A 144,179-nucleotide genomic window follows, 5' to 3' on the forward strand; every position below is an offset into this window, starting at 1 on the left:
AACAAAATACTAGTAAACAGAATTGAACAGCACATTAAAAGGATCATACACCATGATCAAGTGGGGTTTATCCCAGGAATGCAAAGATTCCATAATATCTGCAAATCAATCAATGTGATACACCCTATCAACAAACTGAAGGAAAAAAACCATATGATCATCTCAATAGATGCAGAAAAAGCTTTCAACAAAATTTAACATCCATTTATGATAAAAACTCTCTAGAAAGTGAGCATAGAGGGAACCTACCTCAACATAATTAAAGTGGAATATGGCAAACACACAGCCAATGTCATTCTCAATGGTAGAACACTGAAAGTATTTCCTTTAAGATCAGGAACAAGACAAGGGTGCCCACTCTCACTACTATTATTCAACATAGTTGTGGAAGTTTAGCCATGGCAATCAAAGAAAAAGAAATAAAAAGAATCCAAATAGGAAAAGAACTAAAACTGTCACTGTCTGAAGATGACATGATATTATACATAGAAAATCCTCAAGACGCCACTAGAAAACTACTAGAGCTAATCAATGAATTTCATAAAGTAGCAGGATACAAAATTAATGCACAGAAATCTCTTGCATTCCTATACATTAATGATGAAAAATCAGAAAGAGAAATTAAGGAAACACTCCCATTTACCATTGCCACAAAAAGAATAAAATACCTAGGAATAAACCTACCTAAGAGGAAAAAAGACTTGTATGCAGAAAACTGTAAGACACTAATGAAAAAAATTAATGGTAATACAAACAGATGGAAAGATATATCTTGTTCTTGGATTGGAAGAATCAACATTGTGAAAACGACTGCACTACCTAAAGTAATCTACAGATTCAATGCAATCCATATCAAATTACCAATGGCATTTTTCACAGAACTAGAACAAAAAATTTTACAATTTGTATGGAAACACAAAAGATCCAGAATAGCTAAAGCAATCTTGAGAAAGAAAAACAGAGCTGGAGGAATCAGGCTCCCCAACTTCAGACTATGCTACAAAGCTACAGTAATCAAGACAGTATGGTACTGGCACAAAAAAATAAATATAGATCAATGGAACAGGATACAAAGCCCAGAGATAAAGCCACGCACATATGGTCACTTTATCTTTGACAAAGGAGGCAAGAATATACAATGGAGAAAAGAGAAGCTCTTCAATAAGTGGTGCTCAGAAAGCTGGACAACTACATGTAAAAGAATGAAATTAGAACACTTCCTAACACCATACACAAAAATAAACTCAAAATGGATTAAAAACCTAAATGTAAGGTGAGACATTATAAAACTCTTAGAGGAAAACATAGGCAGAACACTCTATGACGAAAATCACAACAATGGGTTTCCCTGGTGACACAGCAGTTAAGAATCTGCCTGCCAATGTTAAGGACACGGGTTCAAGCCCTGGTCTGGGAATATCCCACATGCTGCAGAGCAACTAAGCCCATGAGTCACAACTACTGAGCCTGCGCTCTAGATCCTGTGAGCCACAACTACTGAGCCCAAGTGCCACAACTACTGAAGCACATGCACCTAGAGCCCGTGCTCTGAAACAAGAGAAGCCACCCAGTGAGAAGCCTGAGCACTGCAATGAAGAGTAGCTTCTGCTCATCACAACTAGAGAAAATCCCACATGAAGCAACAAAGACCCAACGAAGCCAAAAATAAAAATAAATAAAATAAATAAATTAAATAAATTAAAAAAAATCACAGCAAGATCCTTTTTGACCCACCTCGTAGAGTAATGGAAATGAAAGATAAAAACAAATGTGACCTAATGAAAGTTAAAATTTCTGCACAGCAAGATCCTTTTTGACCCACCTCGTAGAGTAATGGAAATGAAAGATAAAAACAAATGTGACCTAATGAAAGTTAAAATTTCTGCACAGCAAAGGAAACCATAAACAAGATGAAAAGATAACCCCCAGAATGAGGGAAATATTTGCAAACGAAGCAACAGAAAAAGGATTAATCTCCAAAATAAACAAGTAGCTTATGCAGCTCAATATCAAAAAAAAAAAACAACCAAATCCAAAAATGGGTGGAAGACCTAAGTACACATTTCTCCAAAGTAGACATACAGATTGCCATTATACACATGAAAAGATGCTGAACATTACCAATCATTAGATAAATACAAATCAAAACTACAATGAGGTAACACCTAACACTGGTCAGAATGACCATCATCAAAAAAATCTAAAAAACAATAAATGCTGGAGAAGGTGTGGAGAAAATGCACTGTTCGTGGGAATGTATATTGATACAGCCACTATGGAGAACAGCATGGAGGTTCCTTCAAACACTAAAAATAGAACTACCATATGACCCAGCAATCCCACCACTGGGCATATACCCTGAGAAAACCATAATTCAATAGAGACAGGTACCAACATGTTCATTGCAGCACTATTTACAATAGCCAGGACATGAATGTAACCTAAGTATCCATTGACAGATGAATGGATAAAGAGGATGTGGTACATATATACAATGGAATATTGCTCAGCCATAAAAAGAAAAAAAACTGAGTTATTTGTAGTGAGGTGGATGGACCTAGAGTCTGTCATACAGAGTGAAGTATGTCACAAAGAGAAAAACAAATACCATATGCTAATACATATACATGGAATCTAAAAAAAAAAAAAAAGGTTCTGATGAATCTAGGGGCAGGACAGGAATAAAGATGCAGAGGTAGAAAATGGACCTGAGAACACGGGGTGGGAGAAGGGTAAGCTGGGACGAAGTGAAAGAGTAGCATTGACATATATACACTACCAAATGTAAAGTAGACAACTAGTGAGAAGGAGCTCCATAGCACAGGGAGATCAGCTCCATGTTTTGTGACCACCTAGAGGGGTGGGATAGTGAGGGTCGGAGGGAGACACAAGAGGGAGCGCATATGGGTATATATGTATACATATAACTGATTCACTTGTTATACAGCAGAAACTAACACAGCATTGTAAAGTAATTATACTCCGATAAAAATGTTTAAAAATAAATAAATACATAGAAGATATTGCAACAACAGCAACCAAAAAAAACTAAAAATAGAACTACCATATGACCCAGTTGTCCCACTACTTAGCATATACCCTGAGAAAATCATAATTCAAAAAGATACGTGTAGCACGATGTTCATTGCAACACTATTTACAGTAACCAGGACATGAAAGCAACCTAAACGTCCATCGACAGAGGAATGGATAAAGAAGATATGGCACATATATACAATGGAATATTACTTAGCCATAAAAAGGAACAGAATTGAGTTATTTGTAATGATTTAACTGACCTAGAGTCTGTCATACAGAGTGAAGTAAGTCAGAAAGAGAAAAACAAATACCATATGCTAACACACATACATGGAATCTAGAAAAACAGTACTGATGAACCTAGTGACAGGGCAGGATTAAAGACGCAGATGTAGAGAAAGGACTTGAACACACAGTGGGGGAAGGGGAAGCTGGGACGAAGTGAGAGAGTAGCATTGACATATATACACTACGAAATGTAAAATGGATGGCTAGTGGGAAGCTGCTGCATAGCACAGGGAGATCAGCTTGATGCTTTGTGACGACCTAGATGTGTGGGATGGGAGTTGGGAGGGAGGCTTAAGAGGGAGATGATATGAAGATATATGTATACGTATAGCTGATTCACTTTCTGTTAGTTTCTGTACAGAAGAAACTAACACAGCATCGTAAAACAGTTATACTCCAATTAAAAAAAAAACTGGAAATTATGGTCATGAAAAAGGGGAGAACACATTAGAAACTCAAACTGACAAAGTTATTGAAATAACTTTACAAGTTATTTAAGATACTATAAGAGAATGTAGAATTCTAGGCCATAAATTTTTAAACCTACATAACATGTATATGCTTTTGGTAAAATGAATTTTTAAGTGTGTTCAAGAGAAAGTAGAACAATTGATTTAAACCTTTAACCCCAGAGTAAACTGAAGCAGTATCAATACCAGAAGATTTTTCCCTAGATAGCGAGTTCTGGTAAGACTTTACTAAATAAACAATTTTCCAACTTCTGCAAAAGATTCCCATAGCAAAGAAAATAAGGTGAAGCTACCTACCTCACTTTATTAACCTAATATATTCAACAGTTACCAAAACTGGGAAGTGATAGCAAACACACCCACACACACATACATGCCCCACAAAATGCCAATTACACTTCCTAAATAGGTACAAAAAAACATATAAAGTATTAAGCAGCCAAATTAGGCAGCATGGTAAAAAGAAAAAAAAAAGGCATGGCTCAGTAGTGTTTCTCCATGAGAAAATATATTCTCACATTAGAATATCTACTGATGTAATAACTGTAAAATGCTGTTGTTTATTTCAATGGGTAATGATAAACATTAAATAGAAGCAAATATTCATTCCTAATAAAAATATTTAACAAAACAAATCTAGACTAGAACATACTTAATAAAGTACCAGAGATTTAAGTGAACGCCATGTCACAATGCTGAAACATTAGAAATATTTCAAATTAGAGTTGATACCCAAGATGAAGATTCTCTTTATTGTTGCTATTCTTCAACATCATTTTGGAAGTCCTAGCTAAGGGAATAATAAAAATAGAGTGGTATATACATTGGAAAGGAGAAAAAGCTCTTATCAGTCATACATGATTCCAAATTCCAAGACAGTTTATCATTATTTGTACATGATTCTAAAATTTCAAGAGAATCAACAGACAAACTTTTGTATCAGCTAAGAAATTAAACCAAGTTGAATGGCTATATACATGATCAGTTTGCAAAAATCAGTAGTTTCCCACAAATCAGTAGTAAGCAATTAGAAAATATCGTGCATGTAATAAATGCAATTCATAAAACCACAAAAAATACAATATTCCAAAAAAATCTAAAAATAAATATGCATGACCTGAATGGAAAAAAGTATGCAACTTCGGTTAATGAGATCTAAAAAAAGACATACTATGTATGTTCAAGAATAAGAACACCCAATATTATAAAGGCATCTAAAAATCAATATAGGCATACCTCATTTTATTGCACTTCACTTTATTGCACTTTGCAGATACTGTGTTTTTTATAAATTTAAGGTATGTGGCAACCCTGCATTGAGCAAGGCTACTGGCACCATTTTTCCAACAGCATTTGCTCATCTCATGCCCCTGAGTCACATTGGTAATTCTTGCAATATTTCAAACTTTAAGATTATTATTATATTTGTTATGATGATCTGTGATCAGTGATCTTTGATGTTACTAATGTAACTGCAGATGTGGTGGAAATAGCAAGAGAAGTAGAATTAGAAGTGGAGCCTGAAGATGTGACTGAAATGCTGCAATCTCATGATAAAACTTTAATGAACAAGGAGTTGCTTCTTATGGATGAGCAAAGAAAGTGGTTTCTTGGGCTGAAATCTACTCTTGGTGAAGATGTGAACACTGTTGAAATGACAACAAAGGATTTAGAACATTACATAAACTTAATTGATAAGCAGGGGCAGGATTCAAGAGGTTAAGACTCCAGTTTTGAAAGAGGTTCTTCTGTGGGTAAAATGTTATCAAAAAGCATTGCGTCTTACAGGGAAATCATCCATGAAAGGAAGAGTCAATCAGTGCAGCAAACTTTATTACTGTCTTGTTTAAAAAAAATTTCTAGAGCCACACCAGCCTTCAGCAACCACCATCCTGATCAGTCAGCAGCCATCAACATCAAGGCAGACCCTCCATCAACAAAAATAATATGATTCACTGAAGGCTCACATGATGGTTAGCATTTTTTAAAAATAAAGTATTTTTAAATTAAGGTATGCATATTGTTTTTTAGACATAATGCTATTGCACACTTAAGAAACTGTAGTATAAATGTAACTTTTTTATCCACTAAGAAACCAAAAATTTGTGTGACTCACTTTACTGTGATAGTCACTATATTGTGGCATTCTGGAACCAAACCCACAGTATATCCAAAATATGCCTGTAATAAGTATCAGTGAAATACCCACCAAAACACCAATATTTTTGTGGAACTTGAAAAAATGATGCTCAAGTATATATGAAACTTGAGAGTTCCATATCTAGTGATATTTTATTGAACCTAAATGTCCAGATTGACCTCTAGAATTCTTCATGCTGAAAACAAATAAAAATGCTGAAGACTAGATATAGATATAGATATAGATATGACATATCTCCAAAGACCTAATGAAACAAAAACATTTTTCAATCACAGATATAATAGAAGTTATGATAAGTTGTATTTTCCAAAGATGGGCACAATTTTTTCCGTCTCACAGATCTGCAAGGTGACCTTAAACTGCTGTGAGAATTCCAAGCCACTGAAATGCTATGTACAGGTCCTCTTGTCAATAGTCCCAGCTAAGTGCAATACAGTTTTCAAGACAACCTAACCCAGGTAGCAGACATTTGTGTAGAGGAGCTTAAATATGATTGATTCCAATTGCCAGCCCTTTGAGTCATTCTCCAGGAGTTTAGGTTTCCCTGCTGAGACCCCAGACATTGTGGAACAGACAAGTGCTTCCTGTTGAGCCCTGTCCAAATTCCTGACCCATAGGATTTTTGATCATAATAAAATTACTTTTGTTTTATATCACTAGATTTTTGGTGGTGTGTTTTATAATAACAGTTAATTGAAACAGCTGTATTTCAGCAAGTAACAGGAATACAGAAACTGCTTTTGCCCTGAATGTGTATGCAGAAGCTGGAAACTTCAGTGGTTTTCACAGCCTTCATGAGTCAGGGAGCACCCAAGGTAGGGAATCTAATTTAAAAAACCACTCAAACACTGAGTTGGGAACGTCGATGCAAGGAAGAAGCAAAAGTAAACATACGCATGCCTCTATTCTCAAAGGACTATGGTTGTCCCGACTCTGAGCAGAGAAAGGAAAAAAAAAAATCCCTGGGAAGTTGTACCCACAAGGTGGACTTTGAATATATTTGCAGTCAAAAGTTGAGACTCTTATGCTTCAATTAAGTTTTAAATTATTCTACATCCTTACTACCCTAAAGTGCTTACAGTGGTAATACAAATCTTCTCTGGAATAATACTCCTTCCTCCTATGCTCAAAAATTCTGATAATTAATTTTCAAATAAAATAGAGTAGCACAAAACTTCTGTTCCCAGCTATGATTAAGTAATAAAGATCAGATCTAACCTTCAGCTAAAACAACTACAAACTTGGTGGAGTAGAAACTCTTGAGCTTACCCCCCTCACAAAAACACCAAAATCACGGCAAACTGCTGAACAACCATCAACAAAAAAATGCTGGAACCTACCAGAAAAGATATTCTACATCCCAAGACAAAGAAGAAGCCACAACGAAATGGTAGGAGGAGTGCAATCATGATAAAATCAAATTCTATACCTGCCAGTTGGGTGACCAACAAACTGGAAAATAACTATATCACAGAGGTTCTCCTACAAGAGTGAAAGTTCTGAGCCCCACGTCAGACTCCCCAGCCTGGGGGTCTGGCATTGGGAGAAGGAGTCCCCAGACGATCTGGCTTTGAAGGCCAGTGGGGTTTGATAGCAGGAATTCCACAGGACTGGGGGAAACAGAGACCCCACTCTTGGAGGGTGCATACAAAGTCTCAGGCACACCAGGACCCAGGGGAAAAAGCGGTGACCTCATAAGATCCTGGGTCAGACCTACCTGCTAGTATTGGAGGGTCTCCAGTGGGCGGGGGGGGGGAGCAGTGTCTCATTGTGAGGACAAAGACACTGGTGGTGGTAGTTTTGGGGAGTACTCATAGGTGTGAGCTCTCCTGGAGGTGGCCATTTTCTCACCAAAAACTGGACATCTCAAATAATGGTTTAATTTTATTTTTTAACATCTTTATTGGAGTATAATTGTTTTACAATTGTGTGTTTGTTTCTGCTTTATAACAAAGTGAATCAGTTATATGTATACATATGTTCCCATATCTCTTCCTTCTTGCATCTCCCTACCTCCCACCCTCCCTAACCCACCCCTCTAGGTGGTCAAAAACCACCGAGCTGATCTCCCTGTGCTATGCAGCTGCTTCCCACTAGCTATCTATTTTACGTTTAGTAGTGTATATATGTCCATGCCATTCTCTCACTTTGTCACAGTTTACCCTTCCCCCTCCCCATATCCTCAAGTCCATTCCCTAGTAGGTCTGTGTCTTTAATCCCGTCTTGCCCCTAGGTTCTTCATGACCACTTATTCTTAGATTCTATATATATGTGTTAGCAAATGGTATTTGTTTTTCTCTTTCTGACTTACTTCACTCTGTATGACAGACTGTAGGCTCATCCACCTCACTACAAATAACTCAATTTCATTTCTTTTTATGGCTGAGTAATATTCCATTGTATATATGTGCAACATCTTCTTTATCCATTTATCCTATAATGTACACTTGGGTTGCTTCCATGTCCTGGCTATTGTAAATAGAGCTGCAATGAAGATTTTGGTACATGACTCATTTTGAATTATGGTTTTCTCAGGGTATATGCCCAGTAGTGGGATTGCTGGGTCATATGGTAGTTCTATTTTTAGTTTTTAAAGGAAACTCCATACTGTTCTTCATAGTGGCTGTATCAATTTACATTCCCACCAACAGTGCAAGAGTGTTCCCTTTTCTCCATACCCTCTCTATCATGTATTGCTTCTAGATTTTTGATGGTGGCCATTCTGACGGATGTAGGATGATATCTCATCGTAGTTTTAACTTGCATTTCTGTAATGATTAATGATGTTGAGCATTCTTTCATGTGTTTGTTGGCAATCTGTATATCTTCTTTGGAGAAATGTCTATTTAGCTCTTTTGCCCATTTTTGGATTGGGTTGTTTGGTTTTTTTTTTTTTTTTATTGAGCTGTATGAGCTGCTTGTAAATTTGGAGGTTAATCCTTTGTCAGTTGCTTCATTTGCAAATATGTTCTCCCATTCTGAGGGTTGTCTTTTGGTCTTCTTTATGGTTTCCTTTGCTGTGCAAAAGCTTTTAAGTTTTATTAGGTCCCATTTGTTTATTTTTGTTTCTATTTCCATTTCTCTAGGAGGTAGGTCAAAAAGGATCTTGCTGTGATTTATGTCATACAGTGTTCTGCCTATGTTTTCCTCTAAGAGTTTGATGGTGTCTGGCCTTACATTTAGGTCTTTAATCCATTTTGAGTTTATTTTTGTGTATGGTATTAGGGAGTGTTCTAATTTCATAATTTTACATGTACCTGTCCAGTTTTCTCAGCACCACTTATTGAAGAGGTTGTCTTTTCTCCACTGCATATTCTTGCCTCCTTTATCAAAGATAAGGTGACCATATGGGCATGGGCTTATCTCTAAGATTTCTATCCTGTTCCATTGATCTATATTTCTGTTTTTGTGCCAGTACCATGCTGTCTTGATTACTGTAGCTTTGTAGTATAATCTGAAGTCAGGGAGCCTGATTCCTCCAGCTCCATTTTTCATTCTCAAGGTTGTTTTGGCTATTCGGAGTCTTTTGTGTTTCCATACAAATTGTGAAATTTTTTGTTCTAGTTCTGTGAAAAATGACAGTGGTAGTTCGTTAGGGCTTGCATTGAACCTGTAGATTGTTTTGGGTAGTAGAGTCATTTTCACAATGTTGATTCTTCCAATCTAAGAACATGGTATATCTCTCCATCTATTTGTATCATATTTAATTTCTTTCATCAGTGTCTTATAATTTTCTGCATACAGGTCTTTTGTCTCCCTAGGTAGGTTTATTCCTGGATATTTTATTCTTTTTGTTGCAATTGTAAATGGGTGTGTTTTTCTAATTTCACTTTCAGATTTTTCATCATTAGTATATAGGAATGCCAGAGATTTCCGTGCATTAATTTTGTATCCTGCTACTTTACCAAATTCATTGATTAACTATAGTAGCTTTCTGGTAACATCTTTAGGATTCTCTATGTATAGTATCATGTCATCTGCAAACAGTGACAGCTTTACTTCTTCTTTACCTATTTGTATTCCTTTTATTTCTTTTTCTTCTCTGATTACTGTAGCTAAAACGTCCAAAACTATGTTGAATAATAGTGTTGAGAGTGGGCAACCTTGTCTTGTGTCTGATCTTAGTGGAAATGGTTTCAGTTTTTCACCATTGAGGATGATGTTGGCTGTGGGTTTGTTATATACGACCTTTATTATGTTGAGTAAAGTTCCCTCTATGCCTACTTTCTGCATGGTTTTTATCATAAATGGATGTTGAATTTTGTCAAAAGCTTTCTCTGCATCTATTGAGATGATCATATGGTTTTTCTCCTTCAATTTGTTAATATGGTGTGTCACCTTGATTGATTTGCATATATTGAAGAATCCTTGCATTCCTGGAATAAACCCCACTTGATCATGGTGTATGATCTTTTTAATGTGCTGTTGGATTCTGTTTTCTAGTATTTTGTTGAGGATTTTTGCATCTATGTTCATCAGTGATATTGGCCTGTAATTTTCTTGCCTTGTGACATCCTTGTCTGGTTTTGGTATCAAGGTGATGGTGGCTTCATAGAATGAGTTTCGGAGTGCTCTTCCCTCTGCTATATTTTGGAAGAGTTTGAGAAGGATAGGTGTTAGCTTTTCTCTAAATGTTTGATAGCTTTCGCCTGTGAAACCATCTGGTCCTGGGCTTTGGTTTGTTGGAAGATTTTTAATTACAGTTTCAATTTCAGTGATTGTGATTGGTCTGTTCATGTTTCTATTTCTTCCTGGTCTCAAATAATGGTTTTAAAACTAGGCATTATGCAGCAGGACAGTAATCTCTGAGGGAGAAAAAAAAATTAACTGAGGGCTATGACTGCTCTACTTACACCCTGGATAGGGTTTCCAGCCCATATTTCAGGGAGAAGACAACTAGTTGGAGCCTGGTGGTGTTGCTCAGTTGAGATAATGAAGTTGAGAAATGGTGAGGCCAAGGCGGCTGCAGTTCACAGGGTCGAATACCAGACAGCATAGTCCTATAGAGTGAGAGCTCTGCATAGATACAGCAATTACTTCTTGAATTTCAACTGAATACTGATCAGTGGATCAGTGTCAGGAAACAACCTGAATTTTTAAAGAGTACTATTTGGAAGAAATAGAGAGAAAAATCTGTGGGGTTAACACAGGATCAGGAAATGTTCGTGTCCTTACCAGTCAAAGTAGTAATTCAATAGTAGTAACATCATAATTCAAAGGGTTAGAATAAACACAAGAGTATTAGGTGAGTGGTGGAGAAATATTACTAGACCAAATTCTCCTCTACTTCGTCCTACCAAACTTAAAACAACCCTGAAAAGGATTCAGTCGTTTCTAGTAACACCTGCATTCCACAAAGAAACCCTCAGGTATATTTTAGGAACATAAAAATATCTAGCATCCAACAAGGTAAAGTTCAAAATATCTGGCATTCAATAAAAAAATTGCCAGACGTACAAAGAAATCACCCATATAATGAAAAAAATACTCAATCAACAGTAACAGACTCAGAAGTGACAGATGATAGAATTAGTAGAAAAGGATAATAAAACAGTTAATATAATTATCTTCCAAATGTGCAATAAGGTAGAGGGAAGGATGAATATATTAATAAAAGTGATGAATGATATCAAAAAAGTATCAAATTGAATTTCTAGTTACATAAATAAGTCTGATATTAAAAATATACACTGGGTGGAATTAACAGCAGAAGATATAAATGAACTTGAAGTATAAAGCAATAAACAATAAAACTATCCTAAAACAATAAAAACTATCCAAAATTATATATATAGAGAAAAAAATATTAAAACATACTAACAGATCAAGTAGTCCAATGTATGTGTCTGGAGTACTTGAAGGAGACAGAAGAATGAGGAATAGAAAAAATATTTGGAGCAATAGTGACTGATAATTTTACAAATCTGATGAAAATTATAAAACCAAGAACCCAAGAAACTCAACACACTTCAAACAGAAGAAACATGAAGAAGTCTATACCATGACATACAATCAAATTTCTTAAAGTAACTGCTAAAGGGAAATTTTAAAAAAACAGCCAAAGAAAAAAGAATCATTACTTAAAGAAGAACAAATATAAGATGATTGCAGATAGAAAACTTCTTTTTGCAATCAGTGCAAGGCAGAAGAATGTGGTGTAACATTTAAAATACTGAGGGCTTCCCTGGTGGTGCAGTGCTTGGGAGTCCGCCTGCTGATGCAGGGGACACGGGGTCGTGCCCCAGTCCAGGAGGATCCTACATGCCGCAGAGTGGCTAGGCCCATGAGCCATGGCCGCTAAACCTGTGCATCCAGAGCCTGTGCTCCGCAATGGGAGAGGCCACAGCAGTGAGAGGCCCGCGTACCGCAAAACAAAACAAAACAAAAAATAAATAAATAAAATAAAATAAAATACTGAAATGAAAAATGCCAACCTGGAATTCTAAACCCAGCAACAATATCTTTCAAAAATTAAGGCAAAATAAGACTTATTCAGGCATACAAAAGGTAAAATAATTCATCATTAGCACCATAAGTTATGTTCAGGGAAGTCCTTCAGGCAGCAAGAAAATAATACCAGAAGGAAACATGCATCTACACAAAGAAATAAAGAACACTGCAAATGATAAATATGTGGGCGAATATAAAAAAACTCTGCTTATTTTTAAAACCTTTCTGAAGGAAAATTAAATTGTTAAAGGAAAAATAATAACATATATTATCAAGGCCATAACAAATGAAGAAATAAAATGCATGATAACAGTATCACAAAGGCTGAATAAATGGAAGTACAGAGTTTTAAGGCTCTCTTACTGTATGTGAAATGATATGCTATCGTTCATTTCTTACCAGCAGAAACTGAGGTGGCCAAAGGTGCAGGCCACCTGGGTGACACATCTTATACACCAGGTATCCTTCTTTGTGGGAGTTCCTTTCATGCTCACTGGTGCTGACTGGGGAAGGGGGACATACAATGGAGGGTGGATGTCTGTAAGAGTCAGGCTTGCTAGTAATAGCCCAGTAGAGGTAGATTCAAAGGAGGATAGAACCCCAAAACCAAAGACTTTTTTGTTTCCCTCTCAGCTTCTGTAGGAAGAAGCAGTGCCTTCTGTCTGTCTTACTTGTATTTTTAGTGTTGCTGAACTACCACACATCTGGAATCCACCAGAATTCTGTGCCCCTGGGGCATCCAGAACTGTATGCACATGAGATGCCCGGGAAAGGTGCCTCTGCTCATGCACATGTTCCTGTATCCAATTCAACTTCCTTAACGAAGGACAAGTTCAAAGATAAAATTATTATTAAGAATTTCTTGAAGGCAATAGGACAGCATTAACCAAACAGAAGGCCCTTCTGCAGGTTCTGTGTGCCTGCACAGTTCTCATGCCATAAATCTGGCCCTGTGCGATACATCCTGGAACCCAGTAAAGATCGAGTGAAAGTCTTGGTTTATGTTAAGGGCTGAGCACTGGTTGGCCTTCCACTTGGTTGGATTGGCCTTATTGCCTCTTTTTCTGTTCACTTCTCTGATACCTTGCCCAGGTACAGAGGTAGTGTTTTCACCCTCCTGGTTTTGTTATCCCATGTAACATGATGCCAAAAGATGTAGAAAGTTTCTGGTTTCCAATGACCCACTGAAACCCTGGGTAGTGGCAGCTGTTCACCTGGGCCACCAGTCAGGGTTTCACCTATACCTGGTAGGATGGTGGGAGGGCCACTGGGGTTAAAGTCAACATTGAAAAGTATTAATTTAAGTCATAACACCAATAGGAAAATTTGAAAATCTTTATGATCATTTCAAAATGCACAGAAAAAGATTTGATAAAACTAACATCCACTTGTGATTTTTTTTAAAAAGTCTTTGAAATCTATATATAAAAGGGAACTTCCTTAACCTAATAAAGAATATTAAAAAAAATTACAGCCAACAAACATTCAGTGATAAAATATTTAAAACTTTCCCTTTGAGAATACAGAATATGTAAGAATGCCTGCCATCATCACTTCTATTCAACATTTTAGCATGAAAAATACATTAAAATTATTTAAAAAAGAAAAATAAAATAGTTATTATTTACTGGTGGCATAATTATGTAGAAAAAAATAAAACAGATAATTTAAAAATAAATTTAGCAGAATTGCAAGATACAGAATTAAAATACAAATGTCAATGTAGACTTATGCTTTAAACCATGGCAGAGTAGTTAGTACCAGACTAGCCTTTCTACTTAAATAACTGGACAAGATATGTGAGGCAAGATTTCAGGCCTTGGACATAGTCAGCATATAGCTGTCATCCCTGAGAGAAGTAAAAAACATGATATAAAATCCCATGTTCACTGCAGCTCTCTGTCTGAGGTCAATTTCCTGATCACAGCTTATGAAGCTGGAAAACAAGCAAAGCACATCAGTTCCACTTGCCTGTGGAGAGAGATTTCAGAATTTGGTGCTGTCAAATTAGCTGGAATCTGCAGGGCAGGTGGGAAAGAAGAAAGATGCACATAAAACAGGAACCAAAAGTCTCTTTGGGGGTTCCCTATAAGTACTTACTCAAGGATTAGGCTGTGCATATACAATGAAAAACTGTACAAGGCTTACTAAAGACTAGTTGTTGTGAGATTGAGAGAGTAATAAAGATATTAGAGGTTGGCCAGAAATGGGAAATGAAGTTCCCATCCAAGTAGAGTGAGGAAAACTCAGAAACACTCAGGGATAAAACTGAGACACCAGAAAGGCCATAGCTTAGGTGCAATGACCACTAAGGCTTACTGAAAACCTATACTAACAAAGCTCAAAATCAAGCCTGGACAAGAACAGGAGGGAATTTGAAGATAGCCAATGTAGAGGGTCTTGGAAAACATTTTGGAATGTTCACTGATCCACTGTAACAGAGTATAGAGCCAAGCCTACATAAATACAAGTTGATTGGATATATTGAACTGACTGCAAGAAAAAATACAACAACACTTTTCAGAGGAATATAACAGAAGTCAGTGTCCTTACAGCATATCACCCACAGCATCCAGTACACAATGAAAAGTTACCATATCTGCAAAGAAACAGGCAAATACGACCAACAACAAAGAAAAATAGCAGTCAATAGAAATAGTTGTTGAGGAGGCGGAAATGTTTAATTTCAAGGTGAAGTGTTTAAAACAGCTATTATAAATATGTTCAAGGACTTAATGGGAAAAATGGCCATAATGAGTGAAGAGTTAAGGAATCTCAGTAGTGAAATAGAAATATAACACTTAAATGGAAATTTAGTGATTCTACAGTAAATGACTTTTAAAAATTACTGAATAAGCTTCAGGGTAGAATAAAGACAGTTGAAGTGGGAATCCGATCTGAAGAACAGAGGATAAAAGCTTGGAAACTAACAGAGCCTCAGGGATTTAGGGTGACACAATTATCACCATAGAACTGGAATCCCAGAATGAAAGAACACTTATGATGGGCCAGAAAAATTATTTTAAAAAATATATCCAAAGCTTTCCAAGTGATATAAAGTATTGGCTTATAAATCCAAGAAGTTCAACAAAATCAAAGTAGGGTAAATACAAAGAGAAGCACACCTACACACCTAGATACGTGATAGTCACACTGCTGAAAACCAAAGGTAACACGTGGAAAGCAGTGTGAGTTGGAAAAAAAAAGATAGATTGCAACAGAGGACTAACTAGTTAGGTAAATAATGGCAAACCTCACATCAGAAACATGGAGGCAAGAAGATCCAGAATTCTAAATAACCGTCAAAAAAGAGAGGGAAGAAAGACCTTTTCAGATAAATAAAGCTGAGAGAAAGTATCACCAACACACTTGGTGTTGCTAATTCTGCAATATGAAGGGAATCGGTTCCATTGGAGATGTAGGAAAGAACGAAACACCAGAAATGGTAAATATTAGAGTAAAAATTTTAAGTTGAGGTTTTACAATGCATTTAAAAGAAACATACATGACAACAATAATACAAAAGATAGGGTGGGAGTGTGAAAAATAGAATTACACTCTTACAAGGTTTATACATTTGTGAAGTATCATTTATGAAAAGGAGGTGTGAAGTACTGTGTGTGAAATGTGAAACTGTGAACTCCAGCTCTGGAATGCTGGAGTTGGGGAGAAAACTGAGGGTAGTATGAAAGAAGAGCATAGGGGGATCCCTCCTAAATATGTAATATTAATGGATATAATATTGATGAATCTTAGCAATTATTTAAGTATGCATACTATTAATCCTAGAATGTAGAACACTACATCTAACGGTTGCAGAATTCACATTCTTTTCTAGTACACTGAGAGCAATCATTGAGATAAACCATATGCTGGGCTATAAAATGAGTCTCAATAATTTTCAAAAGTTTGAAATCTTATGGAGTATGTTGTCTAACAAATTGTAATGAAATGAAAAGTCAGTAACAATAAGATATTTATAAGACACCCAAATACTTGAAAACTAAACAACAGAATTCTAAACAAATAACAGTGATAAAAGAAAAACTCACAGAAAGAGAGATTTAAAAATAATTCCAAATGACTTCTAGTTAAAACCCAACATACCAAAATTTATGAGATATTAATAAAGCAGTTCTTAGAGGTAATTTTCTAGTTTTAAATGCTTATATTATTAAAGAATAAAAGTTTAAATCAATTTTTTTTAGTTTCCACCTTAAAGACATAGACAAATAAGAAAATTAAATAGAAAAAAAGAAATAACAAAGAGCATAAATCAATGAAATATTAAACAGACATTAGAGAAAATTAACAAAGACAAAATTTGACTTTCTGAAAAGAAATACATTTGAATCTCAGAAGTACTTCTGTTAGGAGGGCAAAATAGTACAGCACCTTGAAAAAACACTTTGGTGTTATATTTTCATCTAGAATGTGCACATGCTCTAGAAATCTGTTATTTTACTCCAGGTTATAAACCAAAGAGAAACTCTTGCGAATCTACACCAGGAAAATCATATAAAAATATTTATAAGCACCCTGTTATAGAGCAAACCTAGAAACAGCCCTAAAGCACTATCACAGGACAATAGATACAGGAATTGTGGCATATTCATGAGTTAGAATAGTATAAGGAATTAAAACAAATCGATTACAGCAATTAATTTAATTAAAACTTTTCTTGTGTACCTATTAGGTGTTAGGCACCTGGGATACGTCAATTAATAAAACTGACAGAATAGAACTCTACTCTCAAGCAACTTACATTCTGAGGTGAAGAAAGATAATAAACAATTTACATAATATATAAGTAAATTATGTATAAATTATACTAAAAAGTGATGAATGACTATTAACAAAGGAACCAGTAAAGCATGGTAAGGGGACACTTGAATTTGAGTTGGAGAAACTGAGGAGGTAATACACAAGGGGAGCATATTATCAATATTATGTGTACCACTAAGAAGGGGAAAATGCTATCAGGGAATTATTTATGAGCTGTATCATGATGTAAGAAATGTTTGTGAAATATGTCATTGACATTTTGGGTTAAATGCTCAATAAGCAGAAAAAAAGAAGTAAATGTGAACATTTTCAGCCCCCTACAAGTTATGCTTTTTATGTATGTCATTTGATGATTAAAGAAATAGCTGGCAAGTCTACATTTGAAATTATATCCTCAAAATCTTTGTAATATATGGTCCATATTTCTTCTGTGTACATAAAATAATTCTCTCTATATGTTCTCACTATTAATCATCTGAAGAATTTTTTGAGATAATTTTCTTCTAGATTTCAGAGACAATATTGCAGTCAATTATTCAAAAAGCAAACAAACACTGAAATATATGTTTAATAATATGTCAGTTATCTTCATGGAGTTCATTCTATATATGTGCTATATAACTGTAATTTCAAATATATAAATCAATAAAATGTTTTTTAAAGTTTATTAATTTTCTGAGTTTTGAAAAGGAAGGCTTTTTTTTTTTTTTTTTTGCGGTACGCGGGCCTCTCACTGTTGCGGCCTCTCCCGTTGCGGAGCACAGGCTCAGCGGTCATGGCTCACAGACCCAGCCGCTCCGCGGCATTTGGGATCTTCCCGGACCGGGGCATGAACCCGTGTCCCCTGCATCGGCAGGCGGACTCTCAACCACTGCGCCACCAGGGAAGCCCTAGGAAGGCTTTCTTTAAGAAAACATACCCATTTTCCAGGTTTTGTTAAGTGATTTAAATATAGTACAATAGATTAAAACCACGACTTTCAAGTACAGACTTAGAGGATCACAGAGTTTTTACATGAACTTACATGAAAAATCATTCGTTTAAATTTTTAAACAAAATTCACCCTAAACACCTCCCTGATGTTGTTCTAGGACAATCCCACAGAAATAATAATATGTGTGTTTGACCTAGTAAGTAACCGATTCCAGCTACTGAGAAAGCAAATTTGGATAATTTAACTTTTAAAATCTAAGGCAAAAGACTGCTTAACAAGACTAAGTAATTTGATATGATATTTCTTATTTTAATATATTCAATGAATTTCATACATTTTGACAGGATTATAATTTCTGAAAATTGATTCAAAATGATTCTCCCAAATTTCAATCTATATGCACTTTTATCTAGACGAAAGATGATGGCACATATAATTATTAGATTCTAGTTTACAATTCAACTTACCACAAATTTAGCTAAATGACATATCTGCCACTATATAATAAAGAAATAGGCATATTCATAACATATATCTGGACATTTAATTTTATGTAAAGCCATTTATTTCTTGTTCAATGTCCTTAGATATATTTTATTTGATATTTGGTTAGTGTATTCCTCATAAATTCTTCTAATATATATTTGTGCCTAGGAGGGAATTTTAAATTATACATGTGCCCAGTATTGGCGAACAAGCATAAGTTGAAAAATAAATAATTGAGACCTGGATAACATGAGACTCTCCCACACCAAAAGTGTAAAGTATTAAAAGTTAATTTGAAACATTATTTTTTGGAGTTTAATTATTTTAAAAGATGCTTGCAAGACTACTTTGCAATAGCCAAGTAAGGTAAGTAGGTTACCAAGTAACTTACCAAGGAAGGTAAGTTGACTAGTTCCCATCTTATAGATCAGTAAACTACTTGCAGACAATTTGCAAGGAAAAGCTATCTCATAAGGATATGTTCAAGATAAGAAATTCATTGACAGAGACTCACTACTCACTCTTCTAACCTTATTTCCTCACTGTGGATACAGTTTGAAAATTTATTCCTGTGTATGTGCAACACACTATTTTCTATGAGATGTTTAAATAGATACCAAGGTGTAGAGTTCCAGAAATTTGAATATATGCTTCAAACATCTGGAGTTATACATATGGGGAGTATACAGCTGTGTTTATTTCAATGATTACACATTTACATGCATACAATACATTTATTTAAATGTATAATTTCTTATATATGTGAGAACTTTCAAACACATTTGCTGTACTTATTTGAATATGCAATTGAAAAAGGATTCAAATAAATAATTCACCATTTTAATTTAAATCATACAGTATTTATTTGTATAATGTACTTATTAATATATAATCAGAGCACTTTTTAGTGTAAAACCAAATATTTTTAAAAGATTAAAGTAACAATCGGGATCATGAGTCATACAAATGAAGAAATTTTTTGTACAGAGGTATTCATAGCTAGCAAACTTTCAGAAGAATTTGGAAATTCAGCAGGACAAGAGAATAAAAGCATTTGCAATTGGAATGTGTTTCTTTTATTCTAACAATTTTATCATAGTATAGTGGCCATTTTACTTGAATCTCAAAGCACTTATCCAGATGCATTGTTTTTGTTTCTTTGTTTTTATTTTCTTTCTTACTACCTTATCTGACAAGACAAACACTTCTGGGTACTGGTATAATATAGAACGAAAAAGAATTTTATTATTTTAAAGCTGCACACATGCAAATCTGGTCAAGAGTATTAGATAATCTCATTTAACTCTACCTTTATTTCTGGAAGAAGAACTGGAGACAAAGGATTTAGAAGGACAGAAAATAAAAGTACATTTTTAGACTCAATTTCTGGCCCTTATATCTTGGGAGATTTCAGAGAATCTTCCAGGTAGTCTGTTTATACTTGTCCAGTTCTTTTGTATGCTATTTCCTTTCTCAAGGTTTTCTTTTGTTTGTTCGTTTGTTTTTAAAGATTTGATGGGCTGTCCTAGAGAAAAGTGACTTATATTTCAGCAAGAGAAAAATTAAATTGGAAGTCACATTTTTTTTTTTTTTAAAGAAATTTGAGTTCAATTTACCACAGTATAAAAATGACTGCGGGCACTTTTTCATGTGTTGAACGACTGAATAAACGTCACTCACAGCCTCAGTTTCTTCCTTCTTAAGCTGTGGATAATAACATCTTGCAATGGGTGTTTTGAGGATTATATAAGATATAAATCATTCAATTGTCAGATGCTTTGCAAATAATAACTAATAACAATATTTCATTTCAATTTTGTAGGTGTGAAGACTGGGTACCTGGACACATCTCCAAATCTTAGTTGTTGGTCAGATTTCAGGAATCACCTTTCCTAAACTGATTAATCTGTTAAAAGCTTGAATCTGCCAACAACATTGTTTTCAGACAATTCATTCTTCCATCCAGGGACGCCCCCCCAGAGAGTGTGGATGGGGATGTGTGTGTGTGTGTGTATGTGTGTTACGTGAGAAAAGTTCAATAATCAAAAGAACGTATTTCTGTGCTTTATATTGAAAAACAAGTCGCAGTCCTTATTTTCAGTTTCCACGGCTACTTTGTGAGACAAGTATCAGAGCTTGGGAATTGCGTCAAAAGGAAATGCCACAGGTTCCGCGCATTTCCTTCCAGGATCCGCGCAGAGGCGGGAGAGAGAATGACCAATCGGAGCGCAAGTTTAGGCTACTCCCGCCGCTTTCCGTCGAGCCCCGCCTCTTTTCCGTACCGCCCTCTGGGAGTAGGGGTGTGCAGCAGCCTCGTCCCGCCCCCTCCTCTGAGTGACAGGACCGTGGACAGCAACATTTCCAGTCGGACACATAGTTTGTTGGCCCTTGCGTTGGCTGAGCTGAGGTGTGTGTGTCCGCGAGGGCGAGGGGATTGGGGAGGCCCTGCCCGGGAAGCTCGGGGTCGGGGACTGAAAGCAGGCGCACTTCCTTAGTGGGCCCCCAATGCGTTTAGGAGACGTTCGATCCGCCCCTGGGAGCGGCACTTGGGCGGGCTGGGCGGAGGGGGGCTCTGGAAGAGGAAGAACCCAGAGCCCGGGAAACCCAGTAGGTACGGTAATGACTTAAGGACCCTTCCCGGCGAGCAGGGAGATCGCGGTGGGGGTGGGGATGGCAGGCGCGGGATTCATGCGGTGGGTGGGCGTGGCCGCCGTGGTTGCTAAGGAACGCGCGGTTCCCGCCCTGCCAGCGTGTCTGGCGCTGGCTGCTGGGACCTAGAAACCGTAGCCCCACCCACCTCCTAAGGCCTTCCACTAGGGTAGGGGCTGGCTCCCCTGTGCTGTCAGTTAATTCGCGTCCGTTAATTTCACTGTCCTGGTCTCTGCGTCTATAGTTCCCGCTCGGGCCTCCCTGTCTCATGTTACTCTTCTCAACATTTTTTCTCGCCTCCCCTTCTAAAATGAACAAGTATCTGCAGACCAAAACATGTGCACAGAAGGGCTTCAGGCAGCCTGAGGTGGCTTTATTGCCAGGATGGTGGGGCGGGATTGGGTCTTTTCCTGGTGTTTGGTGAATCCCTGAACCCACATGGTGTCCATGTGGATGACTAGGAAAAGGGAGATAGAAGATCTGATTTCTTCCACCTGGAATTCTTTTTAATCGGTGCTGCTGTTTGAGCTCAATGAGCTTCTCAGGAAGTTGAGGCAATTCATTATTGGACGTGCCCTAATATATGATCTCCCTTTCAGACCCTTTTATGGAGAAGGGTGGTACTAAGCCTATAAAGCCCTCTTTTGCTTCACTGTCCCATATTTAATGATTAACTATGAGGTGGTAACGATAGATAACCATTTCAAATCTCTTCTTTGCCCCAATCAGCTGGCACCAAATGATTCAGCAGAACAGACATTTCCAGAGAGAAAACACAAGGAGCTAAAAGTCTGCTTTTACTTCCTTCTGCTAGGTTTACTGTATAAATCCCCAAGAAGGAAGCTTGTACTACTTGTTACCACTGGGAAGAAGACTGGCCTAAAAGTCAGGAATGTAGCAGAGTTTGGAAATATTTGCCCTTGGTCAGTAACCCTCATAACTGTTTTCTCATCTGGAAAGTGGAGATACTTATGTGCCCTTTATTTCTAAAAAGGAGGAATAATTGGTTGTGAAAGTGTTATTAAAGTAACGATCTACACGGATGTAAACTGTTATTGATTACATTTTTAATCTATCTTTTTGTCTCTATGATCTCTGTTGTTGATTCTGTATTAGTTCTTGTTAGTACCTGAAGTGTCTTGCATGACATTTTTTTTTTTCCATTGACACCACTAGATTTTTTTCAAGTATATTCATAGCCTGAAAGAATTGGTAAAGAGTACATTCTAATTCAACACCTTTCTGGTGTCATATACCATTGTAAGAAGCCAAGGGAAGATATTGACTCTCCCCTTAGAAAAAAACACAATTACAAGCATAAGTCGACCTTGGATAAAGAACATCTGTTTTTGATCAACTTCTTGAGGGTTAAGGAAATTACTCTCCCACCTTACCTCACTCCAAAGAGTGAGTAATTTATATCCAAAACTACTTGGCTGGGAGCAGAATTGGGTCTCTTTCCTTTCTTACGCAATGCATCTCACTGTAGCTTACCTTAGTTCATGGTCTTCAATGAATCCTTTTTCTTTTCTTTTCTTTTCTTTTCTTTTCTTTTCTTTTCTTTTCTGTTTTTAGTGTTTAACAAACATGGGCTACCAATGATCAATAAACTGTTGCTGTCTTTCAAAAACATGTAAATTATATTTTATTCCAAATGCCCTTTGATCATCCTCTTAAAGAATATTCTTATATTTAAGCAAGTAAAAGAGAAATTATTGTCAAATATTTTGGGAAAATGTTAAATTGTATTTTTGTAATTCTCTCTTCTATCAAAGTCCATTTTGGACAAAGAAAAGCTGATTACTTTTAGTGTATGCTACTAGAATTATTTAATATAAATGAATGATCTTTTATAACATTATAATTTCCCGTGTCTAAAAAATATTGTGTTTGACTTCACTTTGGCTCTTTTCCTGATTTCTGTATTAAATGGAAGGCTAGAAAGAGAGATATTTTGTTTGTTAACATACCTTTATCTAGCTTTATCAGTAAAAGTGGGCATCAGTAGTAGATACTATCATTAGATAGAGAAAACAATGAAAAGGAAAAATATATAGATTTTGTAATAAACATAAGTGTATTTAGGAGCACTGATTGTTTCTTTAGCACTTATAATTTTATTCGAACTGTTTAATATTTATTCCTTTGTTTACTCAACTCACTTCATTTCTAGTGGAGAAACTAGAATAAAGACAAACTGATTACAGCAAGAATTCTAATGGAATTAAAGTTTTAGGGCCTCAATAAATAATAGCTCTTCTCTTGAATTTGTAAACAGACAGGTGGAGTTGGCAAGGTCTGCTTCCTTACTACAGAGCTGATTGGACATAGTGCTTTCAGTGGGAGACGAAAAATGAGTACTAGAACTTCCTTCCCCTTTTTAGCTCCACTCCCTTTCTCGGAACCTAGGCTTTAGTCCAATGAGAGAAAATTTCAGTTTAAAGAACAGATGCACTTACTCAGAATTGCTGGTCTGTATGATCCAGGGCAGAGAGGGAAGAAAAAGAAGATAAACCCCTAGTGTTTACAGGTTTATAACAGGTTATCTGTACCCATTGGGATAATATGGACCAAAGAATTTCAGCTACGGATCATTTAACTCCCCTGTTGGGAAGCTGTGAATACAGAGTGGGATCTGAGGCCAGAACTGTTAATCTAGTGCTCTGGTTTTTCATCCTGGATGGTACCTCTGGGCCATTTGAAATATGTGGAGGTGTTACTAAATTATTATGATATCTTTAAAAGCTACTGGCTTTTAGGACCCTGACATTTAAGGATGCTGAATATTGTATAATGTAGAGGTCCACCAGCTCAATGAAAGCTTTCCTTCCCCTACTCCAATGCCAAAATCATCTCCAGACTATTCCAGTGGAAGTTCCTCCATATAGAAACATGAAACTAGGCCAAATTTCCCCCTAGTCTTTGTTCATATGTACCATGTTTTTTATTTCCTTCTTTTTATTTTTTTTAATTGAAGTGTAGTTGATTTACAATATTGTATTAGTTTTAGGTTTACAACAGAGTGATTCAAAATTTTTATACATTATACTCCATTTAATGTTATTATAAAATATTAGCTATATTTCCTGTGCTGTACAATATATCTTTGTGGCATATTTATTTTATACATAGTAGTTTATGCCACTTAGTCCTCTATCCCTATCATGCCCCTACCTCATCCAACCTCCCCACTGGTAACCACTAGTTTGTTCTCTGTGAATCTGTTTCTGTTTCATTATATTCATTTGTTTGTTTTATTTTTGACTCCACATGTAAGTGATAATATACAGTATTTGTCTTTTTCTGTCTGACTTATTTCACTAAGCATAATACCCTCTAGGCCCATTCATGTTGTCACAAATGGAAAGATTTCATTCTTTTTATGGCTGAGTAATATTCCATGGTATATATACACACCACATCTTCTTTATCCATTCATCTATTGAGTATCTACCATGCTTTTGATATCAATAGATTTGACTCTAAATGTGAAGATCTTAATAAAAACACTGCTTAGAATGTAGTTATTTTTTGGTATTCTCTCAGAATAACTAAAATTACATTAATGGAAAAAAGCGATACATAGTTCATCATATTTAATATCCTTAACACTGAATATATCCTTACTGAACATATAAGAATCATAGACTCCTAGAGCTAAATTTTTTTCACCCCTATTATGTACATTTAATTCTTTCTTATATGGTACAAATGTTAAGTATCTTTGTAACAATAGAGTGAGTAGGTATATATTTTCATCAAAAAGAAAAGATGACTTCTTAGCTTACTTTTTAGTTTTGAAATGTTAACAACAATAGAAAGATAAATACTCTGTACTCAGTGGTTTAACAAACTGTTGTGTTGAATCAGAAGGTGGAGACAGTTCTGTAAATGAGAGGATCTTTTCAATTTCATGGTTTTCAAGCCATTGAACATGGAGAATGAAGCAGGAATAAAGTAGCTTAGTTCTTCTATAGTAGTATTATGTAGGACAAAGTGAAAAAACAGCAGACCAATTAGATTGAACAACTTAAAATTTTGGGGAAGACAAAGGGAAGATAGTTTAATACAAAAAAGCATTTTTTACATACTTTGAATTTTAAAATATTCAAATATTGCAAGATATAGAATAAGAAATTATATGGATACCTGTGACAATATCCTAATTGTAGATTACAGTTTATAACCTACACCAGCTAGAAAGTGCACTGGACTGAAAGTTTTAGACCTGGCTCCAGCAGTAGATACATCATTTGTTGGGTTTTATAATGTCTCCAGGCATCAAGTTCCTTATTTGTGAATAGAAAGAGTTGAAAATTTATTGTTTTCTACCAGTTTTTTTTTCTGAAGAATATGCTTGAGTATTATGAAAATTCTCATTATTCACAGTGATTCACTTATAGCAGTTTATAGCACTGAATCTTTCTGGGCAGGAGTGTATTAGATATTTTTTAGGTATAATTTTAAGAAGAATATCCCAGTTCCTGATTTCATTTTGTCTGTTCATAGAGGTCTACTCTCTGTCTCTTCTCCTTCCCTCAACGTCCCCCTCACCCTCCACACATGCACACACTTGGAAAACACTGGGCTATGTAGAAATGATCTATACAGGCTCTTTCAATGCCAGGACTTTCTTGATAAATTCAGCAGTTGAAATGAATAAAGTGGAACAAAAAAATCCCACAAAACCAAGGAAAAGGAAATTGGCAGAATACTCATAGACATACCTGTGAAAGCCTGAGAAGAATTTTAAGCTAAGGAAGAATATTTGAGGGAATTTTTTGATATCTAACACATGCAAGAATGCATAACCTCTATGGATAGGAGAACTTCATATAAAAAGAGCAACGATTAAGTGACACTAGGAAGAGAATAAGATAAAACAAAAAGAGGACAAAGAAACTGAAAAATGTGAGGACTGTATTAGTTTTATATTCATGCTGTATAATTTCTGTATTTCAAAGTCTGATATAGGTTTTACTGGGCTGAAATCAAGGTATTGGCAGGGATGCATTCCTTTCTGGGGGCTCTGGGAGAGACTGTTTCCTTGCCTTTTCTGGCTTCTGGAGGCTGCCCACATTCTTTGGTTTATGGCTCCCTTCCTCCGTCTTCGAAGCCAGCAACTTTGCATCTCTCTGACTATTCTTCTGTAGTCAAATACATTATGACCACAACTAGGAAAACTTAACAACATTTAAAGACTCAGCTGGATAATCCAGGAGATTCTTCATTTAATCACATCTGCAAAGTTCCTTTTGCAATGTAAGGTAACATATTCACAAGTTCTAAGAATTAGGACTTGGACATCTTTGAGGAGGGACATTTCTGCCTATCACAATAACGTATTAAAAGTTCATATTTGAGGCAGTAAAGAGCAGAACTGATGTTATGGTAGAAAATCTAATGTGTGGAGAATAGACTTGAAAAAATGTCCTAGCTGAAATACTGAATGCATGAAAAGAGAGAAAGATGAAGTCCATTATATGAACATTTGGAATTTCTGAAGGAGAGACTAGAAAATAGATACTTGTTCCTAAACAAGAGAACAGAACATTTGAAAAAAAATAATAAACAAAGGGATAACAGGAAATAAAAGTTTTATGAATTAAAAAATGACCAATGTATGCAGAAAGGATATTTCTTATATGAGATGTAGCAACTCAGAGACACAATATCAAGATTTTTTTCAAATTATAATGATAAAGGAAAAAAATTTTGCATATGTATAGAAAGAGAGAGAAAAAACACCATATTATTATCAGGAAACAAAAATTAAGCTGGTCTCAGACTTCTTTTCTGTAGTATTAAATACCAAATGACAACAGAGCAACATTTTTAGAGTTTAAAACAAAATTCCATGCAATCTGTCTTGTTCACACACAGCAACAGAAAACCACTCTTAAGTATATAAAGAACTCTAAACTACATACTTTTTGCTTTGGAGGGAAAAAGGACAATAATTTATAAGAAGCTGACACAATATAAATACAAAAGCGATGGTATATTAATAAACAAAACATGATATATCTCAGAACCCTAGAATATAGAGGTGGATTTAATAATTACATTAAGTCTAGTTAAAAATTCAAATTAACAAAAAAACTGCATGAGAAGATATATAATGTAAAAATTAATTCAGCAACGGCAATGTAAATTTAAATAAAACATTGTGATTTTCTGATTTTTTTATGCCAGAGATGAAACCTGGTAATTCAGGAGTATGAATAGATTAAAAAATAAACCATAGGGCTTCCCTGGTGGTGCAGTGGTTGAAAGTCCGCCTGCTGATGCAGGGGACACGGGTTCGTGCCCCGGTCCGGGAGGATCCCACATGCCGCGGAGTGGCTGGGCCCGTGAGCCATGGCCGCTGAGCCTGCGCGTCCGGAGCCTGTGCTCCACAACGGGAGAGGCCACAGCAGTGAGAGGCCCGCGTACCGGAAAAAAATAAAAAAATAAAAAATAAACCATAGCTCAGCAAACTATGACCTGGAGCCCACCCACATCTGGCTTGTTTTTGTAGGACCCATGAACCAAGAATAGTTTTTATGTTTATAAATGGTTGAAAAAGATCAAAACAATGATATTTTGCAATGTGAAAATTATATGAAATTCCAACTTTATTGTTTATAATTAAAGTTTTATTGGAACACAGCTACACTCATTTGTTTACATATTGTCTATAGCTGCTTTTGTTTTAAAACAGCAGTGTTGAGTAATTGCAACAGAGATGTAAATGTGGTGCTCTCATAGCTTTGCATTGCTTCTCAGAGCACTACAAATCAGTGACAAAATTGAGTTATAACTTAATTTTGTCTCTTGACCTGCAGAACCTAAAATATTTATGATCTGGCCCTTTACAGAAAAACTTTGCAACTCCTAACCTAAACTACGTATATGGACTTTAGTGTGTAAGACTGAAACTTTCTTTTCAATTCATGGTACCCAGATTTACTCAGTTATTGCCCTTCAATGTTCTACTTACCCTAGCAACTCTTTGGTCTTATATGGACTTGGGTTAAAACCAAGAATCTATTATTCTTTATATTTAATAATCCAAATTTTCTCTTTTTCATCTCTGTGCTTTAGAAACAAAATTCATGTAAAGATTTTAGAATATCACTTCCAAAGACAAAAATCAGTTAATACTGCAATACTGTAAGAAGAAAAAATGAATACTTTACTATTGTATGCCAAAATGTCCATGTGCTTATAGAGATAGATAAGCATGTACTACATTTAATAAGTAGGTTGTATGTCAATCATTTAATAATCAAATATTTGTTCAGCAAGTATAGGTGAATTATTTCAGAAGAAGTGACATTGAAACAAGGTTTTGAAGGATATTTGTAAATTCAAGGTGGTTAAGGCTGGGGCTAAGGTAACATGGAGAACAAGATTTGTAAAGCCAGTAAGCTGTCAGTAGGGTCATGTGATTGGGAAATGTAAGAAATTCAGTAGCTGGAACAGAATTTGGAAAAAAAAAAAAAAAGTGGCTGCAGTTGAGGCAATAAGACCTGCTAGCCCAGGCCAAGAAGGCTATTATATGTCATGCAAAGCAATTCTCATCTTGTGGGCAATGAGGATCCATTTCAGATTTTTGAACTGTAGAGCAACATGATCAGATTAGTATTTAGAATAATGGTTCTTAAAATTTTCAAGTACAGCACTCCCTAAAATTCTTTAATGTTATGACTTATACCTTCATGAAGCAAAAGTTGCCTTGGGATATACCCATTTATGTTATATTTATAACAGTTTTTCCTCTGAGGGGGATATATAAACAATCCCCCAATTTCTTTTCTCTATTTTACAGATGTAAAGTCTATATCTCAGATAAATGATCTGAACACACTCTTCCTTGTAGAGGAAAGTGAGTGTGCTCTGTGATTAGACAGATTTGATTTCAAATCTCTACCCTTACCTTGTTAACTGCATGCTTGGAAAAGTCACCTAATCACTAGAAAACCAAGTTTTCCCAGTTGGGGTTAATTGTACTTATCCCACAAGAATATTATGAGAATTTCTGATAATGCACGTGACATGCTTAACAAAGTAAATGGAAACTGCTGATATTATTACTAATATTAATCATCATCATTATAAGGCTTCAATACCCATTATTCACATTTTCAAAACACAAAAGTTTTGAAAAATTATTTTTTTCCAAGTTTTCACAAACTCATTTCAGGCAAACCATCTTTGAAATGACAAGGTACTACTTATATAGTATTTATTTTTCTAGTCAGTGTCAACATTGATAAGATTTTGCTGTGAAGTATTGATGTGCTGCCCCTATACTCCTCTAAGAGTGTCATGTAATTATGGTAGATATGGGACATATTACCTTTCTATAGTTTCCAAAACACATCTCTCCCATTTTATTTTATTTTTATTTTATTATTTATTTATTTTTTAGAATTAAAAAAAAATTTTAATTAAGAAAACATTTTAAAGTCTTTTAAAAAGACTTTAAAAATTCTTTAAAAAATCTGGACAATTCTTAAAGTCTTTATTGAATTTGTTACAATATTGCTTCTGTTTTACGTTTTGGTTTTTTGGCTGCGAGGCATGTGGGATCTTAGCTCCCTGACCAGGGATCGAACCCGCACCCCCTGCATTGGAAGGCGAAGTCTTAACCACTGGATCACCAGGGAAGTCCCTCAAACATTTTAGATAAGGACTACAGATCTATATTATTGTGATTCTTTTATTTTAATAACAGCTTCATTGAGATATGATTCACAATCATAAAATTTATCATTTTAAAGTGTACAATTCAGTGGGTTTTAGCATATTCACAGAGGTGTGCAATCACTACTATCTAATTTTAGAATATTTTCGTCACCTCAGAAAGTACCCACTATCAGTCACTCCCCATCTGTTCAGCTCTCACCTTCACTGTTAATCAAACTTTTTCTGTCTCTATAGATTTTCTCATTCTGAACATTTAATATAAAGAGAACAATAGGAATGATGCATTAATTGGACTTTTGTGAATGGCTTCTTTCACTTAACATAATGTTTTCAAAGTTCATCCATGTTGTACCATGTATCAATATTTCATTACTTTTTATGTTGAAATAATATTCAATTGTGTGCTTATACCACATTTTGTTTATCTATTTATCATGGATTGTTTTCACTTTCTGGCTATAAGGATAATGCTGCTATTTACATTTGTGTACACATTTTAATGTGAACATACACTTTCATTTCTCTCACATATATACCTGGGAGTGGAATTACTGGGTCACATGGCCATTCTGTTTAGTTTTTTGAGGAACAACCAAACTGTTTTCCAAAATGGCTGCACCATTTTGCTTTCCCACAAACAATGTATGAAGGTTCTAGTTTCTCCACATCCACAGCAACACTTCTTATTATCTGTCTTTTGGTATAGCCATCCTAGTGGGTATGATTTGAATTGTGATTTTGATTTGAATTTCCCTAATAACTGATGATACTGGGTATCTTTTCATGTGCTTATTGGCAATTTGTATTTATTCTTTGAAGAAATATCTATTCAAATCCCTTGCACATTTTAAAATTGTTATTTGTGTTTTTACTGTTGTAAGCGTTCTTCATATATTCTCTGTATATGACCCTTATCAGTTATACAATTTGCAAATATTTTCTTCCATTCTGTGGGTTGTCTTTTCATTTTCTTGATCATGTCTTTTGGAATACAAAAGTTGTATTATTCTGATGAAGTCCAATTTACCTATCTTTTATTTTGTTGCTTGTGCTTTTCATGTTGTTTCTAAGAAACTATTGCCTAACACAAGGTCATGAAGTTTTACTTCTGTGTTTTCTTCCAAGCATTTTATAATTTCAGCCTTTGCATTTAGGTCTATGACTTGGTTTGAGTTAATTTTTGTGTATGGTATAAAGTAGGAGTTCAACTTTATTCTTTTGCAGCATCATTTTTTTAAAAGACTATGCTTTCATATTGTGACTCTTGACCTGAATTATCCTCATTATTTTCAAATAGTCTAAAAATTGCAAGCTATTTTTTTATTGAAATACAGTTGGCCTACAATATTATATTAGTTTCAGGTGTACTGTATAGTGATTTGACATTTGCATACATTATGAAATGATCACCATAATAAGTCTAGTAACCATCTGTCCCCATACAAAAATATTATTGACTGTATTCCTTATGCTGTAAATTATTTATTGTATAACTGGAGTTTGTATCTCTTAATACCCTTCATCTATTTCACCCACCTCCCCACCTCTCTCCCTTCTAGTAACCACCCATTTGTTCTTTGAATCTATGAGTCTCTTTTCATTTTGTTTTGTTTGTTTTCTTAGATTCTACATGTAAGTGAGATCATGCAGTACTGGTCTTTTTCTACACCTGATTTATTTAACTTAGCATAATACCCTCTTGATTCTTTTGCATGTAGCTATCCAGTTTCCCCAACACCATTTATTGAAGAGGCTGTCTTTTCTTCATTACATATTCTTACCTCTTTTACCTCCTTTGTCATAGATTTATTGATTGTATAAGTGTGCATTTCTTTCTGGACTCTGTTCTGTTCCATTGATCTGTGTGTCATTTTTGGGCCAGTATCATACTGTTTTGATTACTGTAGCTTTGTAGTATAGTTTGAAATTAGGGAGGGTGATATCTCCAGGTTTGTTCTTCTTTCTCAAGATTGCTTTGACTATTCTGGGTCTTTTTGTGTTTCCATACAAACTTTAGAATTGCTTGATCTCATTTGGTAAAGAATCCTTTGGGATTTGATAGGAATTGCATTGACTTTGTTGATTGCCTTGAGTAGTATGGTCATTTCAACAATATTAATTATTTCAATCCATGAGCACAGTATATTTTTTTCAATTGTTTGTGTGGCTTCAATTTCTTTCATCAATGTCTTATAGTTTTCTGAGTACAGGACTTTTACCACCTTGGTTAGATTTATTTCTAGGTATTTTATTCTTTTAAATGCAATTATAAATGGGATTGTTTTCTTAATTTCTCTTTTTGATAGTTCATTGTTAGTGTATAGCTATGCAACAGTTTTTGTATATTAACTTTATTGAATTCACTGGTGAGTTCTAATAGTTTTGTGGTGGTGTCTTTAGGATTTTCTATGTATTTATATATGTATATAAATTACATAGTATATACATATTTTATATATATGTATATATATATTTATATATATATATTCATGTCATCTGTAAACAGGGACAGTTTTACTTCCTCCTTTCCAATTTGGATTTCTTTTATTTCTTTTTCTTGTCTCATTGCTGTGGCTATGACTTCTGATACTAGGTTGAATAAAAGTGGCAAGAGTGGGCATCTTTATCTTGTTCCTGGTCTCAGAGTAAGTGCTTTCAGCTTTTCACCATTGAGTATAATATTGGCTATAGGTTTGTTATACATAGCCTTTAATATGTTGAGGTACATTCCCTCTATACCCATTTTGTTGAGAGTTTTTATCACAAACAGATGTTGAATTTTGTCAAAAGCTTTTTCTACATCTATTGAGATGATCTTTTTTTTAAATTTGATAATGTATCACACTGATTGATTTGTGAGTATTGAATCATCTTGTGTCACTGCGATAAATCCCACTTGATCATGGTGTATGATTCTTTTAATGTATTTTTTGATTTGTTAATATTTTGTTGAGGATTTTTGCATATATGTTTATCAGTGGTGTTGGCCTGTAATTTTCATTTTTTGTGGTCTCTTTTTCTGGTTTTGGTATTCAGGGTGATGTTAGCCATGTAAGATGAGTTTGGAAGTGTTCCTTCCTCTTCAGTTTTCCAAATAGTTTGAGAAGGATCGATGTTAACTCTTTAAATATTTGGTAGAATTCATCTATGAAGCCATCTGGGCCTGGACTTTGTTAAGAATATTTTTTTATTACTGATTGAATTTGTTAATTAATGATTGAGTAAATTAATATTAATTTATTTATTAATGACTAAATTTCATTACTTGTAATTGGGCTCTTCATATTCGGTTGGCCAAAAAGTTCATTCGGGTTTTTCCATTACATCTTGCAGAAAAAGATGTATGTTTTCCCATACGTCTTACAGAAAAACCCAAATGAACTTTTTGGCCAACCCAATATTTTCTAAATTCTTCCTGATCAAGTCTTGGGAGATTGTACATTTCTAGAAATTTATTCATTTCTTCTAGGTTGGCACATAATTGGTTGTAGTAATCTCTTATGAGCCTTTGTATTTCTGTAGTGTCAGTTGTAACATCTCCTTTTTCATTTTATTTATTTGGGCCCTCTCTGTTTTCCTTGATGAGTCTATCTAATGGTTCATCCATTTCATTTATCTTTTCAAAAAATCAACTCTTAGTTTTATTGAGCTTTTCTCTATCTCCCTCTTTTTTTTTTTTAAGTCTCTGTTTTATTTATGCCTGCTCTGATCTTTGTTATTTCTTTCCTTCTACTAACTTTGGATTTTGTTAGTTCTTTATTTTCTGTCACTTTAGGTGCAAGACCAGATGGTTTCTTTCAGATTTTTTTTTTGTTTCCTGAGGTAGGCTTGCATCACTGTCAACTTCCATCTTAGAACTACTTTTTCTGCATCCCACAGATTTTGGATTGCTATGTTTCCATTTTTGTTTGTCTTCAAGTATTTTTTTTACTTCATTTGATTTCCTCTATTACTGATTGGTCTTTTAAGTAGCGTATTGTTTAGCTTCCACCATGTTTGTGTTTTCTGTAGTATTTTTTTTTCTTGTAATTTATTTCTAGTCTCATAGCGTTTTGATGGAAAAAGGATGCTTGGTATGATTTTAATCTTCTTAAATTTATGAAGACTTATTTTGTGGCCTAGGATGTGATCTATTATGGAGAATGACCCAAGTGCACTTGAAAAAAAATGTGTATTCTGCTGTTTGGGGATGGAATATTTTATATGTATCTATTAATTTCATCTGTTCTAATGTGTCATTTAAGGCCAGTGTTTTTTTTTACTAATTTTCTGTCTGAATGATCTGTCCTTTGATATAAGTGGGGTGTTAAAGTCTTCTACTACTGTATTACTGTTTCACCGTTCATAGTGGTTAATATTTGCTTTATTTATTTAGGTGCTCCCATATTTGGTGCATTTATATTTACAATTGTTATATCTTCTTGTTGGGTTGATCCCATTATCATTATGTCATATCATACTTTGTTTCTTTTTATAGTTTTTGTTTTAAAATATATTTTATCTGTCAGTGCTACCTCAGTCTTTTTTGTTTCAATTTTCATAGAGTACTTTTTTTCATTTCCTTACTTTCAGTCTTTGTGTGTCTTTAGAACTGTAATGACTCTCGTAGAAAGCATATGTATGAATCTTAATTTTTTAATCCATTCAGCCACTCTGTGTCTTTTGATTGGAGCATTAAGTCCATTTAAATTTAAAGTAATTCTTGATATGCATGTACTTATTGTCATTTTGTTAATTGTTTTTGGGTTGTTTCTATAGTTTTTTTTTTTCTCCTTTCTTCTTTTGCTTCCCTGTTGATTTGATGGCTATCTTAGTGTTATGTTTAGATTCCTTTCTCTTTTTTTGTGTCTGTATCTATTTTAGGTTTTTGATTTGTGGTTACCCTGTGGTTCATATATAACAACCTATATACATATATATATATATATACACATATGTATTGTGTATGTGTGTGTATGTGTGTGATTATTTTAAGTTGATGATCTCTTAAGTTTGAAGGCATTCTAACCTCCTTATATTTTTACTCCCCCACCACCACGTTTAATGTTTTTGATATTATATTTTTGTTTTTGTGTCCCTTAACTATTTATTGTGGATATAGATGATTTTACTACTATTGTCTTTTAATCTTCCTACTTTATAAGTGGTTGATTTACTGTATGTTTGCCTTTATCAGTGAGATTTTTTTCCTTTCATAAGTTTCATATTTCTAGTTGTGGCCTTTTCTTTTCTGATTAAAGGAGTCCCTTTAATATATCTTTTAGACCTGGTTTGCTAGTGCTGAAGTCTTTTAGCTTTTGCTTGTCTGTAAAACTTTTTATCTCTCTATGAAATCCAAATGAAAGCCATGCCAGGTAGAGTATTTTTGGTTGTAGGTTTTTCCCTTTCATCATTTTAAATATATTGTGCCAGTACCTTCTTGCCTTTAGAGTTTCTGCTAAAAGTCAGCTGATAGCCTTATGGGAGTTCCCTTATACATAACTTGTTGCTTTTAACTTGCTGCTTTTAATATCCTCTGTTATCATTAATTTTTGCTATTTTATTTATAAAGTGTCTTGGCATGAACGTTCTTGTGTTCATCTTGTTTTGGAATCTCTGTGCTTCCTGGACTTGGACGTCTGCTTCCTTCCCCAAGTTAGGGACTTTTCAGCTATTATTTCTTTAAATAGGTTATCTGCTCTTTCTTCTCTTTATTCTGTGACTCCTATAATGTGAATGTCAGTTTGCTTGATGTTGTCCAAGAGATCTGTTAGACTATCCTAATTTTAAAAAATTCTTTTTTTTTTTTTTTTTTTTTTTTTTTCTGTTCAGCTTGGGTAATTTCCAGTAGTCCATCTTCCAGATTGCTGATCTGTTCCTCTGTATCTAATCTACTATTGATTTCTTCTAGTAATTTTTTTTATTGCAGTTATTGTAATCTTTGCTCTCTTTGTTTCTTCTTTATATTTTCTAGCTCTTTGTTGAACTTCTCACTGTGTTCATCCATTCTCCTGCATTTGGTGAACATCTTTATAATCATTACCTTGAACTCTTTATTGGGTAGATTACTTATTTCCCCCTTGTTTAGGTCTTTTTCTGAGATTTGACTTGTTCCTTCATTTGGGACATATTTCTCTGTTGCCTCATTTTTCCCAGTTCTCTGTGTTTATTTCTACATGTTAGATCAGTCAATTATGTTTCTTCTTCTCCAAGAAGTGGCCTTATGTAAGAGATATCCTATGTAGCCCAGCATCATGTTCCCTTCTGGTCACCAGAACTATATGTCTTAGGGGTGTCCCATACATGGGCTGCATGTGCCCTCTGTTGTGGCAGGGCTGACTACCATGGTCGTGCTGGTAGGTGAGGCTGGCCCCAACCCGGTTGGCTCTGAAGCCACATGTTGTGTGGTAGCTGCAGGCCTGCTAGGGGATGGAATGAGCCCCCCATGCAGTTGGTTGTACAGCCTGGGGGAAATAGGACTGCTGCTCGCCTGCTGGTGTGTGGGGCTGAGTCCTAGCATGGCTGTTTGCCTGTTCCAGGTGGACACTGAGCTGGCACTGGCCTGCTAGAGAGCATGGCCAAGTCTCTGGGCGGCTGTCCACCCAGTCCAGGGAGGCATGGATCTGTTGCTATCCCACTGATGGCTTGAGGGAGGATTCCAAAATGGGGATTGACAATGCTGGTGGTATTGCTGTAGAATGAGCTCCCAGAAATGGTTGTTGCCAACTTCTCCATCCCCATGGGGAGTCCCAGTTACCTCCTGCCTCTCTGGGAGGCTCTCCAAGATCAGCAAGTGGGTCTGACCCAGGTTCCTCTCAGACTACTGCTTCTGTGATGGGATTCAGAACATGTGAAGTTTTGTACATGCCCTTTTGAGAGCAGAGAATTTGTTTCCTATAGCTGTCTGGCTCTCCCAAACATAGGACCTGCTGGTTTTCAAAGCCAGACATTCTGAGGATTTGTCTTCCTGGTGCAGGACCCCTAGGCTGGGGAGCTTAGTGTGGGGCTCAGGCCTCTTATTCCTTGGGGAGGAACTCTAAGATTTTGATGTTCTTTTCATTTATGGTTTGACAACCTGAGGCAGTGTGCTCTGACTATACCACATCTCTGCCTCTCCTATTCACCTTCTTGTGGTCCCTTCTTTATATGTTTAGTTGTGAAAAATCCTATATGCTAGTCTTCATGTTGTTCTAACGGAGAATTGCTCTGTAAGTAGTTGTAATTTTGGTGTGTCCGTTGAACTCCAGGTGAGTTCATAGTCTTCCTACTCCACCATCTTGGCCACCTCTGCAAGCTATTTTTAAAGATATAATTACAATTAGTAAAACTTGTATTCTCAAATACTTTGAGTTAAATTTTGTGTTGATTATTATTGTTAGACAGCAGTTTGGAACCACTTAAATTTGATACTCTTATCTATGTGAGAGCAATTGTGGCATAAAGCTAGAGATAAGTTCAGTGCCTGGCACATAATAAGTATTTAATAAATATTCATTGAACAAAAATGAACAAACCATACATTATTTGAATATTTTCCTTGTTGCTTTTTAATTGGCATTTGGTTTAGAAAGTAACATGTACTTAACAATTATGGTTGAATAAATATATTTATAGGTCAACTCTACAAATTGCAATAACAGAAAATAAATTCAAATTAGTCTCTACATTCATATTTAAGTCTAAAATATAGTGGAAACATCTCTTACTACTTTTCAGATAATCACGGTACAATGAATCATTCTTCAAGTGTGATCTGCAGAAATAATGTTACTGTTTATTACAGTGGAAGGGGGTCTTTACTTAAATAAATTTGGACACATTGGGTCAAGTAAATTTAAATAGGCTTTCCTATTACAGGGCTTCTCAGAGCTTTTTTATAAAAGTGTACCTTGTGTAAAGGGGAAATAGTATGCAATGTTTTTCAAGTATACCTGGCCATAGAAACTTAATTTGAATGAACATATAACAGAGTTAGCAAACCACAAACCACAACTTGGAAAATGCTACCACAGTGATTTTATTTTGTGGATGTTAAGGAACTGGACATCATCCATTTAATATTTCCATATACTCTGTTTTGAATTCCAGTAAGAAAAAGCAACCAAGAGTATTATTATTTGTATGTGGAGTTGAATTTGCCAGGAATGCGAGCACAGCTTCCTCAATAAAGATCTTGCCTTTGGAAACATCTTACCCCTTGACATCTCTCCAGAGTTAAGACTTGGCAGCCTCAAGGACACAACACAAGGTGTGTTTATTTGATTTAACATTTGGCAAAAGGTGTTTTGACTTGTGGTTTGTTTTCTTTCACTTTGTTTTTCTTGTTTTGGTTTGTTTGTTTTTGGCAATGAACTTGAGTTTGGAATTAGTTCTTTTTTATGGGAGGCAGGATTACAATGGGGAAATGTTTTTACTTGGATTTATTTTATGATTTTGGGTAAATCCAAGAAAATGAAGCAAGATCCATAAAACTATAAATTTTTATCTGATTAATTTGTTAAATCATTTAGTATTATTAATTGTCTATGAGAATTTGTTGCCACATTAAATATTTGATCTCTCTTGATGTTTGATACACTATGATACTTTGATACATAACTATATGTTGATAATTATATATTGGTTAAAATCAATGTCCCTGCATAGTAAGTAATGAACACATTAAGATCATCATAAAATATCTATTATTCAACATTATTTTAAATCTTTCTTGATTAATTGGTACATCTATATCTCACATGTTTTGTGGAGAGAGGAAATATGTTATAAAATGGAAGAAAATGGGCCCCCATTTTATCTGTGACCCTATCTTCTACTCTCTTCTTCCACCCCTCATTCTAATTAGAACTCTTTAATAGCTGCCTATGTCACTCAAGACAAAAGCTAAAGCTTTGAAACTGGCCTGTATGTCTCTGCAAGACCTGGCTCCTTGTTACCTCTCTAATCTCATCCCTAACTACTCACTTGCTCAGCCATACTGTCTCCCTTGTTGTTATTTGAACATGACAGGCATGTTCCCATCTCAGGGTTTTTCCATTATTTTCTCTAATGAATTGCTTTCTTCCTGATATCTGCATGACCCATTTATTTACTTTCTTTTGGGTTGTTATTAAAAGGTCATTTTCTAAATGAGGTCTTAACGTGGTCACCATCCAAAATATCCCTGCTCTGTATTTTCTACTTAGCATTTATCTTATCTAATAAACTATGTATTTTATACTTATTTGTCTTGCTTACTGTCATTATCATTTGCAAGAATATTAGTTATTCCTATGAGGGCAAGGGGTTTTGTTTGCTCTGGTTTTATTCTAGTCACCAGAGTAGTCCCTGGCCTTTGATGAGTGAATGAATGAATGCTTAATTTAGCAAATATTTTTTAAGGACTTACCATGAACAGTGCTAGTTGGTGAGGATAAGGACTGAAATACACAGTTCCTGCCCTCAGAAGTACACTTTGAAGGGAGGTAGAAATTGCAGCAGTATGAACAGAACATTATCATTATTGGGGAAGCAACATTTAATCAGACTGTGTTGGGCTCATGAAAGTCATCCTGAAAAATGTAACCCTTTGAATCACTCAAATAGCCTAGGTTATGCTGTAGGAACAAAGAAGCCCAAAGCTCAGTATCTTTCGTTTTTTAATTTTTATTTTCTATTGGAGCATAGTTGATTAATAATGTTGTGTTAGTTTCAGGTGTACAGCAAAGTGCTTCAGTTATACATGTACATGTATCTATTCTTTTTCAAATTCTTTTCCCATTTAGGTTATTACAGAATACTGAGCAGAGTTCCCTTCCACTATACAGTAGGTCCTTGTTGGTTATCTATTTTTACTATAGCAGTGTACACGTCAATCCCATTCTCCCAATCTTTTTTTTTTTTCTTTTTTCTTTTTGCTGTACGTGGGCCTCTCACTGTTGTGGCCTCTTCCGTTGTGGAGCACAGGCTCCGGACGTGCAGGCTCAGCGGCCATGGCTCATGGGCCTAGCTGCTCCGCGGCATGTGGGATCTTCCCGGACCGGGGCACGAACCCGTGTCCCCTGCATCGGCAGGTGGACTCTCAACCACTGCGCCACCAGGGAAGCCCCTCTCCCAATCTTAACACAATAAATATTTATTTCTCACACAGACTACATATCCAAATTAGATTGGTAGGGGCTCACAGTGACCAAAGACATTGAAGACTTCATCTAAATGTACTTCCATGATCACTGCAGAAGTGAGAAGAAAGAGTGGCTAGTTATGCACTGGCATATAGAGTTTCACTGGTCAAAGCAAATTGCTTTATTTCAAATGGGGGACTGTGAAGTACAATACTGGCCTCTACACAAATGGAAAGGAAAATTGGAAGATATGTGAACAGAATTAATGACTACCATGCCTTTCTACTGTTTTAAAGGAGTATAAGATACCCAAGTAAAGAAGTATTTGAAAGCATTTTCAGAGAAAAGAAGGGCATGGGCAAAGCCAGCAAGCTGTTACATATTATGATCATTTCAGAAAACTACATGTAGTTAAAAGTAGTTGGGGCATAGTGCATGCATGGTATAAAGACAGATAAAGAGATTAGTGGGAAAACAGGGTTTAGATTATAACACACTATGGAATTAGAACTCTATCCTAAAGGACTTAGGGAGCATTGAATGATATAATATACCTCAGAAGAATTTCTTGATTAAATTTAATTTGTGAGAGATTATTCCTATTTTTTTTATTGAAGTATAGTTGATTTACAATGTGTTAGTTTCAGGTGTACAGCAAAGTGATTATATATATATGTATATATACATATATATATATGTGTGTGTGTATATATATATATATACTTTTTCAGATTTTTTCCATTAAAGATTATAACAAGATATTAATATAGTTCCCTATGCTATACAGTAGGTCCTTGTTGTTTATTTTATATATAGTAGTATATATATGTAGTAGTATAATATATGTTAATCCCATATTTGTATCATTTTTATTAGATTCCACATGTAAGTGATATCATATGATATTTGTCTTTCTCTGTCTGACTTGCTTCACTTAGTATGGTAATCTCTAGTTCCATCCATGTTGCTACAAATGACATTATTTCATTCTTTTTATGTCTAAGTATTATTCCATTGTATATGTATACTACATCTTCTTTATCTATTCATGTGTCGATGGACATTTAGGTTGCTTCCATGTCTTGGCTATTGTAAATAGTGCTCCTATGAACATTGGGGTGCAGGTATCTTTTTGAATTAGAGTTTTCATGTGAGATATTCTGGAATCAGTGTGGGGGATGGCTTTGAGGGGAGGAAAAACTGGAGACAGTAAGACCAATTATGATACTAATGCAGTGATGATGGTGAGACCCTGGATAAAGACAATGACAGAGGAGATGAAAAGGAGGGGAACAAAAGGTAAAAAGGCAGGAAAGTGTTTATGGGGTGGACTCCAGGACACAGAGGAAGTAGGATACTTCTTACACTGGCAGTGTTTGTGCCTGAGCATGTGTATGTGGATTTTTGTTTAGTGTGTGTGTAAATGTGTATGTTGGTGTGTGTGAGAGAGTGAGAGTAAGCTTGCAAAGTCAGTTGGCGTTACCTGAAGATCTATGTTTTCTTTGTGATTTGGTAAACAAGCTCATGTGCCCAGACTGAAAGGAAGATGGGTTTCAGGAGAGCCCTGCAAGCTGGAATGGCTACTGAGTCAAATAGGAGATGGGATCACCTTGGGGCTGAGAAGTTGCTGGGTAGTGTTCTGTACTTGTAAAATATCAGATTACACATTTTACAGCAAAAATTGCTTTGAGAAATTCAGTGGCTTTTTTCTTTAAATTGTTTAGAGTTCAGCAATAATTTGAAAATAAACATTTTAAATGAATTTGTGTATGCTATTTCCATTAGAGGGGCCCATGATATATAACCTATCCCCTGCTCCCAAATTTTGGTTAATGTGATAATGAAGACCCAATCATTTTATAATAGAGGAAACTTTTCTAAAATTAGTGAGGTAGTTATCCAGTGCTTTTATAAAATCATTTTTTTTATGATAGACTTAAATAAAATACTATAATGTTATAGTGAGGTTTAATTTTCAAAAAGAAAGTAAAGAAGTGATTAGAATACTTATATTTTTCTTAAAGTTTTTTGGAAGACATTGGAATGTACTATAATTTAAAGATATTCTGAAATTGTATTTCTTGTTTGCCATTGTATGTTAGACCCATGGTCATTTTAAATATTTGGGCTGCTAACTTTATTACTGCAAATTCAAGTTTGGTCATTGACAGAACTAGTTTTATCTAATGTCAGACTACTGCTCTAGTAGAAAGAACCATACCGACCTGCCCAATTCACGTGGTGGATATATGAGAGAAATTGTGACATATCGACTTAGAAATAACATCAAAAGTTTACAACTCCTGAACTCCTGATAAGAGAATATCAAAGAAGTCGTGGAAGTGTTGAACTGAGAAGATTCTTTTCTTAGACTGGAGAATAATTGGAGATTTCTGACAAAGATAAGAGATTCATTTGTTAGTTTAAAAAATGGGGACTAATGTTTAAGATGTTTGTTGTTGTTCAGAAGCCTTCCATTTTAGAAAGTATTTTTGCATACTGATTATGTACATATACTGTAAACATATAAGTGATAATCTATTTATTCAAAGTTTTCAACACACTAACAAGAAGACAGCATATGTAATTTGGCATTTTAAAAGTTATCCAGAGATACTTTTGCTGAAACCACTTAGCTGATGATAGAAGATGGTTAGGAGACCAAATAATAGCAGAAAGGGTACAATTTATATGTAATTTAGTTACACATAAGATACATATTATGAGACCATTCTTTTATTTTTGTATCTCATTGACTTTTTAAATGAATGTGAGGTCATCAAGTTCAGGTTATTATTATTATTATTTTGTCTAAAAAAACCTATTTGGACTGTATGGTGCCTCAACAGTGAGTAACTGATTAAGCCAGAATGATGTAATGATACTAACAACATTTATTGAGCACTTACTATGTGAGAAGCACCATGTCAAGTACTTTAAATGAACTAGCTATTTAATTTAATGCTTACAGCAGCCACATGGGATAGGAATTCTTACTGTACTGATTTAAAAAAATGATAAATGAGCTTAGCTTCGAAGGTAAACAACTAAAAAGTAACAGAACCAGAAAGGAAACGAGTTAAAGCAGGGAAGAGTTAACCCATACTTTATCAGGCTCATAATCTTATAAAAGATAGAGAACTTATAGTAATATTTTAAAACTCAAAGCATTTTTAAATTAAGTTTATAATAATTAAGCATAAAATGTGGATGTTTTAAGTTAACGTAACAGTCTTCTGAAAAATATCTACTCAAAAATATACTGAGTGTCTACTATGTCCACAGTGTTCTAATTGTTTGAGATTATTTAGTGTACAAACAATTGTGGTACTACATTCTAGTGGAGGGAAGTGAGAAAATAAGCAATAGACTAAATATAATATGAAAAGAGCTTTTTAACACTTTAAAAGTAATAGTTGATAGGTCTAAGGTAAAAATAACTTTTCTGTTGCAACACTGATCATCTAATTGTTTCTATTTTATATGCCTACATCAAATCATGAAAAAGGTGAAATATTGATTGCTATAATATGGTTATTTATTTTAAATATTATTGACCATTACTTTGAAGAAATCTCTCCCTTTCCTCCCTCCTTACACACTGAAGATGCAGCATTCCAAGAAAACAATTAAATGTCATTTGTAAAATAACTTTATTTTATATAATTACAGAACTAAGTGCTCCATGGCTTAAACAGAATGAAAGTGAAAAGTCTTAGGACATATTTTTCCTATGAAGGACACATTTAAGTGCATTTTAGCACCAAAATAACTGCAGAAGCTCATGATTAAAGGTTCAGTCGTCGTCTTTTTGTTTGCAATATATAGGGTATGTTTATGTGTGTATGAGAAAAAGAGGAAGGGAAAGAATAAACATGAGAATGAGAATGAATAATGCCAAAGCTCCCTAGGTGCTTTTGTTTTAGTAGCTTCTCAGAATTCTACCTCTATAATTCAGGGAGTTGACTAAACATTTACATATATTGTTAAAGTAAAGGATGCCATTTACTCTGTTCTATGTTTCTTCTATTTTCTCTCAAGTGGTCTCAGTATTACTGTACTGGATATTCTTTTATGTAGCTGTCTCTAGTATACCACTCTGTAACTACTTGGTAGACCACCTTACATCTATTCTTTGTTGTGTATGCTTTAAGGAGTTAAAAAATGGATATAGTTATGAACTTCATTATTAAAGTAATAATGATGTGGTACAGTGAAAAATTAAAATGTTCTATCACAAGGTCATTAACAAAGAATGAAAAATAATTAAGGGCAAAAGATGAAAAAAGGTTTTAAGATAAAATCAAAACTCAAGTATGAAAAGACCACTGTGTTGAGAGAAGCATAGGAAAGATTTTTGCAGAGGATATAATCTGTATTAAGAGTCCAGTTCTGTTAGGAACTAGACTTTTGTACTGAATGAGATAACATGAAAGTCTTTGGAACAGGCTGTAAAAAAGTTTTGGAAAAAGTAAAGGTAACAAAAGTGACAAAAATGTAGTTAAAAAATAAGCAGTAAGGAATATGATTCATTAGGGAGAATTTTGGACCAACCAGAGATTATGATTATGGCCAATAATGTGAAAAATTTGGAAAACAATATATTTTTCTTTATTAATTGCTTCATCAGTTTATTCATACACTAAGAGTTGTTTACTTTCATAAAATTCCATTTTCTGATCTGAGCTAAACAAGGCAAGTTTAAAGGCAGGGGCTCAGAACAGTTCACAGCCTTTTCACTACATTCATTTCTAAATGCCTTATTTGAAAGAGAATGCCCTGGTTTATGATTTTCATATCTTTTTCCCTTTTAGAAAGAGGCAGATGGTTTGAAAACTGGACTCCCTTATTTAAAGGGAATGTTGATATTTATAACCAAGCTTATCTCCAGCAAGATTTGTTTTTTGCAGCTGTTCCAGGTTGAAAAACATATTATATTAAAGCCCTGGCTTGTTTTTCTTTCCATATTTTTGGGGGGGGGGATCTTCAGAATGTGAAAAAGTGATGTTTGATTTTAAACATGAATGCAATGTAAACTGTGATTTTTTGCTTCTATATGTGAATTTTCTGTTTGTATGCTGTGATGATATTACTCTTTTTGTTTCACTGATCTATTTCCTAGATACATCACACTTGAGAAATAATTTACTCATCTTTTTCCTATCATCAAAGTATTCTAGGAAGTGTAGTAGGTTTTCACTGAATTAGCCTTTATTATTAAACAAACTATTTTCTAACTGTCCATTTTGATATGTTAGTCATTTTTTTTCTGCCCACAGTGAGTATATCTTTCACTGGGAAATCAACTTTTTCTGTTCTTTTTTTAGTTATATTATTTTTTGTAAGATATGTTTTTCTTTCTTATTTTCTATTCTTTGTTTCTATTTTCAATTATAAATGCTGCTATTTTTCTCTGAACATATTTTAGAAACTTTCTTTTATAATTTAATAGAAAATTAATTATATTTTATACTCTATACTTAATACATGGAACTATCTTTTTGGGCATATGATGACACTAGAATGAATATCTAAGCTTATAAACACACATAATCTTTGTTCATATGTGTTCTTATTATGTACACACATGTACAAAATTTTCCATAAAGAAGGATATTTTATCAATAGATATATTGATTTATTGTGAATAAATATGATTATTGATTTAAGTGGACATAACTTACACAGCTTGCTTGTCAAGTTAAAGCAAACCCCACTATTTTCATAAAGATTACCTTCTTGAATATGAAATATTATGCAAATTATGATTATGTCAGGCATATATTTTTCCTTTTTAATAATTAAAGCTGAAACTTTTATTTAAAAGTTTTTAGTGTTTATCAGCACTCACAATTAAACTATTTAATTTAATATCATGAAAACCAGCATATTGCTTAAATTTACAAAACCCCAACCATTATTAGTAGTAAACAGTTTATTTCCAGAGAGTTTCTGGCTGTTTTCTGAATAAACCCTTTAAACTTCAATCTTTGATTCATAAAATAATCTCTCTCTTTAATCACATAGAACATGAATAACTTTAGTAGATTTTATCAGTTCAGTTTATTCCACACCTCCGTTTATTCTTTATAATGATAATCACAGTTAAAAATGTTAAGTGAAGAATATGTGAACTCTTTGTTGGTGTGTCACCTCTCTTCCTATCTTTTTGTAAGGAATGCTTTTCACTCTAGTATGTTAGTTCATTGTACAAATGCCATTTTTTCCTTGCATGAGTGTTTACCTAATGTGGGTTTAGTAAAAATTTAAATGGAATTCTCAAAATAAACAAATTGACTTGAAACACTTAGTGAAAGCTGCCAGCATTCTATTATTCTATACTCTCACCATGTAACAAAGCAAGTGATTCTACAAAAGGTATGAAACTGCAAACAAAAGTCTTTCACCTTACTATTCCTGGTTTTATTATTATTGCTGCATGTTCCCAATGGATACTGTATGAGTGAGCATTTAAGGATCCTGTGACCTGGGGTTGTCTACATTCATTTTCTACTTCTTTAGCCAGGAGATCCAAAGTATATATTTCTCAAATTCTTTGAAAATAATAAAAATAATAAAGATAAAAAGGTGTTCTTTCAATCAGTACCTTATACATCTAAATCTCACAGAAGTTCAAATACAAAGAGCTAGGACAGAAATAAAATACATTCTTTTATTATATGATATGGCTGAAGGAGACATTGTGTTTAGTCATTTAGAAGTAATAGTGTATTAAAAAAGTGAAATAAAATATATTTATAAACTATATTAAAATAATTGAAATTTTAATTCAGAAAGGATTTATGTGTTTCCCAGGCTTGCAGCCTTTCATTTTGAACATCAGTGATCATTATTCTATTAGTTCATGGGGAAAATAGCAAACTGCTCACAATAATCACCCTCTTTTTTTGAAATATCCTTCTAGAGGACCTGATTCCAAGGTAAAATGTTAGCTTATGTGAAGAAGGATTTAATTAACACTTGAAAATTGACCAGTGGGAGAGAGAGAAAACTTGTAGAGTAGTAATGCCATTTTATAGTGAATAAAAATTGATTCTAAATATAATGACACTTTAATTTCTTAATAAGAATGTAGTTTAGGAAGGATCTAACAAGCATTACACATTCTTTTATCTTTAAAAATAATTACTGGGAATTTCCTGGTGGTCCAATGGTTAGGACTTGGCATTTTTACTGTGGGGACCAGGTTCGACCACCAGTTGGGGAACTAAGATCCTGTAAGCTGTGTGGCACAGCCATAAAAACAAAAAACAAACAAACAATAAATAAAATAATAATTACTAATAATAACCAACATGGCTATGTTTAACTGATTCAATAAACTAGATATTAGATAATTAATTTCCAGGTATGTATTAGTTTTCTATTGATGCATAACAAATTACCATAAACTTAGTAGCTTGCAACAACAACCATTTATTAGCTCATAATTTTGTGGGTCAGAAGTCCAGCATGGCCTGAATGGATTTTTTGCTCAGGGTCTTACAAACCTGAAATCAAATGCCAACCAGGCTGTTCAAGGCTCTGTGAAAGAATCCACTTCTAACCTCTTATATGTTCTTGGCAGGATTTAGTTTCTTCTGGTTGTAGGACTGAAGTCCTCATTTCCTTCTCAGCTAACTGATCTATTTCAGGTCAGCCTTATGTTTTGCCACATAGCCCCTTCCATCAATGGAGAAATTCTTATACACAGAATTCCTTTGACTTTGAATTTCTCTGACTTCTCTGGCTTTGACCTCTAGACCAAGATTTAAAATGCTCATATGTGAAACCCCTTTGCTGTTAATGTAACATAATCACAGGAGTTATATTTTATCATATTCACAGATTCCACCCACACTTCAGGAGAGGAAGAGATTTGCAAAGAAGACCATATTGGAAGTCATCTTAGAATTCTACCAATCACATTTGACGTAGTCATTACTTATCAATATGTGTGTATGGATAGCTTTTAATCGACAGTGTGCTCTAGGATTACCTCATTATTTTTGTAGCTAATACCAAGTCTTTCATGCTCTGCTCACTTAAAATTTTTGTATTTACATCTAACATTTTACTTCCTACATCTCTACTGCATCATCATAGTTTTCTTATCTGTGTTTAGAACAGGTGAGACATAGGACCACACATTGAGATTTCTACTTTTAAAAAGCAGCTAATGAATTCCTAGGGAGAGTTATTCTGGGTCTCTTTTGGACATTGAAAACTGTTTTGAGAAAACACAGTCAACTGCAAAAAGCTGTAATGTATTTAGGAATTGATGGGGCAGAAATAGAGTAATGAATTATATATATTATCACAGGTTCCCCAGACAACAGATTCTGAGGCACAGCTTAACCTTGAGTGCAATACTAGAGGGAGAAGAGTGAGTGAAAAATGGAATAAAGAAAAACTTTAGATAAGGAGGAAAAACAAATACAAGGTGGTTACTAACCTGGCCATAGGTGCAAGAGAAAATGTAGACTTTTGTGTAGTCATGTGGGACTTCTCCAGGTCAGCTGTGTAGAACCAATTAGTTGGGTTGAGCAGAAGAAAATAATTTATCTGCCAGCACTTCCTACCTCTTATTTTTCATTGGTCAAAGCTCACCTCATGGTTTGTTACTATCCCTGTACTTTTCAGATTGTTGTGCTATGGGGCTTGGGATTTGGAAGTGGCAGGAGGAGCCAAGCTTCCTATGGGTCTAGGTGTAGGTATTGCTTTAGCTGTGGAGGTAGTGTTGGAAGCTGTACCATCACCTTCACCCCCAGAGGAAGCCAAGTCAACCAGTGGAATTAGAAGATTAATTTAGGTTAATGGCTGGTGCTATTGGGCAAGTGACTGAAGATCCAGGAGGCAGTGAATCTGCGGAAGCACATAAATTGGGTCTAACATAGAATGACATGTAGTGATTGCATCTGGTCAATTCCTTTAAAGATTCCTTATAATATGTAAATGTGCCTTTGATAGTACCTATGTCGCAGTTAAAACTCACTAAATGTTTATGAAGTTTAATTTTTAGATAACATCATCTCCTTGGTCATCAGATAGTCTTTTCAAAATTTAGATAGTTTATTTTTTAATAGATGGGGAAATAATCAAGCATAATTAATGTGGAAATAATCAAGCATAATTAATGTGAGAAGCAATAGATATCATTCCTTTGGATATCCATTGTTAATTGAGTCCTAGAGTTATACCAAAAGGCATTGATCTTGTGGATGTGTTACCTTTCAAATATGAGTATTCAACCAGGTCAATATTCTTTACAAAAGCCAATTGTCTAATTTTCACACCATTACTGTAACAGCAGAATTCAGATTAACATTTACATGGTCTTCTTATACAAAGATTTTGTTATTATTTATTTTTTGTTATTATTATTAGGATCAGGGTAGGATTGAACCCAGGTTCTCTGATAAGGCTTGTTGGACTGTCCAAGGTATAAAGGTTAAGAACAAATAGATGGGGCTTCCCTGTTGGCGCAGTGGTTGAGAGTCCACCTGCCGATGCAGGGGACACGGGTTCGTGCCCCGGTCCGGGAAGATCCCACATGCCGTGGAGCGGCTGGGCCCGTGAGCCATGGCCGCTGAGCCTGCGCGTCTGGAGCCTGTGCTCCGCAGCAGGAGAGGCCACAACAGTGAGAGGCCCGTGTACCGCCAAAAAAAAAAAAAAAAAGAATTTGGTGTTTTGGTGTTTATTATTAGGAAGCATGAATATACATATATATATATAATATTGTATATATTTTACCTAAATAATATTAGCTATTGATATGAATATCTTAAAATGTTATATAAATGTATTAACACATGTATTTTGTCCATATGTTTTACTGCCTTATATTTCATTGATGAATAATTTGTGATGTACATGCAGGGCTTTTTTCTTTTTTTGCTGTTATTAAAAATGTTGCACTGAACATTCTTTCTAGTGTTTTTGTGTATGTAAATATAGAATTGTTTTTCTAATTCGTATAACTAGCAGAGGAATTGATGATTCTGGTGAATGCATATCTTAAATTTTACTACATATTGCTGCATCACTCCCCAAAATACTCATTAGTTACTGCTCTTATTTTATTACAGTAATCTATTCTCTTTAAAAAGTTCCATAAGTGATCTTGCATGCATTTTAGAGGTATTCATAGTATTTATAGGTATTTTATAGATTTTACTGTTATAGTAATTATGATCTTTGTACCTAGATTTAATATACAGTAGCCTTGCTGAGCCCTTGTAAAGAATGTTGTACACATTCTAATAATTTGCCTGTAGTTTCCTTTCTCTCTCCCCAGTCATATTATTTGTGAATAATAAGTTTTTTTTTTCTTTCCAAACCCTGTATCCTTTCTCCCCTTGTCTCACTATATTACCTGGATTTCTCAGTACAGTGACTATATTTGTCTTGTTTATGATTTTCACTATTAGGATAATCTTTATCTGTTTGCCTATTTATAAGCAGAGTGAGAAAGTTCTTTTCTATTCCTGTTTCCTCCCTCCCTTTCGCCCCTGCTCCCACCCAACTCTTCTTTATTTTCTCTCTCTCTCTTTAAGAATCAATGGGTAGTAGATGTAACTTTTATTTTTGCATCTATTGATTGAGGACTTTCATTTTTTTCTCTTCTTTAAACAGTTACATGCAGAATATTATTAATGTGTTATCTAATGTTAAACTATCCTTCCATTTTTGTTACTGGCCTAACTTCTTCATGGTGAATTTTGTTATTATGATTATATATACTGGATTTAGTTTATAATATTATATTTAGGATTTTTATATCTCTCTTCATAATTGTGATTGGCTTATGATTTTTCACTCTCATAATGTCCTTACAGCACGTATTTGTATTTTTCAAAATAGCTTATTATATATCTGATCTAGCTTGTTAAGGATTTTCTTTTCCTCGAATATTCCTTTCACATCTGAAGCTGGGGAGCTGATTGATAAACATGTCTCTTAACCAGTTCTTGATATCTTTTATTCATTAACCAGATGCTTATTCCCTTCCCTTATAATCCTTCTAAATCAGCTTTCCAATAATCCTTTTAATTCAACAAACTTTACATGAAACAGAGGTTTTATGGGATGATAATGTGCAAAATTTGAAAAGTTGGACAAGTAACATTGGAAACATAGTTTCAAGTCCTCTCAGAGATTGACAAGACACATATGGAGATTCAGTAAAGCTTTGCAGAAAACTTGTCCTAAAACTACCACATTTTGGGAACTTGGTTCACATTTACTTCAATGTAAAATACATGTAAATTAAGAAAAATAAAAATTTTAACTTTGAAATAAGCCAAACTTGGTTATAAATAGTGATTTTGATAGATTAAGAGTGAATCAGAACACTTCACTACACAGATATATATTATTTTGGACTAAACATAAAAAACATACTTTTTGCTAGTAAACCTTTGTCTCAGTTAACTTATTGAAAGCTCTGAATAAGAATTTTCTAATATTACTTCAGAACCAAGGCAAGGGAGTTCATATTGAGGAATTATGATAAAATAGATATACATCTGTTTACTTAGGAATTTCAGAGATAAGAATAGATGCCATCTGAGATGTTTGCATTTAGAGCTTATTGTTTTCCCTCATCTTTTAGCTACCAGTTTTTGGTAGCATCTGGTTAGAATAAAGTTTTTGTTATTGATATGATAATTGAAACAATCTTGGGTTTCATAAAATTCCCTTAAAATAATCCCTCGTTTAAAGGGATTATAAGTATTGAAAAATCAAAGTTTGTGACCTTTAGAGCTAGAACCCTATTTTTAATTACTCTTTGTCTCTTCAGGAAAAACCGTCTGAAGGTGTGTTGATCAAAGGTCAAAGATATGGAACTGCCTTTTCTCTGCTTGAGTCCCTGAAGCCAAACATAGCCTTGGTTCCTCTCATTCTCCTTGACTGTTAGTAGCTTTTAGCATGCAGTGTACACGTTGCCTGACTTACTGATTTTATACTACAACTGTAGGTGTCTTTGCTCTTTTTACATGGTTGGATATGTGTTTCTTCTTTTATCAGCCTTTTGTAATAGTAAAAACAGGATCTAGAGTTTTATTTATTTGGTACCATATTATTGTAGCCTATAAAACCTTTTTGAAAGTACAGTTTACAATAAAAGAAAAAAAACTTATTTGAAAGAGTGTAGTTTATGGCTTTTTAATTAACTATTAAAAGTTATATCATAGGCCAATCCTAGCTTAATTAACCTATCTTCTTTTACAAATGTAATACGAGAAATTAACTGAAGTGGATTTCCAGTTTTGCTGAATTTAAACCCTGCAAATCATAATGATCATTTTTCTGCTTAAAAACATGGTCGAGAGAGAAATCCTCTCCCTGTCAGATTTGAAGTGCCTATTCCTTTGATATTTATGCGAAGGTCAGAATTAAAAAAAAATAATTCCATGGGACCCAGCTAATGTAACTCCCCCACCCCCAAATGATGAGCGTTGCTGATGGTACATGCAGGCAGCTTTTTGTCTATTCTGGGCAGTATAAATTTAATGTGTTGTTTTCAAGTATGCCATGTGTCCAGATGCCACAACCGTCTGTGAATTAAAAAGGCATTAAAATAAAAGTAAGTAAAATATTTGTAGGTATTTTTTTATGAAGACCTGGGAGTTTGTGATACAATTATGTTTGGATTAACTAATTGTATTAGGTTTCAGGAAAAACAAGTGCATTGTTTTCTTACAGCAATTTTAAACATTTTATGGTGTGGATTTATAGTACTACTCTATCCTCATAGCCTAGCCCATACCTTCTTCTCCCGCTATATTACTTATTTCTGTTAATGACATTACCATCTCGCTAACCCAGTATTTTGCAAGTATAGGCCGTGAACCACCTGAGTTTGAAAACTGCGCCAGGGAGCTGGTGCTTGTTTAAAATGCAGCTTCCTTGGACCCACCCTGACATTGCTGACCGGGTGTCTCTGAAGAGTAAGACCTGGGACTTTGTATTTTAGTTATGACTCAGTTTAAAAGCATAGTCATCTTCAGCTCTTCCTTTGCCTCATACCCCCATCCAGCATGTTCCCAAATTCTAAAAGTTAAACACAAAAACGTCACTTCCTTTCTACTTGCTGCATTCATCCCTTAGTGGATTACCTTTGAACATAACTAATATTTTTTAACTTATTAATTATGTTCAAACCTTCCAGTCTTTCTAATATCATTAGAAAGTGTCTGATTTGGTTACCTCACTGCGCAATACCCTTTTATGGTTTCCTGTTGAAAACAGGAAACCCGAGCCTTTTCCTCTGGAACTGAGATGTTCAGTTCTGGGCAGCTGACCCTTTCCACAGGGACTGGGATTTCCCCATTTTACCCAGGCCACAGCTGCCTCCTGAGAGGGAGGCCTGAGTACTCCATGCAGTTATGAGTTAAGCTGGTTCAAGATATTACACATTCATGTTATATTCATTCACTTTTTAAGATGACCTATTTGGCCATTTTTCCTCCCCTTAACACTTATGCTCCCCATTATTTTGTGGGTTTTTTTGGTTTTGTTTTTCATGGACCACTCTTTTGCTGTTCCCTTATGTTCCTATATTTTTCTTTATGTCCCTCTTGAACCCCATCCATTTTCAAGCAATTGATTATTACTTTTGCCTCTTGACATTAATTGAAACCGTATTCTTCTCAGAGACACCATTTCCCTGAAGCTTTCTTCAGGAGAAACTGTTCTTTCTTTAACCCTCCACATATGCATGGATTAAGATTTTGGTTGTTATCTTTTCATTTCCTTATTACCACTTCCAGATCATTTCTTTTTCCATGCATATAGAATGACAAATGAAACAAACAAAAAAACAGCTCCTTTGTGGTTCATTCCATTAGACTGTAGTGCCCTTTACCTCTCTTCTTTGCTGTTCTCTGTGGACATTCAGGTCACAGAGTCTCCCTAACTTAGAGTTTTCTTTCCATCCTACCCCAAATCTTTCCACCCTCCTGAGTGCCTTCACTATTCATATGTATGAAGTATATATTATTCTGGCCTCTCATTTCCTTATCTGCCATATTGTTTTCCTATCATTTTAGTCACCCTCCATGATGGTTGACTAACGTGCTTCATCCCGATAATAACATCAATCACCTCACACTTTCTATTAATAACCTTTAGTTCTTCTAGAGTAAAAGAAGACTTTGGTTATTGGACCTCATACAAATCTTTAAGTCGAAAAATCGATCTATTTTCTGCTTAACTCTTAAATCCCCACTGTCTCCACTTCTTTCTCTATCTTTAAACTCCATGGTACATCATTTCACCCACTTTTTATAGTACCCTAATCTTTTTGCCCTACTGCCCTTCTGTTACGCCTGTCTGGGAAAAACGAAACTGCTTAATACAGCTCTCTACCCTTTCCCTAGACCAGCAATGCACAGCTGAACACTCAGAAATATATTATTTGCAGTCATGTAGCTTGCTGCTACCGTGGATTCATGGTTACCAAATTAATGTGGTCTCTTAGTGTTTCTCATTAATCCGGTTTTCCCTAGACACCTCTTTCCGTTTCTCCACAACAGAAATTCCAGCCTCTGCACTCTCAAATCTCCAAACTTCCCACCTTCCGTTTCACTCTTAGGAGATAACCTTGCTTCCTAATTCATAGTGAAAGGAGAGCTACCACTTAGAGCTCCCTCTGCTTTCGGCAGCCAAACCTCAAAACTTACATATATTTTTACTCATCGTTTTTCCTCTTTCCTGCTGAAGTGAAATAGGTGGTCTGCTCTGATGATTCCTTCAAGTGTACACTGAATTCTGTCCCTTGCTAGCTACTTGGAAACCTCAATCATTTTCTGTTTTTTCTTTCCTGTGTCTTTACCTCCTCACTTTGTGCTGGTTCCTTCTACTTACTATTTAGACCAACTCAAATTTCCATCTGTATTCAAGAACAAACATGCCCTCAAGAGTAAAACAAAGCAAAGCATAACAAAAAATTCTCCCTCAACCTCAGTTCCTCTCTACTTACTATGCTATATCTCTCCTTCCTTTTACTTATTTTGTAACAGATTTGTCTAGGCTTTCCATCTCTGCTTTCTCACCTTGTACATATTCCTTAGACCATAGGAATTAAGTGTTTCAGTGTATGTGTCAGGGAAGAAGCAGGGATGACCATTGTTAAGTCATATCATAAGGCCACTTATAATGAAACTGATGAATGCCCATTCAATTTAGGTCCAAAGGGGCCATTGCTTCTTTTGCTCAGCATACTATTTTTGAGATTTATTTCCATTGTTGCATACTATCAGTAGTTTTTTGCTGGGTAAAATCTCATTATATGAATAAACCACAGTTTATCAGTTTTTCTATTGATCAACATTGGAACTGTTTCCACTTTTTGGCTACTATGAATAAAAATGCTGTGAATATCCTTGTACAAAGCTTTTTTTGTAGGCATATGTATTTATCTCTCTTAGATAAATACATAGGAGTAGAATTGTTGGTAGTTAATTTTGTAAGAAATTGTTAAACAATTTTCCAAAGTGGTTGTATGATTTTACAACTTACATACATGAGAGTTTCAGTTGCTCCACATCCTCCCAATATATATATATATATATATATATATATATATATATATTTTTTTTTTTTTTTTTCGTATGCGGGCCTCTCACTGTTGTGGCCTCTCCCGTTGAGGAGCACAGGCTCCGGACACGCAGGCTCAGTGGCCATGGCTCACGGGCCCAGCCACTCTGTGGCATGTGGGATCTTCCCGGACCGGGGCACGAACCCGTGTCCCCTGCATCGGCAGGCGAACTCTCAACAACTGTGCCACCAAGGAAGCCCCTCCCAATATTTTGTAGAGTAAATCTTTATTTGAATCATTCTAGTGGGTGTATAGTGATATTTCAATTCTAATTTTAATTTGCATTTTGCTGATTACTAATGGTGTTGAGAACTTTTTTGTGTGCTTGTTTGTTATTTGCATATCTTCTTTGGTGAAGTTTCTGTTCAAGTCTTTTACCCATTTTTTGTTGAGTTGTATGCCTTATATTATTAAGTAGTTCTTTATACATTCTGGATGCAAGTTCTTTTTGTCAGATACAGGATTATGAATATTTACTTCCTATAGGTAACTCACTAACTTATTTTCTTACTTGATAAAGTTCAGTACATGCTTTTCTTTTTGCTTTTATGGTGCATACCATCTGTGTTCTCTCTAAGTGTTATTTGCCTACCCCAAGGTCATGAAAATAATCTTCTTTTTTCCTAGCAGCTTCATTGTTTTGTTGTTTTTCTCTTTTGTTTAGGTCTATGGTCTATCCTCAGTTGAGTTTTGTGTGTGGTATGAGATAGGGGTCTGTTTGTTTTTTTTTTCCCCCATAAGGACATACAGTTTTTCCAGCACTATTTGTTGATACTGTAATTACTTTAGTTCTAAGTATAGATGAAGGGTAGTCCCAATTACTAAGATTCCTCTTTTGGAACATGACTTTTTGGAGTCATACAGATTACTGTCTTGTAGTTACTTTTCTAATGAATTTTTGTATCAATGTTGGCAAGTGATCAGGATTTTGGAAATCACATTTTCACACATTCGAGTTTTTACATACTCTTTCTGCAGCTACAAAGGAAATTAATTTGTCAAAGTAAAGATGAAATGGTCACTTTGATCCTTGAAAATATAAGGAAGACCACTGTTTAGCTCTCCAGTTTTATACAATAGGAATTTGTTCTTATTACAGACATCTCACTATTACACTTATGTCAAGGTATACATTGTCTACTTGGATGCTGTGTCACATTTTGATAGTCTTTTAATTACCTATTTTTCATTTCCTCAAGTGTGGAGAATTACCTCTGGAGATCTGAATCATGTACCCTTGCTTGAAATATTAAAATATAGATTCCATGAGTGGGGGGTGGGATACAGAAGTGACATTTAAAGTAAATTGTTGCAGAGTTTCAAAATCATGGATCTAAAAGCTGAATTTGATAGTGCACTGGAACATGAGTAGGGAACAAATGACAAACTTGGATCATTAATGCTTCTTTATACCAAGGAATTTTGCTTTATATAGGAAAAAGGCCATCATTTGGATGACTTAAGTATGTTAATTACATGATCAGCTTTGAATTTGTAAAACATTACTCTGGTATGTTAGATCAGGGACCCTTATCTTCTTCATTTACTACTTTCTTCAATTCAGCTTCTAGCATAAGATTGTATTTTCATGATTGGTTCTCAATTCTGATCAAGCCATAGCCAAACATCTTTTTTGCCTGTTTATAAATTAATACTTAGGTAAGAGAGTTTTTTTTTTGTTGTTGTTGTTGTTGTTTGTTTTTAAGTGAGGGTCAATCTTGTAGCCTTAAAAACTGAGATGTTTAATTTTTTGTGGTCATGGGTTGAATTTTTTTTAATAACCTGTGTTTCGATCTGTATTTAAATGTCACAGTCTGGATTGAATGCTTTTTCTGGAAGCAGAGACATATGTGAAGGCTTCAGGTTTCTTATTCTTTACATGTTCTTTCTGGATTTCATAAAAAAGGTATAAATGAGCAATAAAATAAGTTGGTTGGAATGTGATTAAATATAACACTACCTTTGTTTTTTTTTAAAGGTCACATATTATGCTTAAAAATATGTATGGCAAATTGCTGTGCAAAATTCAGGTTAAGAAAGGATATTAAAAACAAAAGTATTCTCTTTAATTTAAAAAGTCCTAAAGAGAGCGTACAGTTTTAATGGAGTAAAAATTAATTATGAATTATTTTAATATGCAATTTAGGTATTAAATAAAATTAACTTTTTTTCTTCCTTAAAAATGTGTTATCAAGCTTCAAGAATGTTAAAAACTTCTCTGATGATTTAATCTGAAATAATTCTTACAGCAAAATTCATAAATAATAAATATCTTATTAATCCATATTTTAGTTTAGCTAGGTCTCAGAGCAAGTTAGTTCCTCAGGGAATGTAGTCTTCTTTATAAAAGAAGGTGATGAGATGTAATCTCCAAGGAATTAAATTGTGAAAACAATCTTGGTATTGTACATGCTAATATGAATCTGTTATTCCCTTTCTGCATCTATCACAACACACTTTAAATTGTGGCTGATCTTGTATGCAAATAGCTGTCTTATTAGAAATTGTGGCTGTATGTGCTAATGTCTCTCTGGATTTCTTGGGGGTTTGCTATCTAACCATCAAAGCAATAGAAATGAATGATGATTACTGCAAGGCTTTGAAGAACAAAGAAAAGTCAGAGCATTTTAGGGGTTCTAGATGTCTGAGGCATTGACAGTTTGCACCATACACATGAATGGGTTTCTCTTTAGATCATTTAAAATAGCCCCAATGTGCTTATTAGGAAAGTAAAATATTTTCCACCTTCTTGTGTTTGTTGCAACTAATAAAATGTGAGTCATTTGTGCATGTGTGTGTTCTCTAGGCATTTTTTTTGTTTGTTTCAACATTTGTTAAAATGTAACATTGCTTAAAAAATAGAATATAATAATTTCAAAGACAAGAATAAAATTTAAATTTTTGAAATTTTGCATAAGGGTTATCAATCACCAGAATAATTAGGAACAAACATTTAAAACTAGTTCCTCTTTAATGTATCTCCTAGGTTGAAATTCTCTTAAAGTTTTTATATTCACAGGTTATTATACACATAAAATGTGTCATTTATAGAGTGTAGGCCCTTATAAACCTTTAGCTCCTTTAGCTTTTTTTTTTTGATATAGTTTTGTGTATTTAAAGTACATTTTAAAGTAAATAAAGTCCAGTTTACTTTGGTGAAAAGTTTCTCTATGAGTTCCTGACTTTTTTACTTACTACAGATAATGAATGAATAAAATACTGGCCTCTAAAGTGTTATCTCTGTTTGGATGTTTGTTTAAATGACCAGGAAGGAATTGGGGGAAACATAGTTAGTGACTGTTTTGGTAGAACGCCTTAGTAACTTGCTTTTTAAACATTTAAGCTATTCCATAAAGGCAAAAAAAAAAAAAAAAAAACTAAATTGAAGAGAGAATAATATCTTGTGTATTTATTCATTTAAACTAACTTCTCTCCTAAAATGTAGTGATATCTTCTCTAGTCCCACACAATCAAGATTAAAATAACTTGACTCCTCTCTACAATTAACAAATGCAAAACAGTATGCAAATGGATTGCTATATGAATAAATTATAATATATCTGTTGACATTATTTATGGTACTTCTTTATCAGAATTATTTTTGATATTCTGAATTACAACAAGTGAGAATATAGGATTAGGTGATGTCTTGGTTTCAATTCTGAAATTTTAATCATGTGTTATCTTAGATGTAATGACTATATGGTTTATGAGAGATTAAGACAATTTATTTGACTTTTTGTCTTTGTACATTCCTAGATATTACCATAATATTAAATCTGAAGATTATTATGAATATAAAAATAATTTTTTAGCTGAATTTATAATTTTCCTATATATAAGTAGAAATTATTACTTTGGAAATTTCTTTTACTGTATAAAGTGGGATCATTGTTTTCATTGCTCTATCTGTGTGACCATAAATATAAATAAACAATACAGTTTGGTCTGAACAGATTTCAAATGTGTTTGGCATTTGGCATTGTTAATAATGCTCATTTACAGTTTGATAATTGCATCAGTTTATATGGAGACATCTATACATCTATTTGTTTTAGTTAGGGTGATACTACCTATTGTGACACATAGATGCAAAATGTAAAGAGGCTCAAATGCTACAAGTTTATTTCTTGTGCTCATAGCAGTATGAAAGGGAAAACAAGTTGGTTGAATAGCTGTCCTCCATGCAGTCATTCAGGATCCAGGATGTCATGGGCTCTGCCATCTTCATCACATTATTAACAGGGTCATTCTGGAGGTTATCTCCATTTCAGCCAGATGAATGAGTACATATGAAAAGTTTTTATAGGTTAGTTATAGAAGTAGCAAACATTAATTTATTCATATTTCATTAATTGAAACTCAGTCACATTCCCACAACTAACAGCAAAGGAGGCTGGAAAATGTAATTGAGTGTGACCAGGAAAAAAAAAGGAGAGCATGTAATTTAGGAAACAGCTTTTCCTACATTCCACCTTTCTGGTCATGATATAGCCATGCACATCCTTTTTCCTGCCTCCCCAGTAGGGAGATCCTAAAGTTCCCCACTTACTAAATCCCGCACAAAGTCAAGGATCTCAAGCCAGTGCATAGTCTGTGGTTCCTTGAGGTTTACAGACTATGAAGTTTACCTACTGTTTCCCAGCCTCACCACTGCTTCATAGCTCCAATAATCACTCCCATTTAGAAAGGGAAGAATGGGAAACACAAAAGGATCATTGATCCATGCTGTGCAGGATACCGCTGAGAAGGCCCATTATACTGACAGTAGAAGTTTCTTGCTTAGACCCTAGTTATGGTCTTTTTTAGAGAAATTCCCTTGTCATGGCTCTGCCTTCTGGATGGTTCTCCTTCCTGGTCACATATGAAGTGAGTGTTACAAATCCACAAAGTTTGCCTTCTTTGGGGGCAACACTCTGCTGGTTTAAGCTTAGAGGCCCAAGGATTGGTTTTCATTCACAGAATTTTTTAAACAAAATTTCTGTTTTCCCTGTAAATATAGTTCACTCATATTTTAGTAACCTTTTTACCATTTCTAGTTAGTTCCATGTGCCAGTAATCACACTGCGATTTCTTTCCTAGACATGGTTCTCAAGTCTGCTTTCTTTATAAATATCAGATCTCCCACGCCTCTCTTTCTATAGTGGATGCCTCTAGGTGATCTGGAACATTACTATGTTCAGGTGAGAAAGGAACATCCTTGATCTGCTTTTTGCCCCCCCCTCTCTCTCTTTTTTAACTGAGATGTCTTAATGAGCATTTGTTCTTCAAAATCTGTTTAACTGTTTTCAGAAAATTTTAAAAAGTTTTATTGAAGTATAGTTGATTTACATTGCTGTATTAATTTCTGCTGTACAGCAAAGTGATTCTGTTATACATATATATACATTCTTTTTTTAAAATATTTTTTCCGTTATGGTTTATCATAGGATATTGAATATAATTCTCTGTACTCTACAGTAGGACCTTGTTGTTTTAGCCATTCTATATATAATAGTTTACATCTGCTAACCCCAACCTCCCACTCCATCCCTCCCCCCAACCCCCTCTGAGTCTGTTTCTGTTTCGTAGATAGGTTCATTTGTGTCATATTCTAGATTCAACATGTAAGTGATATCATATGGTATTTGTCTTTCTCTTTCTGACTTCCCTTAATGTGATTATCTCTAGTTGCATCCATGTTACTGCAAATGGTATTATTTCATTTTTCTTTTATGGGTGGGTAATGTTCCACTTTGTGTGTGTGTATAGATAGATGCATAGATAGATAGATAGGTAGATAGATATCTCATCATCTTCTTTATCCATTCATCTATCAATGGACATTTAGGTTGTTAACGTGTCTTGACTATTGTGAATAGTGTTGCTATGAACATAGGGGTGCATGTATCTTTTTGAATTATAGTTTTATCTGGGTATATGCCCAGGAGTGGGATTGCTGGATCATATGGTAATTCTATTTTTAGTTTTCTGAGGAAGCTCCATACCGTTTTGCAAAGTGGCTGTACCAACTTACACTCCCACCAACATATAGGAGGTTTCCTTTTACTCCGCATCCTCTCCAACATCTGTTATTTGTAGACTTTTTAATGATGGCCATTCTGACTGGTGTGAGGTGGTACCTCATTGCATTTTTTTAAATAATATTTTTTATTGAAAGTGGGCATAGAGGGAACCTACCTCAACATAAAAAAGGCCATATATGACAAACCCACAGCAAACATTCTCAATGGTGGAAAACTGAAAGGCATTTCCTAAAAAATCAGGAACAAGGCAAGGGTGCCCACTCTCGCTACTATTATTCAACAAAGATATGGAAGTCCTAGCCATGGTGATCAGAGAAGAAAAAGAAATAAAAGGAATCCAAATTGGCAAAGGTGAAGTAAAATTGTCACTGTTTGCAGATGACATGGTACTATATGTAGAAAATCCTAAAGATGCTACCAGAAAACTACAAGAACTAATCAATGAATTTAGTAAAGTTGCAGGATACAAAATTAATACACAGAAATCTCTTGCATTCCCATACACTAACAATGAAAGATCAGAAAGAGAAATTAAGGAAACAATCCCATTCATTACTGCAACAAAAATAATAAAATATCTGGGAATAAACCTACCTAAGGAGGCAAAATACCTGTATGCAGAAAACTATAATATACTGATGAAAGAAATCAAAGACGACACACACAGATGGAGAGATATACCATGTTCTTGGACTGGAAAAATCAATATTGTGAAAATGACTATACTACCCAAAGCAATCTATAGATTTAATGCTTCTCTTTAACTTTTATTTACTGCTTTTTGTCATTTAGAAGTTGGCTTTTCCAATCTTGTTCCCAAATTACTGGGCTCTCTATTCCCTCATAGTTTTGTTTGTGAACTGGCCAGTTCTTGCCTGACTTCATCTTTATCTTGTAGCTCCTTCCTTGAAGCATTGAGGAATGCTTCCAGGCACCCTCTGGGGAACACTTAGGCCTGTAATAGACCCCACCAACATATATGATTCAATCACAATAGAATTTCATTTCTTTTTCAGTAGAGTACAATGATAGTTTGAACTAAAATATTGCCTGCCATGTCAGTAAACAAAGGATGTGGCAGCCATCAAGCCATCACATTACAGCCACTGGATGGTGAGCCCTGAGGGAACTCAGGATGGAGACAAACAGGCTGCCCACTGCCAAGCCCATCTAGCAGTCAGCCACTGTAGCCACCTGTGATAGTACACCAGAGGAAACTCAGGATGAGAAAACACAAGATACTGGCCCCAGGTAGCTGAAGGGCATATCAAAGGAATGATTTTAGTGAGCCCAGACTCTTGCATCTTCCCATACATAGAAAAGAGCTAAATTCCTTAATCTGAGCTATCTGATTTTCTTTAATTAATAGTAATCTTTTGATGTTCCAACTACCTTGTCTTTGTTGCAGAAACTCCTGTATATCCTGGCTTCCCCCCTTGCCTCTTTGAGCAGTCTCTGAGAGTCATCTGAGATGCTTCCTCCCAGGCTTGAAGTCCTAAGAATATTTGCTGAATAAAACATAACTCTCAACTTGTAGGTTGTGCAGTTTTTTCAGTTGACAATAGTAAATAAGTTACAGAATACCCTCCTCCATCCCAGGCAGATCAAGATTCTGTGTTCTTACAAAGATACCCTTATGGTTTCTCTGGAGATTATTTCCATTCTAGCCAATTGGAAGGGGGAAAAGAACACAGGATTCAACAAGGGAGATTTTTAGTGTTCAGGTCTGGAAGTGGCACACATGACTTCCATTCATATTCTGTTGACAAGAATTCAATTAAATGTTTGATTTCAGGCTAGGAATAATAGTGCCAGGAAGAAAAGGACAATATGGATTTTGGTTAGTAGGTTGCGGTGTCCACTACAATATCTAAATTCAGTAAAAAGAATAGGGTTTGAAAGATATGTTGTGGATTAAAACAAACAGTGCATATAATGTAGTGTACGGGGGAGAAGAAATTTTCTTCTACCCTTCTAGGTTCTTCTGGCTGGTCTAAGAATTAAATTGACATGAGACAGATTAACAGGAGAAAATCAAACAGAACTTTAATAACATGTATACATGGGAGAGACCCAGGAAAACAGAGTGACTCATCAAAATGGCTGAAACCCTCACCTTAAATACCCTGATCTCCAGCTCTGTAACAGTGTGGTTTCATTGAGCATTAATAGTACTTGATAAAATGAATGTTACCAAGAATGAATAATTGGGAAATTTAATTGTATTTAATTGTATTTATTTGCACAAATTGTATCCTTGATAATTTATTTGAAAGAATTTTATATTCTTTTTTTTCTTTACATCTTTATTGGAGTATAATTGATTTACAATGGTGTGTTAGTTTCTGCTTTCTAACAAAGTGAATCAGCTATACATATACATATATCCCCATATCTCCTCCCTCTTGTGTCTCCCTCCCATGGTCCCTATCCCACCCCTCTAGGTGGTCACAAAGCACTGAGCAGATCTCCCTGTACTATGTGGCGGCTTCTGACTGGCTATCTATTTTACATTTGGTAGTGTATATATGTCCATGCCACTCTTACTTTGTCCCAGCTTACCCTACCCCCTTTCCTTGTCCTCAAGTCCATTATCTACGTCTGCATCTTTATTCCTGTCATACGCTTCGGTTCTTCAGAACTATTTTTTTTTTGATTCCATATATATGTGCTGGCATATGGTATTTGTTTTTCTCTTTCTGACTTACTTCACTCTGTATGACAGACTCTAGGTCCATCCACCTCACTACAAATAACTCAATTTCATTTCTTTTTATGGCTGAGTAATATTACATTGTGTGGAATATTACTTTATATAATATCTTCTTTATGCATTCATCTGTTGGACACTTAGGTTGCTTCCATGTCCTGGCTATTGTAAATAGAGCTGCAGTGAACATTGTAATACATGACTCTTTTTGAATTATGGTTCTCTCAGAGTATATGCCCAGTAGTGGGATTGCTGGGTCATATGGTAGCTCTATATTTAGTTTTTTAAGGAACCTCCATACTGTTCTCCATAGTGGCTCTATCAATTTACATTCCCACCAACAGTGCAAGAGGGTTCTGTTTTCCCACACCCTCTCCAGCATTTATTGTTGGTCGATTTTTGGATGATGGCCATTCTGATTGGTGTGAGGTGATACCTCATTGTAGTTTTGATTTGCATTTCTCTAATGATTAGTGATGTTGACATCCTTTCATGAGTTTGTTGGCAATCTGTATATCTTCTTTGGAGAAATGTCTCTTTAGGTCTTCTGCCCATTTTTGGATTGGGTTGTTTGTTTATTTGATATTGAGCTGCATGAGCTGCTTGTAAATTTTGGATATTAATCCTTTGTCAGTTGCTTCATTTGCAAAATTTTTCTCCCATCCTGAGGGTTGTCTTTTCATCTTCTTTATGTTTTTCTTTGCTATGCAAAAGGTTTTAAATTTCAATAGGTCCCATTTGTTTATTTTTATTTCCATTTCTCTAGGAGGTGGGTCAAAAAGGATCTTGCTGTGATTTATGTCATAGAGTGTTCTGCCTATGTTTTTCTCTAAGGGTTTTGTAGTGTCTGGCCTTACATTTAGGTCTTTAATCCATTTTGAGTTTATTTTTGTGTATGATGTTAGGGAATGTTCGAATTTCATTCTTTTACATGTAGCTGTTCATTTTCCCCAGCACCACTTACTGAAGAGGCTGTCTTTTCTCCATAGTATATCCTTGCCTCCTTTGTCATAGATTAGTTGACCGTAGGTGCGTGGGTTTATCTCTGGGCTTTCTATCCTGTTCGATTCATCTACATTTCAGTTTTTGTGCCAGTACCATGCTGTCTTGATTACTGTAGCTTTGTAATATAGGCTGATGTCAGGGACCCTGATTCCTCCAGCTCTGTATTTCTTTCTCAAGATTGCTTTGGCTCTTCAGGGTCTTCAGTGATTCCATACAAATTGTGAAAGTCTTTGTTCTAGTTCTGTGAAAAATGCCATTGGTAGTTTGATAAGGATTGCATTGAATCTGTAGATTATTTTGGGTAGTATAGTCATTCTCACTATGTTGATTCCTCCAATCAAAAAACATGGTATATCGCTCAATCTGTTTGTATCATCTTTAATTTCTTTCATCAGTGTCTTATAATTTCTGCATACAGGTCTCTTGCCTCCTTAGGTGGGTTTATTCCTAGGTAATTTATTCTTTTTGTTGCAGTGGTAAATGTGAGTGTTTCCTTAATTTCTCATTCAGATTTTTCATCATTAGTGTATAGGAAGCAAGAGACTTCTGTGCATTTATTTTGTATCCTACTACTTTACCAAATTCATTGATTATCTCTAGTAGTTTTCTGGGAGCATCTTTAGGATTCTCTATGCATAGTATCATGTCATCTGCAAACAGAGACAGCTTTACTTCTTCTTTTCCGATTTGCATTCCTTTTATTTATTTTTCTTGTCTGATTGCTGTGGCTAAAACTTCCAAAACTATGTTGAATAGTAGTGGTGAGAGTGGACACCCTTGTCTTGTTCCGGATCTTAGAGGAAATGGTTTCTGCCACCTGCCCCTGTGGGTGAGCAGACAAGCCTCTGGGGCTGGTGAGTGCTGGTTGACACCAATCCTCTGTGCGGGAATCTCTCTGCTTTGTCCTCTGCACCCATGTTGCTGCACTCTCCTCCACGGCTCCGAAGCTCCCCCCCTCCACCACCCACAGTCTCCGCCTGTGAAGGGGCTTCCTAATGTGTGGAAACCTTTCCTCCTTCACAGCTCCCTCCCACTGGTGCAGGTCCCATCCCTATTCTTTTGTCTCTGTTTTTTCTTTTTTCTTTTGCCCTACTCAGGTACGTGAGGAGTTTCTTGCCTTTTGGGACGTCTGAGGCCTTCTGCCGGTGTTCAGTAGTGTTCTGTAGGAGTTGTTCCACATGTAGATGTATTTCTGATGTATTTGTTGGGAGGAAGGTGATCTCCACGTCTTACTCCTCTGCCATCTTGAAGGTCTCTCGAATTTTATGTTCTTTACTAATATCTAATGGGAAGAAGTCAAATGCATTTTTACCTGTTGCTTTAAAAATAGATTTTGTGAAGTAAATTATTTCTGAAGTTTGTAGATAGTTCTTTTGATTTTTTTTGACTTCATCATAATTATTTTCTTTCTTTGCAGCAGGCATTTTGGAGATCAAAGATGGGGAGAAAAGATGCCTCCACTATAAAACTTCCTGTTGATCAGTATAGAAAGCAAATTGGTAAGCAATGAATTCCGTTTGATACATTCTTGTGAATTCAGATGAAGAAAAAAAGCAATTATGTGTGATATTAAGAAAATAACTTTTCCCTAATACATATGATGCACAGAATATGAATTACAAAGGACTGCACAGAATTTTTAAGGAACAAAAATCAGTGCAGCCCTGTTTACCTCTGAAGAAATACCTTGTTTGTACTTATGATTTTTCAAGGCTCTTTTAGATTTTATTAATTTGGTAAAGCAAAAATACTTTTATTGTTATTCTTAAGGCAAGATGCTTGTGTATAATCAGTATTTTTAATATTAACATCTGTTTAATTATTTATTTTTATCCTTATAAATATTTCAATTCTTTTGACTCTTAGTGGCAATAATGTGATAACCTCAAGATTCTCCATTAAAATTTTAACTTTGTAAAATGGTGGACTAGAGAGAAGTCCAGTCAACAGCAAGGAAAATACCAGGAAGCTTCCCTGTTTTAGACTATGCTCTAGGTGCAGGATTTCCTACCCAATCTTTTCAAGGATGCATGGAGTATTTACAAAAAATTACCTACATACTACATCACAAACCAAGTCCCCTCAATTTTAAAGAATCAGTATCCTGCAACCACAACTTTGAACAAAGTATAGTAAATTAGAAATCAGTTGGAAGCCAAAACGTTAACTTCCCCTTCCCTATCCCCTACCCTCTCTTCTTACATGTTCCTTCCTGTTGCCACCTGTTCCCATTCTTTTGGAAATTAAAATAATAATCATAATAATAATCTTAATAATAAAACCTCTTCTAAATAACTGACAGATAAACAAAGAAGTTACAATACAAGTCAGAAAATAGGTAGAAGTAATTGATAACAATAGAGTATATACCTGTTTTATGAATATGATACATAAGGTACACTCCATAAGGGAAAAGATGTTTGTGCAAAACAAAGGAGATGAAAACAAAGTGAAAAATATTTAAAATATGTAACCAATTAAAAATTTACATGTAGAAAAATAAAGTCCTACTATAAATAAAATAATCTGGATGTCTAATAGTAAAATGGGCAAAAAATATGAGCAGACAATTCATAAAAGAGGAAATCAAAATACACAAATAAAACCAAACAACTATTACAATAAAAAATGCAATCAAAAGAATCTTATGAACGATTTAACTCACCTAACTGATGGATAATGCAAATTAAAAAACAGTATTTCTGACTGTATTATTTCTTAGGAGAAGGTTTATGATATTTCTTTTGTATATATCTTCCTCCACTTATAGGATGCAGCATGAGTAAATAGTGTGGGTTGTTATATTATTTATGTGTTTAAACAGAAGGACTGACTTACCAGATTGAAGTTTGATCAAATGGGATGTGCTAAACCACATAAAGAATAACCATATTGGGGATCAATCCACATCCAACTCTTAAATAAACAATTCTTAGAATTTTGAAAAGTGTATATATTCAGGTAACCACATATGCCAATCAAAATATAGAACACTTCCATCTTCTCAGATAGTTCTAGTCAGTCCTTACCCACACCCCCCATATGCAACCACTGTTCTGATTTCTATCATCACTGATGACAGAAAAATAAAATAAAGCATCAGCTAAGATTTTTATTGAAATTGAATTGTATCTAATGATCAATTTTTGAGAATAGACACCCTAAAAATCTAAAGTATTCTGTTCTATAAACATTGCATATCTTTCCTTTGATTTAGTTCCATTCATATATATAAGAGCCAAGAAAGAATAAGACAGAGAAAGTAATATAATTGTAAAGTCTCATCCCTCTTCTTTTTTTTTTTTGGCTGTACTTGGGCCTCTCACTGTTGTGGCCTCTCCCGTTGTGGAGCACAGGCTCCAGACGTGCAGGCTCAGCGGCCATGGCTCACGGGCCCAGCCGCTCTGCGGCATGTGGGATCTTCCCAGACCGGGGCACGAACCCGCGTCCCCTGCATCGGCAGGCGGACTCCCAACCACTGCGCCACCAGGGAAGCCCTCAGCCCTCTTCTTATACTAAATTGTTCTGAGGATTCTGTGTTATGCATTATGTTCCCATATATAGTTATCTTTCCTGTTTCACTTCCTCTTGAAAATATAAGCAGGCACAAGATATAACCTTCTCACAGAATGCTTGTGAGATCCATAAAAAGTGTTAGAGCAGTTTATAAAGTAGAGTGTTGCATGGACATGAGTTATCCTGGGTAAACTTTGCAAATACAGTAATCATGATCAAACAAAATATACTAAAATTAAAATAGCGAGAGTATACTTTTGTATACTCTTTTTAAGGATAATGTACTGCAGTGTTTAGATTTTCATGTATATAATATAGAATAATATAGTAATATTATATAAGTAATAATAATAATATGTAAGATTTTGTAAAGACAGAGAAAAAAGCGAAATAGAAAATATATTAATTAGTTAATTAATTAGGATATTAACTAATTTGAGAATTTTCTGAAGGAAAAATTTTTTTTCTCACTTAATGTGTCAGAATTAGAAAGTACCAGAAGCCTCAACTCATACTAATGATGATAGATGATCTATCACTGACATTGTCTTCCTTACATGGAGTTCTATGCAGACGTTTTCCCAGATATGATCCAAAATGTGAGGAGGGAATAAAGCAACTAGAATTATTTTAAGAAGATATTTCAGTATTGGTGGTAAAAAACAAAGTACAAATAGCATATAAACTGAGTACCACAGTGTTTTTATTTTAGTATTCAAGCTGTTAGTAAGCTAATTTAGATTGCTAATAAAGTTTCACAATAAATAGAGGTGTTGTATGTGTGCAGTGTTCACTTGTTACTAAATCTCATTTATTTATGTAATTTTTGTATGGTCAGTCAGTAACTGTACATGGCAAAACCAGTGCCATTTTTGAATGATGATTTCAATATCACTGGTTAATATTTGTCTTCCACTAAAAGTTTTGCCTTTTAAATTATGTAGTAAATGACAGTGATTAATGGCTTTCACAAAAAGCCTTTCTTACAATAGTCTTTGCTCAGGTAAGAATCAAATGAGCTGACACTGTGACTGGAAACACCTCGTAGATAGAGAATTTTCACATTAAATGGACACTACATTAATTACTGTATCATTATTTGAAATGTGTAGTGAACTGAGATGGAATACCCTTCTCACTTTCAAGGCAGTATACTAAGAAAAATTGAATATTCTGAAATATTGCTGACTGCAAGGGGAAATAAATTGGTTTGGGCCTTACATTTCTTCAGAAATAATGTTTTAAAAATAGCGAGTGTGAGACTGGCTAATATTACATGCATTATTCTAGAGATAAATTATTTCAAAATTGGAAAAGAATAGAATTTTTAAAACTTCTAACATAATTAAGATATTTTATAAATACATATTATTAAATATATGAGGCCAAATAATACATGTGCTAGGTAAATCATACAAAAATTATATCTAATTTACTTATAAATTCCTATTTTCTTATATAACAGAAGTATTATAGGCATCTTGTGCCACGCACGTCTTATTTCATCCTCATAGTAGTCCTATAGGAGCTTCATTGTTTACAGATCAGGAAAATACAGCACAGATGGGTTAAAGAACTTTCTCAAGGTGCTACATTTGGTAAGAGGTAGAGCCAGGACTCCATTCCAAGAAACTGACCACAGAATCCCTTCACTATACTGCTTCCCTGGGGCCAAAGACTATATTAGGTACTGGCAGATGCAAAAATAATTAAGTCATAAGATCTAAGTTCATGGAATTGGCAGTATAATAGCACTATGGCTATTATGACTGTCTGAGGAAACTCTGCTCATAATTTAGAAATACAATGTCCAAAATAAATTCTGGTATTACTTAATTCTCTCTATATTTTTAAAAGTCCTAATGTTATTATTGTGGTTTATTTATTAAAAATTCATATATAATGGTGTACGTATTTACTATTTCCTCTATTCCTAATTCTATTTTATGTCCCAGACCTTCTATCTAAAATCATTTCCTTTTGTGCCTCGTAGACATCATTTTTTAGAATTTCCTAGAATATATGCCTGCTTGTGGCAATTTCTCAGTTTCTTTTTTTAAAAAATGATACTGATATACCATTATTTCTGAAATATGTTATCTCTTGCTATTGAATTTGTATTTAGACAGTTTTGTTTTTATTTCATTGTGTGTTCTTTCAATATATTAAAATATCACTCCTTTGCATTCTATTGTTTTTACTCCTAGGAACTCAATCTAAATGTTACTTCTTTAAAAATAATCAATTTTTTTTAACCTCCTTTTAAGATTTTCTGTGTCTTTGGATTTCTGCAGTTTCACTAAGATGAGTCTAAGTATAGGTTTGACTTCATTTATTCTATTTGGGGTTTACTGGGCTTCCTATTGTTGTAGATTCATTTTCTTAAATATGTTCTTGAAAATTCTTATCCATTGTTACCCCAGTTTCATTCATTTTCTCTAATTTTTGGCAAATACCAGATATTCTATTGCTGTACAATAGAAAGGTGCATTTTCAGCTTTACTAAATGCTGGTAAATTACTCTCTAAAGTGGATGCACTCACTATTTTACAGTCACAAAATCGATGTAAAATGTTGTCTGTTTCTCCATATTCTTTGTTAATTTTCAGACTTAAAATTTTTGCCCATCTCAAAGACATGAAACTATTCATTCTTATTTTAGTTTTCATTTTATTACTTACTAAGATTAATCATCTAATATGTTTATTGATCTTTTGATTTCTCTCTTTCACAAATCTATTGCTGCCATTTTTCTTTTTCTATTTTTGTGTGTGAGTAGAATTTTAACTACTATTCTTTTCTTTCATTCTTTTTTCATCTGTTAATAGATCTATATTTTCTTGAACCAATTTGTGTAACATCCTGGGATGAAGCTGAATGAAATCTACTGAGTTGCTTTTCTCTCATTGCATTGTTTCAATTCATTATTTTTTAAAATTTTTTTTAATTTTTTGATTAGATTCTGCTTTATAACAAAGTGAATCAGTCATACATATACATCTGTTCCCACATCCCTTCCCTCTTGCGTCTCCCTCCCTCCCACTCTCCCCATCCCACCCCTCCAGGCAGTCACAAAGCACCGAGCTGATCTTGCTGTGCTATGCGGCTGCTGCCCACTAGTTATCTACCTTACGTTTGGTACTGGATATATGTCCATGCCTCTCTTTTGCTTTGTCAAAGCTTACCCTTCCCCCTCCCCATATCCTCAAGTCCATTCTCAAGTAGGTCTGTGTCTTTATTCCTGTTTTACCCCTAGGTTCTTCATGACATTTTTTTTCTAATTCCAGATATATGTGTTAGCATACGGTATTTGTCTTTCGCTTTCTGACTTACTTCACTCTGTATGACAGGCTCTAGGTCTATCCACCTCATTACAAATAGCTCAGTTTCGTTTCTTTTTATGGCTGAGTAATATTCCATTGTATATATGTGCCACATCTTCTTTATCCATTCATCCGATGATGGACACTAAGGTTGATTCCATCTCCGGGCTATTGTGAATAGAGCTGCAATGAACATTTTGGTACATGTCTCTTTTTGAATTATGGTTTTCTCAGGGTATATGCCTAGTAGTGGGATTGCTGGGTCATATGGTAGTTCTATTTTTAGTTTTTTAAGGAACCACCATACTGTTCTCCATAGTGGCTGTACCAATTCACATTCCCACCAGCAGTGCAAGAGTGTTCCCTTTTCTCCACACCCTCTCCAACATTTATTCTTTCTAGATTTCTTGATGATGGCCATTCTGACTAGTGTGAGATGATGTCTCATTGTAGTTTGGATTTGCATTTCTCTAATGATTAATGATGTTGAGCATTCTTTCATGTGTTTGTTGGTAGTCTGTATATCTTCTTTGGAGAAATGGCTATTTAGGTCTTCTGCCCATTTTAGGATTGGGTTCTTTGTTTTTTTGTTATTGAGCTGCATGAGCTGCTTATAAATTTTGGAGATTAATCCTTTGTCAGTTGCTTCATTTGCAAATATTTTCTCCCATTCTGAGGGTTGTCTTTTGGTCTTGTTTATGTTTTCCTTTGCTGTGCAAAAGCTTTGAAGTTTCATTAGGTCCCATTTGTTTATCTTTGCTTTTATTTCCATTTCTCTAGGAGGTGGGTCCAAAAGGATCTTGCTGTGATTTATGTCATAGAGTGATCTGCCTATGTTTTCCTCTAAGAGTTTGATAGTTTCTGGCCTTACATTTAGGTCTTTAATCCATTTTGAGCTTATTTTTGTGTATGGTGTTAGGGAATGATCTAATCTCATACTTTTACATGTCCCTGTCCAGTTTTCCCAGCACAACTTCTTGAAGAGGCTGTCCTTTCTCCACTGTACATTTCTGCCTCCTTTATCAAAGATAAGTTGACCATATGTGCGTGGGTTTATCTCTGGGCTTTCTATCCTGTTCCATTGATCTATCTTTCCGTTTTTGTGCCAGTACCGCACTGTCTTCACTAATGTAGCTTTGTAGTATAGACTGAAGTCAGGGAGCCTGATTCCTCCAGCTCCGTTTTTCATTCTCAAGATTGCTTTGGCTATTCGGGGTCTTTTGTTTTTCCAAACAAATTTTGAAATTTTTTGTTCTAGTTCTGTGAAAACTGCCAGTGGTAGTTTGATAGGGATTGCATTGAATCTGTAGATTGCTTTGGGTAGTAGAGTCATTTTCACAATATTGATTCTTCCAATCCAGGAGCATGGTATATCTCTCCATCTATTTGTATCATCTTTAATTTCTTTCATCAGTGTCTTATAATTTTCTGCATACAGGTCTTTTGTCTCCTTAGGTAGGCTTATTCCTAGATATTTTATTCTTTTTGTTGCAATGGTAAATGGGAGTGTTTTCTTGATTTCATTTTCAGATTTTTCATCATTTGTGTACAGGAATGCCAGAGATTTCTGTGCATTAATTTTGTATCCTGCTACTTTACCAAATTCATTGATTAGCTCTAGTAGTTTTCTGGTAACATCTTTAGGATTCTCTATGTATAGTATCATGTCATCTGCAAACAGTGACAGCTTTACCTCTTCTTTTCCATTTGGATTCCTTTATTTCCTCTTCTTCTCTGATTTCTGTGGCTAAAACTTCCAAAACTATGTTTAATAAGAGAAGTGAGAGTGTGCGACCTTGCCTTGTTCCTGATCTTAGGGGAAATGGTTTCAGTTTTTCACCATTGAGGATGATGTTGGCTGTGGGTTTGTTATATATGGCCTTTATCATGTTGAGGAAAGTTCCCTCTATGCCTACTTTATGCAGGGTTTTTATCATAAATGGGTGCTGAATTTTGTCGAAAGCTTTCTCTGCATCTATTGAGATGATCATATGGTTTTTCTACTTCAGTTTGTTAATATGGTGTATCACGTTGATTGATTTGCGTATTTTGAAGAATCCTTGCATTCCTGGAATAAACCCCACTTGATCATGGTGTATGATCCTTTTAATGTGCTGTTGGATTCTGTTTGTGAGTATTTTGTTGAGGATTTTTGCATATATGTTCATCAGTGTTATTGGCCTGTAGTTTTCTTTCTTTGTGACATCCTTGCCTGGTTTTGGTATCAAGGTGATGGTGGCCTCATAGAATGAGTTTGGGAGTGTTCCTCCCTCTGCTATATTTTGGAAGAGTTTGAGAAGGATAAGTGTTAGCTCTTTTCTAAATATTTGATAAAATTTGCCTGTGAAGCCATCTGGTCCTGGGCTTTTGTTTGTTGGAAGACTTTTTAACACAGTTTCAATTTCAGTGCTTGTGATTGGTCTGTTCATATTTTCTATTTCTTCCTGATTCACTCTTGGCAGGTTGTGCATTTCTGAGAATTTGTCCATTTCTTCCAGGTTGTCCATTTTATTGGTGTAGAGTTTCTTGTAGTACTCTCTCATGATCTCTTATATTTCTGTAGTGTCAGTTGTTACTTCTCCTTTTTTGTCTCTAATTCTATTGATTTGAGTCTTCTCCCTTTTTTTCTTGATGAGTCTGGCTAATGGTTTTTCAATTTTGTTTATCCTCTCAAAGGGCCAGCTTTTAGTTTTATTGATGTTTGCTATTGTTTCCTTCATTTCTTTTTCATTTATTTCTGATCTGATTTTTATGATTTCTTTCCTTCTGCTAACTTTGGGATGTTTTTGTTCTTCTTTCTCTAATTGCTTTAGGTGCAAGGTTAGGTTGTTTATTCGAGATGTCTCCTGTTTCTTAAGGTGGGATTGTATTGCTATAAACTTCCCCCTTAGAACAGATTTTGCTGCATCCCATAGGTTTTGGGTTGTCGTGTCTCCATTGTCATTTGTTTCTAGGTATTTTTTTATTTCCTCTTTGATTTCTTCAGTGATCACTTCGTTATTAAGTAGTGTATTGTTTAGCCTCCATATGGTTGTATTTTTTACAGATCCTTTCCTGTAATTGATATCTAGTCTCATAGCATTGTGGTCGGAAAAGATACTTGATACAATTTCAATTTTCTTAAATTTACCAAGGCTTGATTTGTGACCCAAGATATGATCTGTCTTGGAGAGTATTCCATGAGCACTTGAGAAAAATGTGCATTCTGTTGTTTTTGGATGGAATGTCCTATAAATATCAATTAACTCCATCTTGTTTAATGTATCATTTAAAGCTTGTGTTTCCTTATTTATTTTCATTTTGGATGATCTCTCCATTGGTGAAAGTGGGGTGTTAAAGTCCCCTACTATGAGTGTGTTACTGTCGATTTCCCCTTTTATGGCTGTTAGTATTTGCCTTATGTATTGAGGTGCTTCTATGTTGGGTGTATAAATATTTCCAATTGTTATATCTTCTTCTTGGATCTATCCCTTAATCATTATGTAGTGTCCTTCTTTGTCCCTTCTAGTAGTCTTTATTTTAAAGCCTATTTTGTCTGATATGAGAATTGCTACTCCAGCTTTCTTTTGTTTTCCATTTGCATGGAATATCTTTTTCCATCCCCTTACTTTCAGTCTGTATGTGTCTCTAGGTCTGAAGTGGGTCTCTTGTAGATAGCATATATATGGGTCTTGTTTTTGTATCCATTCAGCCAATCTGCGTCTTTTGGTGGGAGCATTTAGTCCATTTACATTTAAGGTAATTATCGATATGCATGTTCCTATTCCCATTTTATTAATTGTGTTGGGTTCATTATTGTAGGTCTTTTCCTTCTATTGTGTTTCTTGCCTAGAGAAGTTCTTTTAGCATTTGTTGTAAAGCTGGTTTTGTGGTGCTGAACTCTCTCAGCTTTTGCTTGTCTGTAAACGTTTTAATTTCTCTGTGAAATCTGAACGAGATCCTTGCTGGGTAGAGTAATCTTGGTTGCAGTTTTTTCTCCTTCATCACTTTAAATATGTCCTGCCAGTCCCTTCTGGCTTGCAGAGTTTCTGCTGAGAGATCATCTCTTAACCTGATGGGGATTCCCTTGTGTGTTATTTGTTGTGTTTCCCTTGCTGCTTTTAATATGTTTTCTTTGCATTTAATTTTTGACAGTTTGATTAATATGTGTCTTGGCATATTTCTCCTTGGATTTATCCTATATGGGACTCTCTGTGCCTCCTGGACTTGATTAACTATTTCCTTTCCCATATTAAGGAAGTTTTCAACTATAATCTCTTTAAATATTTTCTCAGTCCCTTTCTTTTTCTCTTCTTCTGTGGAACCGCTATAATTCAAATCTTGGTGCATTTAATGTTGTCCCAGAAGTCTGTGAGACTCTCCTCAGTTCTTTTCATTCTTTTTTCTTTCTTCTGCTGTGCAGTAGCCGTTTCCATTATTTTATCTTCCACCTCACTTATCCGTTATTCTGCCTCAGTTATTCTGCTATTGATCCCATGTAGAGTATTTTTAATTTCATTTATTGTGTTGTTCATTGTTGCTTGTTTCATCTTTAGTTCTTCTAGGTCCTTGTTAACTGTTTCTTGCATTTTGTCTCTTCTATTTCCAAGATTTTGTATCATCCTTACTATCATTATTCTGAATTCTTTTTCATGTGGACTGCCTATTTCCTCTTCATTTGTTAGGTTTGGTGCGTTTTTATCTTGCTCCTTCTCCTGCTGTGTGTTTTTCTGTCTTCTCATTTTGCTTATCTTACTGTGTTTGGAGTCTCCTTTTTTCAGGCTGCAGGTTCGTCGTTCCCATTGTTTTTGGTGTCTGTCCTCAGTGGCTAAGATTGTTTCAGTGGGTTGTCTAGGCTTCCTTCTGGAGGGGACTAGTGCCTGTGTTCTGGTGTATGAGGCTGGATGTTGTCTTTCTGGTGGTCAGGTCCACGTTTGGTGCTGTGTTTTGTGGTGTCTGTGGACTTTTTATGATTTTAGGCAGCCTCTGTGCTAATGGGTGGTGTTGTGTTCCTGTCTTGCTAGTTGCTTGGCATAGGGTGTCCAACACTGTAGCTTGCTGGTCGTTGAGTGAAGCTGGGTGCTGGTATTGAGATGGAGATCTCTGGAAGATTTTTGCCGTTTGGTATTATGTGGAGCTGGGACGTCTCTTGTGGACCAGTGTCCTGAAGTTGGCTCTCCCACCTCAGAGGCACAGCCCTGACCCCTGGCTGCAGCACCAAGAACCTTTCATCCACACGGCTCCTCAATTTGGGATGATTCATTGTCTATTCATGTATTCCACAGATGCAGGGTACATCAAGTTGATTGTGGAGCTTTAATCCGCTGCTTCTGAGCTGTTGGGAGAGATATTCTATCTAGAATAGATCTATATTTTCTTCCGCCAATTTGGGTAACATATTCAATGATAAAGTTGAATGGAAAATATCAAATATATTCATAAACAATTATGCATAAAATTCTCTTAATATTTTAAAATTATAACTGTAATTTCTATTTTTAATTGATGTTATTTAATTTTACTCTATCTGTTTTTTCATCATCACTCAAGATTTGTTTAAATTTTTTAGACATCTTAAAGAATTAGCTTTTGTTACTAGATTTTATTATTTCCTTTTCCATAGTTCTACTGTTGTCTCTGATGTCCTTTATTGTAATTCTTTAACTTGTCTCTTTCTTTTATAATTATTTGAGTTTAATTCTTTGCTATTTGCTTTACAAACATTTTTTTTACTAATGTATTCATTTAATGGATCAGTTTTCTTCACTACATTATTGGCTCTGTTATATTATTTTAGAGCTTTCTTGAGTTCTATACAGTTATCCCTCAGTATCTGCCTGGGATTGGTTCCAGGACCCTCTGAACGTACCAAAATCCATGGATGTTCAAGTCCCATAATTGACCTTTGTATTAATGGCTTTGCATCTATGGATTCAACCGACCTTGAATTGTGTGGTACTGTCTGTATTTACTGGAAAGAAATCTTTCTAAAAGTGGAACTGCATGGTTCAAACCCATGTTCAAGGGTCAACTGTGTATATATATATGCATTTCAAATTGATTTTTAACCTTATTGTTTTCTGTTCAGAAAATGCTTTTAGAATAATGTTAGTTTTTGATATTAAGCTCTTCTCTATTGCTTACTATATATATGGTCAATTTTGTTAACATTCTCTCTGTGCTTGCAAGGGATAGGTATCCTCTAATATTGGGATGCAGTACTGCTTATATTAATTGTGGTGTTCAAATCTATATTGTACTTAATATGAATGTATGAGCTGTCATTCTGTGAGAAAGAATAATTAAAATATTCTCACTAATTCCATGAAGCTCTCAATTCTTGTAATTCTGTCATTTTTTACTGTGTATATTTTGATGTAATGTTTTTGTTGCATAGCATTTCTAAATTGGTATATATTTCAGATAATTATTCCCCCTTTTCTATTAAATGCTGGCCTTTTAAAGTGCTATTATTTTTTTTCAGAGAATCTTTTTTTTTTTTTGTCTTAATGTTGGTAATGACCTTTCTTTTGTTTACTATTCTGATTGACATTTTTGTTCCTACCCTTTTATTTTACTTTCATCTAGACTTTAATGTTATATTTTATGATTTTGATACAGCCTAAGAATCTTTGTTTTGGGGCAAGCAAATTTAATCATATATTATTTACTGTGAATAAAAAATTATAAATATATTTCCACAATTTTATTTTGTAGTTTTTATCTGTGGTGGTTTTTACTTGCTAATCTCTACCCTAATCTTCTTTACAAAAAAAATTGGATTGTCTTTTTTTCTTTTTTCGTTCAAATTTTAACGTTTTACTTTCCATTTCTTTCTCTATTTTCTTTTTTGTTATTTGCTTGTTTTATTTTGTCTTCCATCAAATGTTATCTGGTATATTTGACTTAGTGAAAAGTAAAGTGTATCAATACTTTTATTTATCCTAAACAACATAAAGATTTTTAACTCTTTATATCTGATTACACTTTCCGTTTGTTCTTGTTGTTGTGTGTATTACTTTCTCTCTTGTTTTTAACAGGATAATAATTATTATTTTTAACTTTTTAATCACCAATAATTACTTAGATCTAACTTTGTGTTTGCTCTCTTTACTAACCACTACCTCTTATATTTTACATCTTCCTCCTGGTGAAGTTTCCTTGTTCCTTTTGCCTGAATGCAAATATCTATTAGGGAAAAATTCCTCTGTCTCTGCTTAGAAGACAATATTGTTGTTACATTGTACTCACACTTGCATTATTGTCTCATGTGTTTCTGATGAGAACTCATCCATTAGTCTAATTGTCATTTCTTTTTGGTGTATGTTTTTTCCTGTCATTAAGAATGTTTTTAACATATTTTTCAACTTTAATTTAATGCAAATATTTATTTTTATTGGTAAAAAGAAAAAAAGGAGGTGGGCTTCAGAATTGCTGTGATTCTTCATCCTGGGGATTCTTGTCTTTCTTAAGTTTCAGAAGGATTTCAATCTCTGATTTTTTTTTTAATAATGACTTTCCTCCTCTCTAATCTCTCCTTCTGGAATTCCTATTATATATAAGTTCAGTCTTCACATTATAACATCCATATCTCTTAAAATCACTTTTATATTTTATATCTCTGTCCTACTCTGGGTTACTTCTCAGATCTACCTTCCCTTTGACTAGCATTCACAAATTCTTTCTTTTTCTCTCTCATTTATTTCTTACTATGTTTAACTTGCACCCATAGATGTATCATTTCAGTGACCTATTTTTGTCCTGGGTAAAAGGTCTATTTAATCATTTAAAAACTCATTCTGTTTTTATTCTGTTCCTTAATTTTTTCCTCTTTAATTATTTTAAATAGCAATTTTATATATTCTTTCAGGGTTTTTTAAATTATTCCTTCTTCTTATGGTACCAACTTTCCCATTTGTTGTATTGGCTTTTTTATTCTAGGTCATGCTGTTTTCTTCTTTTTCTTTCTTTTTTTTTTTTTTGATCTCTCTGTGCTTTATGGTTCTGAGTTTGTGTGTATGTATTCAGCTTCAACAGAGGTTTGTTTTTGTTTCTGTTTTCTCCCTCTGTGAGAGTCCCAGCAGTCTGAATTATGAAATATTCTTATGGAACAGTGTTCTATTTATTTATTGACAATGGGGATTTTATAGATTTTTGACTATTATTTTGGACTTATTTCTTGGCCTAGGATTCCCACAATTTGGACCTCATACCTTGTTTTGGGTCTAACAGTATTAAGATTTGTATTTCTCACAGGAGACACATCTATCTTCCACACCCAGAGCTTAGAGGAAGCAGAAAGATTCCTTGCTATTTCTCCAAACAAGCACAGAATTATTTTTTGTATGTTTTGTATGCTTTGAGAACCTCAACTTTATCCATATATCTCACAGTGGCACTATACAGGCCTGGGCCTTTAAAATCTAATGTGCAAGCCTCTTGACGTCTAATACAGGCACTAATATGACCACCCCGACTTCTGCAACCAGGGCCACTAGGACATCAGCTGGAACTAGCTGTCTTGCTTTGAGTTTTTTCCTTGTTTCTGGCATTTGAACATTTTCTCTATTTCCTTTATTTTATTATAAATATATGTATGTATGTGTATATGTCAATATGTGTACATCTGATATTAAGAGCTTTATAGAATGTTTGTCTGTTTGTTTCCTACTGTTTCTATGTACTTATATCAGAGAAGGGTCCATCTCAGCCCACTCTACCATGTTTTCAGAACTGGAAGTCCTTTTAACATTTAATTTTGCTGTTTGCACATACCACTTCCTTTCTACCTTGTTTAAGTATTTATATTTTTATTTGTACCTACTAGTACTTAAACATTTTGCAGGCAGAAGCTCTATCTAACTTTTGTATCCTTATGACCATCCCTAATGATAGAAGGTACTTAATAATTATTTGTTAAAATAATCAATAAAACAATCTCCCTAATTCTTAGGTAATTAAAATTCTATATGCCCTTTGTTTAATCTACTGTTTATATTATTTATTGTTTTGTAATTTCTCTTGAAATAATAAGCAGTATCTTTAACTAACTTGAAAACTTATTGATATATGCTGTTACTTAATTTTGCTGGAGTTTGTTTCTTATCTTCTGTGTGATACTTTTTGTTGTTTTCCTTTAATTTTATCTCTGTATCCCCAAGGGCACTTTACACATAGCAGCTACTTAAAAAAATGTTTGTTGATTTTTTGGGGGTTGGGGGCGGAGTGGTGTTTAAATAAAAACTAAAGATTGAGATACTTTATAATACCTTTTAGTTAACTACATTTCCCTCTGTTGGGGAGGAAGAAACTTTCCTCTATCCTTCTAGGTTCTTCTGGCTGGTCTAAGAATTAAATTGATATGAGACAGATTAATAGGAGAAAAATCAAACAAAAGTTTAAATAACATGTATACATAGGAGAGACCCAGGAAAAACTGATTATCTCACCAAAATGGCTGAAACCCTCCCCTTAAATACCATCTTCAGCTAAAAATAAAGGAGGACTTGGGAGTAGTAGTTTGGAATTTTAAAGGAAAGGAAGGTAATTCACATGCAGATGGAAAGCAAACTTTTGGTAAGCAAATGTTTGCTGGGCCCTTCAGAAATAATTAAACACAGAGTTCACTCTGATCTGTAGGCACTGCTGAGTTTCCCCCACCACACCCAGCCCCTATTCTTGCAGATATCTCTGGTGATAGCTCAATTTGTAGAACAAGCTCTCTACCTAAATTTTTTAAACAGGAGAAGGTCAAAGTTTCTTCCTGAGTCTTTTTGGGCCTTGATTGTTTTAAGCTCAAAATAATCTGCATGCCAAAGAGACATTTTGGGGTGGCAAATTTTGCTCCCTTACATGTATAAGTTGCTCTCCATGTATTAAATTGTTGCTTGGTCAGCATTTTTAATGTATTTTTCTGGGAAGTTAATTTATATCTCATAAGCAACTTGTTGCATTATCTTTTTAGCAACCCAAAGTAAAGTGCTTGTTTCTTAGTACTTAATGACTTAATGTGCTGTTAAATGGTGATGTGTCCTTTGCAATGTATGATTAATGTTAAGTTGTTCTGTGCAAGCATTGAAAAATTATCATTGTTTGAGTTGCCTCTATAACATAATTTTAAAAGTTTGTGTGAGATTTTTGTTTCTGAGGATTAATTTACCAGCTTCCTCTCTATAGCCCAGATATCCCTCAATAATTTTAAGAAAAATACTTTTTTTCAAATTTACTCTTATAGATACCTCCTTTTTAAAGTAAATATGTGGCATCATTTTATATGACTAACTAAGTATAAAAATGTACAATGCTGATGAGAATCCATTAGATCTGTATTTTTTATTGTGTTTCTGGTTTTGTAATAATTTTCTTTTTATCAACTTGATGGATTAAATTTTTAATTATATTTTGCCTGTGACCACACAATTTGTGATTTTGTTCATCTTGCAGCTATCAGAATGCAGACTTTTTGTTTACTGGCATAGCTACTGGAGCTTGCTATAGAGTTCCATAAGAAAGGCTATTGATCCTTGCTTTTGCAAAGTGTTTTCTATAGTTATTTGTAGTTTGTAATTTAGTAACTAAAAATTTTGTTCACATAGTAGTTGGAAAATTACTTTATGTGCCAAATAGTATTGTTCTTTTATGTGTAATTATGGTAATATGAGAAAAGTAAGATTTCAAATAGTATTTTGCTTTTTAAGGAATGGAGGAGGGATTTGAAGCAGTTGAGAAATTATTCTAAAGATGTAGGAAATATAAAAGTCTTTATTGTTGATTAGCAAATTTTATTATTTGTCAGTATTTTTGACATGCTGTAAATAACTCATCTTCCAATAATTCGAGTATTTAAATTTAGATTGCAAATTTTTCTTTTCAAATATTTTGACTCTTATCTCTTCACTTTTCTATTGTATCTTAATTGGTGTGGTCTATATAAATGGACAATAAATTATATATCTTTGTTATAGAGATCAGACAGTGAATAGAACTTGGTATTCATCCCAGACAGAATTATGATTGAATGTGTTTGCAAGATTAAAGCACTGAATTTACTTTTTTCTAATTAAAGGCAATTAAAGATTTCCAGACACAAATAAAAGACAATGAATTGAGAAATAAGTGTAGGAGCAAGTCCATTTGCAGGTGAAAAGATGTGCCTTTGAAGCAGAACCAGCTGTATTTTCATTGAAAGAATAACAGTTGAGGAAGCTTTTCTGCATGTGCTTGCTTGATAGCATAATGTACTCATAAGCAGCTTATGCAGTATTCAGAAAATAACAGTGCATTAATTTTTAAAGCAGCAAAGGCAGAGGAAGAGCAGTACTGCCACATGATGATAAAGAGTGTGGCTACTGTAAAGTCTACTGTTCTAAGGAAGAAATAAAAAAGTGAGCTTCTGAAAAATGAACATTTATAAAACAATAACCAGATATTCACATGATAATGAGCTTAGGCCACAATATCAACAAAGGGCAAAGATTCAGTCTTGTTTCTGGGCAAAGCTAAGGAATTAAAAAGCAAAAAGCAAAAAGCAGTTAAGTAATCTATTCTTTTATTAAACTAAGGAAACTGTCAATAAAACTGTGGCACAGTTAACACAGACTATTACTTTAAATATAAAATAATTCATGGCATAAATGTAGGTTTTTATGTCGAATTAAATAGAGCATATAAATTATTCTTTCCTAACTTAATGTAATATGAAGAATGGAAAATGATAATATTGAGGTACCAAAATATGATCTTTATTAAACATATGTTCTTATATCTACCCATGATTCTTTACAGAAACAGTGCCAATGCTAAAGTTAAATATATTTTAATTATACTGAATAAGAAAGGAATTTTTAACATATATAATATCTACTGATTAGAAATTATAAATGAAAATGGCTTTTTAAAGTATTCTGTTTAAAAAAGCAGACACTACACAGATTGTTTGCAAAGTATATATAAATAAAAATGATGAGAATGTAGGTATTATCTTTGCTATCAAAAAATTCAGGCATAATTCAAAAATTCTTTTGCATCAATGTTTTCTTTTTAGTTATTATTTTGCTCTTAGTTGATATTTATAATCCCTGTTTAAGACTTGAAACAGGAAATTCTGGTGATTATGTACAATGAGTTGTCAAGTATATGTTTTCAATTTATATTTAACAGGAGAAATCAGAGACAGACTAGTTTGTTTTGTTAAAATTGCTTGAATTGGGAACTACACACATATTATTAGGTGAATCTTAGTTTTCTGTCATTAGACGTAACTTGAGAGATAATCTTCTGGGGCATAAGGATGATTAAAATGATCCCAAAGAAAAGTATCCATTCCACTTTGCCCTTAGTTTTATAAAGTGTGAGCTAGGGCTGGAAATAGCCATGAATCCTGAGTGAAACAAGAAATAAACTCTTATTCTTCTCTTATCTCCTGGAATAAAGAAGTAATCAATTAACCTCTCTCTCTCATTTTCATGTTATTTCAAGTTGGCTTTCTGTCCTTTATCATGAAAACAATCCTGAAGAGTATCTAAGAAGATCCTCAACAACTACCCAGATATTTTCCAACCAAGCCAGGGACTGTTACTCTCCAAGTCTAGGATCTTAAGTAATATTTAGTCTTTTTATTCTTTCTTCTTTTTTCTATTGTGATCCAGCCTAAAAGATGAGAAAGAAGTATTTAAATTTTTATAATGCTCTTTTAAGGAGAAATTGGTTGTGTAGAGAGGATGGGCAGTACACTCTAGGAACAAGTGAAGAACTATAGGTTCAGGTTATCATTGTCAGTATTCTAGCTGGTCATAGTAGTTATAATTTATGACCTTCCTTCTCCAATATTCATTCCAGATCTGCTTATCTCTAGCAAGAATCTTAGTTTGATGAGCCCTTTGCCATTAGTGGGTAACACAAATCTTTGTTCCTGAAGGATCTAAGTGGTTCTTCTTGTTATAAAGTCACAGGGTTGATCCTTTTTTTATAGATATATATGTATATTTATTTATTTTAACATTTTTATTGGAGTCTAATTACTTTACAATGGTGTGTTAGTTTCTGCTTTATAACAAAGTGAATCAGTTATACATATACATATACCCCCATATCTCTTCCCTCTTGCATCTCCCTCCCTCCTAAACTCCCTATCCCACTCTTCTAGCTGATCACAAAGCAACGAGCTGATCTCCCTGTGCTATGCAACTGCTTCCCACTAGCTATCTATTTTACATTTGGTAGTGTATATATATCCATATATACACTACCACTCTCTTACTTTGTCCCAGCTTACCCTTCCCCATCCCCGTGCCCTCGAGGCTAGTAGGTCTGCGTCTATATACCCGTCTTGCCCCTAGGTTCTTCATGACCTTTTTTTTTTTTTTTTTTTAGATTCCATATATATGTGTTAGCATACAGTATTTGTTCTTTCTCCTATTGACTTACTTCACTCTGTATGACAAACTCTAGGTCCCTCCACCTCACAATAAATAACTCAATTTCATTTATTTTTATGGCTAGTAATATTCCATTGTATATATGTGACACATCTTTTTTATCCATTCATTTGTCGATAGACACTTAGGTTGCTTCTATGTCCTGGCTATTGTAAATAGAGCTGCAATGAACACTGTGGTACATGACTCTTTTTGAATTATGGCTTTCTCAGGGTGTATACACAGTAGTGGGATTACTGGGTCATATGGTAGTTCTATTTTTAGTTTTTTAAGGAACCTCTATAGTGTTCTCCATAGTGGCTGTATCAATTTACATTCCCACCAACAGTGTATGAGGGTTCCCTTTTCTCAACACCCTCTCCAACATTCATTGTTTGTAGATTTTTTGATGATGGCCATTCTGACCAGTGTGAGATGATATCACATTGTAGTTTTGATTTGCATTTCTCTAATGATTAATGATGTTGAACATTCTTTCATGTGTTTGTTGGCAATCTGTATACCTTCTTTGGAAAAATGTCTATTTAGGTCTTCTGCCCATTTTTGGATTGGCTTGTTTGTTTTTTTGATATTGAGCTGCATGAGTTGCTTGTATACATTGGAGATAAATCCTTTGTAAGTTGCTTCATTTGAAAATATTTTCTCCCATTCTGAGGGTTGTCTTTTCGTCTTGTTTATGGTTTCCATTGCTGTGCAAAAGCTTTGAAGTTTCATTAGGTCCCATTTGTTTATTTTTCTTTTTATTTCCATTTCTCTAGGAGGTGGGTCACAATGGTTCTTTCTGTTATTTATGTCATAGAGTCTTCTGCCTAGGTTTTCCTCTAAGAGTTTGATAGTGTCTGACCTTATATTTAGGTCTTTAATCCATTTTGAGATTATTTTTGTGTATGGTGTTAGAGAGCGTTCTAATTTCATTCTTTTACATGTAACTGTCCGGTTTTCCCAGCACCACTTATTGAAGAGGCTGCTTTTCTCCATTGTATATTCTTGCCTCCTTTATCAAAGATAAGGTGAACGTATACACATGTGTTTATCTCTGGGCTTTCTATCCTGTTCCATTGATCTATATTTCTGTTTTTGTGCCAGTACCACACTTTCTTGATTACTGTAGCTTTGTGATATATTCTGAAGTCTGGGAGCCTGATTCCTCCAGCTCCGTTTTTCTTTCTCAAGATTGCTTTGGCTATTCGGGGCCTTTTGTGTTTCCATACAAATTATGAATTTTTTTGTTCTAGTTCTGTGAAAAATGCCAGTGGTAGTTTGATAGGGATTGCATTGAATCTGTAGACTGCTTTGGGTAATATAGTCATTTTCACAATGTTGATTCTTCCAATCCAAGGACATGGTATATCTCTCCATCTTTATATATCATCTTTAATTTCTTTCATCAGTGTCTTATAGTTTTCTGCATACAGGTCTTTTGTCTCCTTGGGTAGGTTAATTCCTAGGTATTCTTTTTGTTGCAATGGTAAATGGGAGTGTTTTCTTAATTTCACTTTCAGATTTTTCATCTTAGTGTAGAGGAATGCAAGAGATTTCTCTGAATTAATTTTGTATCCTGCTACTTTACCAAATTCATTGATGAGCTCTAGTACTTTTCTGGTAGCATCTTTAGGATTCTCTGTGTATCATATCATGTCATCTGCAAACTGTGAGAGCTTTACTTCTTCTTTTCTGATTTGGATTCCTTTTATTTCTTTTTCTTCTCTCATTGCTGTGGCTAAGACTTCTTAAACTATGTTGAATAATAGTGGTGAGAGTGGGCAACCTTGTCTTGTTGCTGATCTTAGTGGAAATAGTTTCAGTTTTTCACCATTGAGGATGATGTTGGCTGTGGGTTTGTCATATATGGCCTTTATTATGTCGAGGTAAGTTCCCTCTATGCCTACTTTCTGGAGGGTTTTTATCATAAATGGAAGTTGAACTTTGTTGAAAACTTACTCTACATCTATTGAGATGATCATATGTTTTTTCTCCTTCAATTTGTTAATATGGCATATCACATTGATTGATTTGCATATATTGAAGAATCCTTGCATCCCAGGATAAACCACTCTTGATCATGGTGTATAATCCTTTTTATGTGCTGTTGGATTCTGTTTACTAGTATTTTGTTGAGGATTTTTGCATCTATGTTCATCAGTGATATTGGCCTGTAGTTTTCTTTCTTTGTGACATCCTTGTCTGGTTTTGGTATCAAGGTGATGGTGGCCTCGTAGAATGAGTTTGGGAGTGTTCCTCCCTCTGCTATATTTTGGAAGAGTTTGAGAAGGATAGGTGTTAGCTCTTCTCTAAATGTTTGATAGAATTCGCCTGTAAAGCCATCTGGTCCTGGGCTTTTGTTTGTTGGAAAACTTTTTATCACAGTTTCAATTTCAGTGCTTGTGATTGCTCTGTTCATATTTTCTATTTCTTCCTGATTCAGTCTTGGCAGGTTGTGTATTTCTGAGAATTTGTCCATTTCTTCCAGGTTGTCCATTTTATTGGCCTATAGTTGCTTGCAGTAGTCTCTCATGATCCTTTGTATTTCTGCAGTGACAGTTGTTCCTCCCCCTTTTTCATTTCTAATAATATTGAGTCTTCTCTCTCTTTTTCTCAATGTGTCTGGCTACTTGTTTATCAATTTTGTTTATCTTCTCAAAGAACAAGCTTTTAGTTTTATTGATCTTTGTTATTGTTCCCTTCATTTATTTTTCATTCATTTCTGATCTGATTTTTATGATTTCTTTCCTTCTGCTAACTTTGGGGTTTTCTTGTTCTTCTTTTTCTAATGGTTTTAGGTGTAAGGTTAGGTTGTTTGTTTGAGACATTTCTTGTTTCTTAATGTAGGATTGTATTGCTATAAACGTCCCTCTTAGAACTGCTTTTGCTGCATCCCATAGGTTTTAGGTCTTTGTGTTTTCATTGTCATTTGTTTTTAAGTATTTTTTGATTTCCTCTTTGGTATCTTCAGTGATCTCTTGGTTATTAACTAGTGTATTGTTTTGCCTCCATGTGTTTGTATTTTGTACAGATGTTTTCCTGTAATTGATATCTAGCTTTATAGCATTTTGGTCAGAAAAGATACTTGATATGATTTCAGTTTTCTTAAATTTACCAAAGCTTGTCTTGTGACCCAAGATATGATCTATCCTGGACAATGTTCCATGAGCACTTGAGAAGAAAGGGTATTCTGTTGTTTTTGGATGGAATGTCCTATAAATATAAATTAAGTCCATCTTGTTTAATGTATCACTTAAAGCTTGTGTTTCCTTATTCATTTTCATTTTGCATGATCTCTCCATTTGTGAAAATGGGGTGTTCAAGTCCCCTACTATGATTGTGTTATTGGCAATTTTCCCTTTCATGGCTGTTAGTATTTTCCTATGTATTTAGGTGCTTCTATGTTGGGTCCATAAATATTTACAGTTGTTATATCTTCTGCTTGGATTGATACCTTGATCATTATGTAGTGTTCTTCTTTGTCTCTTGTAATAGTCTTTATTTTAAAGTCTATTTTGTCTCCTATGGGAATTGCTAGTCCAGCTTTCTGTTGATTACCATTTGCATTGATTATCTTTTCACATCCCCTCACTTTCAGTCTGTTTGTGTCTCTAGGTGTGATGTGTGTCTCTTGTAGACAGCATATGTATGGGTCTTGTTTTTGTATCCATTCAGCCACTTTATGTCTTTTGGTTGGAGAATTTAATCCATTTACAGTTAAGGTAACTAACGACATGTATGTTGTTTTGGGTTTGTTATTGTAGTTCTTTTCCTTCTCTTGTGTTTCCTGCCTATTGAAGTTCCTTTAGCATTTGTTGTTAAGCTGGTTTGGTTGTGCTGAATTCTCTTAGCTTTTGCTTGTCTAAAAGTTTTTAATTTCTCCATCAAATCTTAATGAGATCCTTGCTGGATAGAGTAATCTTAGTTGTAGGTTTTTCCCATTCATCACTTTAAATATGTTCTGCCACTCCCTTCTGGCTTGCAGAGTTTCTGCTGAAAGATCAGCTGTTAAACTTATGGGGATTCCTTTGTATGTTATTTGTTGTTTTTCCCTTGCTGTTTTTAATATTTGTTGTTTGTATTTAATTTTTGATAGTTTGATTAATATGTGTCTTGTCGTGTTTCTCCTTGGATTTATCCTGTATAGGACTCTCTGTGCTTCCTGGACTTGATTAACTATTTCCTTACCCACATTAGGAAAATTTTCAACTATAATCTCTTCAAATATTTCTCAGTCCCTTTCTTTTTCTCTTCTCCTTCTGGGACCCCTAATTCGAATGTTGGTGGATTTAATATTGTCCCAGAAGTCTCTGAGACTATCCTCAATTCTTTTCATTCTTTTTTCTTTATTCTGCTCTGCAGTAGTTATTTCCACTATTTTATCTTTCAGGTCACTTATCCGTTCTTCTGCCTCTGTTATTCTGCTATTTATCCCTTCTAGAGAATTTTTTATTTCATTTACTGTGTTGTTTATGAATGTTTCTTTGCTGTTTAGTTCTTCTAAGTCATTGTTAAATGTTTTATATATTTTCTCCATTCTACTTCCAAGATTTTGGATCATCTTTACTATCATTATTCTAAATTCTTTTTCAGGTAGACTGCTTATTTCCTCTTCATTTGTTTGGTCTGGTGGGTATTTACCTTGCTCCTTCATCTGCTGTGTTTTTCTGTCTTCTTATTTTGCTTCACTTACTGTGTTTGGGGTCTCCCCTTCGCAGGCTTCATGTTCGTATTTATCTTTGTTTTTGATGTCTGCCTCCAGTGGCTAAGGTTGGTACAGTGGATTGTGTAGCCTTCCTCGTGGAGGGGTGTAGTGCATATATTGTGGTCGATGAGGCTGGATCTTGTCTTTCTGGAGGGCAGGTCCACATCTGGTGGTGTGTTTTGGGCTGTCTGTGACCTTATTATGATTTTATGCAGCCTTTCTGCTAGTGGGTGTGGTTGTGTTCCTGTCTTACTAGTTGTTTGGCATAGGGTGTCCAGCACTGTAAGTTCCTGTTCATAGAGTGGAGCTGGGTCTTGACGTTGAGATGGAGATCTCTGGGAAATTTTCACCATTTGATATTATGTGGAGTTGGGAGGTCTCTGGTGGACCAATGTCCTGAACTTGGCTCTCCCACCTCAGAGGCACAGCCCTGACACCTGGCTGGAGCACCAAGAGCCTGTCCTCCACATGGCTCAGAATAAAAGGGAGAAAAAAAGAAAGAAAGTAAGAAAAAGATAAAATAAAATAAAATAAGATAAAATAAAATAATATGAAATAGAGTAAAATAAATTAAAATGTTATTAAAATAAAAACAAAAATTAATTCTTAAATGTTTTAAGTACTTAAAAAGAAAGAAAGAAAGAAAGAAAGAACCAAACCAAAATCAAATCCACCAATGATAACAAGCACTGAAAACTATACTAAATAAACAAACAAACAAAAATAAATGGACGGACAGAATCCAGGACAAATGGTAGAGCAAAGCTGTACAGAGAAAATCACTCACAGAAGCATTTGCCTACATACTCACAAAATGATAAAATGGGAAAAATATATTTATATTTTGTTGCTCCCAAAGTCCACCTCCTCAATTTGGGATGATTCGTTGTGTATTCAGATATTCCTCAGATACAGGGAACATCAAGTTGAGTGTGGTTATTTAATCTGCTGCTGGTATTTAATGAGACTGTTGGGAGATATTTCCCTTTCTCTTCTTTGTTCACTCAGCTCCTGGGATTCAGCTTTGCATTTGGCCCTGCCTCTGTGTGTAGATTGCCTGAGGGTGTCTGTTCTTCACTCAGACAGGACGGGGTTAAAGGAGCAGCTGTTTCACAGGCTCAGGCTCACTGAGGCCGGTGTGGGGGGTGAGGCAGGGGTACCGAGTTTGGGGTGAGTCTGCAGTGGCAGAGGCCAGCATGATGTTGCACCAACCTGAGGCATGCTGTGTGTTCTCCTGGGGAAGTTGTCCTTGGATCACGGGACCCTGGTAGTGGCGGGCTGCACAGGCTCCCAGATGGGGAGGTGTGGATAGTGACCTGTGCTTGCACACAGGCTTCTTGGTGGCTGCAGCAGCAGCTTTAGTGTCTCATGCCTGTCTCTGGGGTCCACGTTGATAGCCGCGGCTCGCACCCGTCTCTGGAGCTCTTTTAAGCAGAGCTCTTAATCCCCTCTACTTGTGCACCAAGAAACAAAGATGCAAGAAGAAGTCTCTTGCCTCTTCAGCAGTTCCAGACCTTTTCCCGGACTCCCTCCCAGCTAGCCGTGGGACACTAACCCCCTTCAGGCTGTGTTCATGCAGCCAACCCCTGTCCTCTCCCTGGGATTCGACCAAAGCTGGAGACTCAGCTCCCAGCCCCCACACGTCCCGGCGGGTGAGCAGACAAGCTTCTCGGGCTGGTGAGTGCTGGTCGGCACCAATCCTCTGTGCGGGAATCTCTCTGCTTCGTCCTCTGCACCTGTGTTGCTGCGCTCTCCTCCATGGCTCTGAAGCATCCCCCCTCCGCCACCTGTAGTCTCTGCCCGTGAAGGGCCTTCCTAGTGTGTGGAAACCTTTCCTCCTTCACAGCTCCCTCCCACTGGTGCTTGTCCCTTCCCTGTTCTTTTGTCTCTGTTTTTTCTTTTTTCTTTTGCCCTACTCAGATACGTGGGGAGTTTCTTGCCTTTTGGGACATCTGAGGTTTTCTTCCGGCCTTCAGTAGGTGTTCTGTAGGAGTTGTTCCACATGTAGATGTATTTCTGATGTATGTGTGGGGAGGAAGGTGATCTCCATGTCTTATTCTTCCGCCATCTTCCAAATGGGGCTTCTTCTAGATGTATATTTACATACCGCACAGTTGACCCTTGGTATCCATGGGAGATTGGTTCCAGGACCCCCATGGATACAAAAATCCTGATACTCAAGTCCCTTATGTAAGTAAAATGGTGAAATACAGTTGACACTTGAACAACATGAGTTTGAACTGCTCGGGCCCACTTATACACACACTTTTTTTCCCCAATAAATATATACTAGAGTACTACAAGATCCTGGGTTAGCTGAATCCATGGATGTGGAACTGGAAATATAGCAGGCTGACTATAAATTTGTACTAGATTTTTGACTGTGCAGAGGGTCAGTGCCCCAACCCCTGCATTTTTCAAGGGTCAACTATATTTGTGTATAACCTACGCACATCTTCCTGTATACTTTAAATCATTTCTATATTACAGTTGACTGTATATAAATTTCATTAAATTCTACCATTGGTCATGGCAGTACATGGGATTAACCAAGGAGTTCCTTCACATCTTTCTGTATTCCTTTTGGCCCTCACTATGTATTAAAAAAACATTTTCTCCTTGATAGCCAGCATCAATTATCCCAGCCAACACTGTGAGTCCCCATTTTACTGTTTACTCATAGGCATGAATAATCCAAACTGACTGGGTAGCAGACTCAGCCTCCAACTCAGGAAAACTAATATTCTGTATTTTTTTAGGTTACCTCTCTTTCTAGGTAAAGTACACAATAAAATGTACTACTTAAACTTTGGGCAGTAGGAGGATTTCCCTTATAAATTGTGTTTTAGGACCACCTCCAAAGATATCAGTATACTTCCATCTGGTGCAGCATATTATAATGAACCATCCACATACATTATGTTTTTAACTACTAAAACAGTACACACAATTTTATGGTTTGTTGAATTAGATAACCCCCAATTCATGACTGGTAGCTCAGGCCAGATGGTCCCTGAGTCTCATGACCAGGTAGTCAGTCTTCATCAGAGCTTGGTAGCAATCCAGGAGTTGTTTCTTAGCAGCTGTTACCTGTTGAAGGATGTATGGCGTTGTTCCAAAACCCTAGAGACTGCCACTTCTTTTTAATTGGGACCTGCTAAAGACTTGTTTCTATGTCTCAGTTAGGTTAAAGCACTTCAGGCTCCATTGACTATGCCATGTCATAAGTTCTAAGAATTAAAAGAGCTTGTACAGCAATCTACTGGAGAACCTTTTATTGTAACATGTCTTAGCAGCTTTTCAGGTTCTTTACATATATAAAATATGCATGTAGATTAAGAAAATTAACAACATGAGCAACCATGCATCCATCATCTAGGTTAAATATTAGACATATACCAGTATCTTAGATGCCTCTTTATGCACCTTCCCAATTATTACACCATCTATGCCTCTATACCTGTGAGAGATAACCACTATCTTGATTTTGTATTAATTCCATTTATGAATTTTCTACCTATATATTTGTTAAACAATATATTTTTAGCTTATGAATTTTATATAAATGACATCATGCTGTATATATTGTTATGTAACTTGCCCTTATTGAACATATTTTTGAGTTTTATTCTTATTGATGAATGTTGATATAGTTCATTCATTTTCTATGCATTATAGCATTCCATTATATGACTATACCAATATTTTTCTATCCTACTCATTTTGACAATTGCATGATTCTCAGTTTTTTTTCCTATGAATGCTATTATGAGGATTCTATAAATATTTTCAGACATGTCTGTTCTTTGGTTCACATGTGCAAGAGTTTTTCTCTACAATATATACCCAGTAGAAAAATGTTGGATTATAGGTATGGATATGTGACATTATCAAGTAATGTCAATTTCTTAAGAAGTTGTACCTATGTTCCCTTCTTAATGGTAGATAGAGCACAAAGCGCAGCAAGTTGACCTTTTCTTCTTGGAGATAATCTTGACATGCTCTAAATCAATGGACTTCCATGAATCAGATTTAGTTGATAAGTCTCTGTATTTTTGACAGAATGTTCTTTCTTCTACCAGATATAGATATAGATAGATATAGATATAGATATAGATAGATATAGATATAGATATGAATGAGGCATCTCAGGCAGTTTTCATATCTTCTCCAGGGCTTATGTCTTATTGTCCTTGTGATATATTTCAGGTTGGTGAGGCAGTTAGTCTATTGGAATCAGATTATAGCATTAGATGGAGAGTTGATATAGTTTAAAAGCAGGTTTGTAAGTATGCTGCTGTCCCTTCCAGTAATGGCAGAAAGTCTCTTGTGGTATCTGTGATCAGAGTTTAGAAAAATGCATTGTCTAGATTATTTAGCTAGTTGTGACGATGTGCAAAGGACATTTATATTCTGCTATGGTAAGTACAGTAAAAAAATTCTACCATAAGTTTATATTTAATTATACTCAGTCTCCAAGACCAATTAGCCACAGTGAGGAAATAAATAGATCTGCGAAAATAATCAGTGTAACTGCATATTTTGTTTTTTTGCTTTTTATAGTAATCTTTTATTTATTTATTTTTATATTTATTTTTGTCTGTGTTGGGTCTTCGTTTCTGTGTGAGGGGTTTCTCTAATTGCGGCAAGCGTGGGCCTCTTCACTATCGCAGCCTCTCTTGTTGTGGAGCACATGCTCCAGACGCGCAGGCTCAGTAGTTGCGGCTCATGGGCCTAGTTGCTCCATGGCATGTGGGATCTTCCCACACCAGGGCTCGAACCCATGTCCCCTGCATTAGCAGGCAGATTCTCAACCACTGCGCCACCAGGGAAGCCTGCATATTTTGTTTTTGATGATTTACTCAGTTTCTGAAACTTCTCCAGGAATATGCATTCCCTTTGATTTACCATTTTAGTAAGCAAGGGGATTAATATTTCTACTTCACTCTTACTTTCAAAAGCTCTCACATCACATATCAGGGAACCAAGCTGAAGATCCTGCCTATTTCCAAGGTTATCATTTGAGCCTATATACTCAGATATTGACAGTTGGTTCTGGACCACTGAACCTGACATCAGAAATTGAACTTTTTACTTTTATTACCTATTAAGCTCTCTTTCTGACTTGGGAGGCTTCAGTGACATTTTAGCCTCCTCCAGAAGTTAGTGTTTTCTGAATCTTTATACTTAATATGTTCCCAGTATTTGGAATTGCTTCCACCAGTTATCCACATGACTTCCTCCCTGATGTCATTCAAGTATCTGGTTAAGTGACATCAAATGATAATGTCAAGTGATATTACCAAGAAGGCCTTCCCTAACCGCTCTATCTGAAACAATACATCTCCCTCCTTTGTTTTCTGCTGCTTGCCAAATGTATTCTTCTTTTTAGTGCTTTTCATTACCTAGCAAACTGAACCATTATTTTTGTTTGCTTATTATCCATCTTTTTACAAGGTTCAAGATAATAGGCATTTGGTCTGTTTTGCCAAACTATTTTATTTTCAGTACCTTGAACACTGTTTCTATATAGTATACGTGCTCAATAATTTTTAATGAATGAATGAAAGCACTGTTTAAGAAAATAAGATATAAGAATTCTTATGACCATAAGTGAACATTTTCAGTTATGCTTAAGCACAAGTTTAACTAAGAAAAATTATAATTGGTGATATGTCCTGATGTTACACTATTTACAATACTGTTCTCAGAGATTCTAGCCACTCTATCTGCTAACCATAAAAAATAATGCCTCATGCAATTAAGAACTTGGATACAGGTGAAAATAATAATAATAATAGTAGTAATAATATATCTATATATAAAGATGTATAAACACATAGGTATAACTTTTTTGTTTCCTTATGGATAACAATATTTTGTTACTTGCTAGCCAAAGTAACCTTATGTCAGAGATTTCACAATGTACTCAATAACTATGTGTATATACTCATAGAGGTTTCATAATCAGTTGCTAATATTTGTTCAAAGAGCAATTTTATAGTACAGATTTCCTGTGTGAAAATGCAAGTTGTAATGTTTCTTATTTTGAAATGCCCAGTTTTCAGCATTAAGTCCAGATTAATTTTGAAAAAAAAATTACTAAATTCTATTATAGAATAAATAGCAAAGTTCACACATTCTAAGTGTATTTTTCCCTTATATAAGTTATGGTAAGTCCAGGCATTAACACAAAAGTTAATATGTTTTATTGTTCCAAGTGCATTCTTAGCTGTATCATTAGCATATTTGGGGAAGGCCGTTTATATTTCTTCCCCAAAATGATATTGGATTTTACATGCAAAGGGAGAAGCTTTATAATGAGATATTGACAGAAACACACAGTCTCTATTAAGAATCTCAGATTGTATTGAAGGAATTTTAACTTTCAATGTCATGATTTCAGAGAAATTTTCTATTTGTATTGGCAATATTAATCATGAAGTCATCTAAATATATATTTATTATTAAGATCTATACCTAATGGATAATAGAATCTATATTCTTACTAAGCCATAAAAAGTTTTCCATATCATGAAATTTTTACTAGAATATTAATTTTGCAACTTTATTTTAAACATACAAAAGGTGACATTTCATTATTATATATATGTCTCATAAGTTTAAGATATAATATGTAGTTATGTTAGAGAAAATCAAACAGAATCGTATGGCTGTTTTGATGAAGGTAATTGAGACTGAGGATTAAGAGTGACATTTGTCATCATTTATCAACCTGAACTTTGTTTTATTCCTGTACTTTGTTTTGGTTTTACAGTATCAAGAAAATTTTAATATTAATACAAATAAATAGTTAAAATATTAATGTAACTTTTTAATAGTACAGATATAGTAATTTAAGGTTACTCTTCAACTAAACTGAACACAAAACTCTAGAGAAGAGTAGTTAGAAATTTTATTTCAGAACTAAAACACACGTATTATCTAAGGACAACCTGCAGTTTTTATCATGAATATAAAGTTTCAGTAACCAAAGTATAATAGTCCTTCTAACTATGCATGTGCCTTTCATTTTTTATTGCAAAACAGTTAAGCTATAATAAGAACATGCATCAAATAGGAACACCAGTGTCTTGTCTATCATTTTTAAGGAAAATGCATCTGTGCTACAATAGTATATTCACTTGTATAATTCTTTGTCTGTGGACATTTAAAGTCCTGAATTATTAAAAGTCAACTGTATAGAAACAACTTTCCTAACCTATGACACATGTCCAAGAAGATCAAATATAAGTATAGCAAAGTCAAAAAAGATAAACAAGAACTAGTAAAACTAGCACTGCAAAGCAATGTACTGCTTGTTTCCATTATATTAGAATGTGAAATGTATTGGATTGTGCATGTTAAACTTTTTTTAAATGTAGAATATCTTTAAAAATAGGAAATTGAATAAAATATTGATTTGAATTAGACTCTTAAAAGTTAAATGTATATTTTGTAATCTCTTGGGAAACTATTGAAACATTATTCTAAGAGATATATCAAAATACAATATATGATTTAAACAAAATATTAAAAAATGTTCAAATAACTTAAAAAGGCATGAAAAGTGAAACAGAAACAAATCAAAGGAAACAAAAAGAAAACAAAGATAAAGTGGTAGACCTAAATAAAAATACATTAATAGTTTCATTAAATATATATGTTTAAACATACCAATGAAAGGACAGAGGATTTTCAGGTTGAAATTTTATAAACTGATGTAAATATAGGCTGTAGATAAGAAATTAACTTCAAATATAATGAGATTAAAGGTAAAAGGATGGAAGAGAAGCACTTCTTGAATGGAAAGTAAGGACCTCAAAAGTCTGCTCTTCTATAAAAGCAAGAACAATGAAAAAAATTGTCAAAATCAACTTTTTCAGAAATCTACAAATTTTCAAAAAAATTAAAACAGTGCAAAGAGTGTTTATTTGAGAAAAACAGCTAACTCTGAGTAAGGACCTCAAGCTTTGTTTTGTTCAACTTGCCTTAATCCCATCTTCCTCTCCTCAGCTTTGCAACAATAGTAGTCATGAAAAACAGCAGCCTGCAGTCACTGGAGAGGCAGAATGTGTTTGGAGCTACCCCAAATCCCATCCTCTGAGAACTATCACTATTTGACGTGTCTGGGAGCTCACTGAAAATCCCCATTCTCAGAAGTTGTCTTTATTTGACCTGACTTAGAGCTCATTCTGTGTGAAGAGTCATTTCCTGATGGCATTAGGCAAAAACAATCAGTGGCAAGCATTTAACATCATGACTACCTGAGGCAGCATTACTAGTTGGGGCTAGCATAAGGCTGACCTAAAATTGTTTTTAAAACTGGGCAATGATATGTTCATAGTGTCTTTTTAAATCCCTGACATAGATTCTTGGGAATCTAGAAAGTCATGAACCTGTGCAGGACTATGCCATGTCCAGTAAAGACCTGGAAAGGCCATAAGCTCTCACTTTTGCTGACCTTGAGGAAGCTAGCAGGAAGTGAAGGCTAACGCAGAACTCTAAAGTCCTGTCAAAGTATGGAACACCTGTTCAACAAATCTGGAAGATTTGTTGGTTAAAGACATTTAAGAAAAGACCTGTCCAGTTATTAGATGAACATTAAGCTAAGTGACTCCATATAACAAAGAATACAGACTCTACTGAATTAGACCATAAAAGTCACTAAACAAACAAACAGTAACACCAACAAAAGAAGAACAAAGAGCAGCAACAATAAATCCTGAGAGATCTGTTTGTCAGAGTTGCCACATTACGTTATTTAACTGTTGCTACATAACATTATTTTGTAGAAAACTGTTTTCTACAAAAATTATGAAACACAAAAAAATCAGCAAATTATGGTCCATACACAGAAAAAGAATAGAAAGCATCTCTAGACAAGTTCAGACCTTGGACTTTCTAGACAAAGACTTTAAATCAGCCATTTAAAATATGTTCAAAAAATAAAGAAAACCATGTCTAAAGAATTAAAGTATGAGAATGATGTACCAACAAATAGAAAATATTATTATATAAATGTAAATTATGTATATAAAAAACAGAAATTCTGGACTTGAAAAAATATAATAACCAATATTAAAATTTCACTAGAGGGGCTTCACAGTAGATTTCAACTTATAGGAGAAACAGGGAACATGAAGAGAGGTTAACTGAGATTATTCAGTCTGAGGAACATGAATAAAAAATAATGATTGAGATATGACAAAAAATGAACGGAGCCATAGATACCTATAGGACTCTATCTAGCATACCAGTCTATGCATAGTAATAGTTCCAGAATGAGAAGAGGAAGAGAGAGTGTCAAAAAGAATATTTAAAATATAAAAACCTTCTTGAAATATGATGAAAACCTTTAATTTGTATAACCAAGAACCTCACAAAATTTTGAGAAGGATAAACTCAGAGATCCACACCTGGCCACATCATAGTCAAACTGCTGAAAGTCAAACATAAAGAGTAAATCTTGAAAGCAGAAAGTAAAAAGTAATTCATTATATATGATGTGATGAAAGCAAAAGAGTGTCAACCAAAAATTCTACATGTAGCACAACTGTCCTTCAAAGAAGCGAGAAATCTAGGTGTTCTTGGATAAACAAAACCAGAAAATTTGTCAGTAGTACACCTGCCCTATAAGAAACACTAAAAGAAGTCCTCCAGGCTAAAATGAAAGTACATAAGGCAGTTACTAGAATCCACAAACAGAAAAAATAAGTTAACACCAGTAAAAGTAACTGCATAGGTAAATATATCTACAAGTGTTTTTGTGTATAACTTTCTTCTTCTCCTTGCTGACTTATGAAATGATGATAAAGCAGTACTTATATGGAGATTTATGCTTGTTAATGACTATATTAATAAAGGAGAAAGGTTTCAAATCAATAACCTAAATTTCTATCTAAAAAATTAGAAAAAAAAGTGCAAACTAAACTCAAAGCTATCTGAGGGAAGGAAATAAGAAAGATTAGAGTGGAAATAAACAAAATACAAAACAGAAAAATGGTAGGAAAAAATCGACAAAACCCCAAATTTGTTATTTAGAAAGATCAATGAAATTGAAAAAACCTGTAGTTAAGACTAAGGGAAAAAAAAGAACAAATTATTAATACCGGTAATAAAACAGTGTACACTACTATCAACCTTACACATATAACATGGATTATAAGAGAATACTATGAACAATTGTACACTAAAAAATTAGATAACCTAGATACAATAATACCAAGTGCTAGTGATGATGCAAAGCTATCAGAACTCTTATTCATTGCTGGTGAGAATGCAAACACTCTGAAAAATGGTTTGGCAATTTCTTACAAAGTTAAATATATACTTACCATATGACTCAGCAATCTTACCCTAGATAAATGAAAACTTATGTTCACATAAAAACCTGCATACCTGTGTTTATAGTAGCTCTTGTCATACTTGCCAAACACTGGACATAACCCAAATGTACTTCAATGAGTGAATGGATAAACAAGTTCTGGTACCTTCCTATAATGGAATACTAACCAGCAATAGAGAAGAATAAAATGCTGATACATACAACTTGGGTGAAATTTAAAGGCCTTATGCTGAATAAAAGAAGCCCTTGTCACATTATTGCTGCATTATTGAAAAGACAAAGCTATAGAAATGGACAGTATATCAGTGGTTGCCAGGAATTATGGTGGAAGGAGGGTGAGTTTAGAAACTCAGTGCCAGGGAGTTTTTTGAAATGATATAACTTTTCTATATCCTGATTATAGTAGTAATTACATGATCTATACATAAGCATTAAAATTCATAGAACTGTACACCAAAAGGAAAAAAAAGTTATATTCACTGTATGATAAGTAAAAAATAAAATATAATGAACTAATATAATAGGATCATATTGGAGGGAGGAAGCATAAATCAGTCCATCAGAAAGTGTGGAGATGGGGGAGAAAGCTTTTGTTACTTAAACTATGTCATAGGAAATTAAAATACAGAACTGTGTTGAATGGTGTAATTGAGAAGAGAGAAACGAGATGATTGAGGTCCCATATTGGCCTTGTAGGCTTGAATTTCTCTCATATAAAATGTAATGAGCAATTGCTAAATTGCTACTTTTGTTATTGTATTATTGATATAACCAAAATCAGATCCAATTGTATTTAAAAAGCTGTCTGCATATAAAATCTAGATTACATAAATGTGTTTTTTCCTGGGTGTAAGTACTCAGAAGGCAGGAGCTTCTTATTTTATATATTTTTTACAATCATGTGGGCATAGGTATTTTTCATGAAGCCATAAAAAATTAAAATGTTAAAAATCTTTTTGGGTATAATGGAGAGATCTGGTTTTAGTTGTAAAGAACTTAACAAATGCCCCTGTAAACGTTTTCACTTAGTAGACTGAAACCACGTTTTGCAATATATAATTTTGGATATCATAGTCAGCAAGGAGAATGCTACCTTAATGATAGATGCACTTTTTGGAGAAGTATGAGGTGTGTAATAATTTTTAAAACTGTCTATTTATTATAAATACTGCTTCAAATGTTCATATCAACTTTAATATAAATGTAGAAGTATTATTCTTTAAGAGATTATAGGACTTGAATTGAAATAGAACACATCATTTAACCAATGGCAGGTGAAGTAGAATGATAAAATCTCACTTTAACATTGACTCTTTTAAGCATATTTGAATCTGCTTTATGACAGACACATCATCCAGAATATTGCATATGTCTACAAAAAGCAGATTGGTTAAGATAATCTTTTTTTGTTTGTTTATTTTGTCCCTGTTGCACCCAGAGTTTATTATAGGGCATATATAACATAAGAAATGACTTCTTGGCTTCAAATCTATAATATTGAAATTTCTTTTTAGGTTCTCTTTAGAAATTTGCTTTGTAACCCTAAGTGGAGACATTTGATGTGTCACCAGTTTCATTGCTCTGAACTGTTTATATCTCAGCAGGAATAATGACATGAATAGTTTGACTGTTGAGATGTGAAACTGAGTGAACACTTGTCAAGATTTTTTCAGCAAAATTAAATGTTGCTAATTTAAAATGGGTCAGAGTAATATTTTTCTGTATTTGTTCATTCCATAATTTAAATTTAGATCATTTGATACACATTTTTACAATTGCTCATTTCTGGATCATTAAACCCCATCATCAAATAATATTTATTAAGCTGCTGCATGCTCATAGATCCAGAATGATTGCTATACCATTGCAGTTAAGGAAATAGCATACACACTTCTTAAAAAAAAAAAAAGCTCTTCAGCCAAATAAATACTTTTATGTGTCTAATGAACACAGATATAGCATTTCTTCATCCTCCCATCCATTTGTCTCACTTCTCCCTGGCATTTCTAATTCTAAAAATCTATATAGAATTTTAAAGGTACTTTTGAATCATTAGAAAACATTAAAAAATATATTGCACATTAAACTTTGATGGTATACTTTAGATAAACTGCTTTCAGATTTACTTCAGTGTGAGGAAGATATGGAAATTAAAGTTCACATTTGTATTATTTTGATAGACTACAGGGGTAAGTTTTGGAAAGTAATTGATCTTTGAAAGGAAAGGGAATAAAATGGAAATAATAAGGCCAAATAGGAGAATATAAAATAGTTGAAGAGATTATATGGTCAAATGTTAACTCCCACTCAGAATGACATATGATTATATTTGAGACTCATTTGACCCAATTCTTACCTAACAGTTTGGTTAACAAAAAGAGTATATTATTCTAGTCAATGCTTTTGTTGTTGTTATTGTTAAATCTGTTTTCCTCACAGGGTGTGTAATAGCTCTTTTGTTACCCATTAGTGGGGTCACCAGGTGGTATACACAAAAAAAGCAAATTTGGTGATACTAACTCAGTTTTGCTCATTTTTGGTTGTTAAATACGGTAAAGAACATTGAAACTAATGTCTAAATATAGCTGTCCTTCATCATTTATCTAGCCATATTTATTCTGTCCTCCACAGAGAGCAAAGAAAAGTTAAATACTTTTTTCTAAAGAATTCAGCAACTGAAAGTTAATTATTTACAGATCAGTCTTTAGTATCTTACTTTGAGGATACTTCTCAGATTGATTATTGAATACTTAATATATCCATAATAAAATAAATTTCTAATGAACTGTTATTCTTCAATTATGAAGATAGAGTTAACCTTACCTGTTTAATGGGATCTTATGTAATTTCATTTATTTCCATATTTGTCTCCAAATGCTTCTAAAGGTTTACTCTCTTTGCTTTAAACATCTTATTCTCTAAAAGATTTTTTTATCTTTGTTGATATTCACTGCACACCAAATCAAAGATGTCTGTCAAATCTTCTTCCTGAAAAAGTAAGAGAGAAGGAAAACTTGACCTTAGGGTGACCAGTTTATGGTTTCCATAACTGGGAATTACTTTGCGACTTTGTCTCCCAGTTTTACTCTATTTAAAGGTTCTTTGACATTTCAGTTGGCTGTTAAACTTAAATTATAGCTCATTGTCTGAAATTATTTCTTTCTAGGTAAACAGGATTATAAAAAAACCAAACCTATTTTACGAGCAACCAAATTAAAAGCAGAAGCAAAGAAAACAACAATAGGCATAAAGGTACCTGTATTTGATAACTTTAAAATTTGATATATTGCATGCCATCTCATTTTCTAAAACTGGATTGCATAAATGTTGAATTCTAAATGTTTTATGACATTTCAAAATCTAAGTCAAATGCCAGGATTAACGGCTTTTAAAAGAGAATTTACTTAATGAGAAACATCCTTCCCATTCTAAGATTTTATTAGGTCTTAGAATAAGACCTAATGTCACTTAAGAGAAACAGTTACACTTAAAGTTGCAATTTACTTTTTCTCTAGCTACTGTATTTATTGTTCAAACACTTCAGCGATATATGTGGCCTGGATCAAAAACTTTTCTCACTTGCAATAAGTTTCATTTTATGGTTGTTTAACTTTTAATTATAATTGTATATACTTAGATTGTTAATATATGTAATTTTACACATGTATTATTTTTGTTGTCAGTACTCTCTATGGTGAAATTCTAATAATGTTTCCCAAACTTGTTCTTTTAGAAAACCAGTGTTTTAACTGCTTAAGAGGGATAAAAGCAACTGAGAATGATGTTAGCAGATGTTAATCCAATGTGCTAGCACAATGAAGTTCAACAAAATTACATTTACATTATTACCCATGTCAACTCTGCCAAGTGTTTAGAGTAAAATTAAACTATAAATAGAAAAATTAATTTGACGGCTCGCTCTACTGTCAAATGTGCAAAAGTAAAGTGACTAGTACATATATTTTATTTAAATATTAAAATGTTAAAAGGAGATTTTGGGTTTTATCTGGCAGATGAAAAATCAATTTTTCTAAGTTATAGCTTATAGCAAATGCCAAGGTATTACTACCAAGCTGTAACAGCTGTTGAACTGCCAGATGATATATTTGGTTGTCTTCCAGAATTTGCTATTATGATCACGAAACACTGCCTTCTTTTTACTCCTGATTACTGATTTTGATCAAGCATTGCTGTGTGCTGCGGTATGTTTTCACAGCACAATCTCCTCAGTTAGTGCTGTGTGTCAGTTTTTAACGGAAAAAAAAAAAGTGAATTGCCTTTTTGTTTGAAAGAGAGATGATTAATCTTTTGAAGTTTTCTTCTAATTTCATGTGAAATTTCATTCATCTTTAAAATTATTTCCATGACACAAACTTTCTAAAACCAGTGGTTAGTTTCTTATTTTTCAGTTAGTTACCTGATGATTGTCTCTTGTAATGAGAGCACTGTCTGTCATTTTCCAGGAAAGCAATATGTCACTTATTTTTATCTTTAACAATACAGGGCTTTGTTTTTGTCTTGTTAGAAGAATATTGGGGTAGCACAATCCACTTGTGGCACAGTATAATGAGCATCTGCAAATTAGAATTTGAAAAATAGTGCAGCCATGCATTTATTGATATATACCACTTTCCTGTATACATCCTCTATTTTGTTTGCTCTTATCATTTTGCTATGGTTTTAACTTGAGGAAATAACCATATTCCTAGTATAAGTCTACTTTATAGTGCAATCTAATGTCTTTTTAAAAACAATATAGAATTTGTTTATCTTTTATGAGAAAAAAATTGTTCTTAGATTTCATTTGTGATTTAAAGTATGTACAGAAAAGTTTCTGACATCAAAAACAGCTCCTTTTTAATAAACTAGCATATCATTTTGATTTGTAAACCTGTGAAAAACAAAAACCTTATCTTTAAACACTGTTTACTTTGCTTGAAAATTTATGTAAAGAGCCCATTAAAATAATAGGAAACTTTTTAGAATCAGAACCATGGAGGTGTTTTACATTTCAAATCTGGCATACTAATCAGTTTGCCCTGTCAAACTTTGATTGCCTTGTCATTTTAGCATAGTATTTTAAATAACGAAGTTTCTTTCAGCAATTGCCATTTAATGCTATTTAATTTCCCCAGTGAGTGATTTTATCCATGTTGATAATGTCAGAGAAGCAACTAAGGATTAATGAACATCAAACATGTTTGACTCTTATCCAGTTAATACAGGATGACCATAATGTTGTAATATTTTATCACTTTACTACTTATTTTTTAGAATGAATCATTGCTATGCTTTTTAAATAATTTAAATCTACAGAAAATATGAACAGCTGCAAGGAATAGAAAAACAACAGCAATGATAAAACTGAACACGAAAGAGGCCTAGAATCACATGACTCCTCTTACTGTTACAGTGATCTAGCTGAGTCTAAACTGGCACATTTGTAAAATGGATTTTATGCCATTTACCTCACAGTATAGCCAGAAGAGTTAAATAATACACTTAACATAAATATTTCTTTGAATTAGCTATTACTGGTTTGCATAAATAAGACTGTCCTTGGATGTTTGTCATTGGCCTAAAGATCCCCTACTTCAATTAAATCTGCTTTGTGTTACTATACTACATATTACAAAATGTTTTTAGTTTTGCTGTGAAGATAGTATTATGGATATTATTTCTGTAAAGTTTTCAAAACATTACATAATTTTAATATACTTGTACATGAATTATATAAATCTGACTCAATCCTTCATTCATTTAGAAATTGCTATGAGCATTACAATGTTGTAGAACCTGTGGAAAAAAAGATGAATAAGACACAATTGTCTTGGAGGAATTGCTACAAGAAATCACATGATTGAGAAATCATGGATTAGAGATATAAAAATTACACAATAGGGTACTTACCCTCAGGGATTTCTAGTGCTTTTTTATAAATGTATGTTTAGTGATAGAAAATTTCAGGGAACAGTAATGATTCAGAATAAGATATGAATATCACTTCTTCAAAATGTGGAATTATTTCTATTGAGAAGCTACTTTTAGTTTGTGTCTTTTACCAATATAAACAAAATGTCATAATTTATGACCCAGTAATGAGTACCACCTAAAAAATATTTGCACAACTAATATTTGCTATTTGGTTGCTGTTCAATTTGAAGATTATTTTTCAAGAGTTGTAACATCAGGGAAAAATTTTTTAGAATGCAAATAACCTGTGTTTCCTAGTATTTAGAAGGAAAAAGATAATCTATATTTGTTTATTAAGTAGTTTATTTGAAACAAGTAATTATAATAAAAAATAAGGATCAGAAATTTGATTTATCTGTTACATAAATAAAATATTCAAATGGCAACCAGATCCTGCTAATGACCCCTTGGGATGAGCCAGCTGGAAGCATTATTTTTGTTCTCTTTGTTATTCCTGATCTAAAACTAAAAATGGCCAAGGGTGGGGAGAGTCATAAATGCCTGTAGGTCTCTAAGTTATGGTTAGTGTGACCAGAATTCTGAAAGCAGTATTTTCAAATTTTACCATAGTTTTAACCCTCCAAGCATGCAGTCCCCACAATACTTATCTCCTTAACAGAATAGGCACATTCTGAAACAAATGATTTGCTGTACCTCCTCGTCCAATACTTCGGAAGCCTCACCCCCCACACCATAGTATGTTGAATAGACTTAATTGAATTAATGTATCTTCTGAAGTTGTATTCTATGAATGTTCTCTGCTTCCTACCCTTAAACCCCTTTTTCATGCCTCTGGATATTCTGAAAATGTACAATTAACATGATACAGAGCTGTTTGAAAGGATAAGAAGGAGTTGAGAAAACAGCAATTAGAGGTGATTATCAATGAGATGAGAATCACAGACTCTAATCAAGAGTAAAAACTTTAGTCTTGTGTTAAGCTTATGGGAATGGTGACTGCTGTTGAACAGTTTTTTGTCCACTGTACAGAACAGATGGAGTTTGCAGTTGTGTGTCACTTGTTTATTACATCCTCTTAAAATTAGTAGCTGTGTAACCAGATGGGTCTGGGAGCACAGCTGTGGATACAAGAAAATAAATGAAACCTGTCTGATGCTGCCATGCCCTTTTGAGATGCCAAAGTATTCCAACTGCAACAGAGAAAAATTCACTTTAATTTGACATTATATTGATAGAGTAGATTGAGAAATCAAATCTTACAAAAATAGTTGACACTAAATCTTTCAACCCCATGTTTTTTATTAATATTTATTTTTATAGTTTGCAAATCTAAAAATATATAATTATAAAGCTAAAAATCTGCATAAAATGTCCATTTGTTATTTCAACATCCAGGTAAAAATTACATGTTGATTATAAAACAAACTTATTTTAATGTTTTTTAAAGTTTATTAGGTGGCATAGGTTGAATTATTAATTTTGCATTCTTTTGAAATGTAAACTACATTTGTGTAAGTGCAAATAAATTGCTTCTCCATAAAATAATGTCAGGAAGGGGTGTGATATGCAAGTGAGAATTACAAGGGAATATTTAAGCCCTTTAGGGTACTGTACTGGCATTATTTATTCTTCGTTCTGTTTAGCCAAATGATATGTTAATATTGAGAAAATTCCTTCATGGTGTGTGTGTGTGTGTGTGTGTTTGTGTGTGTATACATATATATATATATATATATATATATATATATATATATATATATATATATATATGTTTATAGACTTTTTGAAAAATAATATGATTTTTGCCATTGTATATGTGGTAATTTTTGGGCTATTATTTCAACATAATTGATTAATATAATCCATATCAAATGAAGTATCCAGGACCATCCTTCATAGTTGTGTTAATTATATCATGTCATGCTTCATGAGCCAAGAGTACTTAATTTTGTTCTGCCACATTGTAAACTATAGAATTTAGAATTTAAAAATGAGTTTTAAAAAATAATATTTAATAAGGATGTTTACAGAGACATAATCAGAAAATGGTTATAATAGTTTCTTCCTATTAGAAAAGGAATGGTAATTTAAAAAAGAATCTGTGTCCAAATGCTGTAGCTAATAATAAACGTATTGAAGCAAGAAATAATGTTATTTCTTTCTCAAATAGAGAAAGATAAACTGTGTAGGCACAAACTACATTGCTTTCATCCAACAGTTTGATATCCAAACTACGAAAATATATTAAAATTATAAATGCTAATTTTACTATTAGAAAAATACAAATTTAAATAAAAATAATAATACACATCTATCATTAAACCCACTGATGTACCTGCCATTATACTAGGAATTGTCAAACACAAAAGTTTCTTTGCTTAATGACAGAAAGTGTTAAACAAAAAGAATGTGATTATTAATTCTAGACTGTGTTTTTTTTATCTCGTGAAGCTGATAACGTTAACCACCCTCATTTCATGAATTTCAAGTCTACTTTTTTTTTCCTTCCTCAGGAAGTTGGCCTTCTACTTGCAGCTATATTGGCCCTCCTACTGGCTTTCTATGCTTTCTTTTATCTCAGACTGTCCACAGATGTTGACCCTGATCTGGAACCAGATGAAGATTAGTCAAGCAGCAATCAATGCATGAAAAGGATATAATTTTATAAAAGCACCTCTAGGGACCAATACTTTCTGAAGTACTGAGACAGCAAGATCTTGAATTTTTTCTGCTGGTATTTTCAGTTTGCAGAAATATCTTTTAAAATGTTGCATAGGATATCAAGAAAAGAACCTTACCTAGTAATGTAGTATGTGTGCTACCAGATACTTTTATAAATCTTTCTACTTTGACAGGCAACCCATTCATGGTGCATTTAGATAAAGTGAAAAACAGATCCTAAATTCTTCAGATGTCTTAGGCAATTTATGTGTATAACTCCATCACTTACAGATTACTAAATCTATTTTTGTTCCATATACATTCTAAGTAAAAGTATATATCCTCATTTACAGAAACATTCTCTAGTCACATTCGGAGCCTAAGAAGGAATGAAAAGTCATGGGAAATTTTTCATTTTACAGAGAAGCCCTGCTTTCTTTCCAGACGTAGTTTATATCATTAGAGAGACAATCTGCACATACATCTACAGTAATCTTTTTCCTTCTTTGCCAACTGTTCAGTGCACATGTGCTCCATCAGAAATGGCACCTGGATGACAGAAGCTCAAAGAGTCACATATGTCTCTAAAATAGAGTTGCTTTCCTCTTGGGCTGTCTGAACTGGTGTAAATAGAAAGTTCAGTTGATCTTGATTTTAATTAACTTATTACTCTATTAATATAAGCTTGGAATTCTATTTTAATTATGTTGTCCTGGCTGCTTGCAGTATCAGTTTGCCCCTCTTGTTAAGGAGATATGTAGCAACCTGTTGTCTAATTGTGCAGTCTTTTTCACACAACAGTAATAGCAGAAGTCCTACCTACTCAGAGTCATTTTCTTGGGTTGTCTCTTATATCTGAACAATACAAACTGTTTTACAAAATTGTATTTTGTCTCTTGGGAATTAAATCAATTAGAACCCTTTCATGAAAATAATAGAAGAAAATATATGTCTTATATTACTCACATATGGAGTTTTTTGTTTATATGATTTTTCAAGGTATTTTACATTTGTTGGAGTATAATGACTAATGTATTCAGTATTTTTTACTGGTATGGAATTTTTAAATAATTTTATAACACATGAATACATAAAGATTAGAAAATGGAAAAATATGTGTCCACAGCAGAGTTGTTAGTTACTACCTTACATAAATATGTATAGAAAATGAATAGCTTGCAACATATGCATAAGGTGTTTCATAGTAAATACGTTGTATTTATAAAGAGTAAATAAAATGTTAAGATTGTTTCCATACTCTCCAAGAGAAGAAAGTATTGATAAATATCCTAGATAGTCTTTGAGACTTTTGCAGATAGTTGAATGTGGTTGTGTAGCATTATGTTCTGTAGAATTTTTTCAAGTAGCATAACTTATTTCATCAGTGTGAAAACAGCCAAAAGTTCCAGTATCCTCACAGATCATTTATGCCAAACATCTGAGGGCAAAATTTAGCCAGTGCTATTTCCTGGATTCTTCCCCTTGAAATCACAAACTTAAGAGACAGACCAAGAGTTCCTATACACTCACCACAGTGGACAAATCCAAGTGGCATTTTTAGGAAAGGTTGCAGCATTTAATGCCATGTGGTATGTCTGTTTGTGAAGTGGGTGGCAAGAGAATATCCAAGCTGGCATTTTGGATATGATGGGTCTTTTACTTTCCTGAGTGACATGCCACATGTCAAGAAATACTGCTTTCCCCCACTCCTATCACATTTATGTGAACAATCTTCATTTAGTTATTTCCCCTCCCATCTGGTGTTAAATACAGTCATATAAAATAAAGATTATTTCTAATTTCCGTGGTAATTTAAATGCAAGGATATGTAATAATTGTCTATTAGATACCTATCCAAGTGAGATATAACAGAATTTACAGTATTTAAAAAAGATGATTATACTCTTGGAAATGTTTGAAAATTCATTACCCTGAAAAAAAAGAAAAAAACAACTTTACTATCCTGTTCTACTCTTGAGGTATTCTTTGGAGGAAAAATGTTGTTTCTGATAGTAATGAATATTAACCTAAACACAGCATAACTAACTTAACTGATTAACTTATGGTAAGTCCCAAAGGCTAAACTCTGATTTTAATAAATAACAGGTAAGGTGAGACAATATATGTTTACAAAATAATGTTTTCGTGAAATGCACATTTTTAAAACTCACATTAACTGGGAAGCAACCAATCCTCTGTAGAGAAATCCCAAGTTGAAGTCTGGTTTGAATCTTTGAAGACAGAGAGGTGATATCTGGCCTGCAGTTTCAGGGGACTACACTTTTAAATAGTGAGTGGTATTTTGCATAAATCTGAGACTGCACCATACAAATTTTAGGCATGGGTTTTTCCCCTCCAATAATTCACTGCTCAAAGTAATTCAGAAGACAAAATCAAAAAAAAATTAATGACTTTTCAGAATGTTAGAATCTATCTGTTAACATACTCTTTCTGCAGAAGAAATTTCAACTAATGCAGCTGGACTTAACGTACAGCCTATAGAACACTTTGAATGAAGCTTGAATGGTTGCTGTTTCTTATATTGCATGAAAAATACAGAATATGTAAATTCATTTGAGAGGCGATGTTGTAGAAATATAACCTCATCTAGAATTTCTTTTAAAACAAATGTGCTAAAAGCCTATTTTAGTACCAGAATGAGGTTTGTTGTTGTTTTAAGGTGACAAAATACTTGAAGATTTTCCAATCTTTTTCAATTTTTTGTAAATGTAAGTGAAATACTCCCACTCCAACCAAGGATTACAAAATCCTGAGAATATGTTCTTACTCATTTCTGTAATTCCAGTAGTGTAGTGGTCTGCACATTTTTAATAAATGCATGTTAGAATTTAAGTTAATCTCTTTCAGTCCTCTCAGAGCCTGGCACAGTTCTTGCATGTAACAGATGATCAAAAATTATTTGCATTTAATAAATAAAACTTAAAAATCACAATATTGATCAACTCAGCATTTAGCATTTATGGTCTTTGGTTGTATTGGGACACATATACATTTAATCCTGGTTCTCTTTAAGATCAAGACAACTAGCATTAAATTTGCTACAGAACAGAAACGTTGCTCTTTTCTAGGAAATCAAATATGCCATTTTCACCTTAGTATTACTAAAAATCATACTCATTGTTTTAAATTTAACTTAGTCTAAATCTTCACTCCCATTAAAAATAAAACTAAATTTTCATTATAATGCTTATATTTATGTGAAAACTGAAGTGTTATATTTTCCAGATTCTAAAATTATATGGTCATTGATAATTCAGTAGATAAGTTATGCTTTAGATAAGCTTCAGAAATAAACTTCTAGAAATTCAACTTAAATTTTAATGTATTTCATCCATAACATAAAGTTATTGAGCCAGAGACTATCTAAGATAAACTTTTATTTTTTTCTTACCAACAGTTAGGTTTCTTTACACTTACCTGAGGCTTCTCTGGGGAGATTCTCACCACTTTTCCCTTAACAGCACTGCCTTCTTTTATTAGAATTGCTCCAATGCAGCCTGGATAGAATGTTTTCTAGATTTTGTTCCACTGACACCATATCTAAAATCAGTGCAACCTACAGTAAAAATTATAGCAGATGAATTCAGTGCCTACAGAAACACTTTACTATTTTGTATAGGTTTTAGCTATACAGGTAAGTATAGAGGGAACTGGGAGAGTCACTTCAAGAACTGTATCAGTGTGGAAATATCTATAGTGGGTCAGTAAATGTATTTAAAACAATTGAACTGCTGTCGCATTCAGCATTGTGCCTCTTTGTTAAACAATTTTTTTTTTTAGCCCTAGCAACAGACATGAGATCCTTATTTCAAGAAAAATAAGATACTTTACATGCCAGAAGATTTTTTGATGACAGTACCCCCTCCTATTCTTCATTTTTTAAAACAACAACCAAAATGGTGGGGAGGCAGCCAAAATTTGAGGTACCAATGCCTCTCGAACAGATGTCGCACCATTATTTTTTAGCTCGTTTAGATGAATAAACATGTTAAACTGTGAAGTATTACATTTTAGATTTTTTCATTAAAAAAAGAGACAATCTGTTTACTGTCCTAATTGAGACAACAATCCTTGTGGTTGCCAGTTTTGGCAGTCATAACAATGAACTATAAATATTTGGACCAACCAAGTAAATGATGGCTATAAAGGCTATAGCATGTGTAAAGTTCTGTTTTCACGGGCACCCATCTTAGTATGGCATTTTTTTCTGACTTCTTCAAATACAATTGTTTGTGTAAATCTGAAGTTTCATGGTGAGCCTAAAAGAAATTGATTTCAATATCTAATTTTGTTCTAGTTTATCATCCTTTTCAGTGTTCAACTATCCATCTGCTTGTAACAAATTGCTTCTGCAGTTGCTCTATTGAATGTGACAAGGCGGGTCTTATTGGATTGCCTTCTCTGTACATCCTAGGATAATACAAAATTCAGAGGTTTTTTGTTGTTGTTGTTCTCATATTTATAAAGTGAGGTTAAAAACATTTTTAAAAGTCTCTTAAATTTCAGTTTTTTAAAAGAAGATGTTATAAATAAACATGGCCAAATATGACTCTTGCTATAATGACCATGAGATGGAGGTCATAGTCTTAGCCCTTATTAGTATGCTTTACATAAAACAAGAGTGTGGGAGAAGTTGGTGGACCAAAGAGAAATAATCCAGACATTAAAAACTCATTTATTACGCTAGTTCCTAAACATGTGTGATGCAGATAGTGAGTGCCCTTCTAGGCATCTTATTTGAGTTCTCTTGCTCACTTCTCCTACTCTTCACCTATGTGCCTCAATTCTAAATTCTCAGCAATCTCGAACATTCCTTCTCTGTTTGTGTGAACCTCACTTGTACTTTATAATACTTAACTTTGTGCTTACTATATTAACTGCCTCTATCTACTGTTTTACTTAGAATCATCATTGATCCTCACCTGTTTTTTCTACTGTCTCTTACTTCTTACCTGCTTTCTTTTTAATCTGTCACTAACCACAGGCATTATGCAAAACTAGAGAGAATAGTACAATGAACTTCAATCTACCCATCACCTAGTCTCAACAATTACCCATATTCTGCCACTGCTTTATATACTCCATGCATTTTCTGTAAACTGAGGTATTTTAAAGCAAAACTCAAATATGCTTACATTTTACCTGTAAATATCTCATTTTGCATCCCTGAAGGAACTTTCATATTTGTTTGTTTGTTATTTGTTAGGTATTATTTTTTGAGTTACTAAGAAGCTACTATTACAGCTAATAGAATTAGTTATTTCCTGTTATCACTTAATACCAAGTCAATATTCAGATGTACTTAATTGCCTCCAAGATACCTATTTAAGATAAGTTTTGAATCAAGATCTGTACTGCATTTGGTTGTATGTCTCTTAAATTTCTTTTAAAGTTGACCCTTGAACAATGTGGGAATTAATCTCCTTATAACTCAGTCAGCCCTCCATATCCCTGGTCGCTCCACATCCACAGATGCAACCAACCACGATCATGTAGTAGTACTGTAGTATTTACTATCGAAAAATATCCACGTATAAGTGGACCCATGCAGTTCAAACCCATGTTGTTCAGGAGTCAACTGTATTCTGCAACAAACCTTTTGCTTTCATGCCATTGATTGTTGAAGAAACCAAGTTATTTGTCCTTTTGGATGTTCAACCTTCTAGATTTGGCTTTTTCATTTTGTTATTCATTTTATTCCTCTAATTTTCCTATTTTCTGTAAACTAGGAGTTAACTTTTAAGTTAGATTAGATCCAGACAGTTTTGTTGTTGTCATTTGTTTGTTTTTAAGGCAAGAGTATTTCATAGTGAGACACAGGATATCTGGTTGTCTCACTTATGGTGATGCTGAAATTTAACAGTGGATTCATGTGCTAGTAACATGATTCCCTCCAAAATGAGGTTTTACATCAACATTTTACCTAAAGCTTTTAGCATCCATTCATAATTGTTTCCTCAGTTCATTATCTCATCAGGCATTTCAAACTGGTGATTTCCCATCATTCCTTTACCATATGTTAAGTGAAATTATTAAAAACAATTTTATCAACTATTTGGTTAGCTTACACAGCTCATAACAAGAAGGAAGCATAAATACTTGAAATCCAAATTTCAGAGTAATGGTTTAGAACTCTCTAACTGTGGCCAATGAAGATGTGTCATTGTTGTTCCTGTTGTTTCTTTTATTATCATTATAAAGGCATAGATTTTACCTGTGTGGTGTGGCTCAATCTTTTGTAATCTTTGTTCTTTTCAGTACTGAAAGGAGAATTCCATTATCATGCTTTACATTTTTAAAATCATGAAAGTTTTATGCTTTTACACTATTTTAAGTTATTCTGAAAGTGACAGCCAGTCCAATCAGATTTTAAAAACAACAGGAATAAGTAGTAAATATGGGAAAAAGTATAATATTTTCATATTATATGATCGACTAGAAAACTAAGAAAATAGTAAGTTTTATATAACATGTTCTTTTAGCAAAATATCTGTGAAAATCATTATCTATCTACCTATACAATAATTAGCTAAATATCATAACAAAAATATTTTTACAATTACAATCAAAACTATAGAATTATGTAGAAAAAAATCAGCAAGAAATATGAAGAGTCTTCATTGGAAAAATAACTTTACAGGGGAACATAATAAAACTTTAATAAAAAGGGACCAACTATTTCCCTGAATGAGATCATTCAGTATTGTACAAATATAAATTTTCTTCTAATCTGGAAATAGAAAAGAGAACCTTTATCAGATATTAAAGTGTATTATAAAGTTATAATACATAAAATAATATCATTGTCTAGGAAAAGTAGACAAACAAATAGAAAAAGTGCAATGTCCAGAAATATATTCAAATGTAGGTATTCATTTAATGTATACTGTAAGTCATGAAGATGGAAAGATAGGTTATTTATTAAATGTATTGAAACAACTGAGTGTCCATTTTGAAATTAAAGGATGCCTATCATGATGTAAAACAAGATTAATTTCTGATGGAATTTGATTTCTGTATGAAAATAAATGAAACCATAAAAAGTATTAGAAGAAATTGTAGACATTTTAAGAAAATTATAGTAGGGAAATTATTTCTAGGCATTGATTCATGAGTCAGAAACCATAAAGGAAATACTGTTGGTTTATAACACATTAAATTAAAATCTAACACATAACCCGGTACCCAGTGTTAATTAAAGATGTGAGAAAACAGTCTCTTTCATATACTGCTTGGGGGAATGGTAATCTTACACACTTTGTGGAAGGGACTTTTGCAGTGTACTTTAAAAGTCTTAAATTTCTTATGTACTTTAGAAATTTATCTCAAGATAATAATGCCTATAGTGTGTAAATACACAAAGTTAATCACAGCATTCTTCGTAACATCAAAACAAACAAGCAAACAAAATGAAAGCAATGTAAATGCCCAATGTAGGAGTCTTTTTAAATGAGTCATGTTACATCTATAACATAAAATGTGATGTATTTATAAAAATAACATATTTATACTTAACTGACATGGAGAGAGGTGAAAAAGCAGTCATAAAGGATTACATGTAATACAGTTCTCTTTTGTTCGAATGTATATACACGTCTGTGTGTTGTATATGTGTGTGTTTATATGAGTCTGTTGGAAGAATATTTAGCAAGAACTAAAGAGTATTTATCTTTGAATATTAAGTTATAAGTGATTTTTACTTCTCTATATTGAGAGAATTCTTCAGTCTCTGCTCTTCAGGAAAGACTAGAAGGGAAATGTTTTACTGAGCTACATCATGGGTCCAGACACCTGGCAGATGTATCTGTTTGGGTTTTTTTTTTTTTTTCACATTATGTTCTTCTATTTTTCATTCATTTAATCAACATTAAGCACCTATTAGGTATTATAATAAGTCATCTTTTACATTTACCCATCTATATACAATGTAAGAAGTATGGGAAAAGGCAGTTCTGGGTTTTTTGTTTGTTTTACAGTGAGAAATTTAAGAATGTTTCAGAAAAGAACTGATATTGTAATAGGGAAGAAGTTTTGTATCCTATTACAAGCTAATAACTCAAGGCATGTTGCCTATGAGCTTAAATTATACATAATGGCTCATCTCTGGGAACGCTGCCTCCCAGGTAATGAGCATTGTTTAGCTCACAGGAAACATCCTGACCAGGCCCACCTGTGAATGACTGCGGGGAGGAAGAAATTAATTCATCCCCTCTGGAGGCTGATGGGAATCAGAAAATGCTTGACTTTACTCCCTCCCCTTTTAGTATAAAAGAAGCCTGAATTCTTACCCAGGCAATATGGTTCTTTGGGGCATGCCCACCATCTTCTTGGTTTGCCGGCTTTCTAAATAAAGTCATTATTCCTTGTGCCAACAACTCGTCTCTCGATTATTGGCCTGTCACGTGGCGAGTGGTACGAGCTTAGACTCAGTATTTGGGTTTATTTATTTGTTCATTCAAAAATAACTTAATTGAACATTTGATACATGCCAGAACTATTTTTGTGCTTGCAACATATCCATGAACATTAAAAAACAAACAAACAAAAAAACAATACTCTTGCTCTCATGACATATGATCTTGATAGATGGAGATGGTGATGGTTTCATCAAACAGAAAGAAAGCGTGAAAAGGGTATTCTGAAGTGAGAGAAAACCAATAAAAGAGTACAAATACATATTAGTGCTTGAGTGCTTGGCCTGTTGCAGCCAAGAGTGGCTGGAACACAGAGTGTATGTGGTAAAGTGGAGTGAGAAGGTTGTTTGTTAATGTCCCTTTGTACTTATTGTCACCTTTATTTCCTTTGCCTAAAATCATTTCCTTATATTTAATCTGGAAAATGCCTACATATCTATCCTTTAAGACCCATCTGTTCCCAGATTTTCCTGGACTTCCCCCGCTCCAGCCACCAACACCTCCAACCCAAGGCTAGAATTTATTCCATGACAATTATTCATTTATATAATTCTTCAACTGGATTCTGAGGTCCTTCAGGAAGGAACTCTGGGTTTCATTGCTGTATCTCAAATGTCAAGCACTCCTCTAGACCCATGACATTTGCCACAGTAACTATTTTGAGTGAATAAATACTACACCTCATTCCCTAGAACAGGGTTTCTCAACATTGGCACTATTGACATCTTGGACTAGATAATTCTGTTGTGGGTCCCTGTCCTGTGCATTGGAGGATGCTTAGCAGCATACTTAGATGCTAGTATGCAACTAGATGCCAGTAGAACCTCCTCCTGCCCCAGTTATTGTTGGAGGATGTCATCAAGAGGATGTGAAAACTGGTTGACCCATGAGTTGGACCAGGGCAATGGGAGGTTCCTTGCCCCTTCCCTGGGATGTATATTCTTCCCACTGTTTCCACAGTGAGAACCATTTTCAAGGACACAACCTTTGGAGGGCAATGTGTTGTGGAAATTATTTGGACTGTGCACGTGACTGTTAAGGACTCTATATAAATGTTATGATTCTGACAGCAGGTGCAGAGATGTACTCATCTCTTACTTTCTAATTTTTCATTCATTTGACTTGCCTTTTACTGAGATTGGTGTGTTAAAGTCTTGTATTAGTAATTTTTTTTCTCATATCTTCTGTGGTTTTTGCATTTTGAACATGGCTGCTTTGTTATCTGGTATCTTGTTATTTGGTGTATTGATATTCATAGTTATTATATCTTGATTATAAGTTTTGGATTTTAGCATTATAGAGTGCCCTTGATGCTTTTAGGACTGGATTCTACCTTTTTTTATATCAATATCACAATTCCTGCTGTCTTATAGTTTCACTTTTTTGATATGTCCTTTCCCATACCTATGATTTCAACATTTTGAAACACTGTATGTTAGGTGTGTCCCTTACCTAGAATCACAGAGTTCAGATTGGCTTTATGAGCCAATTTGGATTTTTTTTGTAATAGATGAGTTAAGCCCATTCACATTTTCCAATGTGGCTGATATATTGGTATCAACTCTGCATATAATTTTATAATTTTATTTTACAGTCACTAAATATATTTAGTTATATATACTATGTTACCTATAAAACAGTCAATAATCTTAGTCTGCTTTCTCCTTTGTCTTTCCCTTCTTCCATTTCTAGTTGTTTTCTTTCTACTTTTCTAGAGTATATTCTTCTACTTATGCCACTACCCTTCTTTTAGGTATTTAACTCTTAAAATACTCAAAAATTAAACTTAAATTTAACTCAAAAATTAAAAATATATAAAATGCTTATCATCATTTATTTTGCCAAAATTTTCCAGGTTATCTCCTAGTTGAATGAAGGTCATCCAACCTAGGAAGGGCTCATGTGTAAACTATTCCCTTGATTCATGAACCTTTAAAATGGTTTTTCTATTGTCTTGACACTTGAGGGACAGTTGGGTGATTACAGAACACTTGGCTTGCAATTTTTTTTCCTCAAATTTCTTCAAAATGTTGTTCCACCATTGCTTTTTTTGTTTGTGTGTTGCCTTTGAAAATCTTGATGCCAGTCTTTCCTAGACCCCCTCTGTGCATAAGCAACTTGATGTTATTGCCGGTATATCCTGAATTCTAATTGTTTTTCTAGAACATGCCTCTGAGTTGATTATTTTTGAGTTTTCTAGGCACACAGTGGGCCCTTTGAATATGTAAAAAAAGGTTTTTCTTACTTCTGAAAAGTTTTCTTTGATTATACATTTACATATCAGTTATAGCACGTTTTGTTTTCCTTCAGAGGCTTCAATTATATGTATTTTGGATTTTCTTTTCATGTCTTCAATTTCAACCATTTTCTCTTTGACCCTTTTACTTAATACTTTATCTCATTTTATCCTTTTATCCTGCTTTTCTTCAAAGTTCCTTAGTAAATTTCACTAGAATCTATTATACCTTGGGTACCTCTCAATTTATTCTTTATTTCTGAGATGGGCTAGTTTTTTTCTACAGTTTCTTTGCTGAGATCAATCAACTCTTACTCCATCACTCCCCTTTTATTTTCCCATTGTGGCCTTCATTTTAAATTTTCTGTTTCTAGTTTATATCTGTATCCATATCTGTGTCTCTACATATCTATATCTAATTTTCAAATGCTCATTTGAGGATTTTTAATTCAGTTAAAAATTGTGTAAGCATATTCTTCTGGTTTGTGGTTTTTGTTTTTTTTGTTTTTGTTGTAGCTTTTTGGTACAGACCATTTCATCAGCTGAAGTATTTTGATTTGAATTTTCTGTTTTCTTCTTCCATTAACTTTGTATGTAGTTGATTTCATTTTTTTTCTATTCTTAGTTATTTTGGGGGTTGAGTCTCTAGTTCAGGATTACTTCCTTATAACAGCCTAGTGAAGCCAGTTTATTTAATGAATGCTTTCAGTGGTAGGGGAGACAAAAATATTGCATGCCTTGTCTCTTTCATTTCTGAAAGAGCCTCAGTTTTTCCCTTACCTTTTTTTCTCATTTCTGCTACATTCTCAAGAACATAATCTTTTCTCTACTTTTATGATTCTCACTAAGAATCAATGCTCTTTGAGGCTGCTGACTTCCTCAGTATTAATCATTTTCAAACATTTTTCCTATAGCTGGTACTGTGAAGTGCCAAATACCAGACCTCAAATTTTGCCACTTAGTATTGTACTTCCTTTTTCTGGGGTCTTTGACTTGTTGATGTGTTCCACCTTTTAATGGTGTGTCTTAAGTGTCCCCTTTACTAATTTTGGCACCTACAGGCTTAAGATGTTTGTTGAAATGTGGTGTTTATATCTCTATTTACAGTAACTTGATTTTGGTGTTTTCTACTTCCTAATAACGCTAAACACTTGAGCCATTTGTGATTATATTTGCATTCTTATTTTGATATTATCATTGGGTGGAGGACTTTAGAGATTCAAGTTCAGGAGGATATCATTATCTCCAGTCCCACAGTTTTTAAATAGATTTTGAAATTGCTTATTTTCTAGGTTAAATGTATAAAGCTGCTTTGGATTTGTCTTCTATAGACCTTATTATATTTTGAAATTTAAAATGTTTTTGTGTCTTTAACCTGTATATCCCTAAATGGACTCCACACTTTGAGGGGAGAGATCTTGTAATTTTGATATTCACCATAGTACCTGGTATACTAACATACACAGAATAGTTTCTCAATACATAGTAATTATTTAGTTATTAAAACTTTTTATATAAGAAATTGTAAGCAAAATATTTGGGTTCTTTATATATCTTTTTAAAAAGATTTCATACTTAGATAAATATTGAGAAATATCTCCTAAAACCATTAAAATGTAGTTCAGTTTCTTAAAAAGAATCCACGTTTTAAGAGAAGCACCAATATGAGAACATGTTCTCATGATAAAACTGGAAATAATAGACTAAGTAGTTTCTCCAATTCATATTTTTCTCAATAATTTCTCTGCAAAAAAAAAAATGGAAACCCATAAACTTTGTTCATTTTAACATGTATAAAAATTAAATCAGCAAACAATAAGAAAATATAACACATTATTGTAATCTCTGCTATTTATTAATTCATTTAATTTAAATGCAAATTGTATGTTTTAATCATAAATTGCTTGGTACCAGGTTGTTCCTAGTAATGAGCAGTTCAAGAGATGGCACTTTTTTGAAATTCTAATAAAGCATTCCACAGAGCCCTCATCCTTTGTGAGCACGGTTGCCCCTTGAAACATCCTGAAATACAGAGCTAAAATGATTTAAAACCTCAGAAGAAGGTTTCTAAGGTTGGAATAGGAAGCTACCCTAGGCTTCATGGCTAGATCTAAACACCAAAGTTAAGAAGTAATTTCAAATCAATCTGTAGAAAGATTTTACCTCTGATCATGAACGAACAGAAGCCCTCTCTCCAGAAGGTGTCAGGAGTCATATGATGGACACTAATGATGTCTGCTGCCTTTTATCATCTGTCAGGGACGAGTCACATTTATTTCCACACAGACAGTGAGAACATTTAATGAAACAAAACAGCATTATCGAGCTCCAGGTTTCCCAATTCTCTTTGGTCCTAGAAATGAAGCTCCAGGTTCATTAAATTGTAGCTTTTGGAGTTATACTACAATTATAGTCCATTGAACCAAAAATTATAATAAGATCCCAAAGTGAAGCTTTAATATACACAGACCTCCTCTCTCTATTTCAAAAGTTCAAGTTAATTCAACAAATATCACAGCTTTAGGATATATATATATAGAGAGAAAAAAATTATAGAAAAAAACAAAAATGAATTTAAAATAACCAAAATCATTTTATCCAGAAATATTCCTTAATAATATTTATACATTAATTATTTTACTTTTAGCCTCCTAGACTTTATACTTTCATGTTATTATAAAAATATGCAATTTATTTGTTCCCAGGCCTCAATAGCCTGTGACTACGGTAATACCCAAATATTTGCTGTCTTTAATCACAAAATGCACAAATGTAGGCATATATAGGCCTACCATATTGTCATATTCTTATTTATTTATTCACTCAACAAATATTTACTGCATTTCTGTTAGAAGCAAGGCACTTTTTAGCAACAAGAAATATAGCAGTGAACCAAAAATAATGAAATCTGTCCACACAGAGCTCGTATTCTTCCAGAATAGGTGAGCAGAGATATAAAATAAACAAATGAAAAAATACATACAAATATATAAACATAATATGCCAGGTGATGAGAAGTGCTATGGAGAAAAAGAAGGTAAGGGAGGTGGAAAATGAATGTCTCTTCACCCCACTTGCTCTACTAGACAATTCAGATTATTTTTTAAAATTAATTAATTAATTAATTAATGGCTGTGTTGGGTCTTCATTACTGCACATGGACTTTCTCTAATTGTGGTGAGTGGGGGATACTCTTCATTGTGGTGTGTGGGTCTCTTGTTACAGAGCACGGGCTCTAGGTGCCTGGGCTTCAGTAACTGTGGCACACGGGCTCAGTAGTTGTGGCACTCAGGCTTAGTTGCTCCCCATGTGGGATCTTCATGGACCAGGGCTTGAACCTGTGTCTCCTGCATTGGCAGGAGGATTCTTAACCACTGTGCCACCAGGGAAGTTCCAGACTGTTCTTGATTTGACCAGACATGGTTTGACCTGAGGGCCTTTGCACTGACTGTTTCTTCTATTAGACTCACTCTTTCTAATCTTTGCTCAAATGACACCTTCTCAATGAGGCCAACCCTATCTAGTCTACTTAAAATTGCAACCTGATGCCATCTGCCCTACCAGCACTCCTAAGCCATCATTGTATTTTGTCACTACCTAAGACTTATCACTTTTGAACATTCTGCATAGTTTACTTAGTTATTATGCATATTGTCTATTTTCAGTCTCTCTCCACTGGAATGGAAGGTCCATAAGAGCAGAGATTTTTGCCTGATCACTAATGTATTCCAAGTGCTGAAACTAGCATCTGGTACAAAATAAATATTCAAAAAATATTTGTTGGATGATTAAAGTGGAGATGTTGAATAAGCAGTTGAATATCTAAGACTCAAGTCTGGGGAGAGAAATCCAGGCTAGAAATACAAATTTGGGAGTCATATAGGGTGACATTTTAAGTCATAAATTTGGATGAGACCTCCTAGGGAATAAGTAACAACAGAGAAGAGGCCCTTAGAAATGTTAAGGAATCAACAAGATGGGGGCACTCCAGGGAGGAAGGCTGAGAAAAGAGGGTAGTAAAGCAGGGGGAAAACCAATTGTGCTTGGCCTCCTGTCATATGAGGGAAGAAAATGCTTCAATAAAGAAAAGGTCAACAAATTTAGAATATTTATCTTTTTGTTAAAGATAAATATGCAACATATCTTAATTTTTACCACTCTTTTAAATACTACACTGCAAGATAAGCTCTGTATTTCTGAGTAGTAAAAACAATTTTTTGTCACTCCAATTTCATTACAAAGTATTATAAATATTCTAGTTTTTATAAAATTAGCTGCTGGCAACACGTGCACATAAACTGCAGGGTGACCCAGTAAATGAACAGCAAGTATCTTGAATCTCTTAAGATGCACAGGCTTCCCTTTAGAAATCCATTCATCTGCAAAATAAGACTCCAAGGGACCTAAGGTTGAGCTTATTCAAATGAGACTCATCACCTGCTTTCTCAATTACCTTCCTCCTCTAATGATTTCTTCTCCCATATGTGGCACATCTTTCTGTAAAAGCTTCACTATTCTATATGATCCCTCTTCCCTCCCTTCCAGCCAAGGGACCAGCTGTGTTGGTTTTGTATCCTGCCTATGTTGCCTCTGTTGCTCTCACTGCATCCTGTTTGCTCCTTCCTTACTAAGGGCATCTTCTTTCAGGTCCTTAATACTACAGTGTCTGTCTTCTCTTCATAACTTCATAACCAAGTGTCATCAAAGCTGTCTCTCTCTCTCTCTCTCTCTCTCTCTCTCTCTCTCTCTCTCTTTTTTTTTTTTTTTTTTTTTTTTTTAGCAGTACGCAGGCCTTTCACTGCTGTGGCCTCTCCCGTTGTGGAGCACAGGCTCTGGACGCGCAGGCTCAGCGGCCATGGCTCACGGGCCCAGCCGCTCCGCAGCATGTGGGATCTTCCCGGACCGGGGCACGAACCCACGTCCCCTGCATCAGCAGGCTGACTCCCAACCACTGCACCACCAGGGAAGCTCAAAGCTATCTCTCTTAAGGTTCATCTGCATTCACTAACTCCCCTTGTCACCCCCTTTCATTCCTCATCTACTGTATTTTAACTGTACTGTTCTCACATCTCTGTCACATCTGCTTCAGCTAGGATTACTAATAACCACCTAACTATCCACTTAAGTGGACATTTTCAGTTCTTACTTTGCCTATTTGTGGCACTGGACATTGTTGGAAGCTTTCTTCCACTTGACACCTTTTCTTCTCATGGCTTCTGTCATACCACATTATATCCTACTTTTTCACTTCTGATTCTTTGCAGCCTCCTCTGCAGCCTCCCTTTTCTCTCTCTAGCCTTAAAATGTCAGTGTTCCTCAGAGGTCAATCTGTGGTCCTCTCAGCACACCTCTGTCTTTAATCTACATGAGTCCCTTGTTCCGATCTAATTAAATTGAACTAAATTCATTCATTCCCCAATGCTCACCTACGTTTTTCTTCTCTGCTCTTTGGTCACACTGTCCCTACTTTCTAGATTCTCCTTCCTACTTTCACCGTCAACCCACTATCAGATCTGTAGTACTGGTCTTTCACGACTCAACTGAAATAGCCTTGTCCTTTCCTCCCCAGAGCACCTCAGCTGTACCTTTAATAAGGTGCTTTCCACAGCCCATCAAGCATTAGCATTATTCATGTATCCTATCATCCCCCTGCAGGCTGGCCACATGTCTATTTCATCCTTTCCTACATTGGCCTTAGACAGCTGAAACTCAATAAATGGGCTGATATTACAATGACATGATAATGGCATCTAGAAAAGGGCCATTTAATTAACAACTTCCTGAATTACCTAGCGCACTCTGAATTAAGAAGTGAACAAACTAATTCCTGTCCTGTTGAAAATACTGTGCTTGACAAAGCATCTCAATGAACGGTGGGTTTGGCAGAGATTCACTGAGAAGTAGATAACTTTTTCATAGTTCTGAATAACTGGACATTAAAATATAGAAACACATTTACAAATATGAAAATTACAGTGGTTATCTTTTCTTCAGTTACTTCCAGTGAATCATTTATATGTACATCAATACTGTTATTTCACGTTTTTATAATGTTTTAGACATTTATTATGTATGACTTCACAGTTCTCTGAGTACCTTGGCAGAGCTCACTCTGAAATAAAATTAACATTAATGATTATTAATAACAATTTAATGGGGCATTATATTAACAAGTACAAAGATTAGGGCTTATTACACTTATTAATATTCCTCATATGATAATTTCTTTAACAGTTTTAAAATTTGTCATGTCATTATATTGGCCCCTTTTCCTTAAGCATTGCTTGGACTTACAACTACCAGAACTATGACATTTTATTAGCCAGTAATAATAATAACAACAAAAGCTACCATTTACTGAGCACTGTGCAGTGTAGGCCTACTGGTAAGCCTTTATGTGCATCATTATCTTTGATGCTTACGGAACCTCAGGAGGGAAACCGTATTGTTATCCCCATTTTACATCGAAACTGAAGCTTAGGAAAGTGAAGTGACTTTTTCTAGGTCATAATCTGGAAGTAATGGATCTAAGTTTTCACAATAAAAATGTCTGATTTAAGAGCCAGTCTTTAACCCAAGCTTATTTAGCTTCTAAATCTCTTTGCTTTCAGTAAGACATATATTTGTATAAACAATACCACTTCTACTGAGTTTGCCAGTTTTCATATTCAACATCTGTAAGGTCATGCTGTACTTTGCTCTAGGAAAAACCAAATGTTCCCAGATAGGGAACTTATTAAACACATTATGGTATGAAGTATGGTTACTGCATTTCCATATTTTTTTGAGAAACATTAACTTAAAAGAAAATGAACCTGAAATTGGTTCTTATTGTACAATGTTGGCTTCATTTTAAGTGCTCATAAAATGTATTTTTAAACAACCCATTCTAGACTCTTGACTAGAGTCAAGTTCTCTGACCTGCTTTGGAAGAGCAGAGCTAAGTTTACCCACTCCAGCCTCCCAAAATTTCAAATCTTCATGATTCCTTAGGACATCCAATTAGATTGATGAAATGATACTGTTTCCTTAATGTTCTAAATAAGTGATGTTTGAAAGCTAAGAGACAAATGTAGTTGAGACAGAAATTCTTCCAGTCTTCTTATGGATTTCAGGCTTCAATTTCCTCTTACCAGCATTTGTCCTAGCTTTCCTATCTGAGGATCACTCTCCTTTGACAACCAAGGCAGAAAAATCATCAGCCCTTACCAGATCTGTTCTCTACTTGTCATCTGTCAGTACTATACAATTAGACCTAAGCAATAGGCAACCTGGATCTTCCCTGCCCTTATTTGGAATATAAGTAAGTGAAACTTTTTTTGTATTTGTCCTTATCAGTTTTCTCTCACTTCAATTCATTTAGGGGCTAAGACTTCCTGATGGAATTCTTTAAAATCTCTGCTACAGTTTTGATATTTGTTCTTCTTTAATACACCTTTTCTACATTGAAATCCATTAGAAAGCTCCCTTTAGGGGTATATGTAACTTCTAAAGTTGATGGTTCTAGACAATTTGACTGAACAAGCTTTGGGAATCTGATGAAAGCTCGGGGCACCCCTCCCCTGAATAATGCACCTACAGATTCAAATTTCTTATAAGTTCAGGGAATTTGTAAACCAATGGCTTTCATCCATAGACCCTTATAGAAAAAATTCTGATTAGAAGCACCATTATTAAAGACTTTCTCATTCTTACCTTCATTAGTATTATCACAGTTGTATTGAGGCAATTAAAATTTTAATATAAATAATTTAATTTATTTCTTTTTTCACTTTTTTCCTTCTAATTGACATACAGCACTGTATAAGTTTAAGGTGGATAGCATAATGATTTAACTTACATACATCATGAAATAATTATCACAATAAGTTTAGTGAACACCTATCATCCCAGATAGATACAAAATTAAAGAAAAAGAAAAAAAATTTTTTTCTCGTGATGAGAACCCAGGGTTTTCTCTCTTAACAACTTTCACATATAAATACAGCAGTGTTAATTATATTAATCATGTTGTACATTACACCTCTAGTACTTATTTATCTTATAACTAGAAGTTTGTACCTTTTGACCATCTTATTCCAATTCCCCCTTCCCCCACCCCACCTCCAGTTACCCCAAATCTGATCTTTTTTTTTATAAGAGTTTGTTTGATTTTGAAATATAATTGGCCTACAACACTATGTTAGTTCCTGGTACATAACATAGTGATTCAATATTTCTATACACTACAAATGATAACCATGTTAAGTCTAGTTACCATCTGTTACCATACAAAGATATTACTTTATTATTGGCTATATTTCCCACACTGTATATTTCCTACCCCTGACTTATTTATTTTGTAACTGGAAGTTTGTACCTCTTAATCTCCCTCACCTATTTCTCTCATCTCCTTCAGCCCCTCCCCCCCTGGCAACCACCTGTTCTCTGTATCCAGGGGTTTGTTCATTTGTTTTATTTTTTAGATCCCACATATAAGTGAAATTATTCAGTATTTATCTTTCTCTGTGTGACTTACTTTACTTAGCATAACATCCTCTAGGTCTATGCATGTATATATGCCACATCTTCTTTAACCATTTATCTATCGATTGGCAGTTTGGTTGCTTCCATATCTTGGCTATTGTAAATAGTGCTGCTATAAACATAGGGGTGCATGTATCTTTTCAAATTAGTGTTTTTGTTTTATTCAGATAAATGCCCAGGAGTAGAATTGATGAATCATATAGTAGTTCTATTTTTAATTTTCTGAGGAATCTCCATAGTGTTTTCCATAGTGGCTGCACCAGTTTTTATACCCACCAAGAGTGCACCAGTGTCCCCTTTTCTTCACATCCTCACCAACAGTTGCTATTTATTGTCTTTTTGATAATAGCCCTTCTGATAGGTGTGAGGTGATATCTTATGGTGGTTTTGATTTGCAATGTTGAGCATCTTTTCCTGTGCCTGTTGGCCATCTGTATGTCTTCAGGGAAGATGTCTATTCAGGCCCTCTGCCCATTTTTTGATCAGGTTGTTTGTTTGATATTGAATTGTACACATGCTTTGTATAACTGGATATTAACCCTTTATCAGATAAATCATTTACGTATATATTTCCCCATTCAGTAGATGGCCTTTTGGTTTTGTCAGTAGTTTCCTTTGCTCTTCAGAATATTTTTAGTTTGATGTAGTCTCATTTGTTTATTTTTGCTTTTATTTCTCTTGACTGAGGAGACAGATACAAAAATAATATTGCTGAAGAAATGTCAAAGAGCATACAGCCTGTGTTTTCTTCTAGGAGTTTTAAAGTTTCAGGACTTACATTTGAGTTTTTCATCCACTTTGATTTTATTTTTGTACATGGTGTGAAAAAGTAATCCAGTTTGATTCTTTTGCATGTAGCTGTCCAGTTTTCCCAACACCATTTATTGAAGGGACTGTCTTCTCCCCAGTGTATATTTTTGCCTCCTTTGTTGTAGGTTAATTGACCATAAAATTTTAGATTTTCTTCTGGGCTCTCTATTCTGTTCCATTGATCTGTCTATTTTTGTGCTAGTGCCATAATGTTTTGACTACTGTAGCTTTGTAGTATAGTTTGAAATCAGGGCACATGATACATCCAGCTTTATCCTTCTTACTAAAGATTGTTTTGGCTGTTGAGGGTCTTCTGTGTTTCCATAGAAGTTTTAGAATTATTTGTTCAAGTTCTGTGGAAAATGCCCTTGGTATTTTGATAGAGATTACATTGACTCTGTAGATTGCCTTGGGGAATATGGTCATTTGAATCTGTAGATTGCCTTGGGGAATATGGTCATTCAAACATTAATTCTTCCAATTCATGAGCAGGGTATATTGTTCTATTTGTTTGTGTCATCTTCAACATCTTTCATCAGTGTCTTAATAGTTTTCCAAATACATGTCTCCTCCTCCTCAGTTAGATTTATTCCTGTGTATTTTATTCTTTTTAATGCATTGTAAATAGAATTATTTTCTTAATTTCTCTTTCTTTTTGTTGCCAGTGTATAGAAATGCAACAGATTTATGTATATAAATTTTGCATCCTGCAACTTTTTCTGAATTCATTGATGAGTTCTAACAGTTTTTGGCAGCTTCATTAGAATTTTCTATATAAAGTATCATATCACCTGCAAACAATGACAGTTTTACTTCTTCCTTTCCAATTTGGATTTCTTTTGTTGACTGAAAAAAAATGCACAAGATAATAGTTGTGAGTTAAATTTTATTTGGGGCAAAATGAGGACTATAACCCAGGAGACAGCATTCCAGATAACTCTGAGAGACTGCTCCAAAGAGGGAGGTGGGAAGGTCAGTATATATGTGATTTTGGTGAAGGGGGAGTACATGCAATCAGGCACATACTTTTTGCAGAAGGTTTCTGTTAGTCTTGTGAAGGTTACTGCTAGTCACAGAGAGCAGATGTCACCATGAAAGTTTTTAGTTCTTTTCTAGATATGAGAATATGCAAGAATTGGGCTCATAAAGTCTTCTCCTAAAAATATCTAACTATCTGAAGGCCTATTCTGCTAGTTTTTTTCAGAGCACAGAGTGCCTCATTCCTGATCTCCACCCTGGACTCCTTTCAGGGTGTGTTGAAGGCCAGTGGTCACAGCGGCTTGTGATTTGATCTTTAGATGGTAGATGGCAAGTGCCAATTTGTAGTTGACACTTTTATTTCTTTTATTTGTCTGCTTGTTGTTGCTAGGTCTTCCAATACTTTGTTAAATAAAAGTGGCAAGAGTAGGCATCCTTGTCTTGTTCCTGATCTTAAAGGAAATTCTTTCAGCTTTTTGCCATTGAGTATGATGTTAACTGTGGGTCTGTCATATATGGCCTTTATTATGTTGAGGTATGTTCCCTCTATACCCATTTAGTTGAGAGTTTTTATCACAAATAGATGTTGAATTTTGTCAAAAGTTTTTTCCAAATCTATTGAGATACTCATATAATTTTTATTCTTCACTTTTTTAATGAGGTGTATCACATTGATTGATTTGCAGATATTGAACCATCCTTGCATCCCTGGGATAAATACCACTTGTTTATGGTGTATGATCCTTTTAATGTATTGCTGAATTCGGTCTGCTAATGTTTTCTTGAGGATTTTTGCATCTATGTTCATCAGTGATGTTGGCCTATAATTTTCTTTTTTTGTAATATCTTTGTCTGATTTGGGTATCAGGGTGATGCTGGTCTTGTAGAATGAATTAGGAAGTGTTCCTTCCTCTTCAATTTTTTGGTACAGTTTGAGAAGGATAGATTTTAACTCTTCTCTAAATATTTGGTAGAATTCACCTGTGAAACTGTCTGGTCCTGGACTTCTGTTTGTTGGGAGTTTTAAAAATTATTGATTCAGGCTTCCCTGGTGGTGCAGTGGTTGGGAGTCTGCCTGCCGATGCAGGGGATGTGGGTTCGTGCCCCAGTCCGGGATGATCCCACATGCCATGGAGCGGCTGGGCCTGTGAGCCATGGCCACTGGGCCTGCGTGTCCAGAGCCTGTGCTCCACAATGGGAGAGGCCACAGCAGTGAGATGCCCATGTACCACACACACACACACACACACACACACACACAAATATATATATATATATATATATATATATATATATATATTCAATTTCATTACTGGTAATCGGTCTGTTCATATTTTTTATTTCTTCCTGATTCAGTCTTAAAGAGATTGTACATATCTAGGAATCAGTCATTTTTCCTAGGTTGTCTGTTCTATTGGTATATAACTGTTCATATTAGTCTCATATGGTCCTTTGTATTTCTGTGGTGTCAGTTGTAACTTGTCCTTTTTAGATAATTTAATTATAAAAATGTCTATTTTAGGGTCTCAAACCACAGGTTTATACATGTCTTTACTCTGAATATTTTGAAGACTGTCTTCATAAGATTTGCTTACCACCTTCATTTTCTACCACAGCTATTTTGTATTATTGATTCAACTAAGGCAGTGTGTATAATAGAAAAATACAAGGCTTTGATATATAACATTAATCAAGGTATTTAATATCTCTAAGTTACAGTATTTCCCTGTGCTAAATATGATTATGATTTATTTCATTGATTGTTTGCTTTTTAATGGGTGAGAATTAGATGGAGATGTCAGCTCCCCAACAGAAGAAATGTCATTGGTTTTGTTAATTGTGATTCCTCAGCACTGGTCCAGAGCAGCACCTGGCACATAGTTGTTGCTTAATGAATATTTATTGAAAGAATCAATAAAGTATATAATATTTGACTTGCCTGATGATGATTTCATTCTGAAATTAAAAAATCATTACTAAGGATATACCATCTGCTAAGAATGTAAGAGAAAGGGAAACAATGAAAATACAAGAGACAAAGAAAATAAGAAATTAATGAGAGAATGAGAGAGACTGAAGCTAAAAGAGAGACTAGTTAATGGAAAAGACTTGTCTCTATACTATTTTCCAAGAGGATGAACAAATAATAAAAAATTACTCTCCTATTGAGTTGGCAGCAAGAAGCTTCCTGCAGAAGCAATATATCTGAAGTAGATTTTTGTACCTGCTGCTTAGCATTGAACGAATATATAATAAATTTTATTCAATTTCTTAGATTTTCTTAGAGACCCTAAGTATGTCTTCAAATTATTTATTGATAGAATTTAACCAACAGTTACATCTTAAATATCCAGTATCCTGGAGTTTCTATAGAATTTTCTTTGGTTGTTCTCAGCATCTATTTGCATGACATCATTATACACTCCTTGTGAAGAACACCAAGGAATGACCACAGGTGTCTGGCACATTCTGACTATGTCCAAGAGACCCATATCATTAAGATAATGACCACAAGTCATCCTGCTTGGCTATGCATCTGAAATCAAAATGTGAGGCAAAACCAACATAAGTACAGTTAATTTAAGACACTTTCTATTTATTAAAGCTAACTTCAAGTCTGGTTTACAATTAACAATTGCCCAAAGGATTAAAATGCCCATGTCATGTGACATAATAGAGTGTCTGTGGCACTGACCCCTGAACTTAATATTTCCAGGAATGGATTTCATTGCTTGTGACCTTACTGCTGGAAGGAGTCCTACTGTAAAATAAATATCAACTATGTCTTGGCAATGCCAAAGCAATTTATGATTTTATGACAGTCTATACTGGTGTCTAGTATTAAAGCAATACTGCTGGAGGCTAATTAATGGGTACAGGTAGGACATTCCATCCTACAAGAGGGAGATTGCCTGTTCCCTCACTGGCTGTTGGCTGCAGCTCTCATACTGATAGCATGTTGTTGCCAGTGTTGCCACCTCATTAGAAAATTAGCTTTTAATTAATTTTGGAAGCTGTTGCATGGGTTTCAATAGGAGGTACACATTTGTACACATCTCGTGGCAGAATTCAACCACCCCTCCATGTTTCTAATGGGCCTCTCCTGCCTCGCAGAAAAGCAGCAGTCCAGCCACTTGCAGGCAGCAGCTCCATGGGTAGCAGTGGCCACACAGCTCCAGCCTGCTCCCAATTACAAAGAGATGTCCTTTAGTGCCCTCGTGTGCAGCCCCTTACTCCAAGGCCACTTGAGACATTAAGCAGCAACAGAGAGGACCACAATCCCAGATACTCCCCTTTCATGCTTCTGACCCCCCAACCTAGCTTTAATGGCACATAGTCTGGCAAGAATGTGCCTTACCTCATTTTTATATTTAAACATCTCTGCCTGAGCACAGTGGTGATAAACCTACAGACAAGATAAATAGCTAGATTATCACTCTTCTCCCCAGGGGAAAGTCATGCTGTCAATTAGGCTAATGGGGGTTCCGGTTCAGCTTTGGCATGCCCTAACATTAGGGAAGGCTTTTTGCCCTGCATAGCTGTAAAGCCCAAAGATGGATTTGAAAAGTAGCTATGACCCTAGGGTGGCCAGGCAGCAAAGAGGGAAGTCAAGAACCTGATGATTAATCATCTGCCACAACAATGGGAGGGGAAAGAAGATGAGGCCCATGAGACCAGATCTTTTGAGCTCTATTATAATTATACATTGCTTTTTTCGATTCAATCTGGTGGCTTAAAAGGAGATATGGGTGTTTTCTGCTGAAGAAGTGAGGCTCCATCCTTTACTAAAAATAAGTGTTCTTTTGTCATACGTTTTCAAAGCACTTATTCTGGCATCTCATTTGATCTTATTACCAATCTCTGATGGACTTAGGGCAGGTGGCATTTTTCTCATTTTGCAGCTGATGGAATTGTGTGACACAGCAGAGTTTAGCAATTTCCCTGTGACCACACAGCCAGCTGTGATGGCACCAGGATGACAACCCAAATAATCTAGCTATCCTAAATTTTTATAATGGTTCTCCATTGCATCATACCTCACTCTACAGTCACAGCAATTAACTTATGAACTGCTGACAAATGATTTTTGTAATTTTATCTGTTACATATGCATAGGAGTCAAACCTAAAAGGTAACTCCTCCTGGCAAATACAGTCTGCTAAACAATGAAATAATTTATTTAATCCAAAATTGGAAAGCATAGTGTTAGCCCTGATTTATTCTACAATTGGCAAGATATAGGCATCATAATTTTTTTAGATACCAGCAGAAAATGACAGACTCTGTGCAGTATTGGGGTTTTCCATTCCAAAGACAGGCTCTTTGTAGTATGAACATTGGATTATAAGCAGGGTGACCACGTAGTCTCTGGATTTACCTGAGCAGATCCCAGTTTTCAGCTGCTGTCTAGGCATTCGATTAGTTTTAGCATTTGTCCTGGACAAAAAATGGCCCAGCTTGACAGTAAATTTTATGGCACCCCAATTTTAAGTCAAAGATTTATCTTCTAGTTATATTGTCCCATTGAGGAACCAATACTTCCACAGCTTAGCTGTTGGAAGTTTACAGGAAACGTTTTATTAGTCGTATACTTCCCATGCTTTCCCAGGAGCGGATAATAGTTGTCAAGAAGGCACTTGAGCACTTGCTCTATGTCAGGTGCTATGTTTTGTACTTTACTTGCATTATTATTTCCTTTAATCATCCCCAAGCCCTCTGAGGTGGTTACCACCATTACCCATATTTTACATAGGAAGAAACTGAGGTTCACAGCGACCAAGTCACCAGCTCAAGATGCAACAGTAAGTAAGGGGCAAAGCCCGGATTTGAGTTCAAGTCTTTCTGGCTTCAAAGCCCAGACTCTGAACAGCTATGATCTTTCAGAGTAGTCAAAGTCTCAATCCAGGTCTGTTCACCAGTGTGCTTGACTCCTACAAAAGGGAAAGCACATAACACTGTCTCAGGCCTCCCAGGTCATTTTCACTAGCTTCACCTAAATAATTGCTTCTTGTGCTTTAACAGGAACAAGAATCACATGAGGTGCTTTATTGAAATGCATATTCCTGGACCTTTTTGCAAAGATTGACTTGGTAGACTCTAGGAATTTCCCTTTCCAACAAGCTCCCCAGGTAATTCTGGTACTCAGGGATTTTTTTCAACCACACTTTGGAAAACATTGATTTAGATATTTCTAACTATTAGAAAGTTTGGATCTGAGGAGAGAATACCAAGTAGCCTGGGAGAAGCAGAGGTAGACCATCTATTTCACTGAAAATCCCTGGAATGGAGAACAACAATAATGGCGATATTGGTCACTGGCTTAGCACCAGACACTTTGACATGTTTTACTGCATATAATCTTTGCAACAATCCTGATGTGTGTGTGTGTGTGTGTACACATTTTACCAATAAGAAAATTGAGACTACTAAAAGTGAAATGTTTATTACTAAGTTATGCATCTTGGTGGTGGTGTCAGGATACAAACTTAGATGGTTAACACAACTCAAATACTTTATTTATATGGACTGAAATACATCAAAATTTAAATAATTTTAATAATATCTACTATAGTTATGTTCTGACAGTTTTTGTCTTTTTCTTTGTACCTCATATTTTCCAAATTACCTTCAGTGGGTGTTATTTTTACCATCAATAAACAGTAACAATATAAAAATATTCTTATTTTTCAATGGTTGGCTCTCCCAGCAGTAAACTTTAAATAAGGATTTGAACACAAGTAGTTTATTTGGGAGGTAACCACTGGAAGCACTAGTAGGGAAGGCAGAAAGGAGACAGGAAAGAGACTGGTGCCCACAAAGGGTGTTCATGAACAGATTACCATTGTGGGCAACTGGGACTCAATCCTCCTGGGGACAGTTAGAAAACTACACAGAGCACTCCTCAGGGCTATCCCACTCAAGGGCTGAGAAAGTGGGGTTACTCATCCTCCAACTGCTGTCCATTATCATTACCCAGCACATCCAACCTGCCCTGCCCATGATATGAGAATTCTCCTGTGGTCAAAGAAAGCCCTAGGGCAAGGAGATGCAGGTGTTTGCAGTAAAAGGACATCAGGCCGCAGGGAAGCTGACAGAGTTGGCTGCATTACGGAAGCAAAGCTGGTGAACCTCCAGTAGCAAAACTAACTAGTGTGTCTTTGGCAAGTTATAGTTTGGCTTCTTCAGGATGTTTCCAAAGTTTACAGCCTCCTGATCAGTCACTTTTCCTATTTAAAAATATGTAGATGATATAAACTTAAACTTTGATTTCTATCTAGATTATAGCCTACACATAGGTTTATTTTTCTGTTAGTAAGATTTTTATTTTCACTGTCTTGTTAAAAAGATATACCAATTTTTAAGGAAGGAATCAGCTTATATTCATTGTGTTGGCTTTCTACTTTCAGTGTGCAGAATAAACTTACATTTGGATTCCCAGATCTCTGAGGACCATGAAAAAATGAAACAAGGAAATCTGGAATTTGGATGTGATGTTTCTTCTTCATAGAAAAGGATGGAAGATCCATGCTACACCCACTGTCTTGGATACCCCAAAGGAGAGCTCAGTCTTATTGATACAATGAACTGACAGTTAGAACCTGACAGTCCCCATCAGTCATAACCTAAATCAGCTGAAATGGTGCCATTGCTCTTGGGGGAGCAGCAGCCCAGCAGAGAGAATCACCTTTGCTAATTGAACCTCTTCCGGGGGAATTGCCAAGTTTGTGCTAAAAGCAGCTGTCCCTGTTCCTCATTCCAGAAAAGGACAAGAGGGATGGATTAGAGGACCAATAGATACTGGGTTAAAATCACTTCCCTAGATGTATTTACTGCCTGCACAAATTCATATCAAAGTAAACTCTGGGCTGTATAATGAGAACGAGAGACAACTCTATCTCTTCATTCTTCTATTTCTAGCAATAGAAATTCAAAGATAAGCAAATATTGAAAACTAACACCTTTTATTAAAAAACTTGTTTGATATGAAGTGGTGAAGATAGTACCAAAAGAATGTGATGTAGGTCTCCTCAAAAAGCGTATATTATCTTGAGCTGTGCAACAGGAAGTGTCTACTTCTCTTCCTTCATTCTGTTTTTTGGTCAAAGGGATTACTGTAAAAGACTATCCTTCTTTGATCATGTCATCCACATCCTTTGCTTGAGATTCCTGAGATTGTTAACTAAAACATTTTCTTCTTGCAATTCATTCTCTTTTTTCTAAATCTCTCAGTTGATCTGCTATAAAGAAGAGGCATGGGTTCTAAACACTAGGTCCTCAAGACAATATAGATACAACTGGTTCTAGATACGAAGATTACATATAAATACTTAACAAATAATAAATAGCTGTGAAGGAAAAGTCCAAAGGGAGAGGAAGATAGAGAAGGAGATCAGAACTTCACATTTGGCCTTGAAGTCCAAGATTCTCAGTTCTCTTTTCTGAGCTGGGCTCCCCAGCAGTATCACTACTGCTCTTGGTAGAGGACCAAGTGATTTTTCAGAGAGAAGCCTCTTCTGTTGGCCATATATTTAACTCTCCCCATGAGGATTTTTGTCATTGTTCTTTTTTGTAGTTGTTTTTTAATTTTTATTGGAGTATAGTTGATTTACAATGTTGTGTTACTTTCAGGTGTACAGCAAAGTGAATCAGTTATATATATACATATGTCCACTCTTTTTTAGATTCTTTTTCCTTATAGGCCATTACAGAGTATTGAGTAGAGTTCCCTGTGCTATACAGTAGGTCCTTATTAATTATCTACTTTATACATAGTAATGTGTATATGTCAATCCCAATCCCAATCTTCCAATTTATCCCTCCCCGCCCCCTTACCTCCTAGTAACCATAAGTTTGATTCCTACATCTGTAACTCTATTTCTGTTTTGTAGATAAGTTCATTTGTACCCTTTTTTTTAGATTCCACATATAAATGATATCATATGATATTTGTCTTTCTCTATCTGACACTTCACTCAGTATGACAATCGCTAGGCACATATGTGTTGCTGCAAATGGCATTTTCACTCTTTTTTATGGCTGAGTAATATTCCAGTGTATATATGTACCACATCTTCTTTAGCCACTCCTCTGTTGATAGACATTTAGGTTGCTTCCATGTCCCAGCTATTGTAAATAGTGCTTCAATGAATATTGGGGTGCATGTATATGTTCAAATTATGGTTTTCTCCAGATATGTGCCCAGGAGTGGGATTGCTGGATCATATGGTAGCTCTATTTTTAGCTTTTCAAGGAACCTCCATACTGTTCTCCATAGGGGCTGTACCAGTTGGTGCTGGTACAGTTGGTACCACCAACACTGTAGGAGGGCTCCTTTTTCTACACACCCTCTCCAGCATTTATTGTTTGTAGATTTTTTGATGATGGCCATTCTGACCAGTGTGAGGTTATACCTCATTGTAGTTTTGATTTACATTTCTCTAATAATTAGTGATGTTGGGCATCATTCCATGGACTTTTTAGCCATCTGTATGTATTCTTTGGAGAAATGTCTATTTAGATCTTCTGCCCATTTTTTGATTGGGTTTTTTGTTTTTTTGATATTGAGCTGCATGAGCTGTTTGTATATTTTGGAGATTAAGCCCTTGTTTCTTGCTTAAAGACTGGTACTCAGAAAACTATAAAATACTGATGAAAAAAATCAAAGATGACACAAACAGATGGAGAGATATACCATGTTCTTGGTTGGGATATTGTCAAAATGACTATACTACCCAAAGCAATCTACAGATTCAATGCAATCCCTATCAAATACCAATGACATTTTTCACAGAATTAGAATAAAAAATTTTACATTTTGTATGGAGACATAAAAGACTATGAATAGCCAAAGCAATCTTGAGAAAGAAAAACAGAGCTGGAGGAATCAGGCTCCCTGACTTCAGACTATACTACAAAGCTACAGTAATCAAAACAGTATGGCACTGGCACTAAAACAGAAATATAGCTCAATGGATCAGGATAGAAATTCCAGAGATAAACCCACGCACCTATGGTCACCTAATCTATGAAATAGGAAGCAAGAATATACAATGGAGAAAAGGCATCTCTTCAATAAGTGGTGCTGGGAAAACTGGACAGCTACATGTAAAAGAATGAAATTAGAACACTCCCTAACATCATACACAAAAATAAACTTAAAATGGATTAAAGACCTAAATGTAAGACCGGATACTATAAAACTCTTAGAGGAAAACATAGGCAGAACACTCTTTGACATAAATCACAGCAAGATCTTTTTTGATCCACCTTCTAGAGTAATGAAAATAAAAACAAAAATAAACAAATGGGACCTAATGAAACTTGAAAGCTTTTACACTGCAAAGGAAACCATAAACAAAGCAAAAAGATAACCCTCAGAATGAGAAAATATATTTATCATTCTTGTTTTGTTTGTTTTCAGTGTAAGAAAAGTTACTTCCAACATTGCACCCTGGAAGCCTTCTCACTCTGCACTGGACCTACCACCACTCTCTACATGACCACGCCTCCCCCCAAACCCAGCCAATGATAAATTTTTCCTCATGACATCAGCTACAGCCAAAACTGTTTACTTTGCAATCCACCCCTTACCATTTTCATTTTCTCCAAACAATATTTTTGCATTGTTAAATCTTGAATTTTCTGTTGTTTATTTTTAAAAAATATGTAAGGTGCTATTTCCTTAAAACTTTCATTTGAATAATTATACAAGTGAAGAAATCTAGAATTTCACATCTAATAACTCAGTAAATTGGGTGATACACTCTCTTCAGTTCCTCTAGTGCGTATTTCACATCCTCTCATCCTTATTGCTTCTTCCTCTCATCAGACCTTCCTCCACTCTCATTAGTTTCTTGTCTACTTGACCTCAAGTGTAGCCCTGGTTCATCACTTATCCTTCACACAGATGTGATGTTATCTTTTTAAAGCACAGAAGTAACCATTATATTGCCTTGCTTCAAAAACTTTCCTAAAAATAAAAAGGATAGGAACATATTAGTGAAAAGCAAAAAAGACCTTGTGCAACTTCTGTGAACATAGCTGAGGGGTCATTGGAGCCTGGAGTGTGATAACACCAAGTAAAGGTGTTGGATTGGGACAGATAGAACAACAGAAGCTCACAGCTGAAGGCAAGACTTGATGTCCAAAGGCATGTGAGTAGTACGATGCAGACACCAGTCAGATATGGGATTCTCAGAGTAGGTAGTGGAGCCCATTCAGCTGGATAGAGGTAGGTAGATAATAATTATCTAGCAGCTCTGTCCAGCTACCAGTTTACTATTAGTATCAGTTAGGGATCTGGACTGAAAGTAATAAACATTTATATTAACTTGGGCAACAAGAACAATTTATTTCCTCACAAAATTGAGGGATGATTAGGGATATAGTTAAATCTCCGGGGAAAAATTGGATCCTTGAGCTCCAACCTCACCATTTTTCTCTTCTCGTTTCTCTCTTCTCCTTCTCCTTCACCTTCTCCTCCTCTTCCTTCCTTCTCTCTCTTTCTCTCATCTGCTTTTCTCATTATCTTAGTTTTCTGACTGCTTCCATTCACATATATAAAATAATTTGATCATCAACAAATCCATTCTCCATATTTCACGGATTTACACAGAAAGTGCTTACACCTCTTTCTACATTTCATTTCAAAAAGTCCAACATAAATTCTGATTGGTCTAACCTCACAATCCAATTGGAACTTAAATTGGCCTAGGGGAGGAGATGGAAGAATAATATGATTGGCAACTCGCACTAAGGCATGTGGTTACAGCTGTTGGGGGAGCAGCTCCCCAAAGGAAGGGAGTGCTGATTCTGTAAGAAGGAGAGCTAGATATCCAAACTACAGGGATGTTGTTCTATTAAAATAAAGATAAGGCAGAAGCAAACATCTGATGTTAAATTTATTTAACTGGGCAGGTGAAATAGCTGTGTTTCCCAAAGCATGGGTGTGATCACCAGGACACTGAGACCTCTATGGATGGCCATGAAGAAAACTTAGTTGATAAAACAGCAGTGTGATGTCTATATTCTGGCATGCATACAAAGATCTAAGAGGTAAACTTAACATCAAGTCCTTTAGGTAGCAATTGGTATGGTCTTGTAAAGCCTATTTTATATCCAACTTGGATTTGGTCTGACCTTGGAAGAAAAAGTGAAGGAAGTGGTAATATGTCATTTTTAGTACTCAACCTTCATTCATTCATTTCTTCAGTAAATATTAAGTGGTTTATATAGGTTAAGCTGGGTTTAGGGCAGTGAGTACATTGCAGTGAATAGGACAGATGTTTCTACTGCCAACAGATGCTTAGAAGAGAGTTCCTACCATGTTTTATTTCCCTAACCTCCACTCTTGCAATGCAATGTGAAGTGAGCAGGACACTGCTGTAGAAACCCTCCTTTCTTACACAGATGCTCATTTCAGCAGTAGCCTGACTCCTAACATAGTGTCACATGTGTTGAATCTTTATAGATACATCTCCAACAACTGAAATTTCAGTCTGTAGTATATGGATGATGAATAAGTTTAAAACTGCTCCTTGACAAGTCATTCCTTTAATTAGAAAAATGGGAATGACTTTTGTTTGCTTATAAATTATATTATTTTATTAGTCACAGTAACTTCTTTGAGTATATCTGTTGTCAACAGGTATCCTTCTTCTTATTTGTATCCTTTTAAAGGCAACTGCATCATTTTCTTTATTAAGAAAAGAAAATCTCTCTTCATTGGTCTTGATATATAAGAAGAAACCCAGAAGTTTTCTCTTTCTTTCTATACTATCTCTGAAATTCAGCTGGCTTTTTAAGGTTTTGGTTGCATAGCCCATGAGGTTGGGATTCTGCTATGAAATTAACCAGGCAAAACGTTGTACATAACACATGATTAAGTCATTTTCCCTATAAAATTGATTTCAATTAAAATAGCAACATAAATCATTGAACTATTTAGTATAAGATGTATCTGAGAAAATGATACCTATTTTACTATAATTTTAAAGACATAAACATCTGCTATCATGTTTAATTTAAATGGTACATGTGGTCATGATGAGTTTGTGTTCTGAAATTAGCCAGCTTTTGATAGGCTTTCTTCATGATTCTAATCTTTCAGGTAAGGTTTTGTGATGAAAAAACCCCACAAAACTCTAGTTAAAATATGTTTATTTCATTAAGGTTCATACTCTGTAGTAACAAATCAAATACTGCCTGACATTGGAACTGAGTTTTACAGAAGCTTAGAAATTCATTTTAAGTAAAGAAAACACTTTCTGAACCAATCTTTTAAAAACTCTTTAAGGTCTCAATTACTAATTTACAAATAGAGGCTTATAATATCTTTCCTCCGCCCAAAAAATTTTTGGAAAAAATTAAGAGAATGTACATGAAAGTACTCTGCAAACACTGCTATCATAATAGGTGAGACTGTTCTGTACTTATAAGCACTGCAAACTTTTCATTATAAAGACTATGGCTCAGTGGCTCCATGTGTCTCCCTATGGTATGTGACATATGTTCAGTTTTCACGTCAATGCACCATCACAGTAATGGTCAGTAGAATTAGTACTTTGTGTGTGTGTGTGTGTGTGTGTGTGTGTATTTATATTCACTAGATATATATAGATGTTAGGTAGCAAGCTACATTCACACATATATGCACACACATAAAAAGACGCATTTTATGTGTATTATTTTATGAGGCATAAACATCCATAAATATCTCAATCACAGAGGTTCTTATCTTGTAACAACAACTGCAACTCTAACTTAAGCAGAGTAGACTTTAACACACATTTGTAACATCAATAGACATATCACAGTAAATAGAAATACTAAGGGATATTAAAATATATTAGCTCTAAAAAGTCAGAGATAACTAAATGCTTCCAAAACACAGTATAAATGGAAGTATGGAATCAAAATGCACAAAAGATAAAATATGTATTATATTTCCTCCAAATTTGAAATATTCTCAGAGGGCAAACTAACAGAGACCATAAAAATAGATGACTTTTAAAACTTTAAGTACACATAAAAGAGGCGATTTAAGTAATGAGAAAAATTGCATTCAAATATGACAAAAGAGTATGCATAGCTCTAAAATAATCAAATATAGCTTTAATGAAAACTTCCCTGGTGGTCCAGTGGTTAAGAATCCGTCTTGCATTGCAGGGGATGTCAGTTTGATCCTTGGTAGGGGAACTAAGATCCCACATGCTGCGGGGCAACTAAACCCACGCACCACAAGTAGAGAGCCTGTGTGCTGCAACTAGAGAGCCCACATGCCACAACTATAGAACCCACACACTCTGGAGCCTGCACGCCACAACTAGAGAGAAGCCTACGCACCACAAAGAAGAGCCTGTGTGCTGCAGCTAAGACCCGACGCAGCCAATAAATACATTAATAAATAAATAAATAAATAAATAAATAAATAAATAAACATTAAAGTCAACAATTAAAATAACAGAGTCATATCATTCAAGTTAGTAGAGTGTAAAACCAGGAATAAAGAAAACCCAATCAATATAGGAAAAAGCAGAGAAAGAGAAAAAATTAAGCATAGTAAAACCATGGTAAATATTAAAAGAAAATAATTATGATAAATGTAAATAGATTTAGTTTGCCTTTTGAAAGGCAGATCCTTATGTTGGGTAAGGAACTAAATTTCATTTAAATGCTACTTATGAAAAACACAACTAATGCACAAGGATCTTGAAAGTTTGGAAGAAAAATGGGAGAAAAGTATATACTAGGTATTTTCTAAGCAAAATAGAGTTGCCTGATGAAATAAATACAAGATGACCAGTTAAATTTTGATTTCAGATAAACAATGAATATTTTTTATTATGACAAGTATGTCCCAATATCGCATGGGCAAACTTATACCAAGGTGAAAAAAAGTTCATTGTTTATCTGGACGTCAAATTTA

General features: G+C 34.6%; 1 protein-coding gene across 4 annotated transcripts; it reads left to right on the plus strand.

Annotated features, from left to right (window-relative positions):
• Positions 1-20,925: 20,925 nt before the first annotated feature.
• TRIQK (triple QxxK/R motif containing) lies at positions 20,926-112,234 on the plus strand. Of its 4 annotated transcripts, XM_082601620.1 has the most exons (6): positions 20,926-21,020; positions 22,077-22,185; positions 38,024-38,183; positions 66,801-66,882; positions 103,839-103,924; positions 109,120-112,234. In XM_082601620.1, exons 4-6 carry the CDS (start codon positions 66,822-66,824, stop codon positions 109,231-109,233), a joined length of 261 nt encoding a protein of 86 aa, XP_082457746.1. In that variant the 5' UTR covers positions 20,926-21,020; positions 22,077-22,185; positions 38,024-38,183; positions 66,801-66,821; the 3' UTR covers positions 109,234-112,234. The 4 variants fall into 4 exon arrangements, with proteins under 4 accessions (XP_082457746.1, XP_082457747.1, XP_082457749.1 ...); XM_082601621.1 differs by lacking the exon at positions 22,077-22,185 and having other exon boundaries at positions 20,926-21,022; XM_082601623.1 differs by lacking the exon at positions 22,077-22,185 and having other exon boundaries at positions 66,804-66,882.
• The last annotated feature ends 31,945 nt before the right edge of the window (positions 112,235-144,179 follow it).

The sequence above is a fragment of the Mesoplodon mirus genome (genome assembly GCF_964341445.2).
Source record: "Mesoplodon mirus genome assembly, chromosome: 16".
Classification (NCBI taxonomy): domain Eukaryota; kingdom Metazoa; phylum Chordata; class Mammalia; order Artiodactyla; family Ziphiidae; genus Mesoplodon; species Mesoplodon mirus.

Excerpts from the sequence above, each read along its gene's own strand:
- TRIQK (XM_082601621.1), top strand. The coding sequence starts at position 66,822 with ATGGGGAGAAAAGATGCCTCCACTATAAAACTTCCTGTTGATCAGTAT. Across the intron at positions 66,883-103,838 it reads TCAGTATAGAAAGCAAATTG|GTAAACAGGATTATAAAAAA; the intron begins GTAAGCAATGAA and ends ATTTCTTTCTAG. Across the intron at positions 103,925-109,119 it reads AAACAACAATAGGCATAAAG|GAAGTTGGCCTTCTACTTGC; the intron begins GTACCTGTATTT and ends TTCCTTCCTCAG.